Source organism: Aotus nancymaae, unplaced genomic scaffold (assembly GCF_030222135.1).
Source record: "Aotus nancymaae isolate 86718 unplaced genomic scaffold, 86718_ANA_hifiasm-v0.15.2.pri h1tg000059l, whole genome shotgun sequence".
Classification (NCBI taxonomy): Eukaryota; Metazoa; Chordata; class Mammalia; order Primates; family Aotidae; genus Aotus; species Aotus nancymaae.
The window spans coordinates 13,124,019-13,268,197 of NW_026988473.1; the positions used below are offsets into that span (position 1 = coordinate 13,124,019).

The following is a 144,179-nucleotide window of genomic DNA, read 5'->3' on the forward strand; positions in this document are numbered from 1 at the left end:
CATCTTGCTAGCCAGCACTGATCTGTGTTTTTCAAACCTTTCTTACATCCCTGAGAGGAATCCCACTCTGTCATGATAAATGACTTTTTAAAAAAAATTTATTTTACTTTAGGTGCATATTATATCTGGCATTTTTAACACGTTGTTGAATTCAGTTTGCTGGTATTTTGTTGGAAAATTTTACATCACTGTTCTTCAGAGATATTGACCTGAAGTTTTCTTTTTTTGATGTGTCTTTGTTTTTATTTTCACTTTTGCAGTGTCCTTAGGTTTTTCCAAATATAAGATCTGATCAGCAAAAACAAAAAGAATTTTACTTTTTCCATTCTAATTTGTCTCACCATGTCTTTGTCAGGGTCATACTACTGTCATAAATGAGTTTGGAAGTAATCCCTTCTCCTCTATTTTTTAGAATAATTTGAGTAGAATTGGTATTAATTATTCTTTAAATGTTTGTAAAAATTCAGCAGTGAAGCCATTGGGTCCTGGGCTTTTCTTTGCTGGGAGACTTTTAATTATTGCTTTATTATCTCATTACTTGTTATTGGTCTATTCAGGTTTTGGATTTCCTCATGGTTCAATCTTGGTAGGTTGTATGTGTCTATGAATTTACTGATTTCTTCTAGGTTTTCCCATTTATTGGCATGTAGTTGTTCATATCAGTCTCTAAGGATATTTTGAATTTCTGTGGTATCAGTTTTAATGTCTCCTTTTCATCTCGGATTCCATTTATCTGGGTATTCTCTCTTTTTTTCTTAGTCTGACTAAAGGTTTGTTGATTTTGCTTACTTTTTTTTTTAAAGAACAACTTTTTATTGCATTGATTTTTGCATTTTTTGTTTCAAGTTCGTATATTTCTGCTCTGATCTTTTTTTTTTTCTTCCACTGATTTTGGATTTGGTTTGCTTTCACTTTTCTAGTTCTTTAAGATGCATCATTAGGTTGTTTATTTGAAGGTTTTTTATTTTTTTGATGTAGGTGCTTTTTGCTATAAACTTTCTTCTTAGAACTGGTTTCACTGTATTCCACACATTTGGGTATGTTATGCTAGCACTTTCATTTGTTTCAAGAAATTTTAACATTTCCTCTTAATTTATTTCCTCACTGTTCATTTAGAAGCATATTGTTTAATTTCCATGTGTTTGTTTATTTTCCAAAATTTATCTTTTTATTATATCTAGCTTTATTTTATTGTGGACAGATGAAGGGGAGGTGTTGATCAAAGGGTAAAATGTTTTAATAATACTGAAGAAATATTTCAGTGATCTATAGTGTCTGAAGTTAATAACAATGTACTGTATATTTTAAAATTGCTAAAAGAATAATGTTCTCACCACGAAAGAATGATAAGTTAATGAGGTAATGCCTATGTTACTTAGCTTGATTGAATATTTCTGCAGGTACACATAGATCAAAACCTTACATTGTACTCCATAAATATACACAATTAATACTTTTTGGTTAAAAAAAGAGAAAGAGAGGAAGAGAGAAAGAAAGAAAGAAAAAAAGAAAGAAAAAGAAAGGAAGGAAGGAGGGAAGGAAGGGAGGGAAGAAAGGAAGGCAGGAAGAAAAGAAGGAAGGAAGAAAGAGAGAGAGAGAAAGGAAGAAAGAGAGAGAGAGAAAGGAAGAAAGAGAAAAGAAAAAATGAATAAATGGATGTTCGTGAAAGTGAAATGACATATTTGAGGTCACACTGCTAGTAAGTTTCAGTGAAGCCTTGTTGTTCCCTTACACTTTGTATAACTGTTATGCAGTAAGAGAAAGGTCCGGAGTGTGCTATGATAAAGGCAAAGACAACCTAGAGTTCAAATCTGCTATGGGAGTAATTGAAAATGTTCTAGAATAATAACTATCTTTAAATTCCTGTTGATTATGGATTGTCCCTGATGCCTGTATTTTAGGTATTGCTGTTCCTGTGATGAATAAACTCATTTTTATGACTAACCATGACAAGCAACACAGAGGGGTGAAAATAACCTGGTCACTCAGATAGCCTGCCACATTTAAACAATGGACAAAGTTTATATTCAGGGGAGGAGGAATGGGGGGAAAGCAATAAACACATCAATACATCAATAAGGAATCCCTCTAAATGAGTAATTAAATTTTAACTATTCGTCTGGGACATTATCCCTCAAGAATTGAAGATTAAGCCTACAGCCCTAAAACAAAAAAACTCAGATGACTTAAGGATTTTGCTGTGTATGCATTCATTATCATGATCTTCTTTTTTTAACATATAAAATAACTGAGTTGGATTATAACAATATCTCCTTTATAGTTATCATAAAAATATTTATTTTATTTCCATGGAGTTGTATTTTTTCACATGGATAAAATTTGCTTTGTCTTTTATGGGATTTTGTTTGCATGCATGTGTGGATGTGTGGAGAGGACAGATATGAAGCAGATTGTATCCATACATTCCTTATGACCTTAGGGTATGTTTTGTCTGTTCTTCCTAAGAGGCAAAATGGTTATAATAAAATAATAATTAAAAAACCAGCAGTTATTTAACTAAGGACTTATTGTTATTATTCAGACTTGAGAACTAATTACAATTCTGATAAATGTTCTAACTTTGAGAAAGTTGTATAGCCTCTCTGATCTGCAATATCTTAATCTTTAAAATGGATATAAATATATTTTAGAGTTGTGAAGATGAAATTTGAAATTTACTGTCTTTAAAGTACCCAGCAAAATGCCTGCCATTCAATAGAGAATCACAGTGCGTAGCAATAGATATCTATTTTGGTGATTTTTTTCCTTTTCTGTATAGAGAGTTTTTATTAGAGGAAGAGATGACTTATTCACCTCTATGAAACATCAGGATTTGCTAACTTTTGTTATAAAATTTTGCAGCATAACCTTCTTGCTGATTTAAAGTTTGCCTCCCTATGAGGGCATGGAATTCCAGAAGCCTCTGCTTGTATATTCTCCTCTTTTTTCCTACATGCTTTAATCAAAACCAGGTCCCAGTGATTAATTCAAGAGGATTTGTGAAGCTATCTCACACTAAGTGGTAGGTTCTTATTTATAGTGTAATTTTTAAGCACTGTAAATGATGTGTTTTTGTTTTATCAAGTGGTAATTACTTATCCAGAATACTTTTTATAACTCAATGATAGATTAACTAGAAAGATATTTTTTGGCCTGTTTGGCAACCTTCCCTAATGTTCTTACTTTATTTTATGGGGAATGAGATTATGATATGATACAATATTTATCCTGCTTAGCATTCAAATTTTTAGTTTTTAAAATGGATTTTTAAATAATATTATTTATTGGCAAACTGATAATCAATGAAAGGATATAAAAATATTGGTGATGCTAAACACACATAGGGTTTGTGTGAGTTTACGTAGGATCTAAATGCCTCTATAGTGGCATATCAGGTGTTCCCAATATGATTGTATCTAGTAGACTTTCCATTCTTAGAACCCAAGTAAATTGGTAGCAAATTTAATAAATTTGGAGTTTATATAATACTATTAATTATAATTTATAAAGTACTTACCATGTGTCAGACACTATGTTAGAATTGCTAGGTTCACCTTCTAATATAATCATCAAAATAATTATATGAATTAGATATTAATATAGTTCTTGCTTAACATAGGAAAAAGATGAATTTAGAGAAGTTTAGAAATTTGCCCAAGTGATTCAACACTGAAATGGCAGAGTCAGAATTTATGTCCAAATTGTCCATGTCCATAGTTTATCGTCTTAACCCCCACACTATATTGCTTTTCAAAATTATCCCCTGAAAATGAAGTATTACTGGACATTAACAATATCACCAGTATCTATCAAACCTGTCTACCGAATGTAAGTAATAAATTTAATTATGCATTGGAGAAAGAAATGCATTCACTTATACAGGTGGTTTAAATTACAAAGATTAAAGTTTTTAGCTTTTACAAATTTTGAATTTATGAAGGAAAATTAGACTTTTCTACTTTGATGTAAAAGGTATATTAGATTTCTTCCTATTATTTGCAGACTAGAAAGATGAGTCATTTATCCATTTATTACATACAATGCCTAAAGTGTTGATACAATTCCATAAACCCTGGCATAGGGTATAAAGTATAAGTTAGCTACAGGTTGTGCCTTTTTGTCAACTTTTTTTGGATAGAATTAGATGGCTTTTGAGGATTAGACAGTGCTGTTCAGAAAAGAACAGATAAATGACTGCTTGACAATAAGCTTTGACTGAATTAAAGCTTCGACTGAATTAAATTTACTCATATAGTACATCATAGTTACTATAAGAATAAATTTATTCCTAATATAAGATAAATATTTAAGATGAGTAGAGAATAGGAAGGGTTTATTTGAGCTCTGGCAGCATTTAATAGTGTTTATTATGTGCCATGGGTTGGAGAAACATAAACAAACCTATGAGGACCCCCAGAAACCTAAAGAAAAACAGGATGGCATGCATGCCTAGTATTAAAACACTTAATAGGAGATTTCCAGGAAGACAAACTGAAAAGGCATTAGGCAATAGCAGCATTTGCTTTGTGAGGTAAATCAAGGGTATATAACTAATTTGGCAATTGCTTATTTAATCAAGAGGCATATGTGAAATCTATAAATGATTAAAAATTCTTGAAACTCCAGGTTTAATTTGGTGAGTTTGCTTCATACTGTGGGTATTACTCTTTTTTTCCAAAGGTGCCTTTATTTCTCTTTCCTTACGAAGGAGATGAAACTCTCTGTGTTATGATAAGAACAGAATAGATTTATATTCTGAAGCACAGCACAATTGAATAATTTGTAGCTGGCTTTCAGCAGTACAGCTGTAAAGTGACTGAAGATGCTCTTTTAAGCAATTGCCAGTCCAGAGGGATTAAGAGGTTATTCTATTTTTTTGAATCTTCAAAATGTAGACAATGTTTAGAAGTTGACCTAAAATATTTAATGTTTCTTTTTATGATCCAGTTTTATTTGTACATGCATAACTATTGAACCAAGGCTATTATTTTTGGTGTGGTCTTCTTACTATGTTTAGACATAGATATAGATGGTATAGATATAAGTATTCTATTTACATATGTTGTAAGTACCTGTACATATGTTAAAATAAATCCTCAAAAGATCTTGGATACATTCTGTCATTTTTCGGAAGAGTCGCCAATAATTCTTATTTTGTGCACATAACAAGAATCCTCTAATAGGGACCATACAGTTTAATGAAATAGTATTATTATAAATATAGATAATAAAATAATAATTAACATGTATAGATAATGAAATGATAATAGTTAACATGTATTGAGCCCTTACTATCTATACCTAACTCTGTTTTAGGTGATTTACATGCATTATCTAATTTAATTTTTTCAGCATCTCTAGGAGATAGATGCTAGTTTTACCCTATCCTGTAGATGAGGAAAATGAGGCATGAATAGGTGGTGTAAATTGCACAGGGCCTCTCAGTGGGCCAGTGGTGGACCTGGCATGTAATTCAGGCTCTCTGATGGTGGGTCCTGTGTGCTTCACCACTAGTCACATGGTCTTTGGATTGGATCATGTTGTCAGTAGATCATGTTGTCTTGATCATGCTGTCAATAGAGAAATTCACTGTGGATATCATTTGTTGTTACTATAATCACTTCTAAAGATCATCAGAACATTTCTTATTTAAAGCAGAACTTTCTGATTGCTATTTGGAGGGCTTGGAAGGGAACCCTGCAGCCTCTCCTGTCCACTGACCTCCCTGCTGCCTCTGATGAAGGAGGACACTGTGACTTGACTTCTCGCTCCTCCTTCCAGGTCCGTCTTTTCTTATCCCTGGACATGACATTTTAAATGAAAATGTTTTCCAGTTCATAGAATTATTTGATTTGAAAACCATGATTTAAATCAAAGCTTGTGTGAATGCCCTCTTAACGCATACTACATATGAGTCAATATTATCTACAAAACGATGCTTTGATATATTGCTTTTCCTGACCTGCAACTGCTTGTTTCTTAAATGTCTTCTTGAGCAAGAGTCTTCACTCCCTTAGGAACCAGTTTGCTTCCTTTATTGCAACTTACTGTGACTATAAGCTCATGACAGTATTATGAATGTATGTTATGTTTACCAATGTATACTCTATGTCTAGTACATACTACAATATCAGAAAGATAATTTTGAAAGCAAGAAAAAAAGACCAAATAAATAAAAAAAGAATTAATACATGAATGGATGAATGATTGACACTACTTTTTGTTATTTAACTATGCCTACCTCTAGGCTTTTTCATTACCAAATATCTTTCTAAGTTGCTCCTCTTGAACTGCTTAGGGCTAGAAGTCATTAACCAAACATACTGACATGGTGTGTGAACTGAGAGCAAATGCGCACAGGTAGGGGCTCACAGAGCTCTCAATAAATAGATACTTTTCATTAATATTATTTCCTTGAAATGATTATTATTAGAGAAGTAAATTCCAGATAAATGTAGCATCCCTTTATGTTATTAAGGCTATTAATAATAGATGCTGTTTCTGAATTGCTTCCCATGTGTAGACATTGTCTTTAATTCATTGTATACGTTTTTAATTTTAGCCCTTAAAGATTCTCATGAAATTGATTCTATTATGATTCTCATTTTATGTGTAATGAGATCCTCCCAGATTCCACAGTATGGAAATGGTAAGGTGAAAGAATTGACAATTAATGTGCCTCATGCTAGTTTTTGTTGGTGTCCACACTCTTTGTTCTTTTGGTATCAGGGTTTCTAGGGACTAGAAGGTTGCATCAGGGCAATGTGGGAGAAGCTTGGCTTTATGCATAGATTAGTGGGGTAAAGCATGTAGCAATAATCTTCATTGCCATTTATTTGAGTGTTGTGTTGTGCTCCTCTGTTGTTAGGTGGAGAACAACAACAACAACAATGAATCGAGTTTGAAATGATTATGAATAGGCAAGAGAGCGTCCCTTTTTAGAAAAGGAAAGAATATTTGCTTAACTCTTATCACTATCTGAATTTGACATTCTGATCTCATCAAATATTCCCTGAAAAAGCAGAAGAAAAGCTTTCCATTTGTACTAAAACTCAGATACTCAGGACACAATCTTAGACCTAGATTTCTCCTTATTTTTTTTCCTTATTTTTTAATTTTGAGTATACAAAATTCTGACATATAGGGCATTTGATTTTGTCTTCAGGTGAGTTAATGGTTCTGTGAGAGGAAGGTGCCTTGAGAGATGGAGTCAATAAATACAAACTTCACTGTCACTGAATTTGTCTTCCTGGGCTTGTCCCCTGAACCAAAGATGCAGCTGATTCTTTTTATTATGTTCTTGTTCTTCTATTTATTAACGGTGGCTGGAAATGTTATAATCATCACTATCATCCAGATGGAACCTCACCTCCAAACCCCTATGTACTTTTTCCTCACTAATTTATCCTTTCTGGACATTTGCTACACATCCACCAATGTTCCACAAATGCTGTCCAACATGGTGGGGAAAAAGAACACCATCCCATTCTCCAACTGCGCTATTCAGATGTACTTCTCCCTCTCCTTTGGAATGATTGAGTGTATCCTCCTTGGTGTCATGGCTTATGACAGATATGTAGCCATTTGCCATCGTCTTCATTATGCTTTCGTTATGGACCAAAACACCTGCATTCAACTGGCAGTCATTTCTTGGTCCAGTAGCTTTCTGAGTTCCATGGTTATCAATGTTCTCACTTTGAGTTTGCCCTACTGTGGGCCTAACATCCTGAATCACTTTTTCTGTGAGGTACCTTCTGTCCTGAGGCTGGCTTGCACTGACACCTCATTCACGGAGCTGGTTGTTTTTATCTTCAGTGTCATCATTGTCTTCATGCCTTTCCTCTTCATTTTTGTTTCCTACGTCCGGATCCTTCAATCTGTTCTCAGGATGCGGTCAACCTCTGGGCGGTATAAGGCATTATCCACCTGTACCTCCCATTTGACAGTGGTAACCTTATTTTATGGGACTGCCATCTTCATGTACATGAGACCCTGGTCGAAGTCCTCCTGGGCTGGGGGCAAGATCATTGCGGTTTTCTACACGGTGGTTACACCCATGCTCAACCCCTTGATTTACAGCCTGAGGAACCAAGATGTGAAAGGAGCTTTAAGGAGAGCTATTTCAAAGCAGAGGACGTGACAGCTGGTAATGAGACACTAACCTTCACTCTTAATCTAAGATAATTACCTTCTGAAAGTGAGAAAGTAAAAAATAGCTCAGATAGCCAACATCGGCCCATAGTCATTTATGAAGGGTACATAAATCCAGGTGCAAACTCAGCAGCAAAAAATGTTTCCTCCAAGCACATGGCAGGGCTTTCATGTGTCCAAACAACTCCCTTCATTGAGCTACTGCTATTATGTTACTCACTGAAAAATAAATAAATAAAATAAAACACATTTCTTTAAAATCACAGACTATCTGAAATTATTTTTTTGAAATTATATCAATGAGGTAAAATATTTTTCTCTCTTCTGGAGAATCTAAGTCATTTTGATACAGAGGAGAAATCTCAATTTCCAACTCAGGTGCAGAAATTCAGATTAATGGTTTTCTAATGCAACAGTCCACATCTACGTTAATTTTGTAGTTTCCAGGGAAACAGAACCCTGCATCTACCTTTTGGTTTGGACTTCTCATTGTTCCCTTTACATATCCTGCTTTGTAATATTCTATCAAAATATTGCTTCATTTAAATTTCACCTAAACTCCTTTCTTCCCACAAATTCGGTGATAGCTCTAGTTCTTCCTATGTTTGAAGAAATACTCCATGGTTTCCCTGATGTGTGTTCCCTCTCTTTGCAATGTGTCAGAAAAATCTTAATTTGTCTATGTATAAGTTTGTTCCTGGTGACCTTAGACTAATTGTGTATACAGGAGGAGGACAGTGATCAGAAGCAGAAGATTTGGTCAAATGTTACTTAATATATTAAAGGATTCATTTACTCATTGATAGCCCATTATTTCATTACTATGTAATATAATGTTAAACAAAACAGAAATGTATCTTGTTCTCAAGGCATATATATGTCATATACTTACTCTCTATGTTTATAAATATATATTATATATGTATATACATACAGTGATAAATTATGATAGCTTCAATAAAGACATAATTTTCAAGAGGCAGTGATAGGCAATAGGAAGGATGTCCTCCTCTGAGGAGATTGCATACAAGAACCAGAAGGAGAGATAAGAGAAAGATTGACGTCTTTCTTAGTTAAGAGTTATTGGACCAAAACTAGAGAAATAAAAGAGTGTGCTCACTTTGCGGGAATAAAAACACTAGTGAAAGAAACCAGTGTGGCTGGGGAAGCTGCTGCTAGCTAGCTGAGGGACTGTAGAGAGCAGTAGGGGCTTACTTTTATTCTTAGGAAAGTGTAAGTATTCTGAAGAAGAGAGATACAGCACAACTCATGTTTTCATGAGATTTTTCTGTGTGATGTGTGGAGGAAATTAATTAGCAGCACACAATTGTGAAAGAGTTTCCCACGTATTGATGCTTTTGAGCCAGTATTGGTAAGGATAATTATTCTTTGAATTAAAAGAATAGCTAAATATAATTTAGTATTAATAAAATTAATAAATTATTGATACTATTATTAATATCTAATTAAATGTGGTTTGTGATTTACACATTATTAAATCAGAGAAAAATCCTTCTAAAATAGTTTCTCACTGGTTTATTCAACAAAGTTTTTAAAAAAGTTCATCTTTCAGATATATCTAACAACTAAAATGAAATCATTTTTTCTAACTAAATATAAAGATCATTTATAATCAGTAAATAAGACATGTCTAATTGCATAGGTAGAGTAGACATCACTGGCTTAAAATTTAAAATATTTTAAAAGTTAAAAGCAAAATCACTAACCAAATAGTCAAATTCATTACACAGTAGTTTTTTTCTTTTGTTGTTGTTTTTTATATTCAACTGGATTTATGGATGACTTGATATCTTTTATATTTGGTTAATATGTGAAGTAGGATGAGCAATATATAGTTCTAACAAATTTCCTTTTGAACAATTTATTAAAAGTAGGAATAACATTTAAAATTCTCTCAGACATTATCGAATAAGCATGCTTAGTAGTTAACTATAATTCAGAAGCATTATATTTTACTAATTTTGAAAAAAACACAAAATATCTAAATGTATATTCAGTTAAAACATTTATTTTTTGATTCACAGTGTTATTAGCTTATCTTACCTCTTGAACTCTAAAAATAAGTGAATTAAAAATGCAGAAGAAATTACAAAACCATTCTCACAAGGGCTGCACTTAGCCAAAAAATATAAAACAAGTGGAAGTAAATATTTACTTTTAGGCAATTCATTATTTAGACAATTGCTTGACTTCATTTATTCATTTTATTTTAATTTTTTTGTTTCTATAGGTTATTGGGGCACAGGTGGTGTTTGGTTACATGAAAAAGTTCTTTAGTGGTGATTTGTGAGATTTTGGTGCACATATCACCTGAGCAGTATGTACTGCACCCTATTTGTAGTCTTTTATTCCTCACCCCCTTCCTGCCCTTCCCCCTGAGTCCCTGAAGTCCACTGTGTCATTCTTATGCTTTTGCATCCTCATGGCTTAGCTTCCACTTATGAGTGAGAACATAACGATGTTTGGTTTCTCATTCCTGAGTTGGTTCATTTAGAATATTAGTCTCCAGTCTCATCCAGGTCTCTGTGGATGCCACATGATTCATTCCCTTTTATGGCTGAGTAGTATCCCATCATATATATATATACACACACACACATACACATACATCACAGGTTCTTTATTCGCTCGTTGATTGATGGGCATTTGGGTTGATGCCCCGTTTTTCCAATTGTGAATCATGCTGCTATAAACATGAGTGTGCAAGCATCTTTTTTTGTATAATGACTTCTTTTTTTCTGGATAGGCGCCCAGTAATGGGATTTCTGGATCAAATGGTAGTTTTACTTTTAGTTATTTATGGAATCTCTTCACTGCCTTCCATAGTGGCTGTACCAGTTTACATTCCCACCAGCAGTGGAGAAGTGTTTCCTGTTCACCATATCCAGGGCAACATCTATTTTTTAATTAATTTTTTGTTATGGCTATCCTGAGAGCTTGTTGAAAAAGGAAATCCATTCATTCATTTTTGACCAATGTGATTGTAATCAGTAATTTGCAGTTGGGTGAACTAAAACAAATAATGCAATCCAGACAGCCTGTTTCCTATCCTATGTCTCATCTAGACTTCTTCAAAGTTTTCATCTTGCCTATGTTAATTTCTTTTGACATAAGAAGAAAATAAAATATTTTAAAGATATTTAACTGGTAATTCTATGTAATATGTATTACAATCATTATCAGAACAAAGAACAATGACTTTTAAGACTAACACAAATAATGATGAACTAAACAATTACTGGTCCTACACAACCTTCACAACCATCCAAATGTTCAAATGGATGATTTTCTTTCTACATTTGTTTAGGACTACAGCAATCGAGAACAACATAGCAAGAAAACAAGCTAGCATTTTCAATTAAAATCTAGAGTAAACAAAATAATCGGAGAATAGATTTGTCATAAACTACATTTTTTAGTGCTTGATTGATCAGTATTATTGTGTATTATTACACTATATTTAAAATGAGAAGAATGAAAGTGTAATTCCATGGTTCTAATTTAGCTGCAAATGTGGTAAATAATTTCTTTCCTAATTGACTTCAGTTTCTTCATTTACAAAATGAGACAGTCCTTGGATGTGCTAATCTCTATCTATCTAATCTATCTATCTATCTATCTAACTAACATCATCATCTCTATTGTTCTTGAAAATAGATTTACTATAAACTGTCGAAATTTATTCTGAGATGCCTTTTTGTTTTCACTTTTTGGACTTGGACTTGGTTTAATTTTAAGAACAATGCAGTATTGGAAGGCTTTAATGTCATCACTTTTGGTGTAGAGGATATAATAAACACTGCTATCATAGATTCTGTTACCATTTTTCCTAATGGATGTCTTTTCTCTTAACTTGGAAAAACTTATTTAGTACTACAATTACAAAGTATGAGGTTTATAAAACATGAAGGAGGACTTTGTTTCATGGTGACACTAACTAGGATATCGAGCCTAATCAATATCACTCTTTCAGCAAATATGGAATCTGAAATGGTTCTTGGATATCAGTTCTTATTTTGCCTGTTTCTTTCTATCTATTCATGTTTTAATTAATCAATTAATTATAACTGATTAATCAAATCACTAGACTGAAGGATTCATAAATCCTTCCCTTTATAGAAGTTTCCTAAACTTCTTCCCCAATTCTAATCATGGCTGCCACTTTCTACAATGCGATGTATTTCTCTATTCTATGAAATATTGGAGTAAGAATCAGGAGAGATTACATTTCTGATTCCAGCTCCATTACTTATAAGCTAAAAGCATATTGACATGCCATTTAAACTTTCAGAACTTCAGTGTCATTATCTTAAGAAATAAGGCTACAAATACTGTCCTATGAATCTGAGGGAGCTCATACATATCTCCAGTACATTTTCTAAGACCCAGAGTTGAACTAGGTTTCAGTAGTTCTTCTTTAACCCAAGAAGGTGTGGTCATTCATTTGTTCAATGAACATTTGTTGCCCATTTAATATGTCCCAGGACATATTGCTAGGGAAGCAGGAGCCTAGGGGAGCTAGAGTGACACATTTTAAGTCAATTCCATTTTAAAACTAGCAAGGCACATTCCTTACAAGTCATGACCCATGGTCCTAAGATGTTTACAGCTAAGGAAGTAGCTTGGTTATGCCTGAAAGGACAAACTCCCACAACAACAGAAAGTTCAGATGTCCCAATACCCGTAACAACATACGTTTTCAGAATAATCATAGCCACTGTTAAAGTCACACTGAGCTAAGTACAACAGGACATTTTTCCCTGTGCATGATTTTCTTACACTAATCCTTATGCTCCAGACTCCACTAACCCACCTGCAAAATCCTTATCTACTTGGATTGGCTGTGTGGCTGCACTAGTTTTCCCAAAGTTTGCTCTACTAATGGATATGTGACAGAATCTCTGCTCTGAAGGGATAAACTCTCATGTCTTTAAATTGGTGCCTGATTGTTGAGCTACATTCCACTTTCAACACTCCCACTGGCACCCAGCCCAAATGGCCTCATTCCATTGTTTCCAGCCTCTTTGCTCTCATTCAGTATGTTTCTTCCCTCTGGTATTTTCTAACTCATTTGTTTCCCTCTATCTTTGTTTTAAAGACAACCCAAATGACCTCTTCCCCATAAAGCCTCTAATCTAATGCTCTCTTGGGAGAGGATGTCTTCCTAGTATGAGCTATTACAGAACTTGTGATTCCTTTTTAGCATTTATTATTATTTTTCATGTGATACAGGGTATTTGATCTATCTTATCTTCCTACAGATGCAAACTGTGAGATCAGGTATATCTTATATTGTCTACCAAGTCTTATGCACAGATTGCTTAGAAAATTTTCACTTGAATCCATATAGTTCAACAACAGTGAAAGCAGAATTGAATCTTAGCTATATCTCATTCTGACATCTCTTCTTTTAACCATTTCTGCATCATTTTTAGCCTTCACATCCCCTGGTACAGTGGTTACCAACTCTTAGTTGGTTTGAGGAAACATCAATTCATATGGTTTTGCAGCATGCTGTAGAGAATATGATTGGCATGTTTACCTTTGTTTGATTTTATTATTGGAAAAGTTGTTAATCTGTGAAAGAGAAGTCAGGCTTTTAAAAACACAAAATATTTATTGATTTCTTATGTAGGCAAACATATAGGATATATAAGATATCAATAACAGTTCTCATTTTATTGATGAAGAGACTGAGGTACAGTGATTAAGACATTTGAGACAATCATTGATGGGACTGGGACTAAGACCAAGATTGTCCAACTTCCATATATTTTTATCTTGCCATTATAAATTTTTGTGAATATTTCTGCCACTAATTACATGGAAAACAAAACATTTACTGTTCTTATTGTATTACATCACATTGATGGCATAATTATGAATACTTAACATATAAATAAAGAAAAATAAAAGGAATTCATGTTTATTAGGTGTGATTTATGTGACAAATACTTTATGGAGATTGCAACTTATTCTTTGTAAAATGCTAAACGATAAGTATTATTATTCACACTTGGTGCATGAAGAAATGGAGGCTTAGAGAGAGCAAGTAACTTGCCCAAGGTCACACAGCTGGAAAAATAGCAGAACCTATGTGAGGGCTCTTTTATGAATAGTCCAAAACCTGAATGTTTGCCAGTAGTCAGTGGAAAGTGCAGGCTTGGATTCACTTTTTTTTCTATTACTTAATGTTGACAAGTTTGTTGACCTATCTGAACTTTAGTTTTATCCTCTTTAAAATGAGGGTGATGCCTGGTTTGTTTCACTTAACATGATGATCTCCAGTTCCATCCATATTGTTGTGAATGACTGGATCTCATTCTTTTTTATGGCTGAATAGTAAATAAAGACGAGGTTTCACCATGTTGGTCAGGCTGGTCTTGAACTCCCGACCTCAGGTGATCTGCCCACCTTGGCCTCCAAAGTGCTTGGATTACAGGCGTGAGCCACCACGCCCGGCCCAAGAAATTTTTAAAAGATGGAAGGAATGGAGAGATGTTCCTCAGAGAAGAGGGGGCTTGAGGGGGTGATTTGGCATTTGCAGATGTTTGAAGGACCATCAAGAGGCAGAGAGAGAGACATGGTCCGCGTGGAAAGGCTGGCGGGTGGGGGTGTACCTGAAACAGGACAGGAGGATCTGGGCTGAGTTCTGCCTCCTCCACAGACTGCCTTTGTGACATTGGTCAGTGAAGTGGCTTAACGTCTTGTGCCTCAGTTTAACGATTTGTTTAAGACAGAAGTGGGGAGAATAATGGCCCCTCCACCAAGGGACTGATGTGTACATTAAAGGAGTTAAGTAGTTAAAACACTCAGAAAATGCCTGGTGCATAAAAGAAGCACAAGAAATGCTCAATGGCAGAATGTTGGTCATTATTTTAACTTTAAGAAAAACACAATTTTGAACAAGGCTATGCAGAGACAGCAAGGGCTGGTTCAGGAGGTGAACCCGTCCTGGCACTGCAAGTATAGAAGTAGCCTGGGTACCCACTGGCAGTTTTGGTCCAGGCCAGGTCTGAGAGCACCAGATGGAGTAAGCCAGGCTGGGGCTGCAGCCTGGAGAAGTCGAGGGATGCACAAAGTGGCCCTCAGGGCTCTGGCTCGGGCCCCAGCAAGCCCCTTTCCTGGGCAGCAGCCGCCCCCTCCACTGCTCACCAAAGCCAGGGATGGAGGGCGTGGGCCAGGCCCAACACACCCTCCTGGTGCTCAGCAGCCCAGCTCCCCTCGCCATTCTTCCAGAAGCTGACCTGGCATGCTCTTCCCAGCTTAAGATCCTCATGGCTCCCACTATCTCCCGTTACTAAACCTCCTCCAGGCCGGCACCTCCTCTCTTCCCCTTCTGCCCACAGGTGCCTTGGCCTCCAGAGGCTCCAGCTTCAAGTCTCTCCTTGTTACTATCAGGGCACAGCTTGTAACATGGGAGTTTGCCGATGCGGCACCTACCCACACCTTGTGTACCTGATGAGTGTGTTAATTCATGAAAACTCACAGCCTATGACATGCCAGCCATTATTACTCCCACAGGCCCTAGGCCAGCCGAGAGGGAGTCTACAGGGAATGGTCCAGGGGTCCCAGGAAAGACTAATGGGGTTTAAGGCTCCAGTGGTCAGAGAGGGGCAGGGACTGGGCCTAGGAGCCACAAAGAAGAGACACCCACGAGCAGGGAAAATGATGCTCTCCATGCCTGGGAATGTGGGAACCACAGGGAGTTGGGTGAACCATGGTGAACAGGGCAGAGTTACTGTTATGGCTGCTGATGGAGCAGCTTTTGAAGCCAGGAAGGGCTGAGCACTGGTGGGAGGGGAGGAGCACCAGGAAGCTTTGGTGGAAAGGACCATCGGGTTGAAGGGAAAGCTCCTGAGTCCCCAGCCCTGACAGGGTGTGAGCTGGGAGAGCCTTCTGCCAAGGAATCCAAGGTCCAGGAAGAAGAAGAGGTGAGCTCAGTCTAGATGTCAGCGGATTGTGTTTGGTGCAGGGGGATAGTTCTGGACAGGAGCAGCGGAAGACGTGGATTCTGTTCCCAGCTCTGCCACTAGCCTGTTAGAAGTGTTCTGCAAACCTCTTCCCCTCTCTGGGCCTCAGCTTTTGTATTTGCGAAATGGCAGTGGGTCGGACCCCTTAGCCTCAAAGGGCCCTCCCAACCCTCTGGAGCATCTCCGGGCCTGCTGGGCCCCCTGTCCCAGAGCCTCTTGGCTTTGGAAGCTGAATGCTGCAACCCCAAGCCCCAGTTTCAGGTGGCGACAAGCCCATTGTCCAGGGCTAGGGTCTGAGTGGCCCTGAAGGCTCCCAGAGGACCAAGTCCTCGGCCTTGGATGGGCAGGGACCCTGGAGACCTGGCCTGTGTGGACGCAGGGGAGCAAGTACTGGGACTGAGCCTGTAGTTTTTCTTCTTCCACTCAACCCATCGGGGGCCATTCTCACAGCTTGGTGCTAGGTACACCAGGGGACTCACCGCTGGAGGGATCCGATGGGTTCCAAGGTGCACAAAACAGATGCCCAGATCGTCCTCAGGTGGTCTACACAGCCTGTGGCTAAAGCAACTGCTGTCTCCAGCACTCCTTAGCTTCAGTCTGGTGGGAGGAAAAAAATCCCCTTGGCAGTGTCCTACAGGCGGCCACAGAGGCCCCCACAGCCTGGCCAAGATGCTCAATTTCAGAAAATCCCAGTCTCATAATTGGAGTGGGGGCCTTTGAAAGATGGTCTTGGATAACTGAGGCCTAATGCAGAGAATGGAGTGACCCAAAGGACACGGCTGGCACTTGGCGGAGGTGGACCTGGACCAGGTCCTTGTTTCGTGGTGCAGTGGCCATGTGGGCCTCCCATGGGCTGGCCTCTCGGGTCCAGGTGGCTGAGAAGGAGCCTGGGCCAGGGGGTGGGGTTCTAGGTCCTAGTCTCAGCAGCTCCCTGACTTGCTGTGTGACCTTGGCAAATTGTGTCTCTCCAAGGGCTGCCTGAGTCTCCCCCTTCTGCACTGACTGCGTAGCACTGGGAGTGGATGCTCCACGGAGGAACCATTCAAGGTCCCAGGGCCAGCTGTGTGAGAGCAGGAACTCTCCTCACCACCCTCGGAGCCCTCAAGTGCTGCCTTGTGTGTTCAGCTCCACCTCTGGGTCCCCCATCCTGGTCCAGAGAGGGGCCTAGGGATGTCTGGAAGCCATGCAGCTCCTTGAGAAGGGTCAGGCACTTCCCAGCTGTCCTGCGGGTCCTGGTCAAATGCCTCCAGGAAATGCTGCAGGGAGAGGGCAGAGGTCAATAAGACCGGCAGCGGGTCCAAAGGGCTGGGTCCATTTGGCTCTGGGGATCCCTGCCGGACCCCCCACAGGCCACACCTCCATCCAGAAGCCGACTGGTCCTTGTAGGCAGTCTGGGGAAAGGTTTGGTTCCAGAAAGTTCCAGAGCTGGTGGCTGCAGGAATCCTTCAATGGAGGTGACGTTTGCAAGCAGCAGCAGCCTAGTTGGTTGGTCGTGGAGTCCGTGACATCCAGAAGCTTTTCCAAAAAGCCTGCCCAGGTTCAGACTGCGCTGGGGAAGGGGAGGCAGCTGGTGGCAGAGCAGAGGTGTCCAGCACCTCTGCTTGGTGCACACAGACGGGGCTGGCTGTACTCAACTGTAAGGAACAGGGCTTGACCTCTGGCCAAGAGGTCAGCAGCCGTGGACTCTGGCCCACGCTCTTCCCCCAGGAACGTGCCGTGTGGCCCTGGTCAATCACAACTTTCCTCCGGGCCTCAGTTTCCCTTCCAGTTTAAGGAGAGGGTTGGAGCAACTGGTAAGGGGCTTTCTCGGGATCCTAACTCTGCTCCAGGCCGAGCTCAGGAAGAAAAAAGTTAAGGGGCCGGGGGCCTGGAGGAGGCAAAGGCCTCCAGAGTTCCAGGGTGGCCCCGAGGGCAGTGAAGTCCTCACCTGGTGTTTTCACCCTGTGGCCTTGTCCAGAGAGGATCTCCGAAGGCGCTAGGCCTGGCATCTCGCTTCCTTCCAAGGTTTGGACAGAAGTCTCCCCTGTCGGAGGAGGGGGGAGGGGGCGAGGGGCAAGGGCAGGACCTCCTTTCTCTCTGGTTGAAATGTCCCCATAGTGGGTGGGGGCGCTAAGATGGGGGTGGGGGTGAGCCAAGATCACCCCACTGCACTCTAGCCAGGGTGACAGAGTGAGACTCCATCTGAAAAAGAAAAAAAAATTAGCCAGGCATGGTGGTGGGTTCCTGTGGTCCCAGCTACTCAAAAGGTGAGATAGGAGGATCACTTGAGCCTGGGAGGTCGAGGCTGCAGTGAGCCGTGATCGTGCCATTGCAATCCTGCTTGGGTGACAGATTGAGATCCTGCCTCAAAAAAGCATTTTGCAAAATTCAACAATCATTCATGATAAAGACTTTCACAAAAGTAGGAATAGGAGGCCGGGTGCAGTGGCTCACACCTGTAATCCTAGCACTTTGGGAGGCTAGGATTGAGATGGGTGGATTGCCTGAGCTCAGGAGTTTGAGACCAGCCTGGGCAACACGATGAAACCCCATCTCTACTAAAATACAAAAAAATTAGCCAGGTGTGGCGGCAGGCACCTGTAATCCCAGCTACTCAGGAGGCTGAAACAGAAGAATCACTTGAACCCAGGAGACAGAGGTTGCAGTGAGCCAAGATGGCACCATTGTACTCCAGCCTGGACGACAGAGCAAGATTTCGTTTGAAAAAAATAATAATAATAATAATACATTAATAAAAATAAGAATAGGGGAAATGCTCTGAACTTGATAAAAAGCATTTACAAAAGCACAACAGCTAACACTATACTTAATGGCAAAACTGAATGGCTTCTAAGATTGGGAACAAGGAAAGGATGTCAGATCTCACTGCTTTTATTTTTATTTTAGTGTTATTTTTGAGACAGGGTCTTGCTCTGTCGCCTAGGCTGGAGTGCAATGGTGCTCACTGCAACCTTGACCTCCCGGGCTCAGACAATTCTCCCACCTCAAACTCTCAAATAGCTAGAATTACAGGTGTGCACTACCATCTTAATTCAACTTAGTACTAGAAGTTTTTGCCACTGAGATAAGTCAAGAAAAGGAAATGAAAGGCATACAGATTGAAAGAAGGAATGAAACTGTGCCTATTTGCAAATGATATGATTCTTTACATAGAATCTACCAAAAAAAGAAAAAACAAAACAACAACACTCAACTCTAGAAGTAATAAATAACAAAATTGCAGGATATATGGCTGGGTGTGGTGGCTAACACTTCTAATCCTAGCACTTTTGGAGGCTGAGGTGGGCAGTTAGCTTGAGCTCAGGAGTTCAAGACTAGCGTGGGCAACATAGTAAAATCCTGTCTTTATTAAAAAAAAAAAAAGATTGCAGGATATAAGCTCAACATACAAAAATCAATTGTATTTTTATGCACTAGCAATGATCGCATGGACACGGATATTAAAAATCTACTGTTATTTGTTTTATATATATATATATATATATATATATATATTTGTTTGGTTGGTTTTTTCAGACAGAGTCTCTTTTGGTCACCCAGCCTGGAGCACAGTGGTAAGATCTTGGCTCACTGTAACCTCCACCTCTCAGGTTCAAGTGACTCTCATGCCTCAGCCTCCCAAGTCGCGGGGATTACAGGGGTGCACCACCATATTCAGATACGATTTTTTTCTTTCCTTTTCTTTCTTTCTTTCTTTTTATTCTTTTTTCTTCTTTTTTTTTGAGATGGAGTCATGCTCTGTTGCCAGGCTGGAGTTCAGTGGTGCAATCTCGGCCCACTGCAACCTCCACCTCCCAGGTTCAAGCGATTCCCCTGCCTCAGCTTCCCGAGTAGCTGGGACTATAGGCACGTGCTGCCACGCCTGGCTAATTTTTTGTATTTTAGTAGAGAAGGTGAGGCCAGGTTGTAATTAGGAGGTGGAGGAGCTGAAGGGGTTTGAGGTTTATCATAAGGCGGAGGATCATTGGGTCGGGCCAGCGGAAAGGAGAGTTCCTCAGACACATCAGGGTCAGAAAAGGAAGAGGAGGGTGGAGGGGCTAAGGGCAAAGAGGAGGTTTCTTTGGCCAGAAGTACCTTGGTGGTGGTGCAAGAGGAACAGAGGGTGGGTTGGGAACGAAGATACCAGAAAGCCTGCACGTTTTTAATAATCATAATTAGACAGAAACCAAGAAAAGACATGGCCAGGGCTATGTGCCACATGGCTACAATTAAGACAGTATTACATACAAGACTGACAAAGAAAGGGTGGGTGTCCCCCAGATGGGAGACCAGTCTGATGCTTTCCTGGTCACGTCCCTGTGGAACCGCGGGTTGAGGCCCACACAAGCCCTGTAGCTGTTAGGCCACGGAACTACACATACATTCACTCACTCACTCACTCACTTACTTACTCCGGAATTAGGAAGAAAAAGGAGAAAAAACATGTTCTCACTCATAGGCGGGTGTTGAACAAGGAGAACACATGGACACAGGGAGGGGAGCACTATACATGGGGGTCTGTTGTGGGGGAGTGGGGGGGACAGCGGGGGGGTGGGGAATTGGGGAGGGATAGCATGGGGAGAAATACCAGATATGGGTGAAGGGGAGGAAGGCAGCAAATCACACTGCCACATATGCACCTAAGCAACAACCTTGCATGTTTTTCACATGTACCCCAAAACCTAAAATGCAATAAAAAAAAAAAAAAATAAATAAATAAATAAATAAATAAATAAATAAAAAAGTAGAAAGCAGGAGATGGTAGAGTTAAAAGTAGAAAGCAGGAGAAAGTAGAATTAATAGAAAGCGGGAAAAAGCAGAGTTAATAGAAGGAATTAATAGAAAGCGGGAGAAAGCAGAGTTAATAGAAAGCAGAATTACTAGAAAGCAGAGTTAATAGAAAGCAGAGTTACTAGAAAGCAGAGTTACTAGAAAGCAGAATTACTAGAAAGCAGTTACTAGAAAGCAGAATTACTAGAAAGCAGAATTACTAGAAAGCAGAATTACTAGAAAGCAGTTACTAGAAAGCAGAATTACTAGAAAGCAGAATTACTAGAAAGCAGAATTACTAGAAAGCAGTTACTAGAAAGCAGAATTACTAGAAAGCAGAATTACTAGAAAGCAGAATTACTAGAAAGCAGAGTTAATAGAAAGCAGGAGAAAGTAGAATTACTAGAATTCTACGGACTCACGGCGGGAGGCCTCCTGGGGTCACGGACCCGTGGGGAGGGAAGCCGGGGGTCACGGACCCCGCGGCGGTGGGAATCCCTGACGCTGCGCAGCGGTTTCCTGACAGGGACTCCCTGAAAGCAGCAGGTGGGGAAGTCTTACCTTGTGGTGAAACAAACGGCAGCTTCCCGGTCCGGCTCTGCGTGGAGGAGTCAGTTTCCCCGGGGAGGAGTCTTAAAACTCCTTCCCGGCCAATGCACCATCTGTAAGGTCTGTTCTCACCGAGGACGAAATGAAGAAACTGAGGCCAGCACAAAAATGATCCAATGCAAGGGAATTTATTCAGGCTCCCGGACGAGGTTCTGCGGCCCGACAGGAGGGGCCGGAGAAGTCGCGCGGACTCCTCTCAGGCACGGGGTGGAGGCGTCCGATTGGCTGTGGCCAAGGTGAGTGGGACAAACTGAAGGGGAGTGGGACCCGGATAGGACAAAATAGTAGACAGGGAGTGGAGCCTGGATGGGACAAAATGGTATCAGGTATGTCCTGATGGGGCTTTTTTCCCGGGCTCCCGGCGGGGGGGAGGAGGCATGTCTGAGCTCCTGGCAAGGGAAGGAGGCGTGTCTGAACTCCCCGCGAGGGGAGGGGGCGTGTCCGAACGCCCCGCGAGGGGAGGGGGCGTGTCCGAACGCCCCGCGAGGGGAGGGGGCGTGTCCGAACGCCCTGCGAGGCAGCCAACCTTACAGAAACAACCTGGGATTCATTTTATTTTATTTTATTTTTAGAGACAGAGTCTCACTGTGTTGCCCAGGCTGGAGTGCAGTGATGTAATCTCAGCTCACTGCAACCTCTGCCTCCCCGGTTCTAGCAATTCTCCTGCCTCAGCCTCCCAAATTGTTAGGACTACAGGTGCATGCCATTACGCCCAGCTAATTTTTTGTATTTTAGTAGAGACAGGGTTTCACTGTGTTGCCCAGGCAGGTCTCAAACTCTTGAGCTCAGGCAATCCACGTTCCTCGGCCTCCCAAAGTGCTAGGATTACAGGCGTCAGCCACTGCGCCTGGCCGCCTGGGATTAATTTTTACGATAATTTATCAGCTTAAATTTCCCTCGGAATAGACTGAGTCAGGCTCCTTGCCGGCCTGGAGATAAGGAAACCTTGTTTTATTGCCAGCCAAGGCAACAGCTGAGACGAGCTTTCTGGTTGCCTTCCTGGCCAGTGGGAAGCTTATTGGTCTTCCTTACAAAGTGATTGCAGCCCTTCACGGGTCCTGGCTTTGTGCAAGGATCTTATTGCTAATTTAACCCCTGTCAAAACCTGAGATTCCATCTTCTGTTCCCGAATGCGGTTAAAAACCAGTCTTTCTCCCTTGGGGAACTCGTAAGCAAATGTTCGACTGCCCCTTTGTGGAGACTTCAGGCAAGGCCGAGATGGCCTTTTTAGGCAATCTGTTTTTATTTGACAAATAGTCTCGCTCTCTTCCCCAGACTGGAGTGCAGTGGCACAATCTCAGCTCACTGCAACCTCCGTCTCCCAGGTTCAAGCGACTCTCTGGAGATTAACAAATTAGAGTGGTAGACACACCCCTCCCTGCCATCCATCTATAATCTGAGAGGGCGCCCACCTATGTTTAAGGGGGAATACTTTTGCACTGAGTGACACAAGAGTGACTCAGCTCTGGAGGACCCTAGGATGTGAAATTGTGTGATGTTCCTGATCCCTGTCTCTCTGCTTATGTCTACATATATATAAAGAAACACGGTCTTGACCAGGCGCGGTGGTGGACACCTGTAATCCCATCTACTCAGGAGGCTGAGGCAGGAGAATAGCTTCAACCGGGGAGGCAGAGTTTGCAGTGAGCCAAGATGGTGCCACTGCACTCCAGCGTGGGTGACAGAGTGAGAGCCTGTCTGAAAGAAAGAAAGAGGGAGAGAGAAAGAAAGAAGAAAGAAGAAAGAAAGAAAGAAAGAAAGAAAGAAAGAAAGAAAGAAAGAAAGAAAGAAAGAAACAAGCAAACAAACATGGTCTCACTCTGTCACCCAGGCTGGAATGCAGTGGTGTTCTCTGTGCAACTTCTGGACTCAAACTATGCCCCTACCTCAGCCTCCTGATCAGCTAAGACTACAGGCACATACCACCATGCCCAACTAATTTTTTTTTGGGGGGGGGATGGAGTCTCGATCTTGTCCCCGAGACTGGAGTGCAATGGCACGATCTCAGCTCACTGCAACCTCCACCTCTTGGCTTCAAGAGATTCTCCTGCCTCAGCCTCCTGGGTAGCAGTGAGGAATGGAAATGTTGGGTGGGAGCCCCTACACGGAGTCCCCACTGGGGCACTGCCTAGTGGAGCTGTGAGAAAAGGGCCACCATCCTCCAGACCCCAGAATGGTAGATCCACCCACAGCTTGCACTGTGCACCTGGAAAAGTTGCAGACACTCAACACCAGCTCGTGAAAGCATTCAAGATGGGGGCTGTACCCCGCAAAGCTTCAGGGGCAGAGCTGCCCGAGGCCACGGGAGCCCACCTCTTGCATCAGTGTGACCTCGGTGTGAGAAACGAAGTCAAAGGAGATCACTTCAGAGCTTTAGGATTTGCTGCCTGCCGGGCATGGTGGCTCACGCCTGTAATCCCAGCACTATGGGAGGCTGAGGCGGGTGGATTGCTTGAGGTCAGGAGTTCGAAACCAGCCTGACCAACATGGCAAAACCCCATTTCTACTAAAAATACAAAAATTAGCCAGGCATGGTGGCGTGCACCTGTAATCCCAGCTACTCAGGAGGCTGAGTCAGAAGAATCGCTTGAACCTGGGAGGCAGAGGTTGCAGTGAGATGTTACTCATCTTTCTTCTTATCATGCTGGCATATGGTAGTAACATGTGCTGCTTCAGGACACCAACTCAGAAGCAAGATGTCCTGGGTTCGAGTCCTGGCTCTGTCTCTTTCTATCTGCAAGGCCACAGACAAGTGACATAACTTCTGTGTGCTTCCATCTCCTCCCCCATAAAATGGGGAAGTTACAGCACCTCCCTCATAAGGCTGTGATGATTAAAAGAGTGGATACATGTGAAGAGCTTAGGACAATGACTGGTGTATGCAAAGTGTTCAATCAATGTTATTTTTAAGTCACTAAAAGCAAAGCAAGGGCCGGGCATGGTGGCTCACATCTGTAATTCCAGCACTTTGGGAGGCCGAGGCAGGCAGATCACCTCAGGTCAGGAGTTCGAGACCAGCCTGATCAACATGGGGAAATCCCATCTCTACTAAAAATACAAAATTAGCCAGGCGTCATGGCACATGCCTGTAATCCCAGCTACTTGGAAGGCTGAGGCAGGAGAATTGCTTGAATCTGGGAGGCGGAGGTTGCAGTGAGCTGAGATCGCACCATTGCACTCCAGCCTGGGCAACAAGAGTAAAACTCCATCTCTTAAAAAAAAAAAAGCATGCCACCCAACAGAGTTGCTCCTGGTGCTGGGTCCCCCAGTCACCATGGGGGTGCTCTGCCTTTGGTGGGGGGCCTCATTTTCAGGCCCCCTCACGTTGCATTGCCTTGTGGTTCTCAGGGCCTTTCTCTTTGCCACTTTGCTGCTGCAGCCCCATTTATGTTACAGAAACCACCAACCTCGAGGGGGCCAGGGTCCTGCTTCCAAGTGTTTAGTGGAGCCGCCTAGCTTTGGCCAAGCCACAGCGTGAGAAGGGAGCATGTGCATCACGGGGAGAGGTAGAAGTTGGGCCAGCTAGGGTCCCAGCCGGGCCTGCAGCCCGGGCCGACTTTCTTTTGGCGGGGGGGCTCGAGGTGGAAGTGGTGGGTAAGGAAACCCCTGCAGCTGAGTGTGCTGTGGGGCCCTGGGCTGGCTGTCTTGGAGCAGAAGATGAGGCCTGGGCTGCAGCTGAAGCAGCTAGATCTGAAGATGGACGAGCCCGCTTCAAGCCGCGGGTTCCCTGCTGCTGCCCATGAAGGACCACAGGTTTGGGCTGGGTGGTGGCTGCAGCGGTAATGGGAAGTTTCAGCCCTGGGCTGGGACCACTGACCCTCTGTCCGGCCAGGGTGGTGGTGCCCTTTCCTGAGGCTGTGCTGGGGCCCTGGGCTGGCTGTCTTGGAGCAGAAGATGAGGCCTGGGCTGCAGCTGAAGCAGCTAGATCTGAAGATGAACGAGCCCGCTTCAAGCCGCGGGTTCCCTGCTGCTGCCCATGAAGGACCACAGGTTTGGGCTGGGTGGTGGCTGCAGCGGTAATGGGAAGTTTCAGCCCTGGGCTGGGACCACTGACCCTCTGTCCGGCCAGGGTGGTGGTGCCCTTTCCTGAGGCTGTGCTGGGGCCCTGGGCTGGCTGTCTTGGAGCAGAAGATGAGGCCTGGGCTGCAGCTGAAGCAGCTAGATCTGAAGATGAACGAGCCCGCTTCAAGCCGCGGGTTCCCTGCTGCTGCCCATGAAGGACCACAGGTTTGGGCTGGGTGGTGGCTGCAGCGGTAATGGGAAGTTTCAGCCCTGGGCTGGGACCACTGACCCTCTGTCCGGCCAGGGTGGTGGTGTCCTTACCTGAGGCTGTGCTGGGGCCCTGGGCTGCAGCTGAAGCAGCTAGATCTGAAGATGGACGAGCCCGCTTCAAGGTGCTGCTTGCAGCTGGGAAGCGGGCAGGAATCAGCGAGGTGACCTGGGCTGAGTCCCGGGAGTGTGCAGAGGTGGCAGGAAGGGGGTCTGAGGAGGAGACCAAGGGGTCTGCTGACCTGCGCTTCCTCCCAGACACAGGAGGTCTAGAGGGGGACCCTGCAGCAGATGGTAGGAGGGCCACGGGGTCCCGGCGGCCTTGGGACTTGCATCTCTCCCGCTGTGCATCCCTGCTGGGTGCTTTAGGGACAGAAGGCAAAGAAGACGCCCCTGTTGCAGGTGAGGACAAAGCGTGGGAAAGCAGTGAGGCTCTGCAGTCCCGGATGCTCTTGGCCTCACCCCGCAGTGCACTGTCAATGCACAGGAGCGCCACCTTTTTCTCCAGGTCCAGGTCTTCAGCAGTGACCCGGAACCCCAGCTGTAAGGGAGGTGACAGCATCAGAGGCTCCCCTTGCCTGCGTGGCAGCAGAGGGAACTTTCGTCTAGGAGGCCTAGAGGCCTGAGATGTCTGGGAGCCACTCCTGGGGGCCGGTTTCTCCCCAGGTGCTGAATCTGCCACCTTTTCACACTGGGTCTGACCCCGAGAGACAGCCGGAGGGCTGACCTCACTCACTGTCTTTGAAGAAGTGAGGGGCAGCTGGCAGTGGGATGAGGCTGGCCCCTTCCTCCTCTTTAGCCACGGGAAGCCTCCCGTGGAGCTGTAGGAGCTGGAGATGGAATTTCGTTTGGGGCAGCAGCTCATCCCGGAGGGCTGGGATATCTTGTCAGATGGGATTTCTGACCTCTGGGTATGGAGGTCTCTCTGCAGGGGCCCAGGCCTGGGCACGAAGGGAGAGAGGCCTCCATTGTCCCGCAGCGGCCTAAATGCAGACCGTGCATCCCTGGTGCCCTCAGGGCCCCCTTTCTGATCATCAGGCTTCTCTTGGGCTCTGGGGTCCTTGCCCTGCTCAGGCATCCCTGCCCCACTCACCTTGAGGGCCCTCGACATGATCAGGTTCTCTGGATAGGAATGTGGGGCACAGCTGGGTGTTGTGGGCCCCAAAACGGTGACTACCTGCTCCAGTGCCTCACTAAGAGTCCTCATGCTCAGTGCACTCGCTGAGCTGCAGGACATTCTGCTATTGCGAGCACACAGCACTGGCTTGCTGCGGTACCTGTGCCTCAAATTGAAGGCAGGATCGCCGGAACGGAACACAGGGCTTGTAGGATACCGAAAACCTTGGAGTTCTTTCGACACCAGGCTGATTCCGTGTGTCTGGGTACTTGCAGGATGGCTTGCCACTCCGTCCAGGGGCAGGAGCAACGGAGAGGTCCCACAAGGAAAGTGAACTGAGGGATGCGGGCAGCAGGCTCAAGGCAACTGAGTCCTACTGGCGGGTCCTCGGCCCCGGGACGGGACCGGGACAGGGATAAGGGGCACAGAGTGTCCAGGTAACCGCTCCTGGGAGCAGTGGGGTATTTTCAGACCCTTGAACTCTCGAGAGCTGGGCTCTGAGCGTCCTCTCGTCTGCTGCCAACTCGGTCAAAGGCTAAGGGAGCATTCCCCTGTTGCCAGGAAACGCATCATTCAAATCTGAGCGAGTGGGGCGCGTGCAAAGACGCGCGCAAGTGACAGATCCGCGCCGGAAGTGCGACCTTACGGGATTCCCGGGACAAGGTATGCGCGCCAGGCACCCGCTGGCAATGCGGAGTCGGCGGACAAAATATGAGCGCGAGGCACCTGCGGGCAATGGCGGCGGGGGAGGGCGCGGGGGTAGAGAGGGCGCCTGATAGGTACTGGAAGGAGAGGCGCGCGCACAACGGACGCCAGACCTTAACGGTTTGGCCGGCAAGGTTCGCGCGCAAGGCACCTGATGGCAACGGAAGGGGCGGCGCGCGCACAACGGACGCCAGACCTTAACGGTTTGGCCGGCAAGGTTCGCGCGCAAGGCACCTGATGGCAACGGAAGGGGCGGCGCGCGCATGAGGTACTGTAGGGAGAGGCGCGCGCACTAACGACCTGGGACCTTAACGGATCGGCGCGGCAAGGTAAGGGCACAAGGCACCTACTGGCAACTGCGGGATCGGGGGCGGGGTAGGGAGCGGTGCGCGCACTAGGTACTGGAGGGAGAGGCGAGCACAAAGGACCCTGGTTGGTCTTCCGGCTGCCGGCCTCCTAGGCACCGCTGCCGCCACTGCCGGGGCCCAGGAACCTCTTCAGCACTACGGACAGCGCTCATTCGCCCAGTCACAGCCCGCGCCTCAGCCGGCATCGTTTCAGGACCACGGACAGCTCCTTGGCGCACCCCCAGCCGGGCCCTGGCGGCAGGGCTCACACACCCCAGGAGCTCCATCAGCACCTGGGGACACTTGGGGCCAAGGCCAACAATGTTTTGTTTTGTTTTTTTGTTATTGTTTGTTTGGTTTTGGTTATACACGGGGCAGGGAGCCTCTTGAGGAGCCAGTCTGTCCCTTGTCTGCCTGCGGAGGTGCTGCTGGGCTGCCTCAGACTTGGCTCGGCTGCTGCGTAGGCTTCCTCTGGCTTTAATTTACACAGACACAGGTGAGATTAGAACCCTCTTTGCAATGGTGGATGTCCTTTCCCCTACTGAGCTTGATTGTCCCAGGTCAAGCCTGAACTGATGTGCTGGCCATGAAACTCTCAAGCAAAAGGGCTTCGATATACTGGTCTTTATGGGGCTGGGACCTGCCAAGCTATATCACCTGTCTCCCTGCTTTTAGCTCTCCCTCTATCTGGGAGGTGGGTAGTTCCATTCTGCTGGCACTCTTGCCATTAGTCAAAGCCTCTGCCCAGTTTTGCGCCAACAACTCGTGGCACCTGGCCAGCCATAGCTGTCGCTAAGATCTGTGTTAGTAACTTGGGGTGCTTTTTGTCTCAGTGGCATTGTCCTGGACTGTGGTTTGCAACGGCCATGGAAGAAGCACAGTATCTGAACCAGGGCGCCAAGAAGTTAAACTCCCTGATTCTCCAGTCAGTTGCACTTCCTGGGTGGGGCAGCAACCTGCCCTGCCTTGTTTTGCCCTCCTAGGGCAGTCCCATTGAAAAGAACCTGGTACCTCAGTTGGAAATGTGGAGATCACTCCCCTTCTGCATCTCTCTCACTGGAAACTGGGCTCTGGAGCTGTTCCTATTCGGTCATCCATATACAGTTTTAACATGCATAATACAAATGTAACACCTGTGAGAGTGATCTAACATTCCTAATAGAACTGTAACACTCATAAATGCAAAAATAACCACTCATAACACTAATGTACCATTCACAATACAAATATAACAATCATACTACTTATCTAACACCCATAATAGAACTGTGACACTCACAATACAAAATACAATACACAATATTAATAAAACATTGGTAACACTGTTGTAACATCTGTAATGCTGTCTTGACACCTGTAATTCAACTGTAATACTCATAATACCAATATATCATCTACAATACAAATGTAAAAACTGTAATACTGATGGAACAACTGTAATACTTATCTAACACCTGTAATACTAATGTAATGCTCATAATAGTAATATAGCATTTGTAATACAAACAGATAATAAGACTGATACAACACATATATTACTGATGTGATGTCTGTCATACATATGTAACACCTGTAATACTGACATAACGTTTCTACTCTTACCAGGGCGCTTGGTTTTACAGAGTCCACTGAGCTAGATTTGGGTTGGATTTGGCCTCTATAATGAAATTTGATGCTGCTGTCTCTGCTTTAGTGACATGATATTAATCTTGTCATTTTTAATTAAAAAGTAGTTTACTTCCCAATAGTTTTACACTTCTAGAAAACTTGCAGTAGCATTTAGCATATCTTTCCTTTCTCTGCCCCCCTAAACCCCATCCTCCCTGCCCCTGACTCCAGAATCTAGGGTTCCCTCATCTCCGGCCTGCCTTTCTCTTGGAATCTGAACACTCCAAGCTTACCTCTCAGAGATGTCCAGTAGGGCCAGGTCTTTAGCATGACGGCTCTGGAACATGGCCAGGAAGAGTGAGGCAGGGCCAGGGCCAGGGCCAGGGCCAGGGCGGGGTCTCGGCTCCAGTGGGGCACAGAAAGCTGTGAACACGGGGTTTCCTGCCCAGTAGGCCCCAGGTGGGTGAGCATGGAATCGGCCTCGAATAAGCACCAGTTTGTTGCCTGCACTCTGGCGCCTGAGGGACTTGGAGGTGTTGAAACGGCAGCGGAAGAGGCGATCTAGATGGGTGAAGAGAAAAACCGATAAGAGGGTGAGTGGCTGAGCGAGACAGTGGATGCAGGGGAGAAGGGAAGCAAGTAGGAAATTGGACCGAGGAGGGAAGAAGGGAGTCCTTACCAGTGTCCAGGGCAGAGGGCAGGGTGAGTTGCTGGCGCACGGTGAGGTGGTCAGCTGGGTCAATGACGTCGTAGATGCTGTCACCCTGGGCAACCAGGTCCACCTGGAGAAAGGAAAAGAAGAGATGACCATTAGTGAGAACAGAGGGAGCCAATCTTTGATCTATGGTATCTTGCAGGGTATAACCTCTCTCTCCATTGTAATTCCCAGTTCCTCAGGAGTGTAAGGCTTATGGTGCCCCCTTCATGCCCAGCCTCAGCTGAAATGACTCTCAGCACTCACCATGGAGTGGCCCAGATGCTCGCTCACACTCTCAGACAGGTAGAGCAACTTCCCCTCAGCTGTGAACACAAGCAGAAAGCCGGGTAGTGCTGCTACGATATCCTCAAGTTCTTGAGCTGAGAGAAGCCCCGTGGGGCCCGTCAGAGGAGTGCCTGCAGGGCGAGAAGACATGGTGAGTCAGGAGTAAGACTGGGAGGCAAAGCAGAAGTGAGGAAGGCATGGCCTGAGTTTCAAAGAATCCAGAGGAATTTCTCATGGACCTGCCTCTGCAAACACCTGTTGACCCGCTGCCCGCAGTTCTTGGCCAGGGAACCTGTTGCTGTATCTCCATAGCCCGCAAGCCCTAGACTTCTAAACCGGATCGGCGCCTCCTCGGCTCTGAATTTCTGAACCGTGGTCAGAGCTCCCAAGAGGCTCTGAATCTCAGAACCGCGGACAGAGCTCCAAAGCGGACTGTGGGTTCAGAACCGTGGACAGCTCCCTGCTCGGCCGAAGCGGTCGTCAGCACCACGGGCAGCACCCCCCGAAGGCGACAGGAAATCCCTTTCAGCACCGCGGACAGGGCTACGCTCTCCTAGATTCAGGCCGCTCCATCCCTGCAACTTCCCGGGCTTCCCTCCCCAGCTCCCCGAGCGCCTTTGCACTGTCGGGCACCGAGGCCGCTCTGTCCTGGCTCTTCTCCTCTCCTCTCCTCTCCTCTAAGGCCCCTGGTGTTAGAGATACCGTCCAGGCTCTCTAACTCTCATTCAGAACTAAGATGAGGTTTGGAGGGAGCTCAGGAGGAAAAATAGACAGTCCCGAATCTCCCCAGCTCGCCAGCACGCTGCCCTAGACATGCAGCAGCCCCAGCGGGTTCCCCAGCTCCAGGGTCTCCGGCTCCCGGCAGCTCGGATCTCCGGTAGTCCCAGCATGCTCACCTCCAGCAAAGAAGACGCCCTTGCGAGTGTAGATGCAGGCGAGGCTCATGATGTGCAGGTAGGACAGCCGGACCTTGTCCGCTTCGGCCAGCGGCAGCAGCTCCTTGAGGTTCCGGATCTCGGCGTTGATCTGGTCCCGGCGCGCCTTGGAGGCGCCCTTGGTGGAGCGGTACATGACCGGCGGCTGCGGAGCTCCAGCTCGGGCGCCCGAGCACCTTCGCTCCCGTCCCGACGCACCGGCGGCTTCCTCCTCCGTGCTTCCCCGTCTCTCGCTCAGGCTCGCTCTCTGTTCTCCTGGGCTCCGCTCGGCTGCGCTGCCCCCTTCGCCTGCCTCACGCCGCCTTATATAGCTCCTGCCAGGCGTGGGGGGCTCGTTTTAGAGCTGGGGGGCGGGAGAGCGGGAGGCTGGGCTAAGCGAGCTGCAGCGGGAGCCGCTGACTGGGGAGGGGGGCTCCTCCTCCCGCCCGGCTTCCGACGTCATCCCATGACGTAGAATGAGAGCGGGAGGGGGGCGAGCGAGGGGGGAGCAGGAGGCTGCAGAGGGGGCCGAGCCTGGCGGGAGCTGAGCGGAGAGGCAGGCGCTGCGTTAGGAAAGCTTGAATGGGGTGTGGGGACCCAGGCGTCCGAACGCGTTCAGTTGAGGGAAGCGACAGGGCCAGGGTTAGGGCGGCCTGAAGCCCCCGGCAGGAGTCTGCAGAGGGCAGAGAGGGGCCGGCACTGACACTAATTTTTCTGAGGACTTGAGGGAATGGGTAGGAACAGGGCTGTCTACAAATCTCCCTCGTTACTTGCCAGACAAGGTCACGTTCACATGCAGTGAAGGAGGACTTTCCCTGGCCTTCGTGGGGCAGGTCACAGCTGGGGTTCCTCTCTGGGGACTACTCAACCTGGGATTCCCTTGGCCGTTTTCAAAAAACAAATCAAATCCCCTCCCCCTCTTCCCAAACCGGGCCTTGGCGGTTTATCAGGGGGTGTTCATGGGGGTCTAAGTCCCTAGGATGGGTGGAAAGGGGGTCCAGTGGGAAAGGGACCAGCTGAATTTGGCGTTGATCCTGTCTTCTCACAGCCAGGAATAGAAACCAACACAAGCGCTAGGCTGCAGTGATTCTTGGTTTCCCTGTCAGCTAATTAACCTTAGCTGCTGAAGGGGGAAACTGAGGCAGGGACGCGGGGGCAGCGAGGACCTGGATCTGCACTTAGGCATCCCTTCCCCCCTCCTCCACCCCGTTACCGGCCCCCAAGCGAGCGCTTCCCCCCGCCCTGCTGCCAGCCTCGGTCTCCCCGCGGGCCGGGGGCGGGGGCGGGGCCGGGGGAATCCCAGCTCCATATTAGGACAGGAATCCTCCGGCGGCTGCCGCGGCTGCGGCGGCGGCGGGCGGGGCATGACTGCCTCCGCACAGCTCTGCAGGGCTCCCCGCTCTGCCTAGGCGGGCAAGATGGGGGAGCAGCCGAGAAGCGAGGGGGCCTCGCCGGACCCTCCGTGACCCCTGCAGCTACCAGGGACCCTGTAACTTCGCCAGGCTCCCTCTACCCTTCTCCACGTCTGTGGCGCTAGGGCTGCTGGCTCTGCCTCTCCACCTTCAACTCTCCACCTCTCACCTTCGTTTCTTTTTCTCCTAGCGTACTTGGTGGTCGGTTCAGCTTAGTGCCCCGACCCCTGAAGCTTCCCCTTTCTTTCTTCTCCATATCCTGTCACCTTTGCCCTATCCGATACTCCTCCTTCTTTCTCTTTTCACCACAGATGATTGCTCTCTACAGGGGCGAGGAGATGCCGTTCTTACCTGGGGATTCAATAATGCAAGAAGCAAGTGGGCTAGCGAATGTTCTTATCTGAAATCTCATTTGATGGAGTAGCTGTGTGTGCATGGAATCACTTAAGGGGCTGGAAATCAGGCCACTTAAAAATTGGGGTAGTGGGACTGGGAAGTCCCAGTCACACAGGAAGCCTGGAGATGAACTTTGACATCAAAAAGGGCAGTTTGAGACCAGGGAATTCCCCATTCCTCGTGGAAAGGGATGGTAGCAAGAGAGGTAGAGTGGGAGGAGAGGCAGTCGAGGAGACCTATGTCTTAGAAGAGGGGTACAAAGCTGTGGAGACCCTATCCTGGTGTCTTATGCATTTGGCAGAGGTTGGGGCCATCCTGCGGTAAGCGTCACAACTGAGGTGGAGGGAACGGTGTCCATGTGTCTGTCTGCCACTGTCTGTAATCCTATTGACCTGGATGACAGAGAGATGGTTCCTTCTGGACATGGGTCTGTGTTGCTTCTTTCATTTCGATCTGACCTCTGATGTGCCCATCCACCCCTCTCTCAAGCTTCTATTTGAAGAACCCCTTGATCTTTGGGTCCCCTTCCGTATGATATTCTAGGGGGGTTGTTCCTGTGTTCTTCACCCACTGATGCTAAAGCTGCCTGGGAGACATTCTGAGTGTCCTTCTCCACAATCAGAGGAGTCTACTGGGGGGGTCCCTTGGCCTCCAGAAATCTGAGCGAATCTGCACGGAAGGAATGGGGCTCTGGAAGCTGTCCGTGGTGCTGAAAGAGTCACCACGGAAGTGAGATAGGCTACAGTTTGCCTGGGACATCAAGGTAGGGCTTGGGTTCCCACAGGCCTCAGAGTGAGCCTCCTCTTTGACTGTCCCCTTATTCTATGTGGATGAATATGGGGGAGTTGCAGGGGGCCAAGATTCCTGGGATCTAGTAGGAGTGAAGTAAGCAAGGGAGGAGAACTGGGCTCAAGGGAAGAGCCCCTGGCTTTTTCCAGAATGGAATAGAAAGAAGCACTTTGGAAGGGAAGAAGGATCTAGAAAGGGACAAGGGAGGGGGTAGAGAAGAGCGCTCATCCTAGTTCGCCCACTCTGATTCAAGTTGAGAAGCTCTGTATGCCCCGATGTCTCCTCTCCCTAGGCCAGCTCCCACTCCCCTTGCCTCCCACCTCCATGAAGCTATTTTTAACTGTGCAGAACCAAAAATAGCTTGGCAGCAGCTTCAGGCCGTGGGAGAGGAGCTATTTATATCACCAGTGACGGTTCCGAAATAGCAAGCAGGAGGAGGGGGGTGGCTGGCACACTAGAGAGCTCCTGGCCGCTGCTAAAAATACTGGCAGTGTGAGTCATCCTGGCCTGGCTGAGTCACCCCACTCTCTCCCCCAAGTGGCAGGCAGCAGCAGCAGAACAAGCTAAGAATTAGAAGCCTGAGATGGGGGAGGCATCAGAGCCTGCTGGCTGTGGGAAAGTGGGCAAGGGAATGAATTGGGAGAGGGGCTTTGGGGTGAGTGTGTAGAAGGAATGGGAGAGCAGAGCCTCTCAGCCAAACCTACTGGGCAAGCGTGCAGCATCCCCAGCCAGCTATGCACTACTGCTCAGAGATGCTTGGGCAATGGAAGGAAAAGAGCCAGACTGTGTGTGTTTGTGTTCACTTGACTGAGAGTGTGTTTGTATGTCCTGTGTGTCTGCCTCTAAACCTGTCTGAACATGTTTGTATGTCTTTATCTGTGTATCTGTTTGCATGTGTGTTTGGAGCTGCAAGTCTCTACCCCTGTATGTGTTTACCTGTGTCTGTATCTATGCCTGTCTTTTTTAAAAAGTCTCCAACTTCCCATGCAAGTCTATGTTTGTGCCTGTGTGTATTTATGTCTACAACTTTCCATATGCCTCTCTGTCGGTGTCTGTGTTTGTGTCCATATCTGAGTCTGCTCTGGGTCTTTCTCTCAGCATCTGATGGCGTGGTGAGATGTGCATGCATCCCCAGACTCAATATAGTTCCTGTTGCCCTCTCTGATGTCACTTGTTGGGCTCCTGCACCATCTATGTCTTGCTCAGCTCTTTCTACCTAGCATCTTCCCCTCTTTCCAAGAACCCCCTAACCATTTGTGAAGCTCTCTCTGTTGCATACAATCTCTAGTAAAAACATGGAGGAAAAGAGCCCCACATGACCTCTCCCTTTTCTCTTGAATCATCCTGAATTCTCCCTGGCCTGCAGGAGTAAGTGGTTTTCCATCACTCCATATTTGGAGAGCTGAGAGAAGAGAAGGGCTTTCTTTAGTTCCCCCCAAAAAAAATTCCTGGTGTGGGCACAGGCATGCATAACGCGCATGCACACACACACAAGCGCACATACACATGCACGCACACACACACAACTGAGAGAATGAGAGAGAGAAAAAAATATCAAGGTCCCTTCTTTACTGAGACGAGCTCGCATCTGTTGCCATAGCAACCCACCCACTCTTTCCCCGAAAAATCACCAAGAAGAGGTGATGGCATCGAGGAGGGATTGGCTGATTCCTTTCTTTATTATTTTTTCCGAAAAAGGGTTTTTGTAACAAAAACAGGCTGTGAGAGCTCTTGCTCCTGTCTTGCATAGCTTTATTGGGAACCTGGGGGAGGGGCATCACCCCCCAGCCTTTATCAGAGAAGAGGAGTTGTATCTTTTCTAGAGATTTGGAGGAGGATGACCTCCTGGGAAGGAATTGAAGGGTGGATGAGGAATCTGCTTCTTCAGAGCCAGCATGGAGACTCCTGGATACTAGTCTGGAGATTTGGAGCGAGGATCTTGACAGAGGGCTGTCAAAGTGTTATCTTGTCTTGCTCTGGACAAATGTGTCTGTGAGAAAGAGAGAGCAGGGGGAAGAGAAGGGAAGTGGGGAGAGATAGAAAGAATATGAATGAATGAATCACTGGATGGGGCTTCAGAGAAGATCACAATATGCCAAAGGATGCAAGCTTGCAGTAGTGGTCAGACCAGACAGGTGGGCAAGATGGTGCAAGAAAGATGTATTGATGCAATTGGTGGTGGTGCAAGTCACCAATGAGACCACAGCTGCAACTACTTAACTTGTGGCCATAGGTGAATGTTCCGGAGGAGCACTGAAGCCCATTTTTCATAGTTCTATTCCCAGCCAGAGTCTCAAAGGCCTCCTCCAAAGCCTGGCCACCAGCCACTGCAGCCACATCACTCTCTCAAGTGAACTGTTGCCTCCTGCCAAATGACTGGATGGTGGAAAGAAAGGGATTCCTTGTTTCCTCCCGTGCTTGGCTTGCTACAGAAATGGTGTCACTTGGGGCTGGAGCTTGGAAAGACAGATGAAGAATCTGACCCTGGAGAGAGACACCTTCCTTTCTGACAGGCTGCTGCCACCCTCAGCAGACAAGGGCATGGCCAGGTGAAGTTGGGGTGGGCAGTAGGTGCAGCTCCACTTAGCATCACACAGAGGGATGAAAAGACTTCAGATTTGCTCTGACCTGTTAGATACATTCTCATGACAAATCTGACTGATATCATTATTATTATTTATACACAGAGTGTAGTGGCCTGATGAGAGCTCACTGCCACCTCAAACCCCTGGGCTAAAATAATCCTCTGTGCCAGCCTGTTGAGTAGCTGGAACTACAGGCATAAATCCAGATAATTTAAACATACATCCAGATAATTTAAACTTTTTTTCTGCCCAGGCTGGTCTTGAACTCCTGACCTCAAGCAATCCTCCCACATTGGCCTCCCAAAGTGCTGAAGTTACAGGTGTGAGCCATGGCATCCAGCCTTGACTGATATTATGATGCTTATTTGATAGATGGTGAAACAAAGGATCAGAGATGGAGAATGACTTAATCAAAGTCACACAGCAAGTCTCTGGCAATGCTGAGCCTCATCCCTAGCTCCTGCTCCCAACCTATGCTTGCTCTATTGCACCATGTGGTAGGGCTTAGGGCTAGGGTTTACAAATTATGGACTGCAAATCTAGCCACATCTAGCCTGCTGCCTCTTTTTGTAAATCAAGTTTTATTGGAATACAGTCACATCCATTCATTCACTCATTGTCTATGGCTGTTTTCACATTACAATGGAAGAGCTGAGTAGTTGCAACAGAGACCATATGGTTCAAAAGGCCTTAAGTACTTTTTGACCCTTTTTCACTAACTGACCCTTTACAAAAAAAGTTTGCCATCCTTAGACTAGAGGATGAGTTCACACCAGGAATAGTTGCACTTGTTTCTCTTTCTCACCCAGAAAGCTCTCTTAGTCCAGGGTATATCGAGCTATCATCTAAGCTCCCTTTACTATTCCAAATGCCATGGAGAAGTAGTGCTTCTGGACACCCTAATGGAGGAGAGGTGGGAAGCCCAATGGGCCAGGCTCCTTATTAGCTTCCAGTCCCCTTTGTGTCATCCAAGCAGGATGATACTCCACTTCCTGCAACAGGAGTTGGAACGGGCAATGAGGAGACAGGGTACCCCAATAAATACCTATTCCAAACCTAGTCTTCAGGACTGCATTTTGGGAAGGGGGAGTTTCAGGGCTGGTGATTAAGGTATTGTCAGGAAGACAAAGTGGACGTATGAGAGGAAAAGGAGGGTATTGTGGGATCTTGGGCCTCCTGAAGCCTCCAGTCTGACCCAGGGGAAGAATCTCTCTCTGTCTTCTCAGAGAGGTTGATTAACTTGCCCAGGATCACACAGCTAGAATAAGATAAATCCACAACTGAACCCAGGTTTTCCTGACTTCTACTTTTTGTTTTTGTTTTTTAACTAGATTGTTCTTTTGAATTGGTGGATTTGAAACTAGGGAAAGGTTTTCTAACAGAGTCCTAACGCCTCCCCATCCTGCGTCCACAGCTCTGCGGTCAGTGCAGTGAGAAGAGGAGCCCCACGCGGAGCTGGCCTGTGCAGCGGCGTGTTGTCTTCCGCTGCGTCTTAGCAGGCTGTGTTCCTTTTCCTGAGGCCTTTTCATTATGCTATCACTCCCTCAATTCTACTTGCACATGAAAGCATTCAGAACATTTTATCTATTTATGGTTATGAAATCAACAAAGCTCATGTAAAGAGGGTGCAGGCTGGCACCCACGCATTGAGATGGCCAGAGCTGGGTGAATGAGCTGAGAGCCAGGAAGGTGAGGGGCATAGAACCATGGAGGGGGTGGGAGAGGGAGAGTGGAGTCCAGGTGGGAAAAATGAAACTTTTCTGAGCAATGTCCTGAAGGCAGGGGCTGAGAGAAGAGGACACAAGGAATGCAGCGAGGAGCATGTCAGAGCAGCCACATTCCAAGAGAGAAAAGAAACCTAATCAATTAAAGCCACTTTTCAAATGCAGAGCAGTGACCAACACTCCTGAAGTGCCTGGGGAGGCTGGAGGAGACGGACTTTCCCCACATTCATTTTCAGAGTCCTCTTCATCACCACTCCCAGCTGGAGAATTCCTCCTTGCCCTGCCGATCCTCCAGTGGAGTCTGGGGACCCCTCCAGTGCCCCCCAGCCCCCTGTGCTTCCTCATCACTGTGCTCTGCACACTGCATTGTCCCTGAGTGTTTACTTGGCTGTCTCCGCTATCAGCATCTACATCTGCTCTTCATGTTCCCAGCATCCAGCACAAGGCCTGGCACAGAGGAGGGGCTCGGGCATGTAAGTCATTCATGCAACCAACAGCTAGGGGCGGAGTCTGTGCCAGCCTCTGCGGTGATGACAGCTGGTCTTGGCCTCATGGAACCTGCAGGCTGGTGAGAGAGCAAGGGGTCTATCCAGCCACTTCAGTGGGCTACTGCTGTCAAGGAGGCATGCTGAGAGTTGGGGAGAGCAAGAAGAGGGGTGACCCTGCTGGAGGAATTGGCACTGGCCTCCCCAAGTTGGTGCATTTGAGTTGAGCTGCTGGTGGCAAGTCAGTGCTGACTGTGCCAGGCTGTGCTGGGTGGGTGGCTGGGTGGACAGAGGAGTGTGGCCTCATAAATGAGACTCGACACAGTCCCAGTAGCCACCAAAGAAGCCACTGTAGCTGAGGTTGTGTTAACAAGGGCACACAGCAAAGGTGGAGAGAGGGTAGCCTCTGTCAGGGCCAGGAAGTTTGGTTCTAGGACTTGTGCTATGAGTTCAAGCCCAGCCTTGAGCAGAGCAACCAGTGGGGAGGGGCTGACTGCACCTGGGGCTGCGAGGCAGGGCCCAGAGCATCCCCCAGGCCTGGCTCTGGTAGGCCCTCCAGCCTGTCTGCCCTCATGCACCCCCTTGCCTCTCTTCCAGTTCCATGAGCCTTCTTCTAGTCCTTGGCCTGCCACCCTCCCATCTGCCACAGTGCCTTTACACATACTGTTCCCTCTCCCGGGGTGCCTCTTTCCTCTGCCAAGTTCTTCCTATTTTCCCATTGAGGAAGGCGACTCAGGCATCTAGGATCACCTCCCCCTTGACTTCCACCCTGCATTTCAATAGAATAAAAGCGTGGCTGACTGGCACCCCCTAAATCACCTTCTAGTAAATGTCAGGCTTGGTATTGGGGAAACTCTCTGGAAGACACTGTTTTTACTTAAACAAGATCAAACCCCCACCCCACTCCTCCATCTGGAGAGCAGAAACCTTTCATATGTGATTCCTAAAACTGTAAACCCAACACCCTTTCATATGTGATTTCTAAGGCTGTAAACCTTAGATCCTTTCAGGTGTAATATCTAGAGTGTACGCCTATATAAAGGCAGAGCTTCTCTTTGTTAGCTGAGCTGGGTCATTTGGACAAATTATCGCCTGGCTCCCAGCCGTAATAATAATAATAAACACTTCCTGCCCAGTTTGGTGTTCGAAAGGTCTGTTTTTCATGGCCGCTCCTGCTACACCGTTAGCCCAAACATCACCTCCTCTGGAAAGCCTCCCCTAACCTTCCCACTGAGGTCAAATCCCCAGTTACAGGTTCCCAGGCACCCCGGGCCTCTGCTGGCACTTGGTGCTACAGCGATCTAATACTTTATTTTGGTGAGGAATTTATTGTCTCTCCTCCACTTGACTGCAGTCACCGTGGCAAGGGACCGTGACTGCTTTGCCCACTGTCAACTCCAGCATGGACTAAAGTGCTTCATAAACATTTGCAAGAATTTTTTTTTTTTTGAAGAAAATGAAGAAGCATAAATTGAAAAGCAGTTATTCAGAGTTCTGTATACCTGTCACCATCAACTTTCTGATATGTCTGGTCATTTTCTGTGAACTGGAGGCCATTATCCTTAGCAAACTAACACAGGGACAGAAAACCAAATACCACAGGTTCTCATATATAAGTGGGAGCTAAATGATAAGAACACATGGACCCATAGAGGGGAGTAACACACCCTGATGAGGGTGAAGGGTGGGAAAAGGGAGAGGATCAGGAAAAAGTCACCTCCATTGAGATCGTCTTTAAGTTATAGGCGTCTGATATTAGGTGTAAATTAGTTGTTACTTGAGAACAAACTGTGATGATTTAAGTGAGATTAAGGTTTGTGCAATTGGAGTATGGATGGAGGTTGAAAGGAAGGTCATATGGCACAAGGATGTCAGTGGTAAGGGACATAGAATATCAAGATTTTAGGTAATAATGGAGTGGTAGAATGAGTGGTGCACACCACTATGCCCGGCTAATTTTTTATTTTTAGTAGAGACAGGGTTTTGCCATGTTGGTCAGGCTGGTCACAAATGCCATACCTCCTTACCTGTCTTGGCCTCCTAAAGTATTGGGATTACAGGAATGAGCCACTGCGCCTGGCTACTGATAACTATTTCTTACTCTGGAGAGTGGGGAAAAATGTAAGAGTGAAGGAAACTCATTTATTAATTATATATATTGGATGCAGCAATTCACATTTGTTATTTTATCTGCAGAATTCACATTTGTTATTTTATCTTCAGAGTCACTCTGTAAGGTAGATATTAGAAAGGATATTGCAATCCTATCTATTGATAATTCTATGAAGTGCATTATAACTAGCAGGATACTTAAAAATTCCAGGCGGAATGGGCAATTTTTGTTGTTTGGGACTGTCTTATAGCTTGCAGTCTTTCTGTATTTTTGCCTCTCACTCACTAGATTCTACAGTATAACCCTCTGTCATTATGGCAGCCAAAAATTTCCATAATGTTCTCAAAAGAGAAAATCACCTCCATTGAGATTGCCTTTAAGTTGCAGGCATCTGATATTAAGTGTAAATTAGTTGTTACATGAGAACAAACTGTGGTGATTTAAGTGAGATTAAGGTTTGTGCAATGGAGTGTGGATGGAGGTTGAAAGGAAGATCATATGACACAAGGAGGTCAGTGGTAAGGGACATCAAGATACTGCCATCAAGATACTACTCCAGAGGTTGCCAATATTGCCCAGAGCACATAAAATAAGTCATTAGTTGTTATTGCAGTTTGTGTGGTATCCATATTTAAAACAGAAGGATGCTTTTTCACAAACTCTTTGCTGCTGTTGCATGATTGCTATTATCACTTGGTCCAGTCTCTTCTTCTATGACTAGGGAAAGGGTGGCTGAACAGATTTTCACAATTATTCATGATTCATATTAATGTATAAACTCTCTGGAGTGGAAGTCACATCTTTATTAGTCTTCATTTCCTCTATTAGTTAATAAATGCTTGTGGCTTGGTTATCGACCTTTGGGGGTCCCTTGGTTCTTTATAAAGGTTCATTGCAACTTAACTGTCAGTGATTAATTCTTTACATTCTAACAATTACTGGGTATGTACTATTTGCCAAGTGCCCCCCTAAATACTTGTGTTTTCTGATGCATATTAATTATTATATGTATTGGATGCAGCAATTCACATTTGTTATTTTATCTCCAGAGTCACCCGATAAGGTAGATATTAGAAAAAGTATTGCAATTCTATCTATTGACAATTCTATCAGAAAATTAATAATTCAACACAGAAAGGTTTAGTGAAATGCCCAAAGTCACGCAATCAGCCAGACACCAAGTCAGGATTCCAAGCCAAGAGCTTCCTGTTTTCTCTACCTCCCTCACCATTATCTAGGTAGCATGACTGCTGACATGTACACTTATAGAAGACGGGGCCACAGTAGAGCTACTCTGCTATTTCGTGGATTCTGTTGATTCTCCCAAGAGCAAACCTCCAGCTATCAGGGGAGACAGAAGAAAAATGATTCATGGTGGTTAGGAATATGGGACTCAAATGCATTCTCTGCTGGGTCCAGGTGTCCCAAGGGTAAAGGAGAGAAACATGAAAAAGACCTGTGATCTCCTTCATTTCAGAGGGGAAAAATAAGCAGATAACAATGAGGTGACGACATGAGAGACACAGTCCCTGAAAACAAAATAACAAGAAACATATTTAATATAATTTAGGATGCTTACTCGAGAGTCAATTTTAGAGACTCCACCACTGAAATAAACTGCAATTGATATGACAGCTGCACTCCAGCCATACACTCCGTATACCGAAATGTGTTTTACTCTGATATAAAATATTGCAATATTATCTTTAAGGAAAAGTAAAGGAATGAAAGACTCAGTCTATGCTGAATGCAGAGTAACATCAAAGGAAGGGGTGAACAGTTTTAGCTTTCCTACTTTTTTAACAGGTTTTCTACAGAATCTGTTCCAGCTATACCTTCTTACCCTGAGAGAATTAGAGTGAATGCTTCCTCTAAGAAGAAAGATTTTTCTTATATTTTCTGATTTCTTTTTCATGAATTTAAGCATTGGACAGGAGCAAGCAAAGGGATCAAATAGAAATCAAACAGTTACTAAAGGCAAGACAAGAGATATAAAGGGTTCTGTCCATTTAACTTACTGTCCTGATAAAAAATTCACAATCCTGTTAATTTCTTCAATCACTTCTCAACACAAAGTTCCCAGAGCATTGAGCGGCTAAAAAAGAATGTTAAATTAAATGCTGTATGTGTTATTTTATTACAAAATGTATAAGCCATTAGGAAAAATATAAGCAGCAATAAATAAGATTATTTTAAGGCCCTTTTAAATAAAAGAAATATCTCATGAAATTTTAGTATTATTTTTAGAAACTCTTAGAAATTGAGAGACCAGATCTTTGGCTAAGGAATCTCTGGGCTAAAGAGTTGACTGAAAAATCTCAGCAGGGCCTGAGGAAATATTGCATAGAAAAGGAAAAATGTTTGTCAGAATAGAGGGGGAGACAGAGGCATGTTATTTACACCATAAGATGTAAAACAAACAATATTTTGCTGTCTTGCTGATTAATATATGTGAGTTCTAAGAAAGCAATTTTCATCATCTGTAACTATGTTTTCTCTTTAAGAGATATGACATTATTATTTTTTATTTAATTAGTAAATGTCTGAGAATTACAATATCCAGTGCTTTGTGTATCAGTGCTCACGTCTATTATTGACAGGGCCATTCTAAAGAACCTCAAATGTTAAGAGAATGAAAGTTACATTGGCTGGGCATACATCTAGACTCTATTAGGCTAACTTTGAGAGCCCAGAGAGACTTCAGGCAAGTTAAACTTTTATACCTTACATTCCCCATCTGCAAAAAGGGATGATAAACACCTATTATGTAGAATTTAAATAAAGTATACTGGCAAAACACTTAATAAAGTGCTTGTAGAGTGTAAGAAATCCTCAACAGATTTTCATACTTTTCAATACTTATATTTTACTCAGCATTACTTACCTTGTATGTTTAGCACATCGAAGACATTTTATTCTGTGCACTATTTCTGTTAAAATAATACTCTCAGAGAAACTTTCTGTTTGAGAATGAGAGAAGAAAGATCCATTCATTTTTTGTTTCATTTCTTCTGAAGATGCTGTTCTTTGAAGTTCAAACAGCAAAGTTTACTTCAAGGAACAGGACCTAGGCTATGCATCTATGCCAGTGAAATACAGAAGGAGGCAATGTGGTACTGAAGGACAGCAAAAAAGTTAGCATCAAGAGACCTACATTGTAGCTCAGGATTCACCACTGATTGGCTGAGAAACCCCCACACTTTGCTGGTCTCATCTAACAAAAGATAATATTACAGATACTCTCGGGATATTACCTGATCATTCCTTTCACTGCTTTGTGGTAAGGCTTATATAAGATAAAGAGTGCAATGACACTTTTTGAAATTGTTACGGAATTCTATTAAAATGTGAGTTTTAATTATTGATCAGGATATTGAGCCCCTATCTCCGTGATGATTAGGTAGAGCCCAGCATAAATAGATGCTCTGTCTATGGCACTGTCTGTTACAATAGAACTAGTTCCTGCCCACTCTTTCCCTCACTGTTTTCAGAAACTTATTTATCTTCAGTGTTAGCAAGGGTACTGGGTCACTCTGACCCTATGTTTTAATTTAGACAGTATCAAATAGCTTCCTTCTGTGAGTAGTAAAGAATTTACCTCTGTCTTACCTCCTGAGCTATACTTTGACAGTCAGCCTTGTAAAGTTTAAGCTTTTGGTCAATAATCTGAGGTCATGGAAGGGATAGGGGATTTGAGTTAAAGTGGAGAAAGAATTCCACTGGTGGTGTTTAAACTTTGATTTGGAAGATCTAGTCTGGGCATCTATTCTGAATTTTATTTTTTATTTCTTTTACTTTTCTTGTCTTACATTTGTCTTCATTACACCTTGCAAGGGGTGATTCTTATTTCTATTTTGATTACTTGGTATTAAATTATTTCCCTGATTCAGAGTAGGCTGACTGAAAAGTTGAATGTGCTTCTCTGATGTTTTCTGGGTCTCTTGGGAACTTGTGAATCTGAGTATTAGATATTTTTCACTACCTTGGCTACTTCTGCCATTTTTTATCAGGGATGCCAACCCCTTCTTACAATCTGATGCTCTAAATATTGGACTGAATCATGGAAAAGTACCATTTAACTGAACCTCTTCTGTTCTCTGTAGACATTTATCCTGAGAAATCAGAATGGGGCTCGAACTGTACTGGCTGTGTGGGAATATTCTCTATGTTTTCTTCCTTGACTAGACAATTTTTAAGTTCTTCCTCTACCCAAGAAATTCAGTTGTTTACCTTTTTCTTTTATTTTCTTTTCTTCTTTCTTTCTTTCTTTCTTTCTTTCTTTCTTTCTTTCTTTCTTTTTCTTTCTATCTTTCCCTCCCTCCCTGCCTTTTTCCTTCTTTCTTTCCTTCCTTCTTTCTTTTTTTTTTGAGACAAGATCTTGCTCTATTGCAGAGGCTGGAGTGGAGCAGTGGCACAATTCCTGCTCACTGCAGTCTTGAACTTCCCAACTCAAGCAATCCTCCCACCTCAGACTCCTGAGTAGCTGAGACCACAGGCACAAGTTACCAGGTACAGCCATTTTTTTTCTTTTTATTATTTTATTTATTTAAATTATTTTATTTCATAAAAAATTATTTCCAAGTTCAGATCAGACGGGTAATGTGCCAATGTTGTAACAAGATTCAAGGGTGGTACATCTCACAGGAAGCGTGTGAACACCCAATCATCATGCTGAAGCTATTTTTTTAAAGAGAAAGTTTGTAGAGATGAGATTTTGTCACATTGCCCAGGCTGGTGTGGAACTCTTGAGCTTAAGTGATCTGTCTTGCCTTGGACTCTCAAAATGCTGGGATTACAGTTGTGAGCCACCATGCCCTGCCAACTATTTTCCTTGTCTGGCACTATTGATTAATTTTGTTAACTTTCAATATTTTTATTCATTCTATTAGTACTGCAGAAGAATTATCAGTGGCCTGAATTTATTCTATTATCCTTCTCCAGACATTGTGTCTGTAGGGTATGTCAATATATAAATTAATTTATTTATCACAAGTAATTATGGCAGTCACATCTCAAGAATCAGTTTTTTTAATTATTCAACAAATAGTTAACTCTAGGAATCACCACAGTTAATAGATACTAAATCACTTGCTTTAGTCAATAGTAGGCAGCACACGTAGTATTAAGATACAAATCTTTTGCTCGGACATCAAATCCAACATACTTTTTACTATGCTTTTCATTTTTGCTCTTCTGTTAGAATTTATGTTTAACTAAACACAAATTATGGCTCCATCACATATTCATCTGACTAATTCTACTTTGCATCTTCTGTCTTATTGCAGCTCAAAAGATGAGACATATGATAGAGATTCGAAGCAGAAATCAAACAGAAGTGACTGAGTTTCTCCTCTTAGGACTTTCCGACAATCCAGATCTACAAGGGGTCCTCTTTGCATTGTTTCTGTTAATCTATGTGGCAACCATGGTGGGCAATTTGGGGATGATTGTATTGATTAAGATTGATCTCCATCTTCACACCCCCATGTACTTCTTTCTCAGTAGCCTCTCTTTTGTGGATGCCTCTTACTCTTCTTCCATCACTCCCAAGATGCTGGTGAACCTCATGGGTGAGAATAAGGCCATTTCTTTTCATGGCTGTGCTGCCCAGTTCTACTTCTTTGGCTCCTTCCTGGGGATTGAGTGCTTCCTGTTGGCCATGATGGCATACGACCGCTATGCAGCCATTTGGAACCCCCTGCTCTACCCAGTTCTCATGTCTGGGAGAATTTGCCTCTTGCTGATAGCTACCTCATTCCTAGCAGGCTTTGGAAATGCTGCCATACACACAGGGATGACTTTTAGATTGTCCTTATGTGGTTCTAATAGGATCAACCATTTCTACTGTGACAGCCCACCACTGCTCAAACTCTCTTGCTCCGATACCCGTGTCAATGGCATTGTGATCATGGCTTTCTCCAGTTTTAATGTCATCAGCTGTGTTACGATTGTCCTCATTTCCTACCTGTGTATCTTCACTGCCATCTTGAAGATGCCTTCGCTAGAGGGCAGGCACAAAGCCTTCTCCACCTGTGCCTCTCACCTCATGGCTGTCACCATATTCTTTGGCACAATTCTCTTCATGTACTTGCGCCCTACATCTAGCTACTCAATGGAGCAAGACAAGGTTGTCTCTGTCTTTTATACAGTAATAATCCCTATGCTAAATCCTCTCATCTATAGTTTAAAAAATAAGGATGTAAAACAGGCTCTGAAGAAGATCTTACAGAAACACATCTTATAAAGACATGTTACCCATCATTTGTTATGAAGAAGAAAATACATTATCATGTTGATTATATTCTGCGATTATTTAACCTATTTCTCTGTGTTAAAGTAAGTAATTTAAAATGAAGTATACTTTTTAATATCCTAGTATTGTATATATACACACAGACACACACACACACACACATATATATACATACACACACACACCCCCACAGACACACAGATGCGTGGGTCCCTCTGATGCATTAATATGCTAGATGAAGGTTGGGCCTGGAAAAAGGATCAAAACACTTGGAATTGTTTTATCTGGGCTTAAGTTTTAATTTAATTATTAAGCTTATCTCAGTCTGAGTTTTATTATACATGCATTGGTGTCTTTGGGTTCTTCGAAAACAGACTGAGGCAGACAGACATTTTAATGTAGAAAGTTTATCAGAGAGTATTTTCACAAACAGTATCTATATAGTGAGGGAAGCAGGATTGAACAGAAGGAGATGAATTGTGGTGAAGACTCAGCCACTCTTACATGGCTTTCTGGAGCAGATATGTCCTTCAGAGATGCCCCAAATTAAGAAAAAAAGGAACAAGTTTTTATGTCTCCACAACAGTCAGTTTTTGGATATGGATCACCCACTGGGAAGGGGTATTATCTTGGACAAGGTAATTCCCTTTAGCAGGGGAAATTCCTGGAGGGTAGATCAGCTATCAGCTGTCAGTTTCCTATATGCCTGGAAGCTAGGGAAATGAAAACTTCACCCTGACAGGCAAATCTGTGTAGTGTGACACAGCATTCACAATAAATAATAACACTACTGTACTTACAACTATGTCAAGAAATACCAAATAAGATACATGGGGAGGCCGGGCGTGGTAGCTCATGCTGGTAATCCCACCACTTTGAGAGCCTGAGGCTCACGGATCACAAGATCTGGAGATTGACACCATCCTGTTTAACAAGGTGAAACCCTGTTTCTACTAAAAGTACCAAAAATTAGCCGGGTGTGGTGGCTTGCTCCAGTAGACTCAGCTACTTGGGAAGCTGAGCCAGGAGATTTGATTGAACCAGGGAGGCAGAGGTTACAATGAGCTGAGATCATGCCACTGCACTCCAGCCTGGGTGACAGAGCGTGACTTCATCTCAAAAAAAAAAAAATAAATATGAAAAAGTCTTATAAGATATTATGATATTGTGAAAATCACAGCAATAATGGGGGAATAGTTTACCGAGTTTTGACTTAATCTCCATATTTTTTTGGTAATAATCAAGGTACTTTAATGTTTTATCTCTGCTCCTCATAAGGGTTCATAGTTTTCAATAAATACTTATCAAAGAAAATTCTATCTGTAGTGCTTATTGTAGTGAGGAGGAAACTCTCAATGTTGGAGCAATGAGACAAAAGTCTTCTGTGATGAGATGACTTGTTGAAGGAAATCTGAGTAATGACTTAGAATTAGGTCAAAGTCTAGTTCTAATTTCTTTCTATACCACCATCCACTATAGACCATGACGGAGGCATCAGTGTTTCGAGTGTTGTGGTTGAGACCACCTCATTCTTGAAAAATTCATTAGAGACCAAAAGGGAAGAACTATTTTATACTGACCACTTGAAAGAGTCATCTCAGGTCATATCCCCATAACTTCCACTTTCAAATGTTAACTGAGCTGTCTCTCAAACACATCCAAAACTGTATCAGAGCTTGCATTCTCTTTCATATTTCCTTTTATTCTGGTTCATCTGCTATCATAATAATCCCTTATCTTTTTTAAAAAATCACTTTCCAAGGACAGTTGTACTTTGTCATTATTCATCACTGTTTTATGTCCACATTTCACTCATTGCTCAGTTGAGATTCTGTGATTTATCACATATTGACACACTATTGATTATGCTCAATTTCATGGTTCCACCTTCCTCCATCCTGCTCAACTGTCTAATACCCACTTAGTTAAACTGAATTGTTTCTTCTATGTATCCTCCATTTATCCTGATTAGTACAATTAGAGGGAATTCATCATTGCTTTACTCTGTGTTACTGATATGATCATCCCCCCATTACCACCTCTAAATCTTTATAAATACCATCTTTCTCTCCTCATGCCATAATGGATAATGTGTCTCTGCTTTTACCTAAGACCAGCTCTTTCATATCTTTGGAGCTTTCCACAGACTTCACTTCTGAAATTACATCTCTACTCTCCCCAAGCATTCGTATCTTAAACTCTATCAGAATATCCTCATTAGTATACAAATATTTTCTAGTGTCACCCTTTTCACTGTGTCCTTGACAGTAAGTTCCATCAAGTCATCAACTTATTAATTGATCCCTACTCCCCTCAGCTATTAATCTTTCCCAAAGAGCTACATCTCCACGTTTCTCCTACTTCCTCAGGTCTTATTTACTCTATAACATGTTCCAGTTGTCTATGTGTATCATCTGTCCATTGAGCCTAATCTTGTCGAGGACACATGACACTTCAACACTACTTTATCCAAAGATCACTTCTCTGTTTCATTTTACTTGATAGCTCAGGAGGATTTGTCACAATTAATTCCTCCACCTGCCTTGATATAACCCTACATATGTTTCTATATCACCTCACACTTCTGTTTTTCCTTCCTTTATTCCTACTTCTTCCCAGTTAGCATTTATTGTTTATCCCCAATCTCATGCTACCCTTTAAATCTTGGAGCAAAAGTCATAGTTTTGATATTTGGTTCTCTGCCTGCACTCAATTCTTGAGTGACCATGAATCTGTGCCATGATTCCAAAATCTATCTCTCTAGCCTTGACCTCTTACCTGAGTTCCAGATTCATATATTTAATTAACAACCTGGAATATAGAAACTTTGGATGCATAAAAGGATTAAGAAATTAGTTTTCTCTTCTTAGTTGTGATACTCAGACATATGTAAAATATTCACCTTTTGTACTACTAGAAAAGACTATACCTCAAAATCATACTTACGTCATTGGACTTAGAATTATCTCAATGTTAAGTCACAGATAATATTTTCTATTAGGTTAATGCAAAAGTAATTGCAGTTTTTTGCAATACTTAAAAAAATAGCAAAAACTGTAATATTTTTATACCAACCACTATATTTCTTTAGTTTGTGCTGGGGAAAGAAAATTGGCAACTTTTGTATATTTACTCATAATCCATTAAAAATATTTGTTGAATAACTTGCATGTAACTTATACTGGAGACATAAAAGGTAAGAAAACCAAGTTTCTTATCTCAATAAACTTATATTTTAAGTGAAGGAGATTGTATTGCCTCTGTCAAATGTATTATATATGTGTGAATGTGTACGTGCATTTCACATAAACATAAATGATGTTTCAAATAAAAATGAAACAGGCAATAAAATAGGGAGTGTTGAAGTTAGAAAAGATCTCTCTGTTGAAAAACATCTGCGCAATGCCTGGATAGGGATGATACCATATGAGTGTTTCTGGAAGAGCTTTCTGTGTACACATGCGGTAAACACAAAGGCTCCAAGGCAAGGTCCTCTTTGGTTTGTTAAAAGAATTGCAAGGAAACAAATACATGTGAACCAGAGAGAGAAAATTTAAGGAGGGAAAGAACAGCAATCAAGAAGATTCTGAGAGAGACAGGCAGATCACATTAGGCCTAGTAGCTAATAATAGGTTTTGTGCTTTACTTTTTCAAAGTACTTTATAATAGTTGTCTTCCATCAATGCCAGATGGTAAGATGCAAGAGGGAATGGAGAAGATTAATTTTGTTGGCTATTTTACCAGTACCAAGAGTGGTGTCTGCTTCATGAAACATACTTATTAATATTTATTGAGTGAATAAATAAATTAATGAAATGAAAGCCATATTCTAGTAGAAATGAATAAGGATTGTATTTTAAGTGGAATTCTGAGGGTTGGAGGCAGGATCCGATCAATCACATAGATTTAATTTAATGCTGTGTTCAATTAAGCCTCTGGATCATGAGATATTTTGTCCTTCTAAGAGTATTCCTAAGATACTCTCTGAGATACAAGTGATGCCCTGGGGAAAATGTAGTTCAATTACCTCAGTGAAAAATAAATTTGCTTTTTAATTAAGGATTGGTATATTTCAGACTCTAGACTTTTCCGTGTTTAATAGAGATTAAATCTCAAGAGAATGATCACAGCTTTAATAAGACCAGTCTTGGGCTTTGGATTCAAAAGAAGTGGATTCTGTCCTTTGCTGAACTAAAGGATAAAATGTGCTGCTGAATTCTGCCGTAGTTGATTCTTTTATGTCACTTGCGCAGTTTTCAAAGCTATAAATCTGACTGTTGGAAACAGAAGACTTGTGTTTCTACAAAACAAAAGTAGACTAATAAGAGCCATACTTTCAGTGAATATTACTTAAGGACAGAAGGTAAGATCATTTAATTTATCACCACTTGTTTTGATGTAGAAAGTTTCAAGAGGACTTAAAAATCTAAGGAATTTAATGTTGTCAACTAAACTGTGAACATACATTGTTTTAAAAGAGGGAGATTTAGAATCACTAGAAACAAACAAATAATTTCATAGAATAGTCAACGTATATATGAACATACAGGAATGTATGTAAACATGTATGTATACACAAATATGTGTGGTGCAAAAAAAACATAAATATAATTAATTTTGTATACAAAGAGAGCCAAAACACATATACATATTTAATTCTCTATGAAGAACCTTAAATTGAATAATTTTATGCCATTAGATGCATAAATTGAGAAACTGGTCACAATATTCAGCCTTTTTCTTGTATTTTAGTTTTCCTTGCTCTATGACATTGAACAAGTTAATATTCCTTAGGTCAAATTTATGCTTAATACAAGGATAATTCTAACTAGATTAAGTCTGTTGCAAATCCATATATTCATGAGAGATGATGTATCCAATGCTGTTTTACAATAAAGGAAATGTAATCCACCCCACATATATATTTCTAAATATAAATCTAAATTATGTACACATGGTGGGAAGACAGAGTTACAAAAGCTAAACAAGTTACTTCCCTCATATACATATGTGTATATAGACAAGTATATCTACATAGGTATATTTACATAACATACCCATACACTCAGGATCATATATATCAGAGAAAATATGATAGCTTTATGTCAGTTTATACATTTATTACATATATAATGTCATTGTCCATGTGTGTACATATATATTTATGTAAAAATAAGATACTTAAAGAATGGCTACAAATTTTTTTAAGTGGATATAAAATGGGATTTTAGCTATTTTAGAGATACGAGAATCAGCTTAAAAGACTGTCACAGTAATGTAAGTAAAAGACAACTTGGGACTTAGTGGCAGGGAAAGTGGCAGAGGTAGCTGGCTCAGAATCTAGATCTTGTAAAGGAAAATCCGATGGAATACTCTAGTGGATTGGCTATACAGCAAGTGAGAAAGAGGAAATATCATTTATCCAATATTTTTGTCTGTTTATATAATTTCATCTGTGCCAATGAAAGCATGGAGCTGTGATTGACTTGAGATGGGGAATGCTATGTTTGGAGTAAATTAGAGGAGGATACGAGGAATTCAGTTTTGGTCATGCTGAGTTTCTACTTGATATCCGTATGGAGATGTAAGCAGTTAAATTATAAACTTGGAATTTGGAAAAGAGGTCAGGACTAGAGATATGACTCAGAAGGTACAAGCACATAGACAAAATTTAAAACCATCAGACAATAAGAGCACCTGGGTAGAGTGGAAATAGGAAAGGAGGAAGCTGTGAGACTCCAACACAAAGAGGGAGAAGAGGAGGAACGAGGAACAGAGACAGAAGGAGCAACCCATGTAGCAGGAAGAAAAACCAGAGAGTTTGATGTTCTGGAAGAATAGAGAAAGAAGCCTTTTAGAGAGTGATAAGTAATTAATTATGTCTAATGTTATCGCTAGATCAAGAAAAATGAGGCCTGAGAATTCACCATTGGATTTAGCAGCAAAGACCAGTGATGTCTTGACTAAAAGCAATTTCCATGGAGTGATGGAGGGAAAAGCCTGATTAGAATGGGCTGACAGGAAACAAGAAATGCAGAATTCAGTACAGAATTCAGTACAGAAAATATATATAACTATGTCTCTATGTTTATTTGCTAAGGGAATAGTAGAGGAATGGGATGACAGGTGACGAAAGCAGTAGGATCAGAAGAGGAAGAGAGAAAAGTTGGAGAATAGAGTAGGGTATCATCAAATTCTCTCTCTCTCTCTCTCTCAAGCACACACACAAATACACACATATACACACACATAGCACATATATTATTTTAAATAAAATAATTAAGTTTACTTAAGGGATCTTTTCTTCTTTACCTCCATATAAAATAAAGAGTAGCTATGCACACATTTTCAGAACATCTTAGAAGTACTCTTAGTTATAGTGAAGAATGAACTATTTAGTATCATGGGTTTTGTGGGTACAATTTATTTCATTTGTTTTTTCTTAAATAAATTTTATTATGTATATTTGAGGTTTAACACATTATGCTATGGAGTTCCTATAGATGTATACTTACGTATAGATGCATACAGCTAATATAGTCATTACTCTTGTGAGGCAGATTAACATCTATCATGGTTTCTTTCTCATCCCAGCACATAAGTCTTCTGTTCTGAGACTAAGCTATGAGAAACTTTACAACAGTATCTGAATTTATTCTCCTGGGATTCAAGGATCACCCAGAACTACAATGCCTTCTTTTTGTGTTGTTTCTACTCATCTATATGATCACTGTTGTTGGAAATCTTGGCATGACTCTATTAATCAAGATTGACTCACGTCTCCATACTCCAATGTACTTCTTTCTCAGTAACTTGTCCCTGGTTGACTTCTGTTATTCTTCTGTCATTGTCACTAATATGCTGATAAATTTCTGGGTGGAGAACCCAGTCATTTCATTTAATGAATGTGCCACTCAATTCTTCTTGTTTGGCTCCTTTGCTGGCATTGAGGGTTTTCTGCTGGCTGTCATGGCATATGACCATTATGTGGCCATCTGCAAGCCTCTGCTTTATACAGTCCTGATGTCCCCCCACCTCAGTGCCATCCTGGTTTCAGCCACATATCTTGCAGGCTTTGTAAATGCTGCCATTCACACTGGCTTCACCTTCCAGCTGTCTTTCTGCTGCTCCAATGTCATTAACCATTTTTTCTGTGATACTCCGCCCCTCCTGAAACTTTCTTGTTCTGATACACACATCAATGAGGTTGTAATTTTTGCCTTTGCCAGTTTTAATGAGTTGAGCTGTCTCTTATTCTTGTTTCCTATCTCTACATCCTTGCTGCCATCTTGAGGATTCACTCTGCAGAAGGCAGGCACAAGGCCTTCTCCACCTGTGCTTCCCACTTGACGGTGGTCACCATCTTCTTTGGGACAATCCTGTTTATGTATCTGCGTCCCAGCTCCAGCTACTCAATGGATCAAGACAAAGTGGTGTCTGTATTTTACACAGTAGTCATCCCCATGTTGAATCCTCTCATCTATAGTTTGAGAAACAAGGAAGTCAAAGCTTCTTTAAGTAAATTTTTTAAAACAGTCTCTTATGTCTCTACTTAGAATCATCAAACCATGGGATGCAAGGACTCCAAGGAATCTTACAAATGACCAAATCCACTTCCATTCACCCTGATTTCATTTCATTCTGCCATGAGGCTTTTTTCTGGTAGTGGAGTTGTACTAACTGTTCCAAGTTTTCTGAAGAATATGGCCACTCTGTGTAAATCCCACTTGTTCTATATAACCTAAATCTCAAAAATAACCAATGATCACAGCTCAACACCATGTTCATAGCTATAAAACCCAGTATAAAGGTTGCTGAGACAGAGAAAGACTGAGTGGCAAAAGGAGCAATTCTACCTTCTTCCATGTGTGATGGCTCTTTGATTGGATGATGTTTGAACTGCTAAAGAAGTTATGAGGAGTAAGCTGAGCCAGAAAATGTCCACACAGCAAAACGGGGCTTAGAAACTATGCTGTGCCCCTAATGAACCAGAGTGAAATACCAGCAGTAATTGGTGAGAGAAGGGCTGAAGTCCAGTGTTCTTAACCTAGAGAAAGGATATGTAGCAAGAATAATGAGAATCAACTCCAGGAAAAGTATAAGGATAAAACACTGGATAAGAATGCCAAAAGTTATTATGAAGGGGAAGTTTCTGGGGTTAGGAAGAGGGTCTTCTGCACAATTTTTGTCTGTAAACTGTCAGGTTGCTTGATCTATCTATCTATCTATCTATCTATCTATCTATCTATCTATCTATCTGTATTATGCTTTAAGTTCTGGAGTACATGTGTAGAACGTGCAAGTTTGTTACACAGGTATACATGTGCCATGGTGGTTTGCTGTATACATCTCCCCATCATCTACATTAGGTATTTCTCCTAACGTTAGCCCTCCCCAATCCCCCCACCCACTGCTATCCCTCCCCGAGCTCCCCAACTTCCCCGACAGGCCCTGGGTTGTTTGATCTTTACATGTGGAAGTGCTTTAATCTTCAAGAACTAGGGCAAGATGCACATTCTTTCTCTAATGCCTTGATAAATAACCATACATGTCTATTTTGCTACCAGATGCAATTTTATTTCAATAATTTCAAAGTTTTCAGCTGATATGATTGGTAGTTTTAATTGAGATATCTTCTAAGCAGGACTATGTTTTCTTTGCAGATTGGGATCATGGACATGTGAACAATAAATGCTTCCAAATGGTGGGGATTGGATAAAATATAGTTTTTACAATCATAGTAGATGATTTCATTCAAAGACTAATTGTCATCTAATGGAAAAGTGGTCATTTAAAAGTGCCCAAGAAATAATTTTACTTTCAGTGGCAGCATGTTATTTTTGATGAGAAATTAAACCTCAATATTATAATTTTATTCTCCTTTATTCTGTCTTTCAGATATTACATATTAAAAATACACAATTGTATTGCATAATCAATGTTTTTGCCCATCTCACCATTCTTCTTCCTGAAAGACCTTCATATTTCAAGACACACACAAATACTATTTTCATTGTCCTTCCAAAAGTAGAAAACTACACATGTATATTCCTGTGATTCTGTAGATATTACAGCTCTAATCAGCTCTTAGTCTCAGAAACAAATAATAATAATAATAATAATGTAATGTAACGTTTCCTAACATAGTCTGAGAGCTCTGTAAGAAGTGAAACCTACTTCTATCCCTCTCCATGCCTTCATAGTAGCCCATCAATAAGAGTTTTTAAATTGAAAACATAATTCCAATAAAAGGCACAGCATTATGGAAGGCAAAATGTTGCTCTGGCATCATCTTCAATAACCTCAATTTTAAAAAGTCAATGTTGGAATTGAAAGTTCTATTATACATGCTTGGGTAATCTGTGAGAGAATGTTTATTTCTTTTAAATCAAGTTGTTCTGTATTCTTGGAAACTAAAAACTTTAATAAACAAAAAACATTTTAGTATTTTATATCTTTCATTTTACATAAAACACATGTGATTTCACCATATAGTAATAAAATATTCATTTTTTTCATGAAGGCACAAAAAATTATTCAAACTGACATAGGCCTGGAATTTTAACAGTCTCTGTGATGCCAAGTCTTTCATTTATTTTCTCATATTATGTATTAATTTCTTTTCTGTTCACGGGATTTTTACACAATGTACTCATCTTGACACATTTTCAGAATTATTGCATTACAGGCAAGTTGTCTGTTTTTAAAAAGAACTGTTCTTGCCTGAAATGGCTCATGTGTCCATTACCTACCTGTATGTGTGTGTCTGTGTGGTATGTGTGTATTTGTGTATGTTGGTGATAGGGGTGGGGTCATGAATTACCAGGAGAAATCTTGCTCTGCAATAATGACTAGAGTCCACAATACATTTATTCAGTGATATTACATTCCTTGCCTTCCCACTGCTCTTTTCATTAACAAAATTAGTGTAGGCAACAATGGTTTACACTGTTTAGAACTCAAAAGGAAGGTTAAAATAACTCACTCGATTAGTTGATGGACTAGCTGTGTTCCCGTATGATGCGATTTATAGGTTTCTTTTTACAAAACATGTTTACAACACCAACTATCACATTGCATAACGTTCTTCAAACAGATGATAGCTATTGACTACTGGGATTAATATCTTAGTGATGGAATAGCCTACACAACAAACCCCCATGACAATAGCTCCATCTATCTAGCAAACCTTCACATGTACTCCCTAACCTAAAATAAAAAAGAAAAATAAGTAGAGCCAGCATATGGGTCACTACACTTCATTTTACTAAACACAGATTACTGACTTATTCTAACATTTTTAAAAACAAAATACAGAAGTCAGGTAGTTGAGTACATTCTACTGGCTCTTGAGATTTTTACTTGTTTGTCATTTTTCAATTAACTATTTTTATATAAAAGTTGTAGCATGCTATTAATATCAAAATCCTAGCTGACAAGTGTTCTACCATGGTGTCATGCACACTAGACTGTATTTGTTACAGGACAAAGGGACCTAGAGATGCGTTCATTAGTCTATATCTTCCAGTGTACACTTAGTTCCAGGTCAGTACAAATGAATCAAAGTGCTCTCTCACCAAGACAGAAGAAGCATCCCTAATTTTCTTAGAGTTGCAGGTGATGAGTTATGCTCTGAGAAATCAGTCAATAAAATATAGCTATATATCAAAATCAAAATGTACATTTGTTACACCCCATGAGATTTGAGAATACCGAGCATTGCTGTGTGTTTATTTCAAATTGATGTGTAAAATCTTCTCTGTCCCAGTTAGTCTGTGTTTTATTTTGATTCCTTAAATTACTAAAATTGTAAAATACAATAATATTGCTTAACTATTTTGGAGGCCGGGTGTGGTGGCTCTTGCCTGTAATCCCAGCAGGCCAAGGCTGCTTGATCACATGAGGTCAGGAGTTTGAGATTAGCCTGGCCAACATTGCAAAACCCTGTCTCTACTAAAAATACAGAACTTAGCCAGGCGTGGTGGTGCACGCCTGTAATCTCAGCTACTCAGGAGGCTGAGGCAGGTAGAATTGCTTGAACCCAAGAGGCACAGTTTGCAGTGAGCCAAGATCACACCACTGCACTCCAGCCTGGGCCACAGAACGAGACTTTGTCTCAAAAAAATTTTTTTTTCTGTTGGAATAGAAGGTATTATAAGATTATAAAACTGATGTTTCTCTAAAACTGGTGTCTCTTATTTCTCCTCCCTTAATGTAGAGGTATCTTGTTTTGCATAAAAATAGTTGAAGATTTGGCTCATTTTTAAGCAGAATGCTTTCACTTTCAAGAAAATATGCCCCAATGTACATGTGTATGCATGTATGTATTTTCTTTTATATGTTGGCATACAATGGCTACCTAATAAAACATAACATATACAAAGTACATTTTCTGACAAAAATAAAACTGGCTCTATGATAACTCAATGGTTAGTTGAAAAGCAATGAATGAGCTACTTTCATTCAGAAAGAGTAAAGTATTTATAATTTTAAGTATGGAATCACAGGACCAGATGCCCACACAAAAGAAGGTAACGTTAATTTGTTTATACAGCAATGAATAGAAAACACAGAATTTAGCTATGTGTACGATACTTACTCCAAGAACAGTTTTACACATACTTATATAATTATTCATTAAAAACCTTCAGAAGGCTCTGTCTACATTACTCAAAGACATTAATTCCTTAGTTCATGTCATTTTTTTACACTGCAGTGACTAATATGTGTGTCTGCTAGAGGGACAGCTGATGGATTTAGCTACACAAATGATACTGTGGTCAGGTAGTTGAATACATCCTACTGGCCCTTGAGATTTTTACTTGTGATTGTTCAATTTACTATTTTTGTTTAAAAGTTGTAGCATGCTATTATTATCAAAATCCTAGCTTAGAAGTGTTCTAACTACATTACTGATGTTATATTATTATTTGTATAAATAATACTATAACCATTATAATTCTATCCATTTACCCATTTTGAAGCCAAATGCTCTTAATTATGTTTAATACTTAACTGATACTATGTAAAATGCATCAAACTCTCTACACTCAGTTAGGCAGCATAATAAGAAAAATTACATGTCACAAGGTTTTGGTGTGCAAGTTATTTCATCATCCAATTGATAAGCATAGTGCCTTATGCTTATCACAAAAATTGAAACACGTAGTATTTCAGTTTTTAGCCTCCTCCCACCCTCCACCCTCAAACAGACCCTGGTGTCTGTTGTTCCTTTTTTTGTGTCCCTCTGTATACAGTGTTTAACTTCCACATGTAAGTAAGAACATGCAGTATTTCATTTTCTGTTTCTGCACTGGTTTGCTTTGGATATTGTCCTCCAGCTTCATCCATGTTGCTATAAAGGACATAATCTCATTCTTTTTTTATGTCTGCATAGCTTTCCATAATGCATATGTACTACGTTTTATTTTTTTTATTTTTTTTTTTTGTATTTGACCTACTGTTGAAGGGCATTTAAGTTAAATTCCATATCTTCACTATTGTGAATACTGTTGTGATCAGCATAAACATGCATATGTCTTTATGGGCAGAATGTTGTATACTCCTTTGTGTATATACTCAGTAAATGGATTGCTAGGTCAAATGGTAGTTCTAAGTATGTGCCATTATCCCAAAATTCACACAATCCTACTATAGAGCCACCTATCCCTGAATCACAAATGTGTCTAAATGCAGCTTCATTGGCTGCTTTATCCAATTTCACTTTTTCATTGCACTGGTGATCACAGATTGCTATATGCTCACAGTGATGACTTATGACTGCTACATGGCTGTCTGCAATTCCTTGTTATATGGAAGCAAAATGTCCAGGTGTTGCAAAACCTTGTGTTTATGAGTCAGGACACAATTACATGTTACATGGACTTGTGATCTATGGCTTTCTTTTATAGAGTAGCTTTGATCTTAAAATGGTCAATGATTGAAATAACTCTTTTGGTTTGCCTTCCTCTTTAGATAAATATGCAGTCATTAAAATTTTAACCCCTTTTCCCTTCTACGACTTTGAGGCCTCTATGGGTAAGGAAGGGAGGCCTAGAAATGCATCTGGTGCTGCTCTCTGGTCTTTCTTGACCTCTAATCTTCCTGGTGACAGTTTGCTCTGCTGTCGTTCACCATGAAAAATGTACCTCAGAGTCATTTCTGTCTTTTGGCTGGATAGAGTCATAACCTTCTAATCTTCCGTGATGACCCAGTTGCACCTCGGTTCTCACAGGAATTACAGACCTCCCTTAGGTCTGCCCCTTATATCAATTCAGAAATGGCCTGGTCAGTCTGCTGTGTAGGACTCAGCTTCACTGGTGCAACACGTCCAGGTCATCAAATCTTACCTATTCGCCTGCTTCCCTATTTGGGACATGCTGGAAGTTTGGAAATTTAAGTACTGCCAATGACACCTGGTAACTGAAGAAACTGTGAAAACAGCTGTGATCATAGCTGCTCAAATAAGCTAATCCCAAAGTTGACTTTGCTTTAGTTACTCAACAAGTTGATTCAGGGTCAAAACCTCAGCCAGGCGAATTGGGATAGCTGAGCTCAGAGAGATCTTCTAAGGCTTCTTGTTGTTGTTTTTCCTCTCCACTCATTAGTGTGCTCAGGCTGAAGAACCAGGCCTTGGGTTTTGATTTTCTCTCTGTCATAATCTACATTTTTTAATATCAATAATTAATGGTGAATAGCATGCAGGAGGGGAAGATTGTTTTAGTCCTAATGAAAGATATCATACTATTCTATTATTTTATTTTAAGGTACAATAATATTATTATGAATCTGATCCAGAAGTAGTAGGACTTTATTTTGATTTCAAATATTAATATACTTGGGGCCCAATGATTAAATATTATATGAATTAACATATCTCTGCAATCATAAATTACACATACCTTTGTATAAGTGGCTCATGGCAGTAAGTGTACTTGAACTAACTTTGTTTAAACTAATTACCACTGTTGAGTCATTTATTCAGTTATTCTTCACTAAGTATTAACTGTATACCCACAATGTTGTACAGACCTCCATAGGGAATATCAAGGTGAATTGATGTTAGCTTTATTCTCAGAGCACTTACAACCCAGTAGGAGTAATAGAAAAGAAGAAAGCAAATATTGCAAGAAAGGCAGAGAAAACCACCAGGGGTTTTCAGAAAAGAAAAAAAAACTATTTTAGCTGAGGGTATAATGTGCAGAGTCACAGCAAAGTTCTTTTGATTGCAAAGAATGGAATACCTTTCTATATGCTCTAGAATTAATCCCAATATCAAAATCTGTACCAAGTGTGTTTGCATTTACTGAAAGACACCATGTACATCTAAATTAGGATTCTGTATATTATGACATGACTTTTGTAAACACCTCCAGAAGGAGCCCTAACAATATCCTGTGTGGTTTCTTAACTAATCTTCAGGAATGAGTCTCCCAAGATTAGTTATTCAGGTATAAATCCTTCCACATTGGGGACTTTTGAGTAGAATGAGAAATTACTATTCATCCACAGGCAAGTCTGACAATTCTGAAAATTAAGAACTTATAGGAAATTTGTGTGATTTCTTATTTCCTCTTTTGAACATAAAATGAAATTGGTAGTGGCCATAAGAATTGCCATGGTAAGACAAAACCCTAAGCAGAAGGGCCTCAGACTCTCTGATGCAGACAACAGGTGACTAGTGATGTACGGGGAGGTCAGGCAGGCTCTGCAAATACCCTGGCCTTAATTACAGATCCATTATTCATGACACAGCCGAGACTTAGTTTAGGCTTATAAATTGAGCTTTAGTCAAATCTTGGCATTCAAAAACATTCCTTTCTCAATTAACATATTTATCTTCTCTTGAGCCTTAGATTTTGGCACAAGAAAATATATTCTTCTACGTCTTTAATTACTTGGTACAATTTTTACTAAGAGAAGAGGGTCAAGAGAATTGGATAAAAATGAGGGTAAATTTAATGGTGAGAAGGAAAAAAAAGTGAACACATTTTACCATCATTTCTAGGGGCTTTTCTTAGGTTTCTTCAATTCAGTTTTGCACTGGGATATGATGACAATGCTGTGTTCAGGTTGGCCAGGTGCCGTGGCTCACGCCTGTAATCCCAACATTTTAGGAGAATGAAGTGGGTAGATACCTGAGGTCGGAGTTTGAGACCTGCCTGGCCAACATAGTGAAACCCTGTCTCTCCTAAAAATACAAAAAATTGGCAGGTTGTGGTAGCAGGTGCCTGTAATCCCTGCTACTTGGGAGGCTGAGGCTGGAGAATCACTTGAACCCGGGAGGCGGAGGTTGCAGTGAGCCAAGATGGTGCCACTACATTTCAGCCTGGGCAAGAAGAGAGAAACTGTGTCAAAAAAAAAGAACAAAAACGAAACAACAAAACAGGTTTGCATTGTTTTGCTCAAAGGGAATGCATTTTCTCTATTTTGTTTCTGTCCTTTGCCAACACTGTTATAGATTTATGGAGATTTCAGCTGATGTGCCCCACTTGGCAGAATTTCTCAAAAAATACTCTGCATGGCTTGAAGTTATGTTTTTTCTTCCTACATTGTACACAGAGCTTTGACTTTTCCCTGCCCTAAGGATAGTTTGGCTTCTTTCCAATAGTTCTATTATTTGAAGTAGAATAATTTTTTATATTTAATGATTATTCTCCTTATTCTTCCCATTTTCTTATTCATCTTGCTGCTGATGTGAGAGAACACCAATGACTGAAAAGTGAAAACTGTTGGCACTTTCAACAATATGAGTTGTATCCATCTGGTGTTGGCCCATGTTATTGTGGGTTATGGTATGTGATGTGTGACTGAAAAATTCTTAGACGTCATTCATCACAAACCATCTGCAATGGCATTTTAAAAAGTCTGAACATGTTAGTGGAAATTATAACATAGTCCTTTTTTTTCCACTCCCCGCATTAGCTCATAACCTGAAACATAATTCTACCAAGCTCTACTTTCACAACTGGTGATATAGAGGATACCCTTTTTTCCCTATGTGTTCCATAAATCAAACCATGGGCTCTATGTAATAAACAATTGGATGGCCTGACCCCCGATAATTTCATCTTTTGCCCTCTTTCTTGGATGTGAGAAGAATTGAGATAGGATCATGAAGGCTTTCAGAAAGATTTTCTTTTTTAAGCTTTCTAGAACCAACATTAGCCTATAAAGGCTAATGTCAGAGGCTGGGATTCTTTATTCCAAACCAACGGAGGAAAGTTTTATGTGCATTGATGATAGCAAGTTCTATATTTGGGGCCTGGAAAAAGACTTTGTGTGAGAGTATCTCAGAATCTACTGTAAGGGGAAAGTGTAAGCTATCGGGGGTAAAACCATGTAAAAAAAATCTTGTTTAATACAAACAGGTCATTTCGATTGCCTAGTTCAGTGCTTTCAATGTTGTCTGTGCATTAAAATAGTATAAAAGCTTGTTAAAAATATCATATCAATTAGGTGCAGCAAACCACCATGGCACATGTTTATCTATGTAACAAACCTGCACATTCTGCACATATATCCCGGAACTTAAAATAATATTTTGTGTGTGTGTGTGTGTGTGCCCCACCTGGGTTGGCCTAGAGCCTAGGTATCAGTGTTTTTAAAAGCTCCAACTTGATTCACACGTGAAACCAGGGCTGATAACCACTGAACTCAATGTTAGATTTGTGAATATGTGATACATAAATAAATATAGTTTTTCTTTAAAAGGTGTAAATATCCTATATCCTCTCATCCTTGCAATATTTTCTATTATAATTAAAGACAACTCATTTTTGCAGCCCTGACTCAACTCCCACCTAATTTCCAACAGTGCAAACTGAAAGTTTTAACTTAATATGCTAAGTTTTAGCTCAGGCACCATTATCACTAGCTTTGTTACTAAAACCAGTCCCTAATGATCTCTCTACCTCTAATTGCACTCCCTTCCACACGTTCTTCACATGGTAGCTGGAATTTTTTGTAGTAACTTGGTCTCTACTGATAACATCTAAAAGGTAAGAGATCTGCACACCATGAAATGTCAGCTGATGTGAGTTGGCAAAGTGACCTCATTAATTCATCCACCAATGGTTACTGTGTATCTATTATGATTCAAGCATTTGTCCAGGTTCTGAGGATATGGCACAAATGATGTTCCTGTCCTCATGTAGCCAACATTTTGGAGGGAACAGAGAGTGTACATTTAAGTAAACAATTTCAGAAGTGATAATTAATATAAGGAAAAATAAATCATGATTCATGATTAAAAAGGTATTTGGAATAGAATGAAGTGATGAAATGAATCACTCAAAATCTGGAAAGGAATATTTTAGGCAGAGGGAGCTGAAGTGGGTATGTGCTCAGCATGATCAAGGAACAGCTAGGAAGGTCAAGGTAGCAGGAGAAGAAGGGCTGAAGGGAAAGTGGAAAGAGAAGAATTTGGGGACACAGTGGGAAGACATCACACAGGTCCTGGTGTGTCCTGGTGAGAGGTTTAGATTTTAGCCCACGTGTGATGAAAAATCTTGGACTGTTTTACCAAGTTAGTAAAAGGCTGTCATTTATGTTTATAAAATACAACTGTCTGGTGTTGGAGAACAAATAATTTCAAGAATGGAAGAAAGAACTATTGTCATAACTTAAGCAAGAGATAATTTTATCTAAGACTGACTGTTAGTAGAGGAAATCCTGAAAAGTGGTTTTAAATTTTATTATGTAATATTTGGAAGGTAGACCTGAGAAGACTTCCTGATGGGTCAGATATAAGATGGTAAGTCAATGGTGTAGGACAAGTTGAAATATAAATATAAACTAAATTGGGATATTATAAGATAAAATGTGATTTATGAAATGAAAGTGGATATTAGGTGGAGAAACAATCCAAAGTATCTATTAGTTGTTGCTTTGAACAAAAAAAGTTAGGATGGACAGAACACCAAGGGACTAGGAGATGCCCATTGTTAATGGAGGGTGAGAAATGAGGAAGAAACTGAACCTGAATGTATATACAATAGACTCAGGAAATATGTGATCTTCCAATATACGGAAGACAGAAGATTTACTCTTGCTGGCAATGATGGAGTCAGCCTACAGGGAGTTACTCATTAGCCATGTTCCCAGATCAAGCATTTGTATCATTACCAGAATATGGTGGTTGCCCCTTTGAGGATAAAGGATTCTGATTCCACAGTCTATTTAGGGGCACCAGTGAGCTACGTCAAATCCCATATGTGTTAGCAGAGTTGAGGTGGAAGAAGCCAAAATGGCCAGCACAATATGGCACATGGACCTCAAAATCTCTTGTACTGTCTGCTTTAACCAGAGCCATAAACTACCTTAAAGCATCTATCGAGACTTTCCCATCTCCAAGGAAAATACTCTTGCAATTCTCTTTGTAACACTAGTTTGTTTTAGTGCTCATTGATTTTTGCCTGTTCTTAGTTCATATAATTTATTTCTCTTTTTGTATCTGGCACATTCTTCTTTTCTTATTGGAGATTATGAAGATGAAGATAGATCCCAAATGCAATGACACGGAGGCAACTGAGTTTATTCTGCTGGGACTGACTAGTCGGCCAGAGCTACAGCCTATGCTTTTTGTGGTATTTCTCCTGATTTACCTCATCACCCTGACCGGGAACTTTGGGATGATTTTCCTAATCCAATCCACTCCTCGGCTGCAAACCCCCATGTATTTTTTCCTTACTCATTTAGCATGTGTGGATATTTTTTATTCCACTAATGTCTCTCCACAGATGCTTGTTAATTTCTTATCTGAGAAGAAGACCATTTCCTATGCTGGGTGCCTGGCCTAATGTTTTGTCTTTGTGACTCTGCTCCTTACTGAATATTACATGCTTGGTGCCATGGCCTATGACCGCTATATGGCAATCTGCAATGCCCTACATTATAGCAGCAAAATGACCAGACCCATTTGCATCTGCCTGGTGACTTTCCCCTACTTCCGGGGTTCTATGGTGGGCACGATGCAAGTAATACTGACCTCTCGCTTGTCCTTTTGTGGACCCAACACCATCAACCATTTCTACTGTGCTGACCCACCCCTCTTAATGTTGACATGTTCTGACACTTACATAAAACAAACTGCCTTGTTTGTGTCAGCAGGAATTAACCTCACAGTTTCCCTGCTCATCATTCTCATTTCCTACATGTTAATTTGCATCGCCATTATGAGGATCCATTCCAGTGAAGGGCAGCGCAAAGCCTTCTCCACCTGTGGCTTCCACCTGACAGCTGTCGCTATGTTCTATGGGTCCCTATTCTGCATGTACTTGAGACCAGCAAATGAGGGGTCTGTGGAGCAAGGGAAACTTGTGGCAGTGTTTTGTATTTTTGTGAGTCCCATGCTGAACCCATTTATCTACAGCCTGAGAAACAAGGATGTGAAACAGGCCTTGAAAAGAATGTTTATGAGAAACTTTGCTAAGACAAAGAAAAATTCAGCAACTACAGTATCCCAATAAAAGATAAATGAGATGAGTCTTTAAAAAAAATCAAAAAGTGATCTTCATTGGTTCTACCTAGATGCAATTCTCTGGAATAACAATAATATATTTTTGGATATGCATAGCTTAGGGTTAAGTGTAAGTTCAATGGAAATAATGAATGTGACGTTGTTTGGAAGTGATGATTGATAGGAATCACCACAGCAGAAGTCATCTCTTTATGATTAAGCAGGGTCATATGTTTAGTCCTTACTCAAGAACTTATTTCTACTTGATTAGTTAGCAGATACATTTTTCCTTTCACTACCTCAGTCACCAATATTGAGCATCTCCAAGCCACTCTTATCAGCAAACTAAAATGATTTACAATATATTTTATAAATAAGAAAATGATTTACATTCATGTTATATGTTACAGTTTACTTCAGCGAAAACTGATTATCTTCTCAAAAAAAAAAAAAAGAAAAAAACTTGTAATTTCAGATGCTTTTTCTTACTATAGCTTTGGTCTATGCCTACTTAATTTGAAACAATTTGAGACAGAAAGAAGAAAACACACGAAGCTTACAAATCTAGACTATATCAAAAAACCAAAGAAGCAAGAGCTGCATTTTCAAGGTTTTAACCTAAAACTCATGTCTTCTGTTATACCTTATGGCCTTTTTCCTGATTCTCTATCATATAAGGGGGACCTGGCTGGCAGTTTAATCCCAATATTTACAGGAACTGTCATATACCCGTTAAGAAGATCCTGACTTCTGTATTTTGTTTTTAAAAATGTTAGAGTAAGTCAGTAATCGGTGTGTTTAGTAAAATAAAAAGTAGTGACCCATAATGCTAGTTGGGGCAATGCTGACCATTATGTCAAAAGCAAACCTGAAATACACAGACCATACTTACCTTTTTTGTTCTTACTTTTATTTTAGGTTTGGGGGTACAGGTGAAGGTTTGTTAGAGAGGTGAACTAGTGTCGTGGGGGTTTGTTGTATGCATTATTTTATCTCCCAGGTGTAGAGCCCAGTACTTACCTTTTCTATTAGAAGAACTCTATGTAATGTGACAGACAGTGTTGTAAACATGTTTTGTAAAAAGAAACCCACAAATCATATGGGAACACGTCTAGTCAATCAACTAATCGAGTGAGTTATTTTAACGTTCTTCTTGAGGTCTAAATAGCGTAAAGCATCATTGCCTACACTAAGAGTTTGTTAATGAAAAGAGTAGTAGGAAGGCATGGAATATAATTTTACTGAATAAATGTATTGTGGACTCTAGTCACTATTGTAGAGCAAGATTTCTCCTTGTAAAGCATGACTCCACCCCCCATCACCAACATACATATCCATACACAAATACACACATACCACACAGACACATACAGCTAATGGACACATGAGCCATCTCAGGCAAGAACAGTTCTTTCTAAAAACAGACACTTTGCCTGTAATGCAATAATTCTGAAAATGTGTCAAGATGAGCACATTCTGTAAAAAGCCTGTGAACAGAAAAAAATTAATACATAATATGAGAAAATAAATGAAAGGCTTGGCATCACAGAGACTGTTAAAATTCCAGGCCTATGTCAGTTTGAATAACTTTTTGTGCTTTCATGGAAAAACTATGAATATTTTATTACTATATGGTGAAATCACATACGTTTTACATAAAATGAAAGAGATAAAATACTAAAATGTATTTTGTTTATTAAAGTTTTTAGTTTCCAAGAACTCAGGACAGCTTGATTTAAAAGGAATAAACATTATCTGACAGATTACCCACCAGATATAACAAAACTTTCAATTCCAACATTGGCTTTTTAAAATTGAGGTTATTGAAAATGATGCCAGAGCAACATTTTGTCTTCCATAATGCTGTGCCTTTTATTGGAATTACGTTCTCAATTTAAAAACTCTTATTGATGGACTACTATGAAGGCATGGAGAGGGTTATAAGTAGGTTTCATTTCTTACAGAGCTCTCAGACTATGTTAGGAAATGTTACATTGTATTATTATTATTTGTTTCTGAGACTAAGAGATGATTTGAGCTGTAATATCTATAGAATCACCAGAATATACATGCATAGTTGTCTACTTTGGGAAGGACAATGAAAATAGTATTTGTGCTGTGTCTTGAAATATGAAGGTCTTTCAGGAAGAAGAATGGTGAGATGGGCAAAAACATTGATTGAGCAATACATTGTGTATTTTTTCTTTTTTCTTTTCTTTTTTTTTTTTTTTGAGACGGAGTTTCGCTCTTGTTACCCAGGCTGGAGTGCAATGGCGCGATCTCGGCTCACCGCAACCTCCGCCTCCTGGGTTCAGGCAATTCTCCTGACTCAGCCTCCTGAGTAGCTAGGATTACAGGCACGCGCCACCATGCCCAGCTAATTTTTTGTATTTTTAGTAGAGACAGGGTTTCACCATGTTGACCAGGATGGTCTCGATCTCTTGACCTCGTGATCCACCCACCTCGGCCTCCCAAAGTGCTGGGGTTACAGGCGTGAGCCACTGCGCCCGGCCTACATTGTGTATTTTTAACATGCAACATCTAAAAGGCAGAATAAAGGAGGATGAAATTATAATATCGAGGTTTAATTTCTCATCAAAAATAATATGCTGTAATTGTAAGCAAAATTATTTCTTAGGCACTTTTAAGTGGCCACTTTCTCATTTAGATGACAATTAGTCTTTGAATGAAATCATCTACTATGATCATACAAACTGTGTTTTATCCAGTACCCACCATTTGAAAGCATTTATTGTTCACATGTCCATAATCACAATCTGCAAAGAAAACGTAGTGCTACTTAGGAGATATCTTAATTAAAACTACTAGTCAAATCAGCTGAAAACATTGAACTTACCAAAATAAAATTGCATCTAGCAGCAAAATAGACATGCCCAGTTATTTGCCAAAGCATTAGAGAAAGAATGTGCATCTTGCCCTACTTCTTGAAGGTTAAACCACTTCCACATGTAAAGATCAAACAACCTAACACTTTACACACAAGAATTGTGCAGGATACCTCTTTCCTAATCACAGAAATTTACATTCTATAATACATTTTGGCATCTTATCCGGGGGTTTGTGCTTATTCTTATCCTGGATTTTATTCTCATTATTGTTGCTACATATTCTTTCTCTAGGTTAAGAGCACTGTGTTCAGCCCCTCTCTCATGATTTAGTTCTGATAGCTCTCTCTGGTTCACTAGGGGCACGGCATCGTTTCTAAGTCTTGTTTTGCTGTGTGGACATTTTCTGGCTCAGCTTATTCCTCATTAAGCAGTTCAACTATCATCCAAAGAGCCATCACACATAGAGGAAGGTAGAATTACAGCTTTTGCAACTCAGTCTTTCTCTGTCTCAGCAATCGTTATACTGAGTTTTGTATCTATGAACATGGTGTTGCACTGTGATAGTCGGTTATTTTTGAGATTTAAGTTATGTGGAATGAGTGGGATTTATATAGAGTGGCCATATTCTCCAGGTTGCTTGAAACAGTCCAACTCTACTGTCAGAAAGAACTCTCATGGCAGAATGAATTGGAATCAGGGTGAATGGAAGTGGATTTGGTTGTTTGTAAGATTCCTTGCAGTCCTGACATCCCATGATTTTGATGATTCTAAGTAGAGACATAAGAGACTGTTTTAAAAATTTTACTTAAAGAAGCTTTGACTTCCGTGTTTTTCAAACTATAGATGAGAGGATTCAACATGGGGATGACTACTGTGTAAAATACAGACACTACTTTGTCTTGATTCATTGAGTAGCTGGAGCTGGGATGCAGATACATAAACAGAATTGTCCCAAAGAAGATGGTGACCACCATCAAGTGGGAAGCACAGGTGGAGAAGGCCTTGTGCCTGCCTTCTGCAGAGTGAATCCTCAAGATGGCAGCAAGGATGTAGAGATAGGAAACAAGAATAAGTAAGAGACAGCTCAACTCATTAAAACTGGCAAAGGCAAAAATGACAACCTCATTGACGTGTGTATCAGAACAAGAGAGTTTCAGGAGGGGCGGAGTATCACAGAAAAAATGGCTAATGACATTGGAGCGGCAGAAAGACAGCTGGAAGGTGAAGCCAGTGTGAACGGCAGCATTTACAAAGCCTGCAAGATATGTGGCTGACACCGGGAGGGCACTGAGTGGGGGGACATCAGGACTGTATAAAGCAGAGGCTTGCAGATGGCCACATAACGGTCATACACCATGACAGCCAACAGAAGACCCTCAATGCCAGCAAAGGAGCCAAACAAGAAGAATTGAGTGGCACATTCATTAAATGAAATGACTGGGTTCTCCACCCAGAAATTTATCAGCATATTAGGGACAATGACAGAAGAATAACAGAAGTCAACCAGGGACAAATTACTGAGAAAGAAGTACATCGGAGTATGGAGACGTGAGTCAATCTTGATTAATAGAGTCATGCCAAGATTTCCAACAACAGTGATCATGTAGATACGTAGAAACAACACAAAAGAAGGCACTGTAGTTCTGAGTGATCCTTGAATCCCAGGAGAATAAATTCAGATACTGTTGTAAAGTTTCTCATAGCTTAGTCTCAGAACAGAAGACTCATGTGCTGGGATGAGAAAGAAACCATGATAGATGTTAATCTGCCTCACAAGAGTAATGACTGTATTAGCTGTATGCATCTATATGTAAGTATACATCTATAGGAACCCCATAGCATAATGTGTTAAACTTCAAATATACACAGTAAAATTTACTTAAGAAAGGAACAAACAAAATAAATTATTCCCCCAAAACTGATGATATTAAATTGTTCATTTTTCACTATAAGTAAACGTACTTCTAAGACGTTCTGAGAATGTGTGCATAGCTACTCTTTATTTTATATGGAGATAAAGGAGAAAAGATACCTTAAGTAACCTTAGTTACCTATTTTATTTAAAATAATATATGTGTTATGTGTGTGTGTGAGAGAGAGAGACTGTTTTTGGTGATACCCTACTCTACTCTCCAACTTTTCTCTCTTCCTCTTCTGATCCTACCGCTTTCGTCGCCTGTCATCCCATTCCTCTACTGTCCCCTTAGCAACTAAACATAGGGACATAGTTATATATATTTTCTGTACTGAATTCTGCATTTCTTGTTTCCTGTTAGTCCATTCTAATCAGGCTTTTCCCTCCATCATTCCTTGGAACTCGCTTTTATTCAAGACATCACTGGACTTTGTTGCTAAATCCAATGGTGAATTCTCAGGCCTCATTTTTCTTGATCTAGCAATAACATTAGACATAATTAATTACTTATCACCCTTTAAAAGGCTTCTTTTTCTATTCTTCCAGAACATCAAACTCTCTGGTTTTTCTTCCTGCTACATGAGTTTCTCCTTCTGTCTCCGTTCCTTGTTCCTCCTCTTCTCCCTCTTTGTGTTGGAGTCTCAGAGCTTCCTCCTTTCCTATTTCCACTCTACCCAGGTGCTCTTATTGTCTGATGGTTTTAAATTTTGTCTATGTGCTTGTACCTTCTGAGTTGTATCTCTAGTCCTGTCCTCTTTTCCAAATTCCAAGCTTATAATTTAACTGCTTACATCTCCATATGGATATCAAGTAGAAACTCAGCATGACCAAAACTGAATTCTTCGTATCCTCCTCTAATTTGCTCCAAACATAGCATTCCCCATCTCAAGTCAGTCACAGCTCCATGCTTTCATTGGCACAGATGAAATTATATAAATAGACAAAAATGTTGGATAAATGATATTTTCTCTTTCTCACTTGCTGTATAGCCAATCCACTAGAGTATTCCATCGGATTTTCCTTTACAAGATCTAGATTCTGAGCCAGCTACCTCTGCCACTTTCCCTGCCACTAAGTCCCAAACCGCCTTTTACTCACATTACTGTGACAGTCTTTTAAGCTGATTCTCCTATCTCTAAAATATATAAAATTCTATTTTATAACCACTTAAAAAATTTGTGGCCATTCTTTGAGTCTCTTATTTTTGCATAAATATATATGTACAAACACATGAACAGTCACATTATATATGTAATAAATGCATAAACTGACATAAAAGCCTTAATTTTTCTCTGATATATATGATCCTATGAATGTATGGATATGTTTTTTATATATATATGTGTGTGTATATATATATGTTACATGCATAAACAAGTTGCTTCCCTTATGGATATAGCTCTCCGATATATCTGAATCTATGAGGGCTTTATATATAACATACATATAACATATATAATGCATAACATATATATGACATATATGTGACATACATGCGACACACATATGACACATATGATATAGATGACACACTTATAACATATATATGACACACACATATAACATATATGACACACATATATAACATATCCATACACTCATAGGATCTTATATATTATATATATATATGAGGGAAGGAACATATTTAGCTTTTGTAACTCTGTTTTCCCACCATGTGTACATAATTTAGATTTAGAACAATATACAAGAAGTGCTTACTTTTCATTTATTGTAAAGAGCGTTGGATACATCATCTCTCATGGACATATGGATTTGCAACAAACTTAAGATAGAATAATCTTCGTATTAAACACAAATTTGAGCTAAGTAATATTAACTTGTACAATGTCATAGAGCAAGCACAACTAAAATACAAGAAAAAGTCTGAAAATTGTGATCAGTTTCTCAATTTATGCATCTAATGGCATAAAATTATTCAATTTAAGGGTCTTCATAGAGAATTAAACATGTATTTGTGTTCTGACTGTATACAAAATAATAAAATTTTCATGTATTTACACCATAAACATTTGTATATATGTACATGACACATACATTCCTGTATGTATGTGTGTATATATGTTGAATATTCTATACAATTATTCATTTGTTTCTAGTGATTCTAAATCTCACTCTTTTAAAAAAATTTATGTTCACAGCTTAGTTGACAACATTAAATTCAATATTTCAGGTACACTTAATTTAAGACATTTAATCCAAATTAAAATTTTTTTTTTCAAGTACTCAGGAAACTTTCTACATCGGAACAAGTTATGATAGTTAAATGATCTTTCCTTCTGTCCTTAAGTAACATTCACTAAAAGTAGTGGTTCTTATTAATTTATTTTTGTTTCGTAGGAATACAAGTTTTCTGTTTTGAACAGTCAGATTTATAGCTTTGAAAACTGTGCAAGTGACATAAATGAATCAACTATGGCAGAATTCAGCAGTGCATTTTATCTTTTAATTCAGCAAAGGATAAAATCCTCTGCTTTTGACCCCAAGGCCCAAGATCGGTCTTATTAAGGCTGTGATCGTTCTTTGGAGATTTAGTCTCTGTTAAACACGAAAAAGTCTAAATTCTGAAATATGCCAATCCTTAATTAAAAAGCGAATTTATTTTTCACTGAGGTAATTGAACTACATTTTCCCCAGGGCATCACTTATACCCCAGAGAGTATCTTAGGAATTTAGAGAATAACAAAAGGTATCTCATGATCCAGAGGCTCCATTGAGCACAGCACTGAATTAAATCTACAGAATTGATTAGATCCTGCCTCCAACCCTCAGGATTCCACTGAAAACATAATATTTATTCATTTCTTCTAGAATATGTCTTTCATTTCATTAATTTCTTCATTCATTCAATAAATATTAATAAGTATGTTCCATGAAGCAGACACCACTTTTGGTATTGGTAAAATAGCCAACAAAATTAATTTTGTTCATTCCCTCTTGTATCTTACCCTCTGACATTGGTGAGAGACAACTATTACAAAATAATTTGAAAAAGTAAAGCACAAAACTATTTTTGAGCTACTAGGACTTTCATGATCTGACTGTCTCTCTCAGAATCTTCTTGATTGCTATTCTTTCTCTCCTTTAATTTTCTCTCTTTGGTCTACATATATTTGTCTCCTTGCAGTTCTTTTAACAAACTGAAGAGGATCTTGCCTTGGAGCCTTTGTGTTTACTGCACGTGTACACAGAAAGCTCTTCCACAAACACTTATATGGCATCATCCCTATCCAGGCATTGCTCAGATGTTTTTCAACAGAGAGCTCATTTTCTAACTCCACTGCTTCCTATTTTATTGCCTGCTTCATTTTTCTTCAAAATGCCATTTATGTTTATGTGAAATGCACACACACATTCACACATGCATAATACATGTGACAGAGGCAATACATTGTCCCTCACTGAAATGTAAGTTTGTTGAGACAGGGAACTTGGTTTTCTTACCTGTTGTATCTCCAGTATGTTACATGCCAGTTATTCAACTAATATTTTAATGGATTATGAGTAAAGATAGAAAAGTTGCCAATTTTCTTGTTTCAACACAAACTAAAGAAATATAATAGTAGGTTGGTGCAAAAATATTACAGTTTTTGCTATTTTGTTAAGTAGTGCAGAAATCTGCAATTACTTTTGCACCAAGCTAATAGAAAATATAATCTGTGACTTAATATTGAGATAATTTTAAGTTAAAAGACATTAGTATGATTAGGAGGTATAGTCTCTTCTATTACAAAAGATGTGATTATTTTACATATGTCTGAGTATCATAACTAAGAAGAGAAAACTAATTTCTTAATGCTCTCATGTATCCAAAGTCACTACATGCCAGGTTGTTAATTAAATATATGAATCTGGAACTCTGGTGAGAGGTCAAGGCTAGAGAGAGAGATTTCGAAATCATGTCACAGTTCTTAGGACACTGAAGGATTGAGTGCAGGTGGAAAACCAAATATCGAAACCATGACTTTTACTCCAAGATGTGAAGGCCAGAATGACCTGGAGAAAAACTTATAAATGCTAACTGGGAAAAAGTAGGAATGAAAGAAGGAAAAACAGAAGCGTGAGGTGATACAGAAACATATGCAGGGGTATATCAAGGCAGGTGGAGGAATTAATTGTGAAAAATCCTCCTGTGATATCAAGTAAAAGTGAGACAGAGAAGTGATCTTTGGATAAAGTAGTGTTGAGGTGTCATGCATCCTTGACAAGATTATGCACAATGGACAGATGAGACAGAAATATAACCGGAATATGTTATACAGTAAATAAATATGAGGAAGTAGGGGAAATGAGTAGAGGTGGTTCTTTTGGAAAGATTAATTGTAGAGGGGAGTAGGGATCAATTAATATGTTGGTGATTGGATGGGACTTATGTCATGGACACTGTGAAGAAGGGTGACACCAGAAAATATTTGTATACAAATGAGGATATTATGATAGAATTTGAGATACTAATGCTTGGGGACAGTAGAGTTATAATTTCAAAAGTAAAGTCCAAGGAAAGCTCCAAAGACATGAAAGAGCTGGTCTTAAGTAGAAGCAGAGACACAGTATTCATTATGATGTGAGGAAAGAAAGAGGGTATTCATAAAAATTTAGAGGTGGGAAGATAATCATATCTTTTTTTGCGGGATGAAGCATGAAGAAAGTTCAGTAACACAGAGTAAAGTGATTATGAATTCTCTCTAATTGTACTAATCAGGTTAAATGGAGGACACATAAAAGAAAATTCAGTTTAACTAAGTGGGTATTAGACAGATGAGCAGAATGAAGGGAAGGAGGAACTATGGAATAGAGCATATTGATAGTGTGTCATTATGTGATAAATCACGGAATCTCAACTGGGTAAAGAGTGAAATGCCGACATAAGACAGTGATGAATAATGACAAAGTACAACTGTCCTTGGAAAAAAAGATAAGGGATAAATATGATAGCAGATGAACCAGAATAAAAGGAAATATGAAAGAGAATGCAAGCTCTGATAAGAGTTGTGGATGCATTTGAGAGAAAGCTCAGTTAACATCTGAAAGTGGAAGCTATGGGGATATGACATGAGAGGACTCTTCAAGTGGTCAGGATGAAATAGTTCCTCCTTTTTGGTCTCGAACAAATTTTTCAAGAATGAGGTGGTTTCAACTGCAACACTCAAAACACTGATGTCTCTGTCATGGTCTATAGTGGATGGTGTTACAGAAAGAAATTACAACTAGACTTTGACCTAATTCCAAATCATTACTCAGACTTCCTTCAACAAGTCATCTCATCACAGAAGGCTTTTGTCTCACTGCTCCAACATTGAGAGTTTCCTCCTCACTACGATAAACAATACTGATAGAATTTTCTTTGATAAGTGTTTATTGAAAACTATGTGAACCCTTAGGAGAAACAGAGATAAAATATTAAAGTACCTTGATTACTGCCAACAAAGTATTCTGATTAATTCAAAATTCAGTAAAATATTCCCCCATTATTGCTGTGGTTCCCACAATATCATAATTCCTGATAAGACTTTTTATTTGGTACTTGTTGACATACTTGTAAGTAGTGTTATTATTTATTATGAATGCTGTGTCACGCTACCCAAATTTGCCTCTCAGGTTGAAGTTTTTATTTCCCCAACTTCCAGCCATATAGGCAACTGACAGCTGAAAGCTGACCTACACTGCAGGAATTTCCCCTGCTGAAGGGAATTACCTTGTCCAAGGTAATACCCGCTCCCAGTGGGTGACCCATATCCAAAAACTGGCTGTTGTGGTGGTACAAATACTTGTTTCTTTTTTCTTAATTTGGGACATCTGTGAAGGACATATCTGCTCCAGAACGCCATGTAAGAGGGGTTGAGTCTTCATCACAATTAAACACCTTTGGTCCAATCCAGCTTCCCTCACTATGTAGATATTTTTTGTGAAAACATTCTCTGATAAACTTTCTGCATTAAAATGTCTGTCTGCCTCAGTCTGTTTGCCCAGAACCGAAAGACACCAATAAATGCGTAATAAAATCCAGACTGAGATAAGCTTAATAATTAAATTAAAACTTAAGCCCAGATTAGCCAATTCCAAGTGTTTTGATTCTTTTTCCAGGCCCAACTTTCACCTGGTGTATTGATGCATCAGAGGGACCCGTGTGTATATACATATACATGATATTACGATATTAAAAAGTATACTTCATTTTAAATTACCTACTTTAACACAGAGAAACAACTTAATCAGAGAATACAATTAACATGAAAATGTATTTTCTTCTACATAACAAATGATGGGTAACATGTCTTTACAAGATGTGTTTCTGTAAGCTCTTCTTTAGAGCCTGTTTTACATCCTTATTTTTTAAACTATAGATGAGGGGATTTAGCATAGGGATTATTACTGTATAAAAGACAGAGACAACCTTGTCTTGCTCCATTGAGTAGCTAGATGTAGGGCGCAAGTACATGAAGAGAATTGTGCCAAAGAATATGGTGACAGCCATGAGGTGAGAGGCACAGGTGGAGAAGGCTTTGTGCCTGCCCTCTAGCGAAGGCATCTTCAAGATGGCAGTGAAGATACACAGGTAGGAAATGAGGACAATCGTAACACAGCTGATGACATTAAAACTGGAGAAAGCCATGATCACAATGCCATTGACACGGGTATCGGAGCAAGAGAGTTTGAGCAGTGGTGGGCTGTCACAGTAGAAATGGTTGATCCTATTAGAGCCACAAAAGGACAATCTAAAAGTCATCCCTGTGTGTATGGCGGCATTTCCAAAGCCTGCTAGGAATGAGGTAGCTATCAGCAAGAAGCAAATTCTCCCAGACATGAGAACTGGGTAGAGCAGGGGGTTCCAAATGGCTGCATAGCGGTCGTATGCCATCATGGCCAACAGGAAGCACTCAGTCCCCAGGAAGGAGCCAAAGAAGTAGAACTGGGCAGCACAGCCATGAAAAGAAATGGCCTTATTCTCACCCATGAGGTTCACCAGCAACTTGGGAGTGACGGAAGAAGAGTAAGAGGCATCCGCAAAAGAGAGGCTACTGAGAAAGAAGTACATGGGGGTGTGGAGATGGAGATCAATCTTAATCAATATAATCATCCCCAAATTGCCCACCATGGTTGCCACATAGATTAACAGAAACAATGCAAAGAGGACCCCTTGTAGATCTGGATTGTCGGAAAGTCCTAAGAGGAGAAACTCAGTCACTTCTGTTTGATTTCTGCCTCGAATCTCTATCATATATCTCATCCTTTGAGCTGCAGTAAGACAGAAGATGCAAAGAGGAATTAGTCAGATGAATATGTGATGGGGCTATTAAGTATTTTTAGTAAAACATAAATTCTAACAGAAGAGCAAAAAGTGAAAAGCATGTCAAAGGGTATGCTGGATTTGATGTCAAATCAAAAGGCTTGTATCTTAGTACTAGGTGTGCTGCCTACTAACTAATGACTAAAGCAAGTGATTTAGTATCTATTAACTGTGGTCATTCCTAGAGTTGACTATTTATTGAATAATTAAATTAACTGATTCTTAAGATGTGAGTGCCATAATTACTTGTGATAAATAAATTGATTTATATGTTGACATACCCTCCAGACACAACATCTGGAGAAGGATAATAGAATGAATTCAGGCCACTGACAATTCTTCTGCAGTACTAATAGAATGAATAAAAATATTGGAAGTTAACAAAATTAATCAATAGTGCCAGACGGCCGGGCGTGGTGGCTCACGCCTGTAATCCCAGCACTTTGGAAGGCCGAGGCGGGTGGATCACAAGGTCAATAGATCAAGACCATCTTGGTCAACATGGTGAAACCCCGTCTCTACTAAAAATACAAAAAATTGGCTGGGCATGGTGGCATGTGCCTGTAATCCCAGCTACTCGGGAGGCTGAGGCAGGAGAATTGCCTGAACCCAGGAGGCGGAGGTTGCGGTGAGCCAAGATCGCGCCATTGCACTCCAGCTTGGGTTTTTACTGGGTACTTTTGGGATAACTTTGGTTACAGTTCCTTCAAAATGTTCAATGCTGATATCTTCAAAAATGACTGTTCCTTGAGGCAATAGTCTGACATCTGTTGCAACTTCTTTACCATTTCTGTCCTTGATTGTGAATTCCACATCATCACCAGGCTGTAAAGTTTCTAAGTCACCCTTAAATTCACTATAGTGAAAGAATATCTCTTTTACAACATCACCTCTTTCAATAAAGCCAAATGCCTCCTTCATGGCATAAAAAAAAAAAAGTAGTGCCAGACAAGAAAAACAATTGGCAGGGCATGGTAGCTCACAACTGTAATCCCAGCACTTTGAGAGTCCAAGGCAAGGCAGATTACTTAAGCTCAAGAGTTCCAGACCAGCTTGGGCAATGTGACAAAATCTCATCTCTACAAATTTTCTTTTTAAAAAATAGCTTTGCCTGATGACTCGTGCTTGTGGTCACAGCTACTCAGGAGTCTGAGGTGGGAGGATTGATTGAGTTGGGGAGTTCAGGGCTGCAGTGAGCAGGAATTGTGACACTGCACCACTCCAGCCTCTGTGATAGAGCAAGATCTTGTCTCAAAAAAGAAAGAAAGAAGGAAAGAAAGAAGAAAGGAAGGGAAGAAGGAAGGAAGGAAGGAAAGAAGGTAGGAAGAGAGGGAGGGAAAGAGAGAGAAAGAGAGAAAGAAAGAATGAAAGAAAGAGGAAGAAAGAAAATGGTAAACTGCTGAATCTCTTGGGGTAGAGGAAGAACTTAAAATATGTCTGGTCAAGGAAGAAAACATAGAGAATATTCCCACACAGCCAGTACAGTTCAAACCCCATTCTGATTTCTCAGGATAAACGTCTACAGAGAACAGAAGAGATTCAGTTAAATGGTACTTTTCCATGATTCAGTCCAGTATTTAGAGCATCAGATTGTAAGAAGGAGCAGGCACCCCTGATAAAAAATGGCAGAAGTAGCCAAGGCAGTGAAAATCTCTAATACTCAGATTCACAAGTTCTCAAGAGACCCAGAAAACATCAGAGAAGCACATTCAACTTTTCAGTCAGCCTACTCTGAATCAGGGAAATAATTTAATACCAAGTAATCAAAATGGAAATAAGAGTCATCCTTTACAAGGTGTAATGAAGACAAATAGAAGACAAGAAAAGTAAAAGAAACAAAAAAGAAAATTCAGAATAGATGCCCAGACTAGATCTTCCAAATCAGAGTTTAAAAACCAGTGGAATTCTTCTCCACTTTAACTCAAATCCCCTACCCCTTCCATTATCTCAGATTATTGACCAAAATTTTAAACTTTACAAGGCTGACTGTCAAAGCATAGCTCAGAAGGTAAGACAGAGGTAAATTCTTTACTATTCACAGAAGGAAGTTATTTGATGCTGTCTAAATCAAAACATGGGGTCAAAGTGACCCAGTACCCTTGCTAACACTGAAGATAAATAAGTTTCTGAAAACAGTGAGGGAAAGAGTGGGCAGGAACTGGTTCTATTGTAACAGACAGTGCCATAGACAGAGCATCTATTTATGCTGGGCTCTACCTAATCATCATGGAGATAGGGGTTCAATATCCTGATCAATAATTAAAGCTCACATTTTAATAGAATTCCATAACAATTTCAAAAAGTGTCATTGCACCCATTATCTTATCAGCGAAAGGAATGATCAGGTAATATCTCAAGAGTATACGTGATATTGTCTTTTGTTAGATGAGACCAGCAAAGTGTGGGGGTTTCTCAGCCAATCAGTGGTGAATCCTGAGCTACACTGTAGGACTCTTAATCCTAAATCTTTTGCTGTTCTTCAGCACCACGTTGCCTCCGTCTGTCTCTCACTGGCATAGATACACAGCCTAGGTCCTCTTCCTTGAAGTAAACTTGCTGTTTGAACTTCAAAGAACAGCATCTTCAGAAGAAATGAAAAAAAAAAAAAAATGAATGGATCTTTCTTCTCTCATTCTCAAACAGAAAGTTTCTCTGAGAGTATTATTTTAACAGAAATAGTGCACAGAATAAAATCTCTTAGATGTGCTAAATGTAAAAGTAAGTAATGCTGAGTAAAATATAAGTATTGAAATGTACTAAAATCTGTTGAGGATTTCTTACACTCTGTAAGCACTTTATTAACTTTTTTGCCTGTATGCTTTTATTTAAATTCTATATAATGGGCATTTATCATCCCCTTTTTGCAGATGGAAAATGTAAGGTAAAAACAATTAACTTGTCCAGTGTCTTTTGGGCTCTCAGAGTTAGCCTAAGGGTCTAAATGTATGCCCAGCCAATGTAACTTTCATTCTCTTAACATTTGAGGCTGTTTAGAATGGCCCTGTTAATAATAGATTCTAGTACTAATACGCAAAGCACTCAATATTGTAATTCTCAGAGGCTTATTAATACTCTACAATACATTTAGTTAAATAAAAATGTCATGTCACCAAAGAGAAAATATAATTACAATTGATGAAAATTGTCTTTCGTAGAGCTCACATGTATTAATCAGCAAGATAGCAAAATATTGTTTGTTTTACATCTTATGGTGTCAATAACATGCTTCTGTTTCCCCCTCTATTCCGATAAACATTTTTCCTCTTCTATTCATTATTTCCTCAGGCCCTGCTGAGATTTTTCAGTCAACTCTTTAGCCCAGAGATTCTTTAGCCAAAGATCTGGGCTCTCAATTTCTAAGAGTTCCTAAAAATAATATTAAAGCTTCATGAGATATTTCTTTTATTTAAAAAGGCTTTAAAATAATCTTATTTATTGCTGCTTATATTTTTCCTAATGGCTTATACATTTTGTAATAAAGTAGTTCAAACAGCATTTATTTAACATTCTTTTGTAGCCACTCAGTGCTCTGGGAACTTTGTGTTGAGAAGTGACTGAGGAAATTAACAGGATTCTGAATTTTTCTCGATGACAGTAAGTTAAATGAACAGAACCTTTTATATCTCTTGTCTTACCTTTAGTAACTGTTTGATTTCTATTTGATCCCTTTGCTTGCTCCTGTCCAATGCTTAAATTCACCAAAAGGAAAGCAGAAAAAAGTAAGAGAAATCTTTCTTCTTAGAGGAAGTATTCACTCTAAGTCTCCCAAGGTTAGCAGGAGGTATAGCTGGAACAGACTCTATAGAAAACCTGTTAAAGAAGTAGGAAAGCTAAAACTGTTCACCTCTTCTTTGTGATGTTAGTCTTCATTCAGTATAAGTTGAGTCTTTCATTCTTTTACTTTTCCTTAAAGATAACATTGCAATATTTTATATCAGAGTAAAACACATTTCAGAATACAGAGTGTATGGCTGGAGTGCAGCTGTCGTATCAGTTGCAGTTTATTTCAATGGTGGAGTCTCTAGAATTGACTCTGGAGTAACCATCCTAACTTAAGCAAAATATATTTCTTGTTACTTGATCTCCAGGGTTGTGTCTCTCATGTCACCTCATTGTTATCTGCTTATTTTTCCCCTCTGAAGTTAAGGAGATAACAGGTCTTTTTCATGTTTCTCTCCCTTACCCTTGGGACACCTGGACCCAGCAGAGAATGCATTTGAGTCCCATATTCCTAACCACCATGAATCATTTTTCCTCTGTCTCCCCTGATAGCTGGAGGTTTGCTCTTGGGAGAATCAACAGAATCCATGAAATAGCAGAGTAGCTCTACTGTGGCCTCGTCTTCTATAAGTGTACATGTCAGCAGTCGTGCTACCTAGATAATGGTGAGGGAGGTAGAGAAAACAGGAAGCTCTTGGCTTGGAATCCTGACTTGGCGTCTGGTTGACTGTGTGACTTCGGGCATTTCACTAAATCTTCCTGTGTCTTAGCTTTTTCCTTTCTAATGTCTATCTTATAGGGTGACCCTGGAGATAAAATAATTTAACAAATGTGAATTGCTGCATCTGATACATATAATAATTAACAAATGAGTTTCCCTCACCCTTACATTCTTCTCCACTCTCCAGAGTAAAAAATAGTTATCAGTGGCCAGGTGCGGTGGCTCATGCCTGTAATCTCAACACTTTGGGAGGCCAAGGCAAGTGGATCACCTGAAGTAAGGAATTTGAGACCACCCTGGCCAATATGACAAAACCCTGTCTCTACTAAAAATACATAATTAGCCAGGCATAGTGGTATGCACCTGTAATCTCAGTTACTCAGAAGGCTGAGACAAGAGAATCACTTGAACTCCAGAGGCGGAGGTTGCAGTGAGCAGAGATCAAGCTACTGCACTCCAGCCTGGGCAACAGAGTGAGAATCCGTCTCAAAAAAAAGAAGAATTGGTTATCAGCCTATCTAGCCTAGACTGAGACATATGGGATGCTCTATTGCCCAAAAATATCTTCCATATAAAAGACATAGAGTCTGAAATAAATTGATCAATATCTAATGATCATTTACATTGTTTATGCTACTTTGAGAAGACACTTTAATTAATCCATCTGTTAGTATTATTTAATCAATGCAATTTGCACTAAATTCTGAGAGACAAAGACTTTAAAACTGTGTTGTTTATGTCAAGCAAATCAGAGAAGAAATATTTGCATTATTTTTATTAAGTATTAACCTTCTTGTTTTTTAAATTAATAGCTTGGAGGAAATTTTGCTTACTAGTTATGTTTGAGACTCTTAATTCCTTCCTTCCTTCCTTCTTTCCCTCCTTCCTTTCTTTCTTTTGACAAAGTTTCCCTTTTTACCCAGGCTGGAATGCAGTGGCACCATCTAACCTCACTGTAACCTCTGCCTCCTGGGTTCAAGCGATTCTCCTGCCCTAGCCTCCCCAGTAGCTGGGATTACAGGTGCCCATCACTGTGCCCAGCTAGTTTTTTGTATTTTTAGTAGAAACACAGTTTTATTATGTTGGCCAGCCTGGTCTTGAACTCCTGACCTCAGGTGATCCACCCACCTCAGCCTCCCAAAGTGCTGGGATTAAAGGTGTGAGCCACCAAATCTGGCCAGCCTGGATACAACATTGCCATTATATTCCCGTGAAAAACTAAACTGAAGAAACCTAAGAAAAATCCCTAGAAAATAACTCAGGACTAAGAAACTAACTCAGAACTGCACAACTTCATGGAAACTGAACACCTGGCTCCTGAATGTTGACAGGATAAACAATGAAATGAAGGCAGAAATAAAGGCCTAAGGGAAGTCCATAATTCCTGTGAAAACCAAGTTGCAGCTAGGTCACCAGGGAAGATAAGAAGGTAATGGTTATATCCAGCCAAAAGAGAAAAATGACTGAGGCACATTTGTCATGGTGGACGACAGCAGAACAAACTGTCACCAGGCAGATTAGAGGTCAGCAAAGACCAGAGAGTAGCACCAGATGCATTTCTAGGCCTCCCTAGAAATAACCTGCACGCCAAAACCCTGTGACACATCATTTACCTTTATGACTAAGGTACCTTCATGTACCCCTGTACCTAAAATATAATTTAAATAAAGAAATCAGTCCCAAGACTACTGTTTTCTCTGAATGTACCGCATCCTACTTAATGAACTATGAATTTCATGCATTGTTTTTCAGGATTATGCTGCCTACCTGATTGTAGCCAGTTTGATGCATTTTACATAGTATCAGTTAAATGTTAAACATAATTAAGAGCATTTGGCTTCAAAATGGGTAAATGGGTAGAATTATAATGATTATAGTATTATTTATGGAAATAATAATACAACATCAGTGATGTAGTTTCTAGGTGCATGACACCATTATAGAACACTCCTCAGCTAGGATTTTGATAATAATAGCATGCTACAACTTTTAAATAAAAATAGCAAATTGAATAATCACAAACAAGTAAAAATCTCAAGGGCCAGTAGGATGTATTCAACTACCTGACCACAGTATCTCTTGTGTAGCTAAATCCATCAGCTGTCCCTCTAGCAGACACACATGTTAGTCATTGCAGTGGAAAAAAATGACATGAACTAAGGAATTAATGTCTTTGAGTAATGTAGACAGAGCCTTCTGAAGGTTTTCTATGAAAAATAATATAAGTATGTGTAAAACTCTTCTTTGAGTATGTATCATACACATAGCTAAGTTCTGTATTTTCTATTCATTGTTGTATAAAAAAATTAACATTGCCTTCTTTATTGTGAACATCTGATCATGTGATTCCATACTTAAAATTATAAATACTTTGATCTTTCTGAATGAAAATAGCCCATTCATTACTTTTCATCTAACCATTCCGTTATTATAGAGCCAGTTTTATTTTTGTCAGAAAATTTACTTTGTACGTCTTATGTTTTATTACATAGCCATTGTATACCAGTATATAAAAGAAAGTACATACATATATACATACACATGTACATTAGGGCATATTTTCTTTGAAGTGAAAGCATTCTGCTTAAAAAAGAGCCAACTCTTCAACTATTTTTATGCAAAACAAGGTACCTCTACATTAAGAAGGAAATGAGAGACACCAGTTTTATAATATTATAATATAATACCTTCTGCTCCATCAGATTTTTTTTTTTTTTGAGATGAAGTCTCGTTCTGTCTCCCAGGCTGGGGTGCAGTGGTGTGATCTTGGTTCACTGCAAACTTTGCCTCCTGGTTCAAGCAGTTCTCCCTGCCTTAGGCTCCTGAGTAGCTGGGATTTCAGATGTGCACCACCATGCCTGGCTAAGTTTGGATTTGTAGTAGAGATGGGGTTTCGCCATGTTGGCCTGGCTGGTCTCAAACTCCTGACCTCATGTGATCCAGTAGCCTTGGCCTCCCAAAGAGCTGGGATTACAGGCAAGAGCCACCACACCCGGCCTCCAAAATAATTAAGCAATATTATTGTATTTTACAATTTTAGTAATGCAAGGAATCAAAATAAAACACAGACTAATTGGGACAGAGAAGACTTTAAAAATCAATTTGAAATAAACACACAGCAATGCTCAGTACTCTCAAATTTCATGGGATGTAACAAATCTACATTTTGATTTTGATATATAGCTATATTTTATTGACTGATTTCTCAGAGCATAACTCATCACCTGCAACTCTAAGAAAATTAGGGATACTCTTTCTGTCTTGGTGAGAGAGCAGTTTGATTCATTTGTACTAACCTGGAACTGTGTGTGCACTGGAAGATACAGACTAATGAATGCATATAGGTCCCTTTGTCCTCTAACAAATAGAGTCCTACACAATTTTCAAATATCCTTCATTCTATTTGCAACTCCCTTTCTAAATCAACAATTTATGCATCATAAATTTTACAAATAGTCCTGGTTCTCAGACCTGTCTTTGATTCTTAGGATTTAATAATATTAATCTTAATGCAGCAGACTACTTTCAACATAGATCCATAACCTCCATCCTCCAAAGGACCCTGGACTCTGACCAATACTCTTCTTCCTTCTACTGGTTATGCCACTCTTCTGTTCTTACAGTCTTTCAAACCTTTCCTCTCCTCAAATGTCTCACCTGCCACAACTTCCTACCCCACACTCTCATTAGATGACCTCACTCCAGTGTTTATAGCCGAAAGTTGAAGAGTTCTGATGAGAATCTCCTTGTTTTCATTATACTAAAAAGGCAAAAGTTATCTACCCATGTTTTCCCCTTCCATATTATTGAAAGGGATGACTAATTTCTCTATTTGTACTGAAGATTTCATGTACACTTGTACCGAAATGCTACGTAAATATAACAGGGATTTCATCCTCAAAAGAGCCTAGCTCCAAAAAGCGTCAACTTAACTTTATGCTCTTGAGGAACAAAGAATGTTTTAATTGTTTTTTTTCTTTTTTAGAATTAGTTCAAAAATATTCCAGGGAATATACCTAATAAATATATCGTAAATCTTGCTACCTTGTTTTCATAAGATATGGTTCGTTAACATTAACAGGTAGATCATTTTCTACATTTGTTCACTAAAAATACAACTTTGTGTGTGTTTAGAGATAAATATTTCATCAATGGGGAAAACAAATATTTTCTCCAATTTCACTTGACTTTTCTATCCATATATTAATATTGCACTGACTCTCTAAAATCAATTATGTGCAAGCTCTTCTGATGTATGTGTGAGAACAAAATAAAAAATGGCTTTAAGGTGCAATTTTTGGAGTAGCAATTTTACAATCCTGTTTTACTTTCAAAGAGAAATGTGAGAGAGTGACTTGATTTGGAAGCTAATGTTTAAACATTATCTGTAAACAATGTTACCCATAGTGGTTTAGTGGCACAAAAGTGGGAGCCAAAAATAAAATCCATGCTTTCCCCAACTGAATCGTATATCTATTGTTAAAATGCTGCATTCTCAGAAAGATCTTCTTTGAATGGTCATCTAAAAGCATCCCACCTTCATTTTTTTTCTTTATAGAAAATGATTTTGCCTGAAATTATATGTATCTTTTTCTGTGTGTTTAATCTCTGCTCCCTCTATTATAATGAGTGCTCCATGAGCTGGGAAATTTGTTTACTGTAGTAACCCCCAGGAATTGGAACAGAAAGAAATGGAAGCTATACAGTATATATAAGCAAACAGTCAGCTGACATTACAAAGTGGAAAAAACAAGTCTTCATTTTGTACCCTCTTAGCCATATATCAAATTCCAATTAGTTTCTCTAATTTAATGGTTCCTGAAAAAAGGTAAGGCTCACCGCTATGGATTTTAATTGAAAATGCTTTGCTTTTTTTCTTCATTTGGTATCTGAAACAATATAATATCAGAGCTGGAGGGATACTGGACATTGAACTTTCTTTATCCATTTGAATGATGCTAATAACCTATGGATTTCGTATTTGATTTTCATTCCTTTTGGTTTTTTGTTTCCTCACAAAGTTTTAATAAAATTACTAAATGTGGAGTACACCAAGAAGACAGGTATAAATGTATGTATGAATGAATGAATAAATGTATGTATATGTATGTAAGGCAGACAGAAATAGAGAATATGTATGTTTTGTGCATGGGTTTGATGTATAGAAAGATACAGATTAAAAAAGACATGTAGGGACAAAATGTTATGCAAAATTTTTGATGTGATTATTGAAACAAGAGTAGTAATTGTTACCTAGATAAACAGATGAATGTGTGATAAATGGAAACAGAATAGTTAGATTTATAGGGCATTCACTATAAAAACATATTTTGAAAACTTGTTTTACCACTTCTCTGCTCAGCTGGATGGGGCTCCTGTGAAAGAGCAAAGCAATTGCACAGAATTTTGCATAGAACTATAAAAGCTGGATTTTAAAAAATATTTTCTTTACCTTATCTGATGGTACAACAGATACATTGCAACTCTTACTCTGAAAGCTACTATCACTTCTGAGTGTTTATTAGATAGCAGCCACAAGTGCGCAAAACATTTACAAATGGATAGCCATATTCATTGCCAATGAAAAACAAAGTTTATTTAACACATGCGGTATCTTTATGATACAAATATTATTTGTTATTTTGTATAGATGAAAACCCTGAAGCTCAGAAGAGTGAAATAATGTTTTCCAGGAATACAGCAAGAGTTAGTTTTGAATTAAAATATTATTCTCTTAGATACTTCTGGATTGACTCTAAAAATATCACAAGCCACATGGGTTTATTAAGATGTTTAACTGGGTAATTATTTATTTATTTTTTATTGTACTTTAGGTTCTGGGGTACATGTGCAGATCATGCAGGATTGTTGCATGGGTACATACATGGCAAGGTGTTTGCTGCCTTCATCCCCCCATCAACTATATCTGGTATTTCTCCCCTTGTTATCCCTCCCCACCCTCCCCATCCTCCACTGTCCCTCCCCTAGCCCCCCCAACTGACCACAGTGTGTAGTGCTCCCCTCCCTGTGTCCACGTGTTCTCATTGTTCAACACCTGCCTGTAAGTGATAACATGTGGTGCTTGGTTTTCTGTTATTGTGTCAGTTTGCTGAGAATGGTGGTTTCCAGATTCATCCATGTCCCTATGAAGGACACGAACTCATCGTTTTTTATGACTGCATAGTATTTCATGGTATATATGTGCCACATTTTCTTTATCCAGTCTATCATCGATGGACATTTGGGTTGGTTTCAGGTCTTTGCTATTGTAAACAGTGCTGCAATAAACATACCTGTACATGTGTCTTTATAACAGAACAATTTATAATTCTTTGGGTATATACCCAGTAATGGGATTGCTGGGTCAAATGGTATTTCTATTTCTAGGTCCCTGAGGAATCGCCACACTGTCTTCCACAATGGTTGCACTAATCTGCACTCCCACCAACAATGTAAAAGTGTTTCTCTTTCTCTGGGTAATTATTTTTATGGGTAATTATGTTCCAGACAGCTTTAAAATTTTACAAGTACAACAATATATGTGAAAAAGATATATATGTGTTGTAATATACACATTGCATATATGTATATCATTGCATGTATATATATATATATGATTGCATATATATGTAATATGTATACCTCACTTAAAGACTTAATGGATAACTACTATGTGCTGCTCTGGCCTGGGTCAGAGATGTGACATAAAACACAATTCTACTCAGATGTTTTAGCTACAGGGAATTTAATGAAAAGATAGAGAATAAAGGAAAAGTTTTTTTAAAAAATCAGCCAAGGGAGTTAAAAAAGTGAAGGCTAACTGTAGAAAACCATTTCCATCTTTAGGCCTCAAGGACCAAGGACAGCGGCTTCTCTCACAGAGCTGTTAGAGCTGGAGCCAGGAAGAAATCCCTTGCCACCATCTTCCCAAGGCACACATCCCAAGACATTCTCTAGTGAGGGATACAGCCACTTAAGCACAGTCATAATGAAGCATGAAGGGAATGAGAAAGAAATTGAGGTCCTCTTCTATCCTTCCCACTTCTAACGTCCTGGTGACTCTTCTCATCAGCCAAGGTCAGCTGGAAACCAGACATCAGAGACGTTCTATTGACCAGGTTCATAAGAGTTCAACTCTAGGTGGACAATGTAGGGCACAGAAGAGAAGACAATAGATGTGAATGGGAGTAGGGTGGAAAAGGAGAATCACCAGCAGACCTGTATTATCTATAAATCCACAATATTCCACAGTTATGCATTACTGTCCCTATCAAAAAGATAGAGGTACCAAAGTCAAAATCAGTATATCATTAGTTCAAGTTCAATGAAAGTTAGCTGACTTTCCTGTGGTGTTCCAGACTCTAGAGCCCTCTTCCCATACCATCCACTATACTTGCTGTAAGCAAGGGAACTTAATATTTCCCAAAGTCAACACATATTAAGTCGTTTGGGTATAAAGCAAAATAAATAATGAATCCCATTCCTACATCACTCTTGGGGGATGCAATTCCCTGAAGACAGTGGGGAGTTGGCAAAACTCATGTGCTCGATGAGCTTAGCATTTTCAGAAGAATAGAAATATTGTGGTTGCTCATAATTTGCATGACTTTTTGCTAGAAATAATTGAACTGCAGGGATTTGGTCTCCACACATTAACTCCATTATAAACTCTACAGGTTCTCAATACTCATCCTGTCATTGTGAAATCACTCTTCTTTCTCAGGTAGGATTAGATGTTTTTTAAAGTTTAAAATCTAGCAGTAAATATTTTAATTGATAGAAATATATTCAGCTGAAACATTTTCTGATGAATTAGAAAATGTTTTTATTAAAGTGTTGCCATTCTTCTCAGAGTGCTGGTGTTTACAGAGTGTTTGCATAACGAAATGAAAATAGACCAAAGAAAACCTTATTTCATCAATAATTACTAACTGCCTCTAATTTGAGAAGCACGAATCTAGTTATTGCTGAGTCTATAACTAGATCAGATAAAATCCTTGACCCTAAAGGAACTCATGCTTTAATGTTGAGTTTTGTTCTAGGTTAGACCTGGATCATTCACCAAATAATATGAGTAGCCACAATTTGTTAAGTGTGAACAACATGACAGGTATATTTTAAAAACTTTTACTGAATTAACTTTCCTATCTAGATAGAGTGACTATTATTAATCAAATTTTATGGATGAGAAAACTGAGGCAGACAGAAATTAGTAAGTTGCCCCAGGCCACACAGCTAGGAACTAAAGGAACTGGGATTTCCACCCAGGAAGTGTGACAGCAAATTCCCAATAACTGTTCCACTCTGGAACAGCTGGCTTTCAATAGTAAGCTATGCTTACTGTTTATTACTTCATTTAGAACAATAAAGTTGTGGTATTAAATTAATCCTTCTGATTCATTTTGTGTGAATAGTGTCTCCCTTTACTATTATAAGAGCAGCATTATGTAATATTTTGTAGCCCCTTCATAAAGAATGGGCTACTTTTAGGTTTATAGCCTATGTTACCTAAAAATTAAAAAAAAGTGTTTTGTGAAGGTGCCTTCTCTAGATTTCTTTTTCCACTCCAAATTGAAACACGACCACTTGTCAAGGAGACACCACTCTTGTGAAAGCCGAAGACCAATGTTCTAGTCTCCTTGTAGGACAGATTAGTAGAAGCAAGCATTCACAGGAGAGTGTCTCAGCACAGGGCGCATGTCAGGAAAGCAAAGGCTCAGATGCTCCAAAGCCACTTCTGTCCAGTTGCAAAAGCTTCTCCCTAAGATTTCCTTGCTCAAAGCAGTAGGATATTGTGTTCTTATTTTTTCAGAAGAAAGGCTACTCCCCTAAAATACACAGATTATTTGGACTATTTATTGCTTGCATTATTTCATTTCCCAATTGTGCAAAACAAAAACAAAGGCTTATAAAAAAAAACCCAGATGAATGGAGAAGTTATTTTGAAAGATGATTAATATTTCAATAAAAAAGCCTATTAAAAATGTAATTCAGCACCAAAAGAGTATTTGCCTATTTGGCAATTAAATATACCATCAAACAAGTGGATAAAGACTGTTTATCCACTTGTTTGAGGTATATATATATATATATATGCATCATATATATATATATATATGCATCATATATATATGATGGATAAGTACTCAGCCATAAAAAAAGAATGAATTAATAGCATTCGAAGCAACCTGGATGGGATTGGAGACTAATATTCTAAGTGAAGTAATTCAGGAATAAAAAAACCAGACATAGTATGTTCTCACCCATAAGTGTAAGCTAAGCTGTGAAGATACAAAGACATAAGAATGACACAATGAATTTGGGAACTCAGAGGAAATTATGGGAGAGGGTGAGGTGTAAAAGGCTGCAAATTGGGTTCAATGTATACTGCTCGGTTGATGGGCACACCAAAATCTCATGAATCACCACTAAAGAACTTACTCATGTAACCAAATATCACCTGATCTTCCAAAATCTTTGGAAATAAGAAAATAAATATAAAAACAAAAGAAATTCAGTTGGACTCAATGAGCTTTAAGAAAAACAAGATAATTATGATTCTATTGATTTAGGTGACTTAACTTATATCTTATTACCCTAGGCAGAAGCCCAATGTCTTCATGTATAGAATGAGATAACACAATGGACAAGTTTTGAACATTGAATTTGCAGAGTGCTTTATGAAGTGACCTGTTTCCAGGGACGACATGGTAGTTATTAAAAAAGAGTCAGTATAACATTTTCAAATGTGGATATGTGTCATAGAAGAAATATGCCCATTGTTCAATCATGATCTTCATGGTCACTTTTATCCTGCCCAAATGTTGAGAGATGCAGGTCAAGGTATGTTAAGTATAGTCTCAGTTGTGTGGTTAATATGATTATGATTTCTCTATGATCTTTTACTTGTTTAACTGAATTTATGTTGAACTCATGTGCTAATATTCTTTCTTAATTTTTCAGGTGTTAGAATGAGGTAGAGTTAAAACAACAGTATTTTAAAGATATATTTCTTCATCATTTTACCTTATTGCCCCCCTCCCCAGGGCTCTGTAATACACCGTTATTTTCTTTATCTCCCTATCAACATTTAATACCATCAATACATGTGCATGTGTGTATCTGTATACACATGCATATGTACATGTTTGTGTATTTTGTGCATATGTATTATACATACAAATATCTAATATTTACTTTCATTCCCCAGGAGCCAATTTTTGCCCCCTTGGGCAAAAATATATGAAACAAGTAATCTTAGCTTGGTCTTTAAAGTTAAAAAGACTTGTTGATAAGAAGAGGGCCAGCTAAGGTAGAATAAAGTGAGGAAAATGGGCACACATTAGAGAGCAAGGGAAGATCTGGAAAATGTTCTCTAGTTCAGAGGGGCAGGCGAAGAGATTCTAGTTCTACAGGGATATATACAAGGCATCAGTTCTATTTTCCTAAGCACATTCAGTTGTGATAAAACAAGAGGGTTTCAAGTGCTGGTACTTTAGATCCCACACTCACAGGTGAGATTTTTACCCAATGAGTAAGAATTTTTACCCAATGAGTAAGATTTTTACAGTTTCAAAGAAAAGCAATGTTTACAACCATGGGTTCAAGAAAAGTCTAAGTGAACACATATAATAAAGGCTTGCAAAAAGGTAAAAAATTATGGCTCTTTAAATATTAAAAGACTTGCAGAAAGAACCACAGAAAACCATTTTAAACATTACTGCCTTTGTATTTCAGAAACTCTACATTAGTTTAGATGTTTAAAGCATCAATCACATGCTCACTAGACTATTTCTTAATACCACATGTATTTACAGTTTTTAAATTTTTATTTATTTATTTTTTAAATGTATTTATTTAATTTTAGGTGCATACTATATCTGGCATTTCTCCCCATGTTATCCCTCCCCACCTTCCCCTCCCTCCCTACCCCCTGCTGTCTCTCCCCTACCCCCCCAACTGACCCCAGTGTGTGATGCTCTTTTCCCTAAGTCCACGTGTTTTCATTATTCAACACCCACCTATGAGTGAGAACATGCTTTCTGTTCTTGTGTCAGTTTGCTGAGAATGATGGTTTCCAGGTTCATCCAAGTCCCTTCAAAGGACACGAACTCATCGTTTTTTATGGCTGCATAGTATTCCATGGTGTATATGTACCACATTTTCTTTGTCCAGTCTATCATTGATGGGCATTTGGGTTGGTTCCAGGTCTTTGCTATTGTACACAGGGCTGCAATGAACATATGTGTGCATGTGTCTTTACAGTAGAACCATTTATAGTTCTTTGGGTATATGCTCAGTAATGGCATTGCTGGGTCAAATAGAATTTCTATTTCTAGATCCTTGAGAAATTGCCACACTGTCTTCCACAGTGGTTGAACTAATTTACACTCCCACCAACTGTGTAAGAGTGTTTCTATTTTGAGAGAAGAGGAAGAAATATCAGATGACATCATCAGGTTAATGCATAAATGACAAACCTAAATGCATTTTAATTTCCTTTTCTTTAGACCTCATCTGAAGCCAAGGAAATGCAATGTTAAAGAAAAACTATACAGCTGTGACAGAGTTCGTTCTCCTGGGACTGACAGATCAGGCTGAGCTGCAGCCCCTTCTTTTTGTGGTATTCCTAGTCATCTACCTTATCACAGTAATTGGCAATGTGAGCATGATCTTCTTAATCAGAAGTGACTCGACACTCCACACTCCAATGTACTTCTTCCTCAGTCACCTCTCCTTTGTAGATCTCTGCTATACCACCAATGTTACTCCTCAGATGCTGGTTAACTTTTTGTCCAAGAGAAAAACCATTTCCTTCATTGGCTGCTTTATCCAATTTCACTTTTTCATTGCACTGGTGATCACAGATTATTATATGCTCGCAGTGATGGCTTATGACCGCTACATGGCCATCTGCAAGCCCTTGTTATATGGAAGCAAAATGTCCAGGTGTGTCTGCCTCTGTCTCGCTGCTGCTCCTTATATTTATGGCTTTGCAAATGGTCTGGCACAGACCATCCTGATGCTTCGTCTGTCCTTCTGTGGACCCAATGAGATCAACCACTTTTACTGTGCAGACCCACCCCTCTTAGTCCTCGCCTGCTCAGATACTTATGTCAAAGAGACTGCCATGTTCGTGGTGGCTGGTTCCAACCTCATCTGCTCTCTCATCATCATCCTCATTTCCTACACTTTCATCTTCACAGCCATTCTGCACATCCGTACTGCTGAGGGGAGGTGCAAGGCTTTCTCCACCTGTGGGTCCCATGTGACCGCTGTCTCTATCTTTTATGGGACACTGTTCTGTATGCACCTGAGGCCCCCTTCTGAGACATCTGTCCAACAGGGGAAAACTGTAGCTGTGTTTTATATTTTTGTGAGTCCTATGTTAAACCCATTGATCTATAGCCTGAGGAATAAAGATGTTAAAAGAAGTCTAAGGAAAGTTATGCAAAAAAAACTGTTTGCTAAGTAAGGTAGATATTTTGATCATAGGTCTTGGGATTTGTTCTTGTTATCTGACCAATTAATGAGCATTTTAGATTAACAAATCACTCTGTCATTGGGTGTTCTTTGTCTTTTGTACTTTGCATATGGGTCTTCAAAGTATATGTCAAATTATTAGGTAAAGCTTACAGTGCCATCCTCAGTAGACTGAAAATGAATACATAGAAATTCAAATATAAGCCTAGAAGGCATTGTTATAGCTTTATAAATATAAGTAAAGTACAGACAATTCCATTATTAGTGCTCTTACTAGTAAAATATCATAAAAGACAGAATTATCGATTGCTATGAAAATGACGGCTCATTACATTTTATAGTACTTAGTAAGCCTCCAGACTACTTTCCAGAAACTTGACAACCATAGTGGATGAGGTTTTCTGTTTTTGTTTTATACATATTATATACAAAAGAGTATCATTTAGGTATATCTTGGATTATTACTTTAAGTTATATCCTTAGAATGATGTCACAGATTCAATGAAATCCTCTTTCATAAAGCTTTTCATGGAAATGCCAAATTTCCTTTAGAAGGGGTTTTTAATTGTTTGTGTGTTGTACCAGTAAGCACATCAACATGTGACCTCACTTCTTCACTCTTTATTACTGTTGCCTGTTTCCTTTAAATAAATGAATTGAATGTTTTATCAATGAGTGCATATGGATATTTGTGTTTTATGTATGTACGTGTGTGTGTATAACTGATTACAATATACCATTTTCTTTTCTTAATTGCTTATTCAAAGTGTCTTTGGTGAAAAATCAAGGTGATATGCTTCACCTATTTTTAAATTGTGGTGTTTATATTTTGTCTTATTTGTTTTAGACATTTCTTATTGATATAACATGTTTTTTGTTATACATTTGTAACAATTATATATATACACACACGAATTCCAGTTTATCTTTTCTATCATATCTCTTGAAATGTTAATATTTTATTATTTTAAATACTGTTAAGTTTTTTAAAAAAATTTCATTTTGTTGTTCCTTTTTTTACTTTTAGGAAGTTAAGTTCTTTGCCACCTATGATCCTGTGGATTTTTACATATGTTATTAAATTGGTTTCATTTGTTAATTTTTTCTTAGGAACTATTTTTAATATACAGCCAAAATAGAAAATACTATAAAGACTCTTTTTTAAGCGTAACTAATCACTAATAAATTTTTGCAGAATGCCACCTTTGTTTCAGTTATTTTAGAAATTTGAAAATTATTAAGATGAATCTTTCCCGACTGATTCTTGTTCCATTTCTTACTGTAAACTCTATTATGAATTTAATGTTTCTTCTCCTTCTGTAGAGTTACATCATTGAATATGTGTTCACATTTTCATGAAATGTGTAGTACTGATTGCTAGATTTAAAACTTGAAATAAATGCATCCACTCTGTATATCTTTCTGTAATGTATTTTGTCTTGTATTGTATATTATTAGGTGTAGCTGTGATGACTTATGCAGCAGCAATTTTTAGTGGTATAATCTACAGCAATATACAAATATGCCTTAATATGTGTATTTGTTCTACTATTTTTTTTTTTTTTTTGAGATGGAGTCTCACTCTTGTTGCCCAGGCTAGAGTACAATGGTGCGATCTCGGCTCACTGCAACCTTCACCTCCCGGGTTCAAGTGATTCTCCTTTCTCAGCCTCCTGGGTAGCTGGGATTACAGGCAGATGCCACCATGCCCAGCTAATTTTGTATTTTTAGTAGAGACAGGGTTTCTTCATATTGGTCAGACTGGTCAACTCCTGACCTCATGTGATAAGAAAACAGAAGGGAGCTGGGAGGAGGTGGCTATTGCTATCAATCCAGGCAATGGGAGTGACACACAGATTCACAGTTTATTCCTGGGTATTTTTGTTTTATTCTTGTTTTTGAGACACAGAGATTGCAACTGTGTAGTATTTCCTAGCTAGTGGGTTTTTGTAATTAAGCCTGTTCCCACCAAAATAAAACTCTCTACATTAAATTTTTTTTAAATCCCATCAAAAAAAAAAGGAGTTATTAACTAGGAGTTTGTTAATGATAGTTTATTCTATTCAGATGTCAAAAAGAGTGTTAAAACTTGTGTTTACATTATTAGTAGATAGATTAGATGCTCTCCCATGTGCAATTTCTATGTTCCTTATTTCAAACATAATTACAGCACTGCTTATTATAGTGCAAAGAATTCTGTTGGTAGAAAAATACGAGTGTGTCCAGATATTTTAGCACTGATTTGCTATGCTAATATTGTTATATATTGAAAGTACGTGATGTGAACTTGATTTATGCATAGTCATTGTCCCCATAACTTGCAGTATTAAATCACTACATTAATTTATTTTCCTTGCTGAATGCCTATTTGTTCCAATATTATTTTTTAAAATAATCGGAAACTTCTTAGTAGTATATGATAGTCACACACATTGGACTAAATTAGCAGTCTGACCATCCTTATGGGGATCAGAACAAAATCAGATCATAAGACATGACAGAAAACATTTGGTTCTGAGACTAAAACTTTAAATATGCAACTTTTTCCTTTTCTTTTTTGAGATTTCTTAGGTTTGAAGGCTTCATGTGTTTTCTCTTTCCTGATTCTGTAATACTACCTAACATAGAAACATCATCTTTACTTACCATGCTTATCATTCAGTGTACCTGCTTTTCAAGGAAAATGTAATTTGTGTGTTGGAAAGGAATTAGAAAAGTTACTGGTCTCATCAGCCAGTATGGATACTCTCTGGATTCTTATCTCCATAGACACAGCCAATAACCATTTGCCTTGACCACACCCTGTTGACTACTTAAAAGTCTTCATTTAACACCTAAGTTTCTCTTCTTCTTCTCTTCTTTGTCTTCTTATCCTTTTTTTGCTTCTTTTAATCAGGTTTTCTTCATACTGGGAACAAAAAAAGAGAACAGATAAGAGATGAACAAGTGGCTTTCTGGACTCTCAACTTGAATGAATTGTTAAAAAAAATATCTAGGGGAAAATGGGTTTGAGGAATGCCTTGGCTTTCAATGCTTAAGCTTTTGACCTGTTGTAGTCCTGGGTATGGAAAGAGCTGTGGTAACACTGTGGCCCTGTTTCCTATTTGGTTTTGTTTTAAATGACTCTCTGGAAGTTAAACATCCAGCAAGTAATTTGCTTAATTCTAAGGAAAGAAAAAATTTCCTTTGAGTTAAATTCATGGGGGTAAATTCACTTACATTAAAGCATATAAATTTAAGTGTATAGTTCAATAAAGTTTGACAAGTGTGTACATCCACGCAATCACAATTCCAATTTTTAAGGTCACTGTGCAGCTGGGAGGTGAGTGTGAGAATCGGGCAGTAAAGATGCCACCAGGCTCACTGTTCTTACCAAAATTCAGGACTTTTTTTCTTGAATAAATACTCATAGAATTGTTGTAAGCTTTTGATTACTTGCTAGTGTCCAGAAACAGTTCATTTGCACTGATTTTAGTGTTCTCATGGTTTTTATGGTGGGACAATTTTAGGAGGATCATTACTCTGTCATTCAGAAAGTGATTCTTAGATAGATAGATAGATAGATAGATAGATAGATGATAGATTCATCAAGATTGTATCAGCAGTTAGTTCATTTTAACTGCTGAGAGTAGTATCCCATTACAGAGATATACCATAATTTGTTCAGCTATACATTTGCTGATACATGTTTGAGACTCTTTGTGGATATGTCTTCTTTTCCACCGGATAAACACTGAAGAGCAAAATTGCTGCGTCACAGTTTTATGACAAACTATAAATTTTTACAAAATTTTATGAAGAACCACCAGTTTTTCACAGTCATTGAATTATTTACATTCTGTCATGTTATGTATTATAACAGTTTCAGTTGCTTCCATTGTCATTGTTAATCTTTGTATTGTCAATATTTTTTATTCTTGCCATTGAAGCAGGTGTGAATTGAAGTGCTACAAAGATAAACAAAGCCAGCTACCAGTTAAAGTAGTAAGGACAGATTTTAGTCAGTAATGTACTATTTCAATGGACAGAAAGGTTCACTGTAAACTGAACTCTAATTTGGTTTGCACAGAGGTAACTGTGTATTCTAAAGGTAGAATGAGGGAATAGGAAGGAGCATGAGCAGGGCTCAAGAAAGTCAGAGAAATAAAAAATTATAAAAAGTGTGAAAGGAATGTTGGTCCATGTGAAACCCACCTAGGTTTGCCAGCTGGCTTCTACCCTCCCTTGGGTAGACAAGAGCTCTTTCTTCAGATGTTGACAGAAGCAGACAGTACATTTTGTTGGCAGCCTTGAGTTTTCTAAGGCAGGTACTTCAAGTGGGACCAAAGTCATCCTAGGGATGCAGCCTTGAGCTGTTAGCCACTGTGTTCACGTTTCGTTCAAGTCTTTTTAGGCAAGGTTGAGGCCTAGTGAAGAAAGTGCTCAGAGGATTCTTTCTAGAGTTTTGTCCAGGAGGAAATCTTTGTTCATGGTGTTTAATTATAGGCAAAATTTACATTTTCTTGACAAATATAGATGTTGAATTTCTTTTCATGTGGTCATTTGCTGTTCATGTGTCCTCTTTTATGAGGTGTCTGCTCACAACTTAAACTTTCTTTTTTTCTTAACTGCACTGCTTATATTTGGATCAGTGAATTGTGGGGGATATTTATATGTTCTGAGTACTAGTCATTTGCTAGAATTAGTTACTGTGAATAGTCTTCCTAGTCTATGGTTTGCCTTTTCATTATCTTAGCATTATTTGAAGAATGCATGTTTTAAAATTTGATGACACACACACACGATATATATATATATATATATATATATTTTACAATTTGTGCTTTTCTTTTCTTCCTAAGAAATCTTTACTTTCCTTAAGAACGTAAAGATATTCTTCTATTTTCTTTTTCTAGAGTACTTGTAGATTTAGGATTTACATTTAGCAGCATTGTTTCCACCAAATTAATTTTGAGTATTGGCATGTGGTGTGTTATAGGAGTTTAAGTTAAATATTTTGATGAACACATCCACATTTTTCAGTAGCAGTCTCCATTAAAATGCCTTTGTACATTTGTTTAAAAACCCATTCACTACCTATACTAGTGGATCTATTTCTGGACTCTCTGTTCTGTACCATTAATCTCTTTATCATCCTTAGATCCACACATTGCTCTGAATGCTATGCTTCTTAGTAACTCTTAAGTGGATAATATTAACTTACGGGAGAACTTTTCACATACTTTAATTTTTCAACGAAGCCTTCAGAAACCTCTGTTCAACTTATTTGAAGACATTAAATGTTTAGTTGACATCATTTTACTTCAATTACCATGATCAATTGATTGATAGCTGCTAGAAATGCACCTAATGAATTAGTTATGTAACTACTACAATGTTCAGATCATTGGACACATCCTAGTGGCCATGTACATTTAGGTAGTGCAAATTCCGAAACAATATTTGTTCACTTTCAAAAGGGGTTTCCGGTTTTTTATAACGGGATTTATTTTAGAATCAGACCATCAAGTTTTACAAATATCAGCCTGCTGAAATTTGATAGAAGTGACATTAAAATTGATAGATTTATGAAGAATTAACCACTTTACCATATTGAACATTCCAATGCACAAGTGAGATGTATGTCTTTATTATTTTAGTCTTCTTTAATTTTTCTCTGCAGATATTTGTGCTTTTCAATGTATCTTTTGAACACTTTCTATTGTATTGGTTTCTGAGTAACTCATGCTTTTATGTTATTAGTGATATTTTAATTTTTATATTCCACTTGTGTATTGCTGTTTTGTAACAGTATGAGTGGGCTTTTGTTGTTGTTGCTGTTGACACAACACTGTAGTCTGTCACCCAGACTAGAGTGAAGTGGTGCGATCTTGGCTCACTGCAATGTCTGCCTCCCTGGTTCAAGGTATTCTCCTGCCTCAGCCTCCCGAGTAGCTGGGGCTGCAGACCATGCCACCACACCTGGCTAATTTTTGTATTTTTAGTAGAAATGGGGTTGCACTATGTTAGTTAGACTGGTCTTGAACTCCCAACCTCAAATAATCTGCCCACCTTGGCCTCTCAAAGTGCTTGGATTACAGGCGTGAGCCACCCCACCCAGACTGTATGAGTGGTTTTTGTGTATTGAATTTGTAATTGTAATCATATCATCGTTCAAAATATATATTTAATTTTTCATTTGTATCTTTTAAAAGAGATTTTATAATAAATCTTCATGTCATCTGTGATAACACTAGAATTAGTAATATAAAACTATATTACTATTCAGTAATACAGCTAGAATCTTCTGAAGGCTTTGTACGAAAAATAAGCATGCATAAAACTCATCTTTGAGTCAGTGTAATATACATAGCTAAAGCATGTATTCTCTAATCAAATCTATAAATAAATTACCATTGCCTTCTAATGTGTGGACATATGATTATGTGATCCCATATGAAAATTTTTGAGACTTTATTCTTCCTCATCAAAAATAACCAATCCATTACTTTTTGTCTATCCATTTCGTTATTATTGAGCCAGCCTTATTTGTTGTCAGAAAAGCCATTTTGTAAATCTTGTGTTTAATCTTGTGTTTTATTGAAATGTTACTGTATATTAACATGCATAAGAAAACAAATAAATGAATACACATATACATACACACGTACTGTAGGACATATTGCCTTCAAAGTGAAAGGTGCCATTCTGCTTAACAAAGGGCCAAATTGTCAATTAGTTTTATGCATTAAGGAATGAGGAAATGAGAGACATCAGTACTATAGTCCTATATAAACCCCCATTCTATAGAAATATTTATGAAATCCTATTTTATTTTAAAATTAGTGCAAGGAATCAAAACCATACAGATAAAAACTGAGATAAGTCTTTAAACTCAATTTGAGGAAAAAATAGCAATGCTCTAATATTCTCAAATTTCATGGGATATAACAAATCTACATTTTGATTTTGACATATAGCTATATTGTATTGACTGATTTCTCAATGAATAACCACCATCTGCAATTTAAGAGAATTAGGGATCCCCCTTCTGTCTTGGCCAGAGTCCATTTTGATTCATTTGTGCTAACCTGGGACTATCTGTGCACTGGAAAATACAGACTAATGAAAGCATCTGTAGCTTCCTTTATCATCTAACAAATGCAGTGTAAACAATTTTTAAATATTCTTTCTTCTATTTTCAACCCTTTTCCTAAATCAACAATTTTATGAATCATCAATTTTATACATGGTCCTGGTTCTCAGAACTGTCTTTGATTCTCAGAACCTTAATGATTTTCGGTAGGGCAGACCAGTTCCAGCATAAATCCATAATGTCTATCCTCCAAAGGACCCTGGGCCCTGACAAATATTTCTGCTTCCTTCTACTGATTATGTTGTTACTCTTAGCTCTCCACATCCTTAAAAACCCTTCCTTTCCTCAAGTCTTTCACCTGCCACATCTTTCTACCCCTCACCCTCAGTAGATCACCTCATCCCAGTGTTTATAGCCAAAACCTGAAGAGTTTTGATGGAAATCTTCCTGTTTTTATTATGCTAAAAATGCAAAACTTATCTACCTATATTTTCTTTCTTCCAAATTATTGAAAGGGATGGCTAGTTTCTCTGTTTATGTTAAAGCTCTTATGAACACATGTACCAAAACTGTACATAAATGTTACATAAGGATTTCATCCTCAAAGGAGAATCTAGCTGTTCAAGGCACCAAATTAATGTAATGCCCATGAGGAACAAAGAATATTTTAATTGTTTCTTCAGAATTAGTTTAAAAATACTCTAGGGAATATAGCTAAAAAATGTATTATAAATCTTGCCACTTTGTTTTTATAAAGTATGGTGAGTTAACATTAACAGGTAGGTCATTTTCTACATTTGTTCACTAAAAATACAACTTTTTGTGTGTGTGTGGAGATCAGTATCCAATCAATGGAGGAAACAAATATTTTCATCAATTTCACCAGACTCTTCTATCTATTCTGTTAATATTTCACTGACTCTAAAATCTATTGTATGCAAGCTCCTTGATGTGTATGTGAGAACTAAATAAACAATGGCTTTAAAGTACAAATTTTTGAGCAATAATTTTTACAGTCATAGCTTATTTTCACTAAGAACTAAGAGACAGCAGCTTGAGTTGTAAGCAAAGACTGCTTTTAACAATTTTCTGTGATTCCCTAAAAATACTTTAATGAGTAGTTTAGTGACATATAAATGAGGACCAAAAAAATTTCACACTCTTGCTCAGGTGCTATAACTGTTTATTTACTGTTTAAATGTTGCATTCTCAGAAAAGTCTCCTTTGAATGGTCATCCAAAAGAATCTTACTTTCATTTTTCTTCATAGAACCAGCTCTTACTTGAAATTATAATACATATCTTTCTCTCTGGGTTTAATCTTTGTTTCCCATATTATAATATGAGCTCCATGAAACTGGAAAATTTGTTCACTCCAATAACCTCAGGAATTGGAACACACACAAAAAAATCAAGCTATGCATTGTACATGAATAAACAGGCAGATAAATTTCAAAGTGAAAGAAATCAATGTTTTGTATTTTCTTAGCCATATATCAAGCAATAAGTTTCACAAATTTATTGTTCACTGAATGAAGTTAAACCAGACAATCATGGGTTTTAAGTGAAAATGCTATCCTAATTTTTTTCCTCTATTTTGTATCTGAAACAGTAGGATATCAGACATGGAGATAAACTGGAGATTGCACCTCCTTTATTTAGTTATTTGATGCAAGTATTAATATCTGATATTCATTTCTTTCCTCACAAAACTTGAAAAGAATTACCAAATGTGGAGTTCACAAAGAAGACAAGTATAAATATATTAATGTGTGAATGTATACATGTATACTCATAAGAGAGAGAGAAAGAGAGAAAGTGTCTGTGTCTAAGTGTGCGGGTTTGAGATATGGAAAGAAATAGACAGAAAACATAGAGGTCTGGAAAAAACATTATGCAGAAATTCTGATGTGTTTACTGAAAAGAGAAAAGTAATTGTAGCCTAAATGAATAGATGAACGAGTGAATGATAAATGGATAGAACAAATGCTGAATCTGAATCAGACAGAAATCCTCACATTCTTTGTCACTTTCAGCTTTAAAGAGATAAGAAGATGTTCTCCCCAAACCACACCATAGTGACAGAATTCATCCTCTTGGGACTGACAGACGACCCAATGCTAGAGAAGATCCTGTTTGGGGTGTTCCTGGTGATCTACCTAATCACACTGGCAGGAAACCTGGGCATGATCCTGCTGATCAGGACCAATTCCCACCTGCAAACCCCCATGTATTTCTTCCTTGGCCACCTCTCCTTTGTAGACATTTGCTATTCTTCCAATATTACTCCGAATATGCTGCACAATTTCCTCTCAGAACAGAAGACCATCTCCTATGCTGGATGCTTCACACAGTGTCTTCTCTTCATCGCCCTGGTGATCACTGAGTTTTATATCCTTGCTTCAATGGCATTGGACCGCTATGTAGCCATTTGTATCCCTTTGCATTATAGTTCCAGGATGTCCAAGAACATTTGCATCTCTCTGGTCACTGTGGCTTACATGTGTGGCTTCCTTAATGGGCTCTCTCAGACACTGCTGACCTTTCACTTTTCTTTCTGTGGCTCCCGTGAAATTAATCATTTCTACTGCGCTGATCCTCCTCTTATAATGCTGGCCTGCTCTAACACCCATGTCAAAAAGATGGCAATGTTTGTAGTTGCAGGCTTTACTCTCTCAAGCTCTCTCTTCATCATTCTTCTGTCCTATCTGTTCATTTTTGCAGTGATCTTGAGGATCCATTCTGCTGAAGGCAGGCACAAAGCCTTTTCTACATGTGCTTCCCACCTGACAATAGTGACTTTGTTTTATGGAACCCTCTTCTGCATGTACGTAAGGCCTCCATCAGACAAGTTTGTAGAGGAATCCAAAATAATTGCGGTCTTCTATAGTTTTTTGAGCCCGATGCTGAACCCATTGATCTACAGCCTACGGAACAAAGATGTAATCCTCGCCATGCAACAAACGATTAGGGAAAATGCTTTCGTAAAATTGCAGTTTAGGTGTCTGTTTATTTGTAATCACTAAGTGCCTGTGGGGCAACAAACTGACTATTTGAAATGGAAAAACCTAGTGTAGTCATGATTTGTTTAACATTATGGACTGTTAGTAACTGCTTTAGTTTCTTCTCAAAGTTAACACTTTGAATATTTAGTTTTTAAAAATAAAACCTTAATGTTGAAATTGGAAATGTTTTGTCAGAGATTCTGTGAATGCAAATTATTTGGTGTCTAATAATTCTGTATGATAATATTGTGTTTACTTACTTGGGGGTAAATTTTTAACTTAGTTAGCCTGAGAGAAACTCTGACAATCCATCTCCTTTGAATATTATGGTCTATAGAGCCATAGCAAGGTTCAAGATAGGGTGGATAATTTTACATTTTTTAAAAAATGAGGCCAAGCATGGTGGCTCACACCTAAAATCCCAGCACTTTGGGAGTCCAAGGTGGTTGGATCACCTGAGGTCAGACATTCGAGACCAGTCTGGCTAACATGATGAAACCTCATCTCTACTAAAGTTACAAAATTAGCTGAATGTGGTGGCACATGCCTATAATCCCAGCTACTCAGGAGGCTGAGGCAGGAGAATAGCTTGAACTTGGGAGGTGGAGGTTAGAGTGAGTCGAGATTGCACCATTGTACTCCAGCCTGGGCAACAAGAAAATAACTCCATCTCCAAAAAAAAAAAAAGAAGTTATTTCTACTTCAATGCAGTGTCTTGAACAATAACTCTAAAACCTGTGAACTTACTGTAATCACTGTGCAAAAAATATAAGTATATGAATCACCTGTATGTTAAATTTTCTGTAACTATTCTCACATTGTAAACATCTTGAGAAATTTCATTTTTGTCCATGTGGTAATACTGGTTATGCTCCTCAATTCTGAAAATCAACGCTCAACACTTTTTTTTTTTTTTAGTTTTCAAGTATATCGATCCATTTCTATCATCAAAATAATTTAATTGCATTCTACGTATGTTTTCCAGTGCAGTATCTCTGACTTAGGACTAATTTAGTAGGACTCAATAGGGTCTATCAATTCATATCTGCGTATGCATATATGACTTTGTTGCTGGAAAAAGGAGTGTTGATACAGACCCCGGGAGAGGTTTCTTGGATCTACACAGGAAAGACTTCAAGATAAGCTGCAAAGTGCAGTGAGAAGAGATAGTTTATTAAACGCTACTCCAAAGAGAGAGTTTATTAAAGGCTACTCCATTACAGAGTAGGGTGTTCCCAGAAAGCAAGTGGCAGAATGTACCCTTTTTAAGTTTTTTAAAAATATGCTAGTCCTACCTATGTACAGACTAAACTAAGCTGTGACTACATGTGGGTAGGCTGACAGCATGAAAAAATTTATCGTTCTGTTGATTTAAAGAAAGCTATCCTTGACATTTTAGTGTGTGCATAACTGTTATCATGATAAAAGCATATACTCTTATGAGAATTGGGACACCCAGACTCTCCTGCTGCAGTGGTGTGTTCTTGTAGATTTCTTGAGGCTGTTTCTTAGGACTGTGCCTTGTTAACCTCAAGACAGAGTTGATTTTAAAATGTTGCCACCCTGGCTCCCTTAGGCTCTTGCTTCTTTAACACCCTGAAACAGTATAAAAATTAATAGGGTTGTACATATCTTTATGGAGAAAACACCCAGTGTTAATTTTGCTTCACACAACTGTCTGTGGCACATTATTTTTTTACATTAGGGTATTCTAGTAGTTCTCAAAGCTACTATAGAGAAAATCAATCACAAAGAGGCTACATAGAGATACACATTAATCAATGTATTATTAGTCAACCAGATGACTGCATATCAATACATATATATTTAGCCCTATCAAATTGCCTTGTATGTTTGGTATTTTAATATTTTGCACTCTGATTTTAACTAACGCCATATAGAAAATGCTACAGATGAGGCTTATATGATACCAACTACTGTATTTACTGTAAAATGTTCAAGTGGTGTTCCAGAATATTAAACAGATGACTTGCAGTTTTTGCAAAACTGGGTTCTATTCTTCTTCTTCTTTTTTTTTTGAGATGGAGTTTTGCCCCTGTTACCCAGGCTGAAGTGCAATGGTGCGATCTCGACTCACCGCAACCTCCGCCTCCTGGGTTCAGGCAATTCTCCTGTCTCAGCCTCCTGAGTAGCTGGGATTACATGTTGACCAGGATGGTCTCGATCTCTTGACCTCGGGATCCACCCGCCTAGGCCTCCCAAAGTGCTGGGATTACAGGCTTGAGCCACCGCGCCCGGCCAACTGGGTTCTATTCTTAAGTGTCAGTTCATCGGATAAGTCTGGTTCTATTCAAATCCTCTTTCAGAAACAGTAACTGAAAAAGAAAGAAGGCAATTTTGGGCAGCAACATTTTAATATTTACCTTTTATCACTATTTGTTTGTGTATTTGCTTGGTTTTGGCAATGACAGCAACACAACAGAAGAAGATGATCTTCAGAGACAACAGTGAAGCAGAAAATCTGGGAATTGAATGACACAGAGTCCTCACTTCCTTTTAGAGGGCCAGCATCATTTCATCTGTGAGATATTTCTTTATCTTATAACAGCATCATTTAATCTATGGGATAGTTCTTTATATTATTCTTTTACCTTCCTCTTTTGGTTAGGCAAAGCATTGTGTTAAATTTCTGGAAAGCAGAGTGGTCTAACACCCTATTTGAAAACTGGATTTTAAAATTAGTGCCAATACACTCTATATTTTGCCTGAATAACTGTACACTTTCTTTTGTTTTCTAGTTATGAGAATTGTTGTGGCTTGCAGAAACCAAACTTAAACTTTAACACCTTCATAACCCAAATGCTTGACCTGTTTGTAATCTCTTTTAAAAAATATTTATTTACCTCTATTTGTAATTTAATGTTTTCAATGTGCAAGCCTTTGGGTAAAAGTTACCTCAGATATTCTTTGGCAATAGAACATAAATGGACATGAATCAAAAATAGTGATGATTGATGTAATCATAGTGTATTGCTAATTTTAGAATTACGGTTTCCTTTTTAAAAATCTTCACTAATGACATAGTAAGAGAATTATTATCTTCATTTAAAATATTTGGAGTCTTAGGTGCAGAGAGATGAAATGACTTGCTCAGTGACATTTGGCTGCTCAGTGGCACAAAAGCAGACTTCTTGGTTCCAAATTCTCTCTGTTTCAAATTCATACTGTGGTGGTTATTAAGCCATTCTTCAACACACTTCAAATGCTGGGTAGAATGTTGGAGACTATGAATTAAGTAAGAGTATTTGTATAGATGAAATAGTGGTTATTATGTGATAGTGATGTGTATCTTAACAATAACTAATGTGAATTTTCCCTGACAGTTCAGGCCAATGTGATCATTTATGTGCATGATAATTAAAATTGTCTTAATGTTCATGCAAAGGAAGAAAATGTTGATATGCAGGAGACCTATATACTACTTAGACTGCATTTTTTAAATATGTTTTCCCAATTATAAAAGCACATATATTCACATTAATTAATTACCAGGTACAGACAAATATAAAGAAGTAAAATTTATTAAGAACCTGTTTATGACAAGGAATAACTTTCCCCATCTTCCTGTCTTCTTCTGAACCCTCCAAACTCTTCCAATTGCAAAGTCAATTCCACATTTTCAAGTATCTATAGCAATGCCCCACTTCTCTGGTACCAATTTTATGTATTAGTCCATTCTCACATTGCTATAAAGATCTAACTGAGACTGGGTAATTTATGAAGAATAGAGGTTTAATTGATTCACAGTTCCTCAGGCTGTACAGGAAGCATGGTTGGGAAGGCCCCAAAAAACTAACTATCATGGTGGAAGGCAAAAGGGAAGCAAGCATGTGGCACCAGGATAAAAAAGAGCAAAAGTGGAAATGCTACACACTTTTAAACAAACAGATATTGTGAGAACTCTGACACAGGGCAACATGATGGTGCTAAGCCATTAGAAATCACCCCCATGATTCGATGACTTACTGCGAGGTCCCACCTCCATCACTGGGACATTACAAATTTAGATGAAATTTGGGTGGAGACACAGAGCCAAGCCGTATCAGGCTCTATTAAATGTGATATTCTTTTCTCTTGCTGATTTGAGTTTTATTTCCTTGTCTTTGACTTTTCTTCATTTGATTATAAAGTACACTGAGATATTACTGTTTTTATTGAACTTGATTTGTGAGCTACGGGCTTTTCTACCTAGATGCTATTGTGTTTCTCCAGAACTGAGAAATTTTCAGTTATTATTTCAATAAATATAATTTCTAAGCCTTTTTACCTCTCATTTTATTTGGATATTTCAATTATGCAAAAGTTAATTTACTTGATTGTGTCCCATAGTTTTCATAGGCCTCTTTACTTTTTTAAAAAACTTTTCTGATAAGATAGTTTCATATGTTCTGTCTTTAAGCTTGCTGATTCTTTCCTCTGTTTCATGAAAACTATTCTTAAAAATTTCTAATGAGTTTTTAAATTCAGTTTTTGTATTATTTATTTCTAGGATTCCTATTTTTAAAAATGGTTTTTATTTCTCTTTCCAATTTCTTACATTATTCCTGAATTGTTTTCCTTATTGTTTTCTGTTTTCTGTAATTTCTTCTTTAACATTTTGCTTTCTTTAATTTTATTGTTAAGTCCTGATTTCCTCGGAGATCTTTGTTCTGACCTGTAATTTCTTGAACTTCTTTAAGAAGCTTATGCTGAATTCTCTGTCAGACATCTAATAGATCTTTAATTGTTGAGGGTTCATTGTTGAGGTTCTGTTGATTTCTTTTAGTGGTGTCATATTTCCTTTGGTCTTTATAATATTTGCATATTTATGTTGATGTCTGTGCATTTGAAGAGACAGACACTTCCTCCAGTTTTTGCAGGTGTACTGCGTTGGTCTTAGACCTTTAGTTCTTAGTATTCACTCTTAAATGTTGACTTCTTGTTGTTTCCTCTTCTGGGGTGGGCTTATAGTGACCACTGTAACTAAATTTCTCTTCCGTCACTGTTTCCTAGTGTGAGGAAGTCCTACTGTGAGCACTGAAGCTTAAACACTATGTTGGGACTATATTTCTGTGCTGCTATTGTTTCCACTTCTAGGGAATTCTTAAATAAAAACTGGGACTTAATCCCAGTCTTTTAATTGTTTTTGGGCCAAGGGGAGGTTCCATGAAAGAAGTTGGGGTTTGTGGAAAATTCAGCTAAAGATTCTTGCCATACTTCCAATTGTGCTTCCTGCAAGTCTATTACACTAATTAGTCTCTTAAATGTGGCATCACTACTAATTACAGTGCTGAGTAGCCACCAGGATCTATGCATCAAGTACTGCATTCAGTGTCCCATTCTTCGTTTCCAATTCACCTCAGATGAATCAACTCTTGTAGCACTCCCAAAAGTTTTTATAGGACAGGAACAGAGTAGATGACTAGGGAAGATTCCTAGACTGGAGGGGAGATTGAACATCCACCTCCAATTTCCCCTTCCTCCTTAGCAATCATAGGTCTGTGAGCGGCATTATACTAGCTTGGAAAGGTGGGTAGTAAAACCTGAAATAACCACTTCTTTGCCTGTCCACAGCTTCCCTTGGTTCTCTACTTCTTCTCTGAGTTCTGCTGTATTTACAGTGGAGGTCCTGTTTTTGAATAGCTTCTAGTTGTATTTTTATGTGGACAGTGATGCTAGGGGATTTTCTATTCCACCGTGTTTCTTCTTTCTGACCTTATTCACCAAAAGTTTCATCCTCAACATTTCTTTTCTTTTTCTTTTTTACTAAATCTTTTTTTAAAATTATACTTTAAGTTCTGGGTACTTGTGTAGAATGTGCAGATTTGTTACACAGGTATATATGTGCCATGGTGGTTTGCTGCTCCCATCAACCCATCATTGATATTAGATAATTTCTCCTAATGCTGTCCCTCTCCATGCCCCTTTCCCCTGACAGGCCCTGGTATGCGATGTTCCCCTCCCTGTGTCCATGTGTTTTGTTCAACTCCCACCTATAAGTAAGAATATACGGTGTCTGGTTTTCTGTACTTGTGTCAGTTTGCTGAGCATGATGGTTTCCAGCTGCATCCATGTCCCTGCAAAGGACATGAACTCATTATTTTTTATGGTTGCATAGTATTCCATGGTGTATATGTGCCACATTTTCTTTATCCAGTCTATCATTGATGGGCATTTGGGTTGCTTCCAAGTCTTTGCTATTGTGAACAGTGCCGCAATAAACATACATGTGCATATGTCTTAAAGTAGAGTGATTTATAATCCTTTGGGTATACACCCAGTAATGGGATTGCTAGTAATGGGATTTCAAATGTTATTTCTAGTTCTAGATCCTTGAGAAATTGCCACACTGTCTTCCACAATGGTCGAACTAATTTACACTCCCACCAACAGTGTAAAAGCATTCCTGTTTCTCCACATCCTCTCCAGCATCTATTGCTTCCTGACTTTTTAAGGAATGCCATTCCAACCGGACTGAGATGGCATCTCATTGTGGTTTTGATTTGCATTTCTCTAATGACCAGTGATGATGAGCATTTTTTCATATGTCTGTTGGCTGCATAAATGTTTTCTTTTGAGAAGTGTCTGTTCATTTCCTTTGCCCACTTTTTGATGGGGTTGTTTGTTTTTTTCTTGTAGGTTTGTTTAAGTTATTTGTAGATTCTGGATATTAGCCCTTTGTCAGATAAGTAGATGGCAAAAATTGTCTCCCATTCCATAGGTTGCCTGTTCACTCTGATGATGATTTCTTTGGCTGTTTAGAAGCTCTGTAGTTTAATTAGATCCCATTTATCAATTTTGGCTTTTGTTGCCATTGCTTTTGGTGTTTTAGTCATGAAGTTTTTGGTGTGTTTTCCATGAATCTTACACAACCAACAATGATACATTTGAGATTATGGACAATATGACTGAAGCATAATTAGATTCCTAATCCCAGAGTTCTTTAATTAAACACAAGAGGGATAATTCCAGAAGTAACACTCATCACTGATATTTCTTAGTCCCTCTGAGATCTGCTTTAAGAGTAGGTCTCCACCCCTCATATCCTAGTATAAATATGACTACATTTTATATCTTAGAGAAGCATCTAAAAACCTTTTTAATCGAAGATCAAGAAAACAAGTATTTATCAGAACCAGAAGTAAGTCCTTGGCTTTTATGTTCCTTATTTTTGGTTAAAGGGAAATTATATTAACGTATTAACTGAATCTCACAAAATATTTGCATTTTTATTATTAAAATTTTTTTCCTTTGATTTTGCATTATCATTGGGGCTCATTAATCTTTTTTTCCTCTGAAAAACTCTCAGTGCCTTCTCTCAATAGCTATGGGCAAAGAAGTAGGAAATAAGGTTAGCTATGAAAAGTGTTAACTCTATTTGTAACAGTACTCATTACATGGTTACTATATGCAAATCATTTTTCCAAGCACTTTAAATGAGGAAACTATATTATTCCTCATAAAAACTCCATTTCTCATTTTATAGATGGGAACACTAAGATAAGATAGTTTAGATAATTTGCCACTATGGTAAAATTTGTAACTAGTGAAGCCAGAATCAGAATCACTAATTGGAATTGGATTCATGAAATTCTTACTTTTTGAATACTAAAGTATTTACTCAGACATTCAGTATATTAGAGTAGGCCCAGTATCATCTAATCTAATTTATTTATTTTGCAAAGGTTGCAAATGAGTGAAATATTAATTAAATTCAATTAGAAAGTTAGCTGGTGGCAGAGCTGAGCATAGGTTCCAGACCCACCAAGAACTTTTGTTTGCTTGGGAGAATCTCTGAGCATACCTGAAAAGCTTAGAGAATTGCTGCTTTAGGGTACCACTGGTCATTTGCATCTGATCATATGTACTAGCCTGCTGATAAGTTGGCCATTAGAGGACAGGTATAATGAGGGTTGATTTAAGTGTTGCATCTGTCAAGGTTAACATAAAACATCTATTGGTCCTGAGTCTCACATTTCAATCTATAATCTATCTGTGTACTTTTCTTTCCTTACAAATAAATACTCTAGGGAATTTATATTATTTTTTTCCATTTAGCTCCTAGCATATAACATTCACTTTTCTTCATCATATTAGAACATTTCCAATACTATTAGAGAAGAAGGAAGGCAATGAAAAGTAGATATAGACAGCCTCATACATTTTCCTTTTGCTAAAAACAATATCATTTGAAAACAGACTAGGGGTCCCCTCTTTTCATCTGTAGTTTCCAACAGCATAGAGCTTTGTATGTTTCTGAGGACAAAACAGAAAACTACATTAGTGAATATTTTCCTTTGCATCTCCGCACTTCAAATAAATGAGGGACTTATATTTGCAAATATTTTAAGTCACCTTGAAGGTTGCTTCTTAAAAAAATGACTGTTTATTATGCGTCTATGCTTTATTTTAAACATTTTGCTTGTTTCTACCTTTACAAACATGAATGGACAAAAATCATATTTTATCCTGCAGTCCTCTAGGACAAATTTAACTTTGGTGTACCCCGTTTCCTAAAAATTTACACATGTTATCTTCTATTTCTAGTAGCAGAGTTTGAAATCAATTAATTTACCTACCAACAAACTCACTAATATTTTCTGTGATATTTTTGGATAGTATTTTCAGAATTATCACTGATGAAATAAAAAACAAAACAAGAAGGACAAACAGTATGCTCACCACACACAAATGCAAGGCCATTTGCAGGCATTAGAGGGAGCTTAATTTAATCTAAGATTTTCGTGTATTTTTTATCTTCTAACCTGGGTACCTCCATTTCCTCCTCCAGCTCTCCACCTCTGGTAACCACTGTTTTATTTTTTATCTCTGTTTATTTAATTTTTTAAGAGTCCACATGTAAGTGAGATTATTCACTATTTGTCTTCCTGTGTCTGGTTTATTTCACTTAGAATACTGTCCTCCAGCCTTGTACATGTTGTAACAAATGACAAGATCTTCATTTTCAGGGATGAATAATATTCAGTTGTAAATATATACCCACTATTTCTTTATCTATTTGTCCTTCATCAGGTACTTGGGTTGTTTTCATACCTTAGCTATTATGAATAATATTGCAAAAACATGGAAGTACAGATGCTTCAAGAGGTGGTGATTTCACAGGATAAACAAGTCTAGAGATCTAAGGAACAACATGAGGACTATAGGTAATAAAATTATACCGAATCTGGGACTCATGCTAAATGAATACATCTTAGCTGCTCTTTCAAACAAAAACAAAAAAAGGGTAACTATATGCTAATGCATATGTTAATTTGCTTCACTATAGTAAGATTTTACTCTTTTTATGCATCTCATATGTTATGAACCTTAAATAAATGCATTAAAATTTATTTTTTAAAAGAGTTCATTAACTGAGGTCCAGGCAATCTATAAACTTTTTCCATTTGGGGGTCAGATTTTCAGTATCTGCATTTATCTTGAATTTTCATGAGTTCATTTGAACAAGCAAACAAACCAAGAAACAAACTAAGAAGCTTAATAATCTTTCTTAACATGAATTCTTGCTAGTTTTCTTGACTGGTTTCTTTTTTTTTTCTTAAACAAAGTATTTTCTTAATCATTTGTGTTTGAATAGCCCACAAAATTTATCTTGACAATTAGTCTTTTGAAATTGGTTACAATCTAGTGCACCCTCAACGGGAATAAAAGTCTTCCTTTGGGGCATCTTCTATTTTTTAATTGTTGAGAGGTGGGGAATTTCCTTCTCCTTCTATATTCTCAGTGTCAGATTTTATAGCTTGTGTGTTCCAGGGATGGTGGGGTCATGGTCATGCAGTCTATTCACAAGGCCCTGTGCTCAGAAGGACCTCCCAAGCTTGGTTTAATGCTTTGCTCTCATGATCCTGAAATTTTTAATAATTTTTTGTACAACGATTCTTACATTTTTATTTCATACTGAAACAGGAAAGTTTCCTTATCTCCTTTGCAGGGTGTGTGACAGGGGTGTGGTTTACGTCAATCAGCTCAGTTAGACCCTCTGCATTATTGCAAGGGCAGAAGTCTTTCTATATCCCAATTTCCTGCCCAGTATACTGGAAAAATGGAATCACATGTGTACTTGGAGGGTGAATGCAAGGTTTTATTGAGTGGTGGAGGTGGCTCTCAGTGAAATGGATGGGGAGTCAGAAAAGGGATGGAGTGGGACAGTGGTCTTCCCCTGGAGTTGGGCCACGCAGCTGCCTATGCTCCTCTGACTGTCCCCAGCCACTCCCTTCAGCATCTGCATTATTTCATGGTCATTGTTCTGCTGATGTTTGCTGCTGTGCTCCTCTACTCCTCTCAACATGCAGCCAATTGTGTCCATGCCCACTAAGGTCTCAGGTTTTTATGGGCACAGGATGGGGACTGTGGCAGGCCAGAGTGGTATTGGAAAACACAACATTTGAGTGTGAAAACAGGAGTGCCTGTTCTCACTTAGGTTAATGGGCTGAGGCCTGTAAATGGAGGCCTCACCAGGTACCCCACATCACTTCCCCATCCCACTCCTGTATCAATATTGGATTCAGTATATTATGTAGCTGAGATCCCAGTTCTAGGTTTTACAACTTGTAAATTTTTCCTGTTCTTGACCTACTCCTCTTCTGGTTCTTCCTCTATCAGCAGAACCTTCCCAACATGCTGACCTAGCAAGCCCAGGTATTCCTAATTCAAGAGGTGTTCACCTTTTATTCTGTCCTGACACAGGGGCAGAACTACTGTGGTTTTCTTTCTTTGTACATACATTCTATCTGTAGTCTTTTTACCTCTCTCCACTTAGGAGCCCTTCTTCTCTACTTCAATTGTGTATTTCTGGATCCTACAAAAGCCACTGAGCTTCAGGGTCAAAACTGTTTTAGATTTCACAGGCAGTTATTAAGCCACATGCAACAAATAAGTTATTCTGCAAATGAAGTCCTCTAGTACAGTTTCCTGCTGTGAGTTTTTAAATCTGAAATTCACACATCCTAATATTTTTTTCTCTCATTTTTCTTTGTTGTAATCACTGACACTGTACTCTGGTGAAGGCTATTGATACTCTTGATAGGAACTTGAAATGAGTAATACCTGAAGTGAGTAAGATTTGAAGTGAATAAGAATGAAGTGAAATGTCTGTGGTTTAGGGAGTTCAGCTGGATTTTCTGCACTTTGCATTAAATATGTGTGTGTGTGTTTGTGTGTGTATGTGTGTGCATACACACACACACACACATATCACTCAGTGATAGTTTCCAAAGAACAATTACATCTGATATCCTTGCATTTGCCCTTTATCCTTCTGTAGCTCCAGGAAATATGAGACAGGTCTCAGTTAACTTAGAAAGTTTATTTTGGCAAGGTTGAGAACACACCTGTGACACAGCCTCAGGAGGTCTTGAGGACATGTGCCAAAGGTAGTCTATAGGTGTAGAGAAAGAATATATTAGTAATATATTGCCTAGGCAAATGACATAATGACAGCTTGCTTTTATATATTTTACAGAGACATAATCTATCAATCAATATATGTAAGATTTATATTGTCTTAACACCAATGTAAATTTTGAGGACAACTTAAAACCGGGATTGGGGTATGGTGGCACAGAGCATCCAGGCTGTAGGTAAATTTAAATATTTTCTGGTTGACAATTGGTTTGTCTAAAGACCTGGGATCAATAGAAAGGAATGTTTTGGTTGTGATAAGAGGTTGTGGGGATCAAGGGTTTATCATGTGCAGTTGAAGGTTTTAGCTATCAGGCTTCAGAGAGGAGGCTGTAAAATGTTTATTTCCAGACTTAAAGTCTGTGTTATGTTAAAGTTGGAGAGGAATAATGAGGCATGTCTGACCCCTACTTCTCTTTATGGCCTGAACCAGTCTCCTAGTTTAAATTTTAAGAGCCCTGGCTGAGGAAGAAGTCCCTTTAGATGGTTAGGGGGCCTTAGAATTTTATTTTTGGTTTACACTTCTTATGATACCCTTAGAAGTCTTCCTGCTGCAGTTGTTGCCATAAACATTTCTTTTTCTTTTCTTTTCTTTTCATTTTTAATGGAGCCTCACTCTGCTGCCCAGGCTGGAGTGCAGTGGTACAATCTTCGCTCACTGCAACCTCCACCTCCCGGAGTTGAGCAGTTCTCCTGCCTCAGCCTCCTGAATAGCTGGGATCACAGGCACATGCCACCACACCCAACTGATTTTTGTATTTTTAGTAGAGATGGGGTTTCACCATGTTGGCCAGGCTGGTCTTGAACTCCTGACCTCAGGTGATCCACCTGCCTCAGCCTCCCAAAATGTTGGGATTACAGGCATGAGCCACCGTGTCTAGCCAAATGTTACTTTTTCAGTGAGGTCTTCCTTGACCTTCCTTTCCCCAAAACTACATTTTCTTTATTTTTCTCCACAACAGTTATTTGGAATGTTATTTATTTGCTTGACATAATAGCTGCCTCTGTCCACTAAAATGTGAAAACTAAGAAAAGCAGAAATTTTTGAAAGGTTTGTTCACTCCTGCATTTATAGTGCCCAATCACACAACGTGTTGAGTATCAGTAAATACTTGTTTCATAAATATCTAGTTTGATGCCCAAAATGACATAAGAAAAGGAAAGATAAATATTATTATTTCCATTTACACATGGGAAAATAAAGTGATTCATTCAGTTGCAAAGATTTTAAATTACTGAAGCAACTCTGTAATCAAGGCCTTCTAACCAGTTCCTAACCTCTGGATATGTCATTGCTTCTACATGATATTCCTTAGGTACATACTCAAGGACACAACTCAATCACATAATAGAACATGCCTAAATGTAAGGAGAATGTGTCTAGCACAACCCTATTTATCATGGTGCACTATGGAAGAATGCCATGGCTATCTGTGTCACCAGCAACTCCTTATCATCATATATCTCAAGGCCTTCCAAGTCTATATATGGAATTTTATAAAAACGTTTGGCTTTAGAAAGGCGATATGTATTGCAACAGCAGCTAATAAAGGAGGTTCTTAAAACACATAATTTTGAGTTATTATCTCAGATTCTCAGATTGTATACACTAGTAGTGTGACCTTGGTTCAATTATATGACCTTTTGTACATTGCTTTTCTCAATAGTAACAACAGCACAGAGTTTTGCTATAGACCTTCTAAAACTTACAATAAAATAAATGAGGAGACTCATTTTGAAATGAGACAAGAATTGGGAAGCCTACAATAAAAATTTCAAGTATGAAAGAATGGGCAAAAAATAAAAACAACTTGAGAGAAAGGAAAATGAGAATTAGCAAAGATTCTGATGTGAAAAGAGGTTAAAAAGCCAAAGGGATTTGTAATACTTCTTGTTAGATACAAGTTGTAATTAGAAGATTAAATAATAACTGTGGAATATTAATTTCTTTTCTTTCTAAACACATTAAGTCATTGCTCTAAACATCCTCAAGATACTACATGAAAATTTATTTTATTTCACAGTTCTTTGTTCATTTATTTGGCATATGTTTATTGAGCCGTTATGACTGTACATTTTGAGCTGTGATCTGGGAACACTTGCATTAGAATCCTACAGATATTTGTTAGAGATGAAGATTCCAGTACCCCACATAAGAATTTCTGCAAAAGTTAACAAGCTTCCCAAGATATTGCTTCTACACTAAGTTTCAATAATCACTTAATTCCCCTGAGAACATGGCAAAATGCAAGGCTACATGGAGATAAATATATGAGTAAAAATTGCGAGTCATTCATTCTTTTATGCTCTCCTTTTTGAATTTAAATAAATTCAGTATAAAAATATGTGTTGAGCAGTATAATTAAAAAGTTGAACTTCACTTTGTCCCTGCTCTCAACATCATTATGTGAGGAGAAAGTATATGCTTTATAATGATATAATGGGGCTAAAGAATAAATTACATAAATATAAAATACTCTGGAAACAATGAAGTAAGAGATAATTCAGTGACAGATATTAGGAGAAACAAATAAAAAGTGCTTCACAAAGAAGTGGCTGTTAAGGTGGGTCATATAGCATGAGTAGAATTAGGTTTAAAAAAGTGCAGGAAGATAGAAGAGATGTAGCTCAGTCAGATAGATAGATGATAGATGATAGATCGATAGATAGATAGATAGATAGATAGATAGATAGATAGATAGAGGTATAGGTATAGATTTATCTATAGGTGTAGAGACAGAATATATTAGTAACTTAATTCCTAGGCAGATGACATAATGGCATTGCAGACTTAGAAAATTATGGTAAGTCTAACATAATTACCAAAATAAAAGTTTATGGTAGTACCCAGAAATAGATAACTTTGGATGAAATATGAAGATGTGGAGAAAAACTAATTCAAATGAATGTTAACATGGTATGTGTATTTGTTCATATTTGTTTTATTTCTTTAGTTCCAAGAGCAAACTGTCAGGAAATGTCCAACATAAATGGCAGTGCAATCACAGAATTTATTTTACTGGGGCTCACAGATCGGCCAGAACTGCAGCCTCTGCTCTTCGTGTTGTTTCTGGTCGTTTACCTCATCACCGTCCTAGGCAACTTGGGCATGATAATGTTAATCAGACTGGACTCTCGCCTTCACACGCCCATGTACTTCTTCCTCACTAACTTAGCCTTTGTAGATTTGTGCTATACATCAAATGCAACCCCGCAGATGTTGACTAATATCATATCTAAGAAGACCATTTCCTTTGCTGGCTGCTTTACACAGTGCTATATTTTCATTGCCCTCCTTCTCACTGAGTTTTACATGCTGGCAGCAATGGCCTATGACCGCTACGTGGCCATATGTGACCCTCTGTGCTACAGTGTGAAAATGTCCAGGCGAGTCTGCATCTGCTTGGCCACATTTCCCTATGTCTATGGCTTTTCAGATGGACTGTTCCAGGCTATCCTGACCTTCCGCCTGAGCTTCTGTAATTCCAATGTCATCAACCACTTCTACTGTGCTGACCCACCACTCATTAAGCTTTCTTGCTCTGATACTTATGTCAAAAAGCACGCGATGCTGATCTCAGCTGGTTTGAACCTCTCCAGCTCCCTCACCATCATCCTGATGTCCTATACCTTCATTATTGCCACCGTCCTCCAGATCAAATCAGCAGAGGGAAGGCACAAGGCATTCTCCACCTGTGGTTCCCATATGATGGCTGTCACCCTGTTTTATGGGACTCTCTTTTGCATGTATGTAAGACCACCAACAGATGAGACTGTTGAGGAATCTAAAATAATAGCTGTCTTCTACACCTTTGTCAGTCCGGTACTTAATCCATTGATCTACAGTCTGCGGAATAAAGATGTGAAGAAGGCCTTGAAGAATGTCCTGAGATGAAATATGGTCATGACCATGGCGATATCTTCACTTTCTAATAAACCATAAGTCAAAAACTTTGGCTCAAATGTACTTGCATTTTGATTATCAGTTTTAGTATTCACTGTCAGTATGTCTTGAGTATCTTAGCTAAAAATCTCACGTTGGAGAAAAATGAGCTGTATTTATTTTTCTAGGCCATGTCCCATAAGTTGGTCTTCATCCAGTAGCATTGGCATTAGCATGGAGGCTGTCAGAAATGCAGAATCACATTCTCCATCTCAGTCCTATGTATTGTATTCAAAATGTATTTTAACCAAATCCCCTGGTGTTAAGTTATCACATTAAAATTTGAGTCACTCTTAGTGAAAATTCCCAATTGGTATGCTCTGGAGCATTTGTTTGCTCTTATTGTTTACAATAGGAAAGAGGTTACACACTCTGTTCATGCAGTTTCTTGAATTTATTCTATTCTTATTCCCAACTATCTTTTGGTTTGAAGGGTCCTTATTAAACACATTCTACTGTACTCCTCCCCTTAATATTAGGTAAAATCATAAAGTATGGGTCATGGCAGTGGTTTCTTGCTTTTCATAAATGTGCTTATGAAGTGGTGAGGGTGGTAATGAGAAGAAAGGGGGACAAAATGCTCATGATTTTTTCTAGAATTGCATTTGTGGGTCCAGTCCTCTGAGCTATACAAACTCACCTCCTCCTTCTTACCCTGCAGCGTAGGAGTACTATTTTCTGTATCATCTACATTTCAAAAATTTGGAACCATGTGACAGAAGGAGGGACTACAACTAAAGGGAGAAATGAAATTTAGCAGGGAATGAGTCATACCTGAAAGAGTATCTATCTTGAGCTGTATATTGCTTCTATTCTGAATTATGCTCAGGTTAGGTATGTTACTTCTTTTCAACCTGAGCATAGTACTATAACATGGATTGTTCATGTATACATGAAAAAAAATGCAGTTTGGCTAAGGCTAAATACAAAAAAATAAAGTAAAATGCTCGAGTTTCTTCAGAACTCTAACAAACCAAAGTAAATTTGTCTTCAGGTTTTGTGCTAAAATCAATAATTTAAGGGAAACTAAAATATTATTCTAATCTCTAAAATGTCTTCTTTCTGTCCAAAAATGATGAATATATTCTAAATTTTTTTCTTGAAACACAAAGCCTGCCATTTCACCATTAGAAAATAAAAGGCATTAATTATTATCTATATTTCAGTATATATTAATATATATTACATTGTACATTTAATGTCAATATTATTCAATATCTCTCCCTTCTTTTTTTTAATACAACGAACAACATCTAATTTAATACAACATCAGATTAGTCAATCATTAGAAAGAATTTACTATAAATATATAAGAGCATCTCTCAGCATTCAGGGAAAAGAGTGCAGCTGGAACTCAGGAAACAATCAAAATGCAGGACGCAAAGGCCCAAAAACTTACACCTCATTTTCTAATCCATATCTGTTTGTTTCTGGGATATATTAGTCTGATAATTTAAACTTAATATAATGATTAAGTTTAAATATGAACCTTATTTCCTACAACCTTGCTATTTTGTCTTAGTTTTAGAAGGGTTTTAAAATTTGTTTCTTACATTCCCTAATATTTAATACATTTAATAGGTAAAGTAAGAAATACCTGTGAGTTTTATTTCTATTTTTTATTGCACTGGCTACACTGATAATACAATGCTGAATGAAGGTATTGAGCAGATATCTATGCTTTGTTTCCCATCTAGTGTGAGCATATTTAATATATTACCAGGTTGTGTAAAGATGAAGACTTTTCATTGATGTATTTTATCCAATTGAATGCTTCCTTCCATTATTTTTGCTTAGAAGCTTTGTTATTAGTTGATATTAAATAATGTGAAAAGTAGTTTCAGCATCTATTGATTAATTCTATGGCCACTCCCTTATTCTGTTAATGTGGTGTTTAACTGTGTTTACTTTGCATTCCTGAGTTTACATCAAATTAATTGTATTATTTTTTTCTATCAGTGGATTCGATTCATTGAAGTATTTCTGAAATATAAAATAGTCTTATGCACATTTTGAAGAAATATTTGCTCTATAACTTAATTTTTTTCTAATGCCTTGATCAGATTTTAATACTGAGTTTATAGAACAAGGTAGGAAATGTTGCTCCTTCCTGTATTTTTCTAAATGTTTGAGTAAGATAATGATCATTTCCTCTTATGTATGTGTTAAAATTTATAAGTGAAATCACTGGGGTCTGGAGATTCCTTTGTGGAAAGTTTTGATTGTGATTTTAATTTCTTTAATAGATAAGAAGCTATTCAGGTGGTCTGCTTGTGTCTATTTTGGTGTTTTGTGTCTTTCAAGGAATTTGTCCATTTCATTTGTATTGACAAATTAATTGTTATAGTATTTTCTTAGTGTCTTTTTAATGTCTCTACTATCTTTTTAAAATATCTTCTTTTGTAATCCTGAAATAAATAATTTGTGTTTTCTCAATTTTTTGGGGGTGGGTCAGTCTGGTAGTAGGATTATCAGTTTAGTTACACTATCAAATAACTGATTTTTTTGGTTGTTCTTTACTGATTTATTTTCTATTTTGGTAGTTTCTGCTGTTACTTTCTTAGTTCTACTTTCATGGCATTTGTCTTTATCTCCTTTTATGATTTTTTTAAACTGATAGTTTAGATTTTTGATATGAGACTTTCTTATTTTCTCATATAAATGTTTAAAAGTATGTATTTTCCCTTATTTTTGCTTTAGCTATAATACACTAATTTTGATAAAATCAATGTATGTCATCAGTCAGCTTGCATTCTTTTTATTTCCCTGTGAAATAAATTAATAAATTAAGTATGGTTTATTAGGTGTGTATATACTTAATTACTATATATTTGGGGATTTTAAGATATATTTTATTGCTATTGATTTCTAATTTAATTCCATTACTGTCTGAGAACATACCCTATATGATTTCATTCTGCTAAAATTTATTGAAACTTGTTTTGTGTCCAGTAGTATGGCCTAAATTGATACTTTTTTTTAATATTCAAAAGGAATGTGCATTGACAGTTGTTGGATGCCAAGCTGATGCATTGCATAGTGGCATGTGTCCTCCAACTTGGTATTAAGCTAGTGCAAAAGTAATTGTGGTTTTGCCATTACTTTTATGACAAAAACATCAATTACTTTTACGCTAACCTAAAATTTATTATCTGCTTAACTTCTCTTTTATTCTTCTATTCTACCTTTGCTTGCCTCCACCTGTCCAACATTTTTGGAATTAACATTTTTATTAATACTTCATTTGTTTTATTTATTGTCTTTTTAATGCACCTCTTTTAGTTCTTTTGATAATTTTTACAGTGTTCTAAGTGAAGAAGCAGGAGCATTACCATGTTGGATAAGCCCCCATTCTAAAGTGCACCTTAATAAAAAACCACCTAAATCAAAGGGCACCAGGCTAATGGCTAAGGTCAGCATTACCCTAAACCAAAAATAACATCTCCAACCAGAAACATTCCAAACTCCTCCCTGACCAGAGACATGCTAGCCCTGAAATAACCCCCCTCCAGCTAGGAAGATGCCAGCCTTGAGATAAACCCACTCCAGCTGGAAAGATGTCTGCCCCAAGATAAACTTCCCTTCTCCCAGAGATATTCCATCCCTGCCACAAAACTTCTCCCTCACATAGAATCATTCTGAGCTTGTGATAAGCCCTTTCACCCTAAAACCAATATATAGTCTTAGTCTGGAAGAGAAAGTGCTTCTGACTGAAATCAACCAAGAGCCCCTCTCAGGTTTTATCTAAAGTAAACCTGCCTTTAGCTGTTGAGCCACATTTCATGTTTCTTTCCTCTTTCTTTAATTCTTACACTAAGGATGAAAATATACATTTTAAATTATCATGGAAAATTTATAATTCATATTTCACTTCATTCTTCACACTTTATGCTTTATGTATCACAAGTGTACTTATCTATTACAAGTGTATAAGTCTATCTGAACTTTTCTTTGTGTTAATTTTGACATATATTTTACTTCTACAAAATTTTAAATCCCACCTTAGAATGAGATTTTTTTTTTTGCTTGAAATGGTCATTCTTCTGATAATAGAATAAAAGGAAGAAAAAAATTGAGTTTTATATTTACTCATATATTTTTAATAGACAGTATTTTTTATCCCTTTTGTTACTCAAATTTTCATTGGCTGTCATTGCATACGAGTATAAAAAATAAAACTTTTTTGTTATTATAGTTCATGCTGCTGGTAGCAAACTTATTTAGCTTTTTTCTGATGATATCTTAATTTTACCCCCTTCTTAGTGTATATTTTCTCTAAGTAAAAAACTGGGCTGGTAATTTTTGATGTTTCTATTTATTTCAACACTTTAAAGATGTCATTCCACTATATTCTAACTGTCTTTGATTCTAATATGAAGTTAATCATTATTGTTCTTCTATGTGTGTGTGTCCTTTAATCAAGATTTCTTCTTATAAATAGTTTTCATTATATTGGCTATTATGGCTCTAGGTAGGACTTTTTTGGTATTTAACTTGCTTGTAGTTTGCTCAACCTCTTTGATCATTAAGTTGATGTCTTCACCAAATTTACTAAAACTTTGACAACTATTTATTTATTTTGGACACCATAATATGTATATTAAGTACTTTGTATTTTCCATAAGTTAATGAAGCTCTGTTTATTGGTTTTACATTTCTCATTTTTCTTCATTCCTTTTCTTTCTATTCTTCACACTAGACAATTTCTATTGAGTTTATCTATTCCCTGAGACTTTCTTCTTCCATCTCTAACCTAATATTTACTACTGTTTAAATAAATGCTTTAGACAAACTAATTTAACTAAGTTTACTTGAGCAAAGAAGAATTCACAAATCAGTTAATATTTAGAAATAAAAGAGGTTGTGAAATCCTCCCACAGCATGATTGGTGCCATTGTATGAGATGTCTAGGGAGGCAAAATGGAGAAACCATCTGATCGCCTGTGCATTGGCATTTGCCTTATTTGGACATGGTGGGACAAGGCTCTTGTCTTTTGTGAGCATGGTATGATTGGTTGTCACCAGTGATAGTTTGAAAGTTGACTGTGATTGGCTGAATCCTGGCTATTTGATTAAAACTAAAAAAAAATACTCCTAAATTATATTTGTTTTTATGTGGTACATATGGACTACATGTCTGTAGCACAGAGTTAGCCTCATGGCAATGAACTTCTGATTTATTTGAATTAATAATTTACCTCTTTTGATCAACCTATCAATCTTAAGAAATTGTCCAATATAGGGACCAGGCACAATGGTGCATGCTTGTAATCCCAGCACTTTAGGAGGCCAAGTTGGGTGTATCACGAAGTTGAGAGATTGAGACCATCCTGGCCAACATGGTGAAACCCCATTTCTACCAAAAATACAAAAAACTTGCTGGGCATGTGGCACATGCCTGTAGTCTCAGCTACTCCAGAGGCTGAGGCAGGAGAATGACTTGAACTTGGGAGGCGGAGGTTGCAGTGAGCCAAGATCCACTGCACTCTAGCCTGGCAACAGAGCAAGATTCCGTCTTGATTAACAATGGCCAATATCTTGGGCATTAACACCGCTCTCTGTAACCATCAATGAATTTATCTGAACTCAGTGTGTAATTCACAAGTCATGATGTTAGTTAATTAAATTTAAGTTCTTGCTCTTCTAGTCAAAGTGAGACTCTTCAACACACAGCAGATGACTTCATGCAAGAGGATAAAGTACACCTCAGAGACTGTTTGTTGACTATCAAGAGACCAACACTAAAGACTGAAGCATGATCCTCAACCAAGGCTCATACGTATCAAACTGGCTAAAATGAAAAGAATCAAAGAATTAGGCAGAAGAGGAATCTACTTGTTTTAATGAAGTAGATTGAGTATTAGTTTACTGTAACTAACGTTTACAAGATAAATACAATACCATATGTATCTATCTATGTACAGAATGAAGTGTTGGTGATCACATATACTCCACCATTCAACCAACAGATAGTCCAAAGATGATATTCAAAAAAATTTTTATTTTAGTAAGGCAGTTTAGAGAAGTTTTCTGGAAATTATAACCTTTAGAGTAGAGTCAGCTATAGTAATTAATTTTTGAGACAGATTTATAATTATCATCTCATTTACATTTATACCAAACCAGAGAAGAAATATTTTTCAGTATTATCTATTTAGAGTGACTTACACCTGCTGAAAAACTACACTCTATAGTACAAATTAAGAGGTGTAAGCCAATGTTCAGTTTCTGATTGTTTATAGTGTTTCTGATTGTTTATGGTATTGTTAAAATCCCTGAATCACGAGTCTCTTATTTTTTGCTTACTGAAATATGGAGTAGCTCATGAGCTTGATTGTTGACTATATTCTCCACAGATGAAATATGTCCTGAAGCAACACAACAGACTATTTCTTGTGGGGACGTCTGGTATATTAGGAGTCCACACTAGGGAAGCCTTAGTACTATGAACCAAGGCTTCACATTAAATTATTAAATAATTAAATTCAATTGACAATTAGAGAATTAGGGTTATGTGGAAGATCAAGGTTAGTCTACAAACAGTCAAATTATCTTTTCCTTCACTTTTTTATTCATATTTTTACATAATTTAACTGCAAAATTAACCAAACTTAATGGATTTTGTCTACTGTTAGATTTAAACAAGGAGTCTAAATATGTGGATCTAAAACCCTAGCCTTATAAAGAAGAATTAAATGTACAATTTGAACAGGCAGTTGCACTTGGAATATTAGTGAACTTTGTTATAGAGTGAACAGAAAGATCCCTAATATCAGGTAGGGAATTAGGTTTGAAGTGCCATATCCAGCATTCAGTTAGGTTTTTGACAGAAGCTGTCAACTGCTAAATCCTAACCATAGCATTATTTTGTCACAAAGAAACAGAAAATGGCACAGGAAACAAGGAAAAGGACAGAGAACTCTTGATCCACGATCCTATTACTAGAAAAGTTTACCTAGGATATCCTTATCTAGGATATTCCCTGCTTCTGGGAAGAAATATCCCTGATTGGCTTTACATTGATATCTCTTAAAGGTGAACATTCTCAAAAATATGGAGGGCTCCTTCTGACTTGAGAAATGTGGACCCAAGGCTTAAGCCTCTGAAGTTTCTGTTGCAGTGTGGATAGTGAGATGCTGGTATGGTCCCTTGCAATGAAGCTAGTTAGTTTAGTTTAAAATCAAAAAGGTCTTAATTTTAAATTTTATTTTGGGAAGTTGCCAACAATGTCAAAAGATTAAAATATCTGATTAAATAGAATCACAGATTACTGTGAAACAGCACTCATTCATTTAGCTAGAATGATACTTCAATGATGTAAAAGGCACATACAGAAAGCCACATATTTATAGGAAAAACAACTTAGCCCTTTTAAGAGAAAAGGCTTATGTTTTTTAAGTAGTCAAAAACCTGATAAAGACAACATGAAGCACAGGAAATTGTTCTGATCAAACACAAAATCATTGTTTTCTAGGCCAGTTACTGAAGAGGTTAAAAAAACTTCAATGATTTACTAAGAGCAGAGCAATAATCTAAAGGAGAGAGAAAAAAAGTATCGTGTTAACAGAAAAGGGCAACTTCCCCTTTTGAATCAGGGAACTGCTGATATTAATACTCAATTAAAAAAAACCTTGAAACAAATAATTCTCCTCAAATCTTAACCAACGTGGTCACACATAAAATTCTTTACCCAACATTCATCTTTCATCAACTTATGACAACTTCTCGTATCTATTCAGTTTTTGTCCTGTACTTTTTCCCTTTCTCAACAAGTCATTCTATTTTAGGATAAAAATACTTTTTTTCCCTTAACAAAACAAAACACATCTTCATTGTTTTCAGCTTTTAGTACCAAAAACACATCTTACCTTCCTTGTATATTTGCATATAGAGTATTTCCCTTATTATTTCTAGTAATTTTAATCTAATAGACTAAAACTAATAGAATTCTTAATCCTTAATAACCTTAATTCAGAGTGAAAACTAAATAGTAAGCAGTTTTGAGCGCCTGAAACATTCTGTAATTTAACATCACTTCATAATCCCTACAAGCATGCACTTGCTCATAGTACAATATTTCAGTTAGGCACAGGATGTGTTTAGTAACAGACCTAACTGTTTCTTTTTTTTTCTCTCTTTTTTTTTAATTGCATTTTAGATTTTGGGGTACATATAAAGAACATGCAAGATTGTTGCATAGGTGCATACGTGGCAGTGTGATTTGTTGCCTTCCTCCCCTTCACCTATATGTGGCATTTCTCCCTATGCTATCCCTCTCCAACCTCTCACCCCCCACTGTCCCTCCCCTATTTCCCCCCAACTGTTTCAATCTGTTTTTAATAAGGAGCCAGAGATGGGGTGAAATTTTATCTATATCCTTTTATATTTTTAGGGTGCAGGCTAAGTTTTTGCTTGTTCAAATTTCCCTCAGCCTCAACTTTCTTTGATGATAAAAATGCTAAAACCTCTTATTATATGAACATCTTTCACGTGAAAATTTTATCTCCCTCACATATATTTAATTCACTTGTTTTTAACAGTTTGGCTTAGATTTCTCATGAAGATGAGACATTAAATAGCAGGCCATAATCTTAAGTTATGTTTATTGCTGGCAAATTGTTTAATATTGAGATAACATGAGCTTCTCTTACTAATAACCTAGGAAAAGTTATGTGTATGTACTGTATATAATGTGAAAATTCTGAAGACATGTCTACTTTTTAATCAGAAAATACACTTTAAGCATATTTTATTTATCAAAGATTATCCCAGTTTATATAAACTTGAAAACAAATTTGGCTTACCTTCCATCTTTCTAAGTGCTCAGGAATATTTAATTAATATAAGTATTAGCAGCAGCAAATCAATACCAGTCCCCGGCAACTTGATTCTTACCTCCTCATAGGAAGAAATTCATCTGAGTGGCGTAAGCTAGAATGAGAGATCAAGGCAAGTTTTAGAGCAGGAGTAAACATTTATTAAAAAGTTTGAGAGCAAGATAAAAGGAAGTAAAGTACACTTGGAAAGGGGCAAGTGGATGACTTGAGAGATACAAGTGTTCAATTTGACCTTTGACTTGGGGTTTTATATATTGGCATGCTTCTGGGGTCTGTGTCTCTTCTCCCCTTGGGGTGAGCTGTCTGCATGTCCAGCAGCCCGCCAGCACTCTGGAGGGGCTGCATGCTCAGTGTGTTTACTGAAGTTATGCACGTGCTCATCTGAGGAGTTTTTTTTTTTTTTTTTTTTAACCAGTCCAGTGTTCCTAGAGGAAGGTCACATACCAGTTAAATTCTACCATTTTGCTTCTGAGTAAGCATGTTTGGGCCAATTTGCCCAACTACTGAGATCTTATCAGGAAGCTGTTGAACACCAGCTCCAGGTGTTTTCTAGCTATTCGGAGACTGTTTTTTCCTGGTACCAGCGGTGATCAATTATTATTTTAGAGAGACAGTTCAACAACCACCTCACCATCATCTGATAGTCACCTGACATTCCTGGGTGGTGACCAATTCCCTCTCCTGCCATGCTCATGTCTACCTAACTACCTCCTCTAACATAAGCACATTCTTAAACTATAAATAGAGCCCATTTACAAATGAATTTTGGCCATACCGTCTGGAGGTAGGGAAAAGAACACACACATACATACATACAGACAGACAGACAGACATAAGCATAGAGATGTATGCAGAACCTAAAAGTCACTTTTTAAATTTTTAGTCATGTGCCAGTTATGATAATACAAAACTCAATAGCATACAAAATGTCTAAACCTGAATTATATTTCTGGCAGATGGAATAAGTTAACATTATTCACGCAGGTGGTTAAAGCTATTTTTTTTTTATATTTGTGGAGAAGACTTTTAAGATTCTTTATTGTCAAATATCTCTTCTTTTTCTGGTGATGATGAAGAGCCACCTTCCACAAATTTGCATTTTAGAGAGACATCTATTAGGTCCTAGAGAAAACAAAATAGAAATTTACATCTTACAGTCATAGAGCTTAGATTTTATGTTTACATATAATCAGTTTCCTAAACGAAGAAAGAGAGATGTAGGCAAGTCCCAGGTAAGATAAGAGATAAAGGGGAAAAAAAGCCTTACACAAAGATAAAATTTGTGCTGTAAATTTATGTGAATGCATTCCCCATTCTTTAGTTACTCAGTCTTGTTTCTCTTTCTTATACAAAGAGAAAGACACTTTTACAAATGAAAATTTCCTTTGTAGATAAAAGTTGCTCTTCAAAGGAGTCTCAAAATAATAAGCTGAAAATAATTCTTATGTCTTAGAAGCATATTTTGAGTAATAAGTTAGCTAGATCAATGGTTTTGGGCCCGATTTTGGTTTTTTAGTTAGATTACTGTGTTCAGGGAAAAATTCAATGAAGAGTAGGAAAGCATTTTCTATGCCTAGATCAACGTGGATACTCCTAGTCTTACTTTAATCAGAGACTGTTTCTTCCTTTTCGTTGGTTTGTTTCCAAGACTGAATGACAGGCTAGCCAGTTTTTTTCCCCAAAGATAGAGTTTAGGGACAGAACAAATATCATGACAATATGGAAGAGATGGATAGAATTGGCAGAACACATAGTCAGCAGGGCTTATAGAGAGAGGACTTTCAGTCAACAGATAGGTTCCCATGGGAGAAGCAGGATTAAGTAGAGATCACAGAGAGGACTAATTCTTACAAGTGTTTTTCTGAAAATGTCCCAAGTGTCAAGAGCACAGCTTCAAGCACAGGGATATTTTGGACTAGATTTGAAACCCTCGCCATGGATATTCTTTTTTGTCTGAGAGATTGTTAGACTGTGGTCCCAGATGTGAAGCTATTGAAAACTTCCTCTAGTGGAGAAACAATCCGGCCCAAAGGGAGTAAGTTCATCAGATGGCTGGTGTAAAGTAGACAATTTCTTTTTCAATGGTTTTGTTACCAGAAAGGGGTCCCTGTCTAGACCACAAGAGAGGGCTCTTGGATTACACACACACACACACACACACACACACACACACACACACACACACACACATTTTGGGTGAGTCCATAGAGCAAAGCAAAAACAAGTTTGTGAAGAAAGTAAAGTGTGAAAGAATAGCTACTCCATAGACAGAGTATGGCATTCCCAAAAGTAACAGGAGGAACACTCTCACCCTAGGTACAATGTACAATGCTTGTTTATACAGACATAAAAAAAGATCCTGGGGAGATGTGCTCTACTATATGGATTTTTGAGAAAGGATTAAATTTCTTAAGTACCATATTATGTTTAAAACAAAATTAGAAATGCTTCTGTTCTCAAGATATTGGGATTTCAGAACACTCCTCATTCTAGGACAGTTTAAAATGTTATCAGTCTGTTCCTTTAACCATAAAATCCAGAGATGAGGAACTTTTTGGGAATGCAGTCCAGCAAATACTCATTTTTTTTCTAGCCCTTACTGAAGATGGGGTTGTTCTGGTTTGAATGTCTGTGATAGCCTAGCTGTTTATAATAAAAACTATCAATTCTGGAACAGGTAAAAGAAAGAAAATGAATAAAAATAAAAGAAAAAACTTATGAGTCTATAAAATCACACCCAAAGAGCAAATATAACAGTTATTGGCATTCAGGAGGGAGTAGAAAGCAAGAAAGGAGTAGAATACTTATTCAAATAAATAATAACATAAAACTTTCCAAATCTTGAAAAGATGTAAATACTCAGATATCGAAAGTGCAAAGATAACCAATCAGACTCAACCCTAATAAAACTACACAAAGGCATATAATGGTAAAGCTCTCAATGACCAAGGACAAGGAGAGGATTCTAAAAGTATCAGGAAACTAGAAGCAAATAATATACAAAAGAATTCTGTATGACTGGCAGTAGATTTCTCATCAGTAACCATAAAGGACAGTAGTAAGGGGGATGAGATATTTAAAGCACCAAAGGCAAAAAAAAAAAAAAAAAATCCAACAAAGGATAATGTACCCAGCAAAGCTAACCTTCAGGCAAGAAGGAGCAATCTTTTCTCAAATAAACATTGAGAAAATTAATCAGTACCAGACCTGTCTTATAAAAAATGCTAAAAGTAATTCTTTAATTTGAAAAAAAGGACACTAATGTGTAACATGGTAACATTTGAAGGTAAAAAAATTCACTAATAAAAGTAAGTGTACAGACAAATTCAAAATACACTAATGTGTAATTAAAGTGTACAAATCATTCAGATTTTTAGAATACTTACTAAAAGACAAAAGTATTAAAATAACAATAACCGTTTATAGGATAGACCTCATGTGAAATGTTATTATCACACCAAAAGAAAAAAAGGAGGAATTCAAGACAAAAGTTCCGTGTGGCCCCTACAGAGAACATAGGACAGACACTGATAAATTTCAAATCTAATTGGAACACTTTGGGATCAGGAAGCCTGCTATCAAAGTGCTCAATTAAACTCAAGAGGGATGATTCCAGATGTAATATTCACCATTGCTATTACTCAGTCCCTCTGAGATTTGCTTTAAGAGAAAGAACCAAGTCTCTCATCCTAATATAAACAGTGCTGCATTTTACAGCTTAGAAAGGCATCAAGAACATTCCTTAATCAAAGACTGAGACATAAGTGTATTTCAGAACCACAAGTAAGTCCTTGTTTTTAACCTTTATTTTTAGTGAAGAGGAAATTATTCTAAAGTTTTAAACAGAGTCTCATAAATCATGTATATGTACCATTCTTAAATATCACATTTTCTTTGACTTTGAAAATCAGTGAAGAACAGGAATCTTGATTTTTATCCCTGAGAGAAGATATGTCTTCTGTTATTGGCTATGTGTAATGAGTAAGGTCAGCTATAAAAAGTATTCATTACCTTCCTACTTTATTCAGATTTTGTTACCTTGAAGTTTGCTTATTAAAAAGTCACTGATTCTTATGTTTCTAATTTCATCTCAAGCATATTGATTATCTCTAGCTTTACAAGCATAAATTGGCAACGCTATATTTTCCTTTGTATACCTGTAAGACAAATTCAACTTTGGTACGCTTTGTTTCTTAAAAATATGTATATGTGGTCTTTTGGTTTTGTTTTGTTTCTAGGAGTAGAGTTTGTTACTCAGTTAATTTCTCTGACTTCAGACTTACTGAAATTTTCTTTAATCTTCCTGGTCAGTATTTTACAAAACGATCACTGGTGCAAAACACTGAAAAAGGCAAACAATTCATTTACTACTCAAAATTTAAAGGCTATTTTTAGAGATAGGAGGAGGCTTATTCTAATAAAAGAGTTCATATACTTCAGTGCAGGAAATCTATGAGCCCCTTATATTTGGGAGGTAAGATTTTGAGTATGTACATTTATCTTGGCTCAGAAGTCACAGTTTCATTGGATTTTCAAGAAATTCATGTAACATACAAACAAGCATGCTCTGCTGTCACGGTATTCAAATTCTTAGTAACTTTTGAACAAGGATTTTTTATATTTTTACTTAAAGTTGAGCTTAATATATTATGTAGCTTATCCCAGTTCTAAGTTTTACAACTTGTAACTATCTCCCATTCTTGAGCTACTCCTCTGCTGGTTTTTCTTCCATCAAGTATAGCCTAACTGGGAAGAAACCTGCTCAATTCAGATGTTCCTTTTTCAGAAGGTGTTCCTCCTTCACTCTGACAATTTACAGGCAGCTAGACCTGCTGTGGCTTTTTTCCTGTATCACACATTCTACTCCTTGTCATTTTTGCTTCTATACTCTCTTGAGTGCCTCTGCTCTAACTCAGTAGGATATTTCTAAATCTGACACAAGTTTTGGAATCTGGAAGACAAAGCTGTTTAAAATCACATAAGTGACATGCAACCAACATGTTCTCCAGTAAAAGAAACCCTCAAGAACAATTTCTGAATGTGTTTTTTATTTTAGTCTCAAATTTTCACATCCTGATCTTTTTATACCCAATTTTGTCTATTCCTGTAAACATTATTTATCCTCTCTTTGGGACTTCATGGATGTAGAGAAACATGAAAATATCTCCTGTGTCACTTTGCTGCTGCCATACAAAACACTTTTTTTTCTGAATATTTTCTCCTAGATGCCTCTTGAAGAGTAGCTACAAATAACCACCAAACCCTGTTCTCCAGGAAAGCCCCTGAATATCCTCGGAAAAGTCATAGGTAGAGATGAAACATATATTCGATGAAGTAAAAGTTTGTGTTTTAGAAAACGTCTCAGCTGGATTTTCTGTGCTTGTCTGTAGGAGCTCTATGCACACTCACACACATAGACACATCAGTAATGCTTCCAAAACAAGACCACTGCTCTTTATGCATCTGCTCTTTATGCGTCCAGGAACACCCTCCTTTTCTAAAACAGCCTTATACCTTGATGTCTTCCACCTTAAGTTTGTTGCTAAAAAGGGTCACCTTTAAAGTGAGGTCTTCCTTGATCTTCCTATTTGCTAATGGGTACACCATTTATTGACCATTCTATCAGTCTCTGTTCACTAGAAAGAATGCAGAAGGGCAGGAATTTCTGAGAACTTCTTCATTTCTGTGTCTACAGTGTCTAATAACACAACATGTTGAGTATAAGTCTTGTTTTATAAATATCTAAGTCGATGTTCAGAGTGACTTGAAAGGAAGGTGGGGAAGACATTACTGTCACCATTTTCAAATGGAAAAATGAATTGACTCTTCCACATGCAAAGCTTTTAGATTGCAAAGCATTGATGTAATACAGGACTCCAGACATACTCCTAGAATCAAGATTTGTTACTGTGTTCACATGTGGTATTCCCTAGATTACATTAGATACAGGTTATCCAGAGGTATGAGTCATGCACCCAGTGCACATGCCTAACTGTAGGTAGAATGCATGTGGCACAATTTTGTTTTTCATGCTGCACTATGTAAGAATGCATGGTTGTCTTTGTCCCCAACTGTTCCTATCATCATCTATCTTCAGGCCTTCTAGGCCTATATATGAAGAATTTCATAACACAGTTCATGTTTCAGAAAGCAATATATTGTAGCAGCAGCTAGTAAAAGAGTTTCCCAGTCATAATTGTAAGTTCTCATCTCAGACCCTGTATCCACCAGCAGTTGAGCTTGGTCCAATTATTTGACCATCATACTTCATTCTCTCACTGGTAATGTGAAGAGAATGATAGGATCTATCACATAGGATTTTGTGAGCACCAAACCTACTAAGTATGCAAAGAGCTTAAGACTACAACATGGTATATGGTTAAAGTTCCAGCCAGGTGAGTACCTCACACTTTGTAATCCCAGCATTTTGAGAGGCTGAGGAGGGAGGTTGCTTGAGCCCAGGAGTTTGAGACCAGTTTGGGCAACACAGTGAGACCCCTTTCTATGCACCCTCAACGCCCACTCCCCTCCAAAATTAGCAGGATGTGGTGGCACATGCCTGTAGTCCCACCCCCACCTACTGGTGAGGCTGAGACAGGTGATTGATTACTCAAGCCCAGGAGTTAGTGGTTACAGTGAGCTATGATTGTGCTATTGCATTCCAGCCTGGGTGACAGAGGGAGATCGTGTCTCTGATAAACAAACAAACAAATGAATAAGTAAATACTAAAAAGATCTAAATATGCTAGTGATAACTGTAATTATTATATTTGGCAATTATGTATTACATACTTACTGTTCTGGGTAGAGAGATCCAGCAGCAAAGAAAACCTTGATTATCAACCTAAAACTTATAGTCAAGTAAGTGTGGTCTCATTTTAAAATGAAAAAAGAATTGAGAAAATTGTGAAAAAAAAAAAACCATTGTAAGTATGAAAGATAGGGAAAAAGTAAAAATGTTTTGAGAGAAAGGAAGAGGGGATTCAGCACTAGTAGTGACGTGGAAAGAAACACAAGCCAGAGAGATTTCTAACACCTCATGTTTGATACAAGAGGTTAATAGCTTAAATACTAACCATGCCAAACTGATTTTTTTAAATAAAGACTTTAAGTCGCTACTATGATCATCTTTAAAATACTGTAGGACAATTCATTTGTTTTACAAATTCTTATTTATGTATTTATCATATATGTTTATTGAGAAATTGTGACTGTGCCATTATAAGATGTGGTCTGGGAACATGCATTAGAATCTGATGGATAATAGTTACATATGAAAATCTCAGTATCCAACACAAGACTTTCTGAAATAAACTGTGAATTTGCTCAATTAACAAGTTTCCCAAGAAATCACATTTAAAACACGAAATTTTAAATGCTATTTAAAAATGTTAAAAAGCACTTAATTCTTAGTACATGCCATCACGCAAAGCTATATGAAGATACAGAAGTGAATAGAACACATTCATTTTTTCATGCTTATACTACCTTTTCTTGTTTTCTTTAAACTTCAGTGTATAAATCTGTGATGAGTAGTCACACAACAATAATAAACTGGACTTTGCCTTTCTTTTTGAAGAAGCGATATATAAAAATTAGACATGTTAATATGATGGTGTAATGTACTAAAGAGTACATAAGTTTATAGGGTATGCTGGAAACACAGAGCAGAAAGGGATTAATTCAGTCTCAGGTAAGTAAGGAGTGTGGTGAGAAATGATTCACGAAACTGTAGTCTTTAGTCTGTGCTTTTTACGTTAAGTAGAAATTAAGAGGCAAAAATTAATATGGGGAGATAGAAGATCTGTAGCTCAATTGAACATATAGAAATGGATGTGGGTGTAGGTACAGTTACAGGTATGAGACAAAGTATAGAGGGAGTAATGTGATAGTAATTTTTTTTTTTTTTTAAGGCAGAGTTTCGCTCTTTTTACCCAGGCTGGAGTGCAATGGCGCGATCTCAGCTCACCGCAACCTCCGCCTCCTGGGTTCAGGCAATTCTCCTGCCTCAGCCTCCTGAGTAGCTGGGATTATAGGCACGCGCCACCGTGCCCAGCTAATTTTTTGTATTTCTAGTAGAGACGGGTTTTCACCGTGTTGACCAGGATGGACTCGATCTCTTGACCTCGTGATCCACCCGCCTCGGCCTCCCAAAGTGCTGGGATTACAGGCGTGAGCCACCGCGCCCGGCAGTAATTTTTTTTTTGAGGCGGAGTTTTGCTCTTGTCGCCGAGGCTGGAGTGCAGTGGCATGATCTCTGCTCACTGCAATCTCTGCCTCCCAGCAACCTGTGCCTCCCAGGTTCAAGTGATTCTCCTTTCTCAGCTTTCCGAGTATCTGGGATTATAGGTGCCTACCAACACACCCAGGTAGTTTTTGCAGTTTTGGTAGATACTGGATTTCACATGTTGGCCAGGCTGGTCTCGAATTCCTGACTGCAAGCAATCCAACTGCCTCAGCCTCCCAAAGTGCTGGGATTACAGGCATGAGCCACCACCACTGGCTGTGATAGTAACTTAACATAAAGGCAAGTGCAATCAATAATGACTTAGTAGAAATACAAAGTAAGATTATGCTAAAATTCATTTTGGATGCTAGTTTTCAGAGAAAAATGATTTCCACTGTCCTTAACAATGATTACCTTTTTATATGCTTCATTTCCATAGTTTCAAGAGCAGACACAGAGTCTCAGGAAATGTCCAACATAAATGGCAGTGCAATCACAGAATTTATTTTACTGGGGCTCACAGATCAGCCAGAACTGCAGCCTCTACTCTTCGTGTTGTTTCTGGTTGTTTACCTCATTACCGTCCTAGGCAACTTGGGCATGATAATGTTAATCAGACTGGACTCTCGCCTTCACACGCCCATGTACTTCTTCCTCACTAACTTAGCCTTTGTGGATTTGTGCTATACATCAAATGCAACCCCGCAGATGTTGACTAATATCATATCTAAGAAGACCATTTCCTTTGCTGGCTGCTTTACACAGTGCTATATTTTCATTGCCCTTCTTGTCACTGAGCTTTTCATGCTGGCAGCAATGGCCTATGACCGCTACGTGGCCATACGTGACCCTCTGCGCTACAGTGTGAAAATGTCCAGGCGAGTCTGCATCTGCTTGGTCACATTTCCCTATGTCTATGGCTTTTCAGATGGACTGTTTCAGGCTATCCTGACCTTCCGCCTGAGCTTCTGTAATTCCAATGTCATCAACCACTTCTACTGTGCTGACCCACCACTCATTAAGCTTTCTTGCTCTGATACTTATGTCAAAAAGCACGCGATGCTGATCTCAGCTGGTTTGAACCTCTCCAGCTCCCTCACCATCATCCTGATGTCCTATACCTTCATTATTGCCACCGTCCTCCAGATCAAATCAGCAGAGGGAAGGCACAAGGCATTCTCCACCTGTGGTTCCCATATGATGGCTGCCACCCTGTTTTATGGGACTCTCTTTTGCATGTATGTAAGACCACCAACAGATGAGACTGTTGAGGAATCTAAAATAATAGCTGTCTTCTACACCTTTGTCAGTCCGGTACTTAATCCATTGATCTACAGTCTGCGGAATAAAGATGTGAAGAAGGCCTTGAAGAATGCTCTGAGATGAAGTAGGGTCATGACCATGGCAATGCCTTTGTTTCCTAATAAACCTTAACTCGAAATCTTTGGCTCAAACGTCCCTGCATTCTGATAGTGAGTTTTAATATTCTCTGCAAGTATATCTTGAGTGTCTCAGCTAGAAAGCTCATGCTGGGGAAGAATGAGATTTTTCTAGGCTTTGCCCCTCCAAACGTGTTCTATGAATCAGCAGCATGAGCTCTGCCTTGGAGGTTGTTGCACATATAGAATCACATTCTGCACCTCAGGTGCACTGTATTTAAATATGTGTTTTATCCAACCCCTAGGTGATTTATCAGCACACTGAATTTTGAGAAGCACTGCTGTGAGTGAAACATGGCATGCCTGGGAACACTGTTGTGCTCTTTTTGTTTACAATGGTAAAGAAAATTAGTGTGCTCTCAGCTCAATTTCTTGAATTTATTCTCTTATTCCCACCTGCTGTTTCAGCAGGATGTCTTTAGAAACCCATTCTTCTGTATTCCAAGAAATCTATTATTCTGTACTCCTCTCCTGACTTGCTGAGTTAGATCAGAAACTAGGGTTCATAGTGGTGGTTTCTAGTTTTTATAAATGCGCTTATGTAGTGAAGAGTGGCAATGGGAAAAGAGAAGAAAAGAATAATTGAACACTCTTAAACTTGAGTTTATGGATCTAGCTCTCTGAATTACACAATCCCACCTCCTCATTGTCAGCCTCCAGTCTAGGGATGTTACTTTCTGTTTCACCTGATTTTGAAAAATTTAAGCAGGTTGATCTGAGAATAAGGACTGAAATTAAAATTGGAAATAAAACAACCAGGTAAACAATAGGTCATACAATAGAGTATGTACCTTGCTTTGAATATTCTTTCTATTTCTAATTATGTTTAGGTAAATAATGTGAATTTTTCTTTTCCTTAACACCAGCCTGTTTATATGTGCCATGAAAGTAAGGATTTCTTCTAGGAGAAGAGAAGAAATTACTCTGGCATCTTCAAAAACCCTAAGAAAGTAGAGCGAATTCATCTTTAGGCATTGTGCTAAAATGAATGATTTAAAGAACAAATAAAAGATAATTTTTTTTTTCAATATAGGTTTTCACTCTGTCACCCAGGTTGAAGTACAGTGGCATGATCATATCAATAGCTCCCTCCAACTCCTGGACTCAAGTGACCCTTCTATCTGAGCCTCCTGAGTAACTAGGACCACAGGTGTGTGCTACCACAGTTGGCTAAGTTTTAAAATTTTGCTGTATATCTGAGATCTGTCCATGTTGCTCAGGCAGCTCATAAACTCCTGGACTCAAGCAATTCTCCTGCCTCAGCCTCCCAAAGTGCTGGGATTAAAAGCATAAATTAATATTCCCCTGTCCAGATTCTTCTACTCTTCAAAATTTCTTCTTATGGCTTCAAAATACTAAATATTTTCTAAATACCTTTACTGGAAGACAAATTCTGCCATTACAGCATTAGAAAATAAAAGGCATAAAGTATTTTGTCCATATAAGTGTATATTAAGTTGTACATTAAATAACTGTAGTTATAAGGTTTCTGAATTTTGTTCTTGTTTGAGTTTGTTGTTTGTTTTATAAGTCAAAAAAAGCCCCAAGCTATCTAGGTCAACAAGCGGAATTTATTACAAATATATGGTTATATTTCACAAAATGTAAGACATTTAGGCATTGTGCTAAAATGAATGATTTAAAGAACAAATAAAAGATAATTTTTTTTTTCAATATAGGTTTTCACTCTGTCACCCAGGTTGAAGTACAGTGGCATGATCATATCAATAGAGTACAGCTGGATCTCAGTAATCCACCAAAATGCTGAACTCTAAGACCACGAGAAACCTTACTTACGTCTCATTGTCAATTTTATATCCATTTGTTACTAGGATATATAATAATTGAGTTTGATTATGACCCTCATGTCCAGCGACCCTGCTCATTTTTTTTTTTTTATTGCATTTTAGGTTTTGGGGTACATGTGAAAAACATGCAAGGTTGTTGCATAGGTGCATTCATGGCAGTGTGATTTGCTGCCTCCCTCCCCCTCACCCATATCTGGCATTTCTCCCCATGCTATCCCTCCCCAACTCCCCACCCCCCGCTGTCCCCCCCACTCCCCCGCAACAGACCCCCGTGTATAGTGCTTCCCTCCCTGTGTCCATGTGTTCTCCTTGTTCAACACCCTCCTATGAGTGAGAACATGTGGTGTTTGGTTTTGTGTTCTTGTGTCAGTCTGCTGAGAATGATGGTTTCCAGGTTCATCCATGTCCCTACAAAGGACGCGAACTCCTCATTTTTAATGGCTGCATAATATTCCATGGTGTATATGTGCCACATTTTTCCTGTCCACTCTATCATCGATGGGCATTTGGGTTGGTTCCAGGTCTTTGCTATTGTAAACTGTGCTGCAATGAACATTCGTGTGCATGTGTCCTTATAGTAGAACGATTTATAATCCTTTGGATATATGCCCAGTAATGGGATTGCTGGGTCAAATGGAATTTCTATTTCTAGGTCCTTGAGAAATCGCCACACTGTTTTCCACAGTGGTTGAACTAATTTACACTCCCACCAACAGTGTAAAAGTGTTCCTATTTCTCCACATCCTCTCCAGCATCTATTTTCTCCAGATTTTTTAATGATCGCCATTCTAACTGGCATGAGATGGTATCTCAATGTAGTTTTGATTTGCATTTCTCTAATGACCAGTGATGATGAGCATTTTTTCATATGTTTGTTGGCCTCTTGTATGTCTTCTTTTGTAAAGTGTCTGTTCATATCCTTTGCCCATTTTTGAATGGGCTTGTTTGTTTTTTTCTTGTAAATCTTTTTTAGCTCGTTGTAAATTCTGGATATCAGCCCTTTGTCAGGTGGGTAGGCTGCAAAAATTTTTTCCCATTCTGTTGGTTGCCGATTCACTCTATCGACTGTTTCTTTTGCCGTGCAGAAGCTGTGGAGTTTGATTAGGTCCCATTTGTCTATTTTGGCTTTTGTTGCCAATGCTTTTGGTGTTTTGGTCATAAAGTCCTTGCCTACGCCTATGTCCTGAATGGTTTTGCCTAGGTTTCCTTCTAGTGTTTTTATGGTGTTAGGTCTTATGCTTAAGTCTTTAATCCATCTGGAGTCAATTTTAGTGTAAGGTGTCAAGAAGGGGTCAAGTTTCTGCTTTCTGCATATGGTTAGCCAGTTTTCCCAACACCACTTATTGAACAGGGAATCCTTTCCCCATTGCTTGTTTTTATCAGGTTTGTCAAAGATTGGGTGGTTGTAGATATGTTGTGTCGTCTCCGATGCCTCTGATCTGTTCCATTGGTCTAAATCTCTGTTTTGGTAGCAGTACCATGCTGTTTTGATTACTGTAGCCTTGTAGTAGAGTTTGAAGTCTGGTAGTGTGATGCCTCCTGCTTTGTTCTTTTTGCTTAGAATTGACTTGGCTATGCAGGCTCTCTTTTGGTTCCATATGAAGTTTAAGGTGGTTTTTTCCAGTAATTATAGTAGAATTTTTGTTTATTTCTTCTATAAATTCTGAAAACCAGTATCAATGTCTTGTTCCTCATTTCATTTATTTATTTATTTATTTGAGACAGAGTCTTGCTCTTATTGCCCATGGACTGCAATGGCACAATCTCAGCTCACTGCAACCTCTGCCTTCTGGGTTCAAGCAATTCTCGTGCTTCATCCTCCTGAGTAGCTGGAACTACAGGCACCTGCCACCAGGCCAGGCTAATTTTTGTATTTTTAGTAGAAATGGGGTTTCACCACGTTGGCCAGGCTTGTCTCGAACTCCTGACCTTGTGATCTGCCTGCCTCAGCCTCCCAAAGTGCTGGAATTACAAGTATGAGCCACCATGCCTGGCCTTGCTCCTCATTTTAGGGGGAACATATTTAATGTATCATCAGGTTGTATAATGTTCACTGTAGAATTTTCATAGAGGTACTATATCCATTTGAGCAATTTTCCTTCTATTATTAGACTTAATTACTTTTTTTTGAGAATTATTCAGTTGTTGCATGGATCATTAGTTTGATTATTTTTTGTAGTAGTATTAAGATTCCATTCTAAAATTTGACATGTTTATTTATCCATCTGTTGTTAGAAGTTGGATTGTTTTATTAAGTATCAAGTTATCTTAAGTTTCAGGCTTAATGATAGTGTTATTTCTGGGGCATAAGGAAGATTTTCCCACTTATCCAATATAAACTCATTCTGTGAGAGATGTAATTGCAACAATTAACAACCATGAATTTCTACTTTTATGTGTGCAGGATGCTGTGTTCTCTTTTTCTCATCTGGTCAAGGAACCGTGGCTCCAACATCCTCATCTATGGGATATCTTGATGACTTTTATAGGTAGAAGCAAGCATTTTCTGCAGGAGAAAAGTTAGAGAAGAACTGAACAAAACTGAGACAGAAAAATTGACACAAAAATTACCAAGTGTTGATTCTTTGAAAAAATTGAACAAGACTGATAGACCACTAGCTGTATCAGAGATGAAAATGTGATGTTACATTGTTCTCATAAAAATACAAAACAGCCTCAGAACACTATGAACTCCTCAGTGCACACAAATTGGAAAATCTAGATGAAATGGATAAATTCTTGGAAATACACACTATCCCAAGATTAAATT

At 38.9% G+C, this 144,179-nt stretch overlaps 9 protein-coding genes and 4 pseudogenes across 9 annotated transcripts; 8 read left to right on the top strand and 5 right to left on the bottom strand.

Moving 5' to 3' along the window:
• The first annotated feature begins 7,204 nt into the window (after nt 1-7,204).
• On the top strand, nt 7,205-8,140 carry LOC135270176 (olfactory receptor 2G3-like). Its single transcript, XM_064365508.1, has one exon. It carries the CDS (start codon nt 7,205-7,207, stop codon nt 8,138-8,140), a length of 936 nt encoding a protein of 311 aa, XP_064221578.1.
• A 14,017-nt stretch (nt 8,141-22,157) lies between these two features.
• On the bottom strand, nt 22,158-27,766 carry LOC135270086 (putative POM121-like protein 1). Its single transcript, XM_064364881.1, has one exon. It carries the CDS (start codon nt 27,007-27,009, stop codon nt 24,943-24,945), a length of 2,067 nt encoding a protein of 688 aa, XP_064220951.1. The 5' UTR covers nt 27,010-27,766; the 3' UTR covers nt 22,158-24,942.
• A 1,384-nt stretch (nt 27,767-29,150) lies between these two features.
• Nucleotides 29,151-31,743, bottom strand: LOC135270087 (neuronal PAS domain-containing protein 4-like). The gene is made up of 4 exons (XM_064364882.1): nt 31,428-31,743; nt 30,511-30,662; nt 30,229-30,331; nt 29,151-30,110 (listed from the first exon to the last, which is right to left on the bottom strand). Exons 1-4 carry the CDS (start codon nt 31,600-31,602, stop codon nt 29,839-29,841), a joined length of 702 nt encoding a protein of 233 aa, XP_064220952.1. The 5' UTR covers nt 31,603-31,743; the 3' UTR covers nt 29,151-29,838.
• A 13,792-nt stretch (nt 31,744-45,535) lies between these two features.
• LOC135270340 (small nucleolar RNA U13) lies at nt 45,536-45,648 on the bottom strand (annotated as a pseudogene).
• Nucleotides 45,649-46,242: 594 nt separating this feature from the next.
• On the top strand, nt 46,243-47,193 carry LOC105706481 (olfactory receptor 5AP2-like). The gene has a single exon (XM_012436900.2). The coding sequence runs from the start codon at nt 46,243-46,245 to the stop codon at nt 47,191-47,193; it is 951 nt and encodes a 316-aa protein (XP_012292323.2).
• A 6,633-nt stretch (nt 47,194-53,826) lies between these two features.
• On the top strand, nt 53,827-54,758 carry LOC105706472 (olfactory receptor 5AP2-like; annotated as a pseudogene).
• A 10,935-nt stretch (nt 54,759-65,693) lies between these two features.
• LOC105706473 (olfactory receptor 5M5-like) lies at nt 65,694-66,671 on the top strand (annotated as a pseudogene).
• A 3,606-nt stretch (nt 66,672-70,277) lies between these two features.
• LOC105706474 (olfactory receptor 5AP2-like) lies at nt 70,278-71,211 on the bottom strand (annotated as a pseudogene).
• Nucleotides 71,212-77,720: 6,509 nt separating this feature from the next.
• LOC105706478 (olfactory receptor 5AP2) lies at nt 77,721-78,671 on the bottom strand. Its single transcript, XM_012436896.3, has one exon. It carries the CDS (start codon nt 78,669-78,671, stop codon nt 77,721-77,723), a length of 951 nt encoding a protein of 316 aa, XP_012292319.2.
• Nucleotides 78,672-94,708: 16,037 nt separating this feature from the next.
• On the top strand, nt 94,709-95,647 carry LOC105706475 (olfactory receptor 5M5-like). Its single transcript, XM_012436894.1, has one exon. The coding sequence runs from the start codon at nt 94,709-94,711 to the stop codon at nt 95,645-95,647; it is 939 nt and encodes a 312-aa protein (XP_012292317.1).
• A 9,136-nt stretch (nt 95,648-104,783) lies between these two features.
• LOC105706479 (olfactory receptor 5M10) lies at nt 104,784-105,755 on the top strand. Its single transcript, XM_012436897.2, has one exon. It carries the CDS (start codon nt 104,784-104,786, stop codon nt 105,753-105,755), a length of 972 nt encoding a protein of 323 aa, XP_012292320.1.
• Nucleotides 105,756-120,132: 14,377 nt separating this feature from the next.
• On the top strand, nt 120,133-121,050 carry LOC105706483 (olfactory receptor 5M11). The gene has a single exon (XM_012436902.2). The coding sequence runs from the start codon at nt 120,133-120,135 to the stop codon at nt 121,048-121,050; it is 918 nt and encodes a 305-aa protein (XP_012292325.2).
• Nucleotides 121,051-138,630: 17,580 nt separating this feature from the next.
• Nucleotides 138,631-139,548, top strand: LOC105706480 (olfactory receptor 5M11-like). Its single transcript, XM_012436898.2, has one exon. The coding sequence runs from the start codon at nt 138,631-138,633 to the stop codon at nt 139,546-139,548; it is 918 nt and encodes a 305-aa protein (XP_012292321.2).
• The last annotated feature ends 4,631 nt before the right edge of the window (nt 139,549-144,179 follow it).

Excerpts from the sequence above, each read along its gene's own strand:
- LOC135270176 (XM_064365508.1), top strand. The coding sequence starts at position 7,205 with ATGGAGTCAATAAATACAAACTTCACTGTCACTGAATTTGTCTTCCTG.
- LOC135270086 (XM_064364881.1), bottom strand. The coding sequence starts at position 27,009 with ATGTCCTGCAGCTCAGCGAGTGCACTGAGCATGAGGACTCTTAGTGAG.
- LOC135270087 (XM_064364882.1), bottom strand. The coding sequence starts at position 31,602 with ATGTACCGCTCCACCAAGGGCGCCTCCAAGGCGCGCCGGGACCAGATC. Across the intron at positions 30,332-30,510 it reads AGCATCTGGGCCACTCCATG|GTGGACCTGGTTGCCCAGGG; the intron begins GTGAGTGCTGAG and ends TCCTTTCTCCAG. Across the intron at positions 30,111-30,228 it reads GCCCTCTGCCCTGGACACTG|ATCGCCTCTTCCGCTGCCGT; the intron begins GTAAGGACTCCC and ends TCACCCATCTAG.
- LOC105706481 (XM_012436900.2), top strand. The coding sequence starts at position 46,243 with ATGAGACATATGATAGAGATTCGAAGCAGAAATCAAACAGAAGTGACT.
- LOC105706478 (XM_012436896.3), bottom strand. The coding sequence starts at position 78,671 with ATGAGATATATGATAGAGATTCGAGGCAGAAATCAAACAGAAGTGACT.
- LOC105706475 (XM_012436894.1), top strand. The coding sequence starts at position 94,709 with ATGTTAAAGAAAAACTATACAGCTGTGACAGAGTTCGTTCTCCTGGGA.
- LOC105706479 (XM_012436897.2), top strand. The coding sequence starts at position 104,784 with ATGTTCTCCCCAAACCACACCATAGTGACAGAATTCATCCTCTTGGGA.
- LOC105706483 (XM_012436902.2), top strand. The coding sequence starts at position 120,133 with ATGTCCAACATAAATGGCAGTGCAATCACAGAATTTATTTTACTGGGG.
- LOC105706480 (XM_012436898.2), top strand. The coding sequence starts at position 138,631 with ATGTCCAACATAAATGGCAGTGCAATCACAGAATTTATTTTACTGGGG.